Source organism: Physcomitrium patens, chromosome 21, assembly GCF_059467195.1.
Source record: "Physcomitrium patens ecotype Gransden chromosome 21, ASM5946719v1, whole genome shotgun sequence".
Classification (NCBI taxonomy): domain Eukaryota; kingdom Viridiplantae; phylum Streptophyta; class Bryopsida; order Funariales; family Funariaceae; genus Physcomitrium; species Physcomitrium patens.
The window spans coordinates 1533452-1677630 of record NC_143430.1 but is presented as its reverse complement, the minus strand read 5'-3'; the positions used below and the strand labels follow the sequence as shown (position 1 = coordinate 1677630).

General features: G+C 36.0%; 8 protein-coding genes and 8 non-coding genes across 34 annotated transcripts in view; 10 read left to right on the top strand and 6 right to left on the bottom strand.

Moving 5' to 3' along the window:
- The first annotated feature begins 35998 nt into the window (after positions 1-35998).
- LOC112274574 (protein CutA, chloroplastic) lies at positions 35999-39696 on the top strand. Of its 8 annotated transcripts, none has more exons than XM_073529691.2 (8): positions 36158-36276; positions 37075-37131; positions 37367-37449; positions 37980-38108; positions 38298-38360; positions 38759-38790; positions 39050-39144; positions 39397-39696. In XM_073529691.2, exons 4-8 carry the CDS (start codon positions 38045-38047, stop codon positions 39488-39490), a joined length of 348 nt encoding a protein of 115 aa, XP_073385792.2. In that variant the 5' UTR covers positions 36158-36276; positions 37075-37131; positions 37367-37449; positions 37980-38044; the 3' UTR covers positions 39491-39696. The 8 variants fall into 8 exon arrangements, 7 of the variants coding, with proteins under 7 accessions (XP_073385792.2, XP_073385794.1, XP_024360010.2 ...); XM_073529693.2 differs by having other exon boundaries at positions 37975-38108; XM_024504242.3 differs by having other exon boundaries at positions 37908-38108.
- Positions 39697-41359: 1663 nt separating this feature from the next.
- TRNAE-UUC (transfer RNA glutamic acid (anticodon UUC)) lies at positions 41360-41432 on the top strand. The gene has a single exon. It is a non-coding gene; the product is annotated as a tRNA-Glu (tRNA).
- Positions 41433-41436: 4 nt separating this feature from the next.
- On the top strand, positions 41437-41509 carry TRNAF-GAA (transfer RNA phenylalanine (anticodon GAA)). Its single transcript has one exon. It is a non-coding gene; the product is annotated as a tRNA-Phe (tRNA).
- Positions 41510-45164: 3655 nt separating this feature from the next.
- TRNAF-GAA (transfer RNA phenylalanine (anticodon GAA)) lies at positions 45165-45237 on the bottom strand. The gene has a single exon. It is a non-coding gene; the product is annotated as a tRNA-Phe (tRNA).
- Positions 45238-45241: 4 nt separating this feature from the next.
- TRNAE-UUC (transfer RNA glutamic acid (anticodon UUC)) lies at positions 45242-45314 on the bottom strand. The gene has a single exon. It is a non-coding gene; the product is annotated as a tRNA-Glu (tRNA).
- Positions 45315-84268: 38954 nt separating this feature from the next.
- On the bottom strand, positions 84269-87238 carry LOC141045057 (uncharacterized). 3 transcript variants are annotated; one of them, XR_016499634.1, is made up of 2 exons: positions 86241-87238; positions 84269-85909 (listed from the first exon to the last, which is right to left on the bottom strand). XR_016499634.1 is itself a non-coding variant. In XM_090245607.1 (2 exons), the coding sequence occupies exon 1, from the start codon at positions 87236-87238 to the stop codon at positions 86714-86716; it is 525 nt and encodes a 174-aa protein (XP_090101733.1). In that variant the 3' UTR covers positions 84269-85909; positions 86691-86713. The 3 variants fall into 3 exon arrangements, 1 of the variants encoding a protein (XP_090101733.1); XR_016499635.1 differs by having other exon boundaries at positions 86477-87238; XM_090245607.1 differs by having other exon boundaries at positions 86691-87238.
- Positions 87239-88167: 929 nt separating this feature from the next.
- Positions 88168-88240, top strand: TRNAE-UUC (transfer RNA glutamic acid (anticodon UUC)). Its single transcript has one exon. It is a non-coding gene; the product is annotated as a tRNA-Glu (tRNA).
- A 4-nt stretch (positions 88241-88244) lies between these two features.
- On the top strand, positions 88245-88317 carry TRNAF-GAA (transfer RNA phenylalanine (anticodon GAA)). Its single transcript has one exon. It is a non-coding gene; the product is annotated as a tRNA-Phe (tRNA).
- A 3655-nt stretch (positions 88318-91972) lies between these two features.
- TRNAF-GAA (transfer RNA phenylalanine (anticodon GAA)) lies at positions 91973-92045 on the bottom strand. Its single transcript has one exon. It is a non-coding gene; the product is annotated as a tRNA-Phe (tRNA).
- A 4-nt stretch (positions 92046-92049) lies between these two features.
- On the bottom strand, positions 92050-92122 carry TRNAE-UUC (transfer RNA glutamic acid (anticodon UUC)). The gene has a single exon. It is a non-coding gene; the product is annotated as a tRNA-Glu (tRNA).
- Positions 92123-93051: 929 nt separating this feature from the next.
- Positions 93052-96021, top strand: LOC141044655 (uncharacterized). Of its 3 annotated transcripts, none has more exons than XR_016499633.1 (2): positions 93052-93813; positions 94381-96021. XR_016499633.1 is itself a non-coding variant. In XM_090245606.1 (2 exons), the coding sequence occupies exon 1, from the start codon at positions 93052-93054 to the stop codon at positions 93574-93576; it is 525 nt and encodes a 174-aa protein (XP_090101732.1). In that variant the 3' UTR covers positions 93577-93599; positions 94381-96021. The 3 variants fall into 3 exon arrangements, 1 of the variants encoding a protein (XP_090101732.1); XR_016499632.1 differs by having other exon boundaries at positions 93052-94049; XM_090245606.1 differs by having other exon boundaries at positions 93052-93599.
- A 3440-nt stretch (positions 96022-99461) lies between these two features.
- On the top strand, positions 99462-108879 carry LOC112274403 (long chain acyl-CoA synthetase 6, peroxisomal). Of its 3 annotated transcripts, none has more exons than XM_024503868.3 (25): positions 99462-100239; positions 101215-101341; positions 101689-101739; positions 102018-102078; positions 102412-102489; positions 102721-102792; positions 103032-103113; positions 103311-103416; positions 103655-103731; positions 103848-103892; positions 104209-104295; positions 104556-104645; positions 105045-105124; positions 105234-105327; positions 105756-105844; positions 106048-106136; positions 106352-106481; positions 106671-106789; positions 106948-107071; positions 107172-107258; positions 107467-107570; positions 107777-107862; positions 108093-108182; positions 108393-108479; positions 108612-108879. In XM_024503868.3, the coding sequence occupies exons 2-25, from the start codon at positions 101257-101259 to the stop codon at positions 108720-108722; spliced, it is 2124 nt and encodes a 707-aa protein (XP_024359636.1). In that variant the 5' UTR covers positions 99462-100239; positions 101215-101256; the 3' UTR covers positions 108723-108879. The 3 variants fall into 3 exon arrangements, with proteins under 3 accessions (XP_024359636.1, XP_024359634.1, XP_024359635.1); XM_024503866.3 differs by having other exon boundaries at positions 99464-99798; XM_024503867.2 differs by having other exon boundaries at positions 99610-99750.
- Positions 108880-109875: 996 nt separating this feature from the next.
- LOC112274573 (aldehyde oxidase GLOX) lies at positions 109876-112131 on the top strand. The gene is made up of 2 exons (XM_024504241.3): positions 109876-111498; positions 111689-112131. Exons 1-2 carry the CDS (start codon positions 110177-110179, stop codon positions 112041-112043), a joined length of 1677 nt encoding a protein of 558 aa, XP_024360009.2. The 5' UTR covers positions 109876-110176; the 3' UTR covers positions 112044-112131.
- A 1099-nt stretch (positions 112132-113230) lies between these two features.
- LOC112274201 (uncharacterized) lies at positions 113231-119780 on the top strand. 3 transcript variants are annotated; one of them, XM_024503461.2, is made up of 9 exons: positions 113231-113338; positions 113546-113746; positions 114158-114603; positions 114909-115094; positions 115262-115369; positions 115795-115998; positions 116235-118327; positions 118602-119321; positions 119488-119780. In XM_024503461.2, the coding sequence occupies exons 2-8, from the start codon at positions 113617-113619 to the stop codon at positions 119227-119229; spliced, it is 3795 nt and encodes a 1264-aa protein (XP_024359229.1). In that variant the 5' UTR covers positions 113231-113338; positions 113546-113616; the 3' UTR covers positions 119230-119321; positions 119488-119780. The 3 variants fall into 3 exon arrangements, with proteins under 3 accessions (XP_024359229.1, XP_024359231.1, XP_024359227.1); XM_024503463.2 differs by having other exon boundaries at positions 113247-113746; positions 116235-117285; positions 117436-118327; XM_024503459.2 differs by having other exon boundaries at positions 113247-113746.
- Positions 119781-120000: 220 nt separating this feature from the next.
- Positions 120001-122809, top strand: LOC112274202 (polyadenylate-binding protein-interacting protein 7). The gene is made up of 7 exons (XM_090245964.1): positions 120001-120073; positions 120338-120370; positions 120584-120953; positions 121127-121284; positions 121523-121792; positions 122000-122069; positions 122310-122809. The coding sequence occupies exons 1-7, from the start codon at positions 120001-120003 to the stop codon at positions 122380-122382; spliced, it is 1047 nt and encodes a 348-aa protein (XP_090102090.1). The 3' UTR covers positions 122383-122809.
- Positions 122810-143937: 21128 nt separating this feature from the next.
- The window catches only part of LOC112274478 (uncharacterized), a 2462-nt gene continuing 2220 nt past the window's right edge, over positions 143938-144179 (bottom strand). For all 4 annotated transcript variants that reach the window (XM_024504024.3, XM_024504026.3, XM_024504025.3 and 1 more), the window contains exon 7: positions 143938-144179. This exon is cut by the window's right edge and continues 291 nt beyond it. The gene's annotated coding sequence lies outside the window, so the exon portion shown is untranslated.

Below are 144179 nucleotides of genomic sequence, written 5' to 3'. Positions count from 1 at the left end.
CCTGTTCTCTGTGCCGTCTCAGGGAACGTTGTTTTCGGTAAATGGATTTCTTAAAGGTAAAAACGAAGGAGAAAGCTTGGCGGCAAGAGCCAATTTCGAATCCAAGTTGAGGTGAGAGCCAATTTCGGATCCAAGCTTGAGGTGGGAGCCAATTCCGGATCTAAGACGGAAGATTGAAGAAATTCAGAGGATAAGATTAGGGGGAGATATAGTTTTGAGGGGGGGAGGTTTTTTTTTTGGGGGGAATCGGGGGGGGAGCGATTTTTCAAGCTTTTGCAAGGTTACCAGTTCGGTTTTTCATTGGAGGTTTTTGGAAGATCAAGGGAATTAGAGAGAGGAGCTTCATGCTTCGGATCGGGGAAGGAAAGACATAGAATTTGGATTTTTCTTCTTCGTAGAGTTTTGGGAAGACTGAGGCAATCGTTGCTGAAGTCAGTGTTGTAATGGTGAATCGGGATTTTTAAATGAAGTGGATTTGAATACTCTTGACTGTTTTGTAAAATCGAGTTACGTCTGTGATTGAAGGATTAAAGGAGTGTCTATAGGATTGAGTATGCGGAGTGAATGAAATTTACTGGGTTAATCTAACAAGACAGTCAGTGGATACGAGATCGTAAGTACAAAGCAGTATTGAAGGTTAACAGTTTGGGTTGTACGGGATTCTCTGTAACGTCTAGAGACCTACTGGCTGGGGCAAAAAGGACTTCGACAAGCAGTCGAAGAGCACCCGTATAGATTTACGGTACATTGTTGCAGACGTTTATATTCTAGCAGTCAAAAACTGATAGACTGCTTGACTATCGGCGAATCTCCATACTACCTTCTACAGCCAGACGCCCGGCGCGTTCTCGAGCAGGAAAGCACGTAATACGACAGCGTCAGATTGGCTAAGATCCGTAGTAAGACCTCGATTTCCCGTAATTAGACTGCATTGTGTTGACCGGCCAATTCAGGTCTCATATTGGATAAGAGGACCCGGATTGGATTATCGAAATTGGATCCAATTGGCTCCTCAAACCCGTCGTGTGAATTGGTCCTTCTCTTCCTGCTGACTCCCGTTATTGGAATCGAACGGAGCATTTCAGTATGCCCCGACTGTCTGTAACGGTATCGTATTACGTGCTTTCCTGCTCGAGAACGCGCCGGGCGTCTGGCTATAGAAGGTAGTATGGAGATTCGCCGATAGTCAAGCAGTCTATCAGTTTTTGACTGCTGGAATATAAACGACTGCAACAATGTACCATAAATCTATACGGATGCTCTTCGACTGCTTGTCGAAGTCTTTTTTTTGCCCCAGCAGATAGGTCTCTATACGTTACAGAGAACCCCGAACAACCCAAACTGTTAATCTTCAATACCCCTTTGTACTTACGATCTTGTATCCACTGACTGTTCTGTTAGATTAACCCAATAAATTTCATTCACTCCGCATACTCAATCCTATAGACACTCCTTTAATCCTTCAATCACAGACGTAACTCGATTTTACAAAACAGTCAAGAGTATTCAAATCCACTTCATTTAAAAATCCCGATTCACCATTACAACACTGACTTCAGCAACGATTGCCTCAGTCTTCTCAAAACTCTACGAAGAAGAAAAATCCAAATTCTATGTCTTTCCTTCCCCGATCCGAAGCATGAAGCTCCTCTCTCTAATTCCCTTGATCTTCCAAAAACCTCCAATGAAAAACCGAACTGGTAACCTTGCAAAAGCTTGAAAACTCGCTCCCCCCCCGATTCCCCCCAAAAAAAAAACCTCCCCCCCTCAAAACTATATCTCCCCCTAATCTTATCCTCTGAATTTCTTCAATCTTCCGTCTTAGATCCGGAATTGGCTCCCACCTCAAGCTTGGATCCGAAATTGGCTCTCGCCGTCAAGCTTTCTCCTCCGTTTTTACCTTTAAGAAATCCATTTACCGAAAACAACGTTCCTTGAAACGGCATAGAGAACAGGACAGCCTGAAACAGAATCGAACCCCGTAATCGGGACCACATTGAGTCGCCCGACCGATTTAGGTCCTATATTGGAAAAGATGCCCGTAGTAACCTGAATGTTCCCGTAATTGGGTCAAATTGGTCCTTGCGTCAGATTGGCTAAGACCCGTAGTAAGACCTCGATTTTCCGTAATTAGACTGCATTGGGTTGACCGGCCAATTCAGGTCTCATATTGGATAAGAGGACCCAGATTGCATTATCAAAATTGGATCCAATTGGCTCCTCGAACCCGTCGTGTGAATTGGTCCTTCTCTTCCTGCTGACTCCCGTTATTGGAATCGAATGGAGCATTTCAGTATGCCCCGGCTGACTGTAACGGAGTGACCGAACCTGACCACTCAGTATTTGTACTGGAGTTGGTCGATGCTCCCAATATTCGAGGTAACTGAATATTAATAAAATTCCCCTTTCTTTTTATTTTCACTGTATACTCGTGTTACAACACGACATCCACCCCCTCTGAACCTGTGCATCCTCCGGTATGCACCAATTTACCCAATTGCTGTTTGATTCAGAATATATCTCCTACGTCTTTCTCCAGTTCGTCTTCGTCACCTTCATTATCCATATCACTTTCATCTTCTTGCTGCGGAATCTCTGTACCTTCATTATGGTCTTCCATATTCATCTCTGCATGTCTTCGTTTAAATATTTTTACTCGCTTCCCTGCAATTGGTATTTTCAATTTTGTACCATCTAACTCCCGTAATGAGTAAGTAGCATTATCATGAACAGTTGTTACAACATATGGTCCAAACCAACGTTTTGAAAATTTCCGCAAAGTACTATGTTGATTATCCAGACTATTGTCATAAACAAGTACCCAGTCACCTTCCTCGATTGCTTTTGGTCTCAATCGATGTTGCTTATCGAATCGCGCCTTATTTTCTAATCTTGCTCTTTTTAACCTTTCCAATGCTATCTGGACATCTTCCGTTCTTTGCTCCAATTGTCGAATCCTAATAGCCAGAAGTTCTTCTCTTGTCAATCCATCTTCCCATGGTAGCATACTCCAAGTAAGTACCTTTTCTTCAATCGACATAATTGGTTTTTGACCAGTCATAAGTTCTACTGGCATATATCCTGTCACCGAACTATGTGTTGTTCGATCAGCCCATAATGCAAATGACAAAAGCCGTGGCCACTCTTTAACCTTCCCATTACAAGCTTTAATCAATGCTTTCACAATCGGCGGGTGACCACGTTCACTTTTTGCATTCCCTTCCGGATTATAAGCAGTAGTCAGTGATAGTTTAACTCCACATTTTTCAAAGAACTTACGAGCTTCTTGTGCATTTAATTCTCCACGATCTGCAGTGATTTTTCCTACGCACCCGTAACGGCAAATGACATCTTCAAGCAAAAACCTACAAATCCCCTCTGTAGATTTTGTCCTCAATGCTCTTCCTTCTACTTGATTTGATAAATCTTCACGAGCTAAAACCAAATATCTCATCTGCCATAACCCAACCGGCATAATAACCAAATCAACAACCCATTTAAAATGAATAGCCAGAGGATACGTAGGATGAAGACCATCTCGATGTCGGATATTAGAATACGATTGACAGATTTCACATGACTCTACAAATGAGAGCACATCTCGATACATATTTTTCCACCAATATTGTTCCTTGAGTTTAGCAAAAGTAGCCCAGATTCCTCTATGCCCTGCCCATAAACTATCATGAAACTCCTTTAATAATTTTAGTTTTTCTTCCCTTTTGCCTATCACTCGTTGTGGCATCCCAATTCCTTTCTTCGGTCTCTTCCATAAGAATCCATCTCGAAGTAAAAATCCATATGCTTTTTTTCTTATTTGTTTGAATTTTTCTGTAGACCAATTCTCCTACTTAGACAAGGTATTCAAATAATGACCAATATCCAATAATTCTCCTTCATAAGATTCTTCAAGAAATAGCTTGTCTTCTCTGTTGAGATTTGATATTGAATAGAATTTCAATCCGACATCATCAATGTCTTCAACTATTTCGTTCTCCCTCTCATATCTTGCTCGAGATAGCATGTCTGCTACTAAATTGTCCTTTCTAGTGATATGCTTAAATTCTGGATTTAGTGACTTAATATAAGCAATCCATCTCAACATTGCAATATCTGGCGTTGAACAGTTAATAATCATTCCAAGCAATGGCAAGCAATCTGTTTCAATTACTACTACTGCCCCAATCAAATAGTCCTTTTCAGCTTTCATAGCCGAAACGACTCTCCAAAGTTCTCTTTTGACTTGCGAATATGCACGCTGACGAATACTTAAAACTTTAGCCCCAAATCGAACTGCAAATCTACTCCCATTCGAATCATCTTGACCCACTGTCCATCCAACGGCAATTGGACTAGCGTCTACAGTAAGAATCACTGGTCTATTAAACTTATAATCAACCTTCCTCAATATTGGAGGTGACATCAATAATTTCTTTAATCTTTGCATTGCCTGAATATGCCTTTCTTTCCATTCAAATCGGTAACCCTTGTATAACAGTTCATATAATGGATCCACTATGTGAGCAAAATGAGGGATCCAGATTCGATAAAATACACATGCACCCAAAAACCTGCGAACCTCTGTTAAAGAACCACAATCCTCTTTCATCCTTCCAATTGCATCAGCTTTAGTCGGATCTGGTTTTCTTCTGTAAGATCCGCATAAATGTCCAACAATTACAACTTCTCGCACTCCAAATATGGACTTCATACCCAATAATGTAAGATGAACTTCTCCAAGCCGAGTTAAAATCTTTTCACAATCTTGTATATGATCAACAACATATCTGCGACACCCCTTCGTATCTAAAGTTTTATCCTTGTCTCCTTCTCTGCACCCTTTTATAGGAACATCATCCAGAAAAGGCATAGTCTTTTCCGGAAAAAAATCTCTCAATACCTTATTATCCCATTCATCATATGCGCAACCGAGTTGGTCGCGCCTTGAGGAAGAGTGCACATTCTAACCAATCCAAGCGGTGTCCTCATCGTTGTCATATCTCTACTTCCTTCGGCAAGTTCAAATTGATCATAACCTGAATACAAGTCACCCATTGAATAGATCGCCCTTCCAGCAAACGCCTTAGCAAATTCATCCACAATAGGTCCAATTCCTGCATTCCTGACAATTAAAGAATTCATCGGCTGCATATCTTGAATAAACCGTAGTGAGCCATTCTTCTTAGGTACCGTAAACCATCGACTATAATACGGTGCAAATGAAGGTTCCAATATTTTCATCTTTATCTTTTCTTTCAATAGTTCCACCAATTTAGGTAAATGTGCCCTCGGTACTGGAATCGATCTTAGATTCCAAGGTACATGCGGTACAGTGAAGATAACCATAGGTGTTATAATATTTGGATCCACACACCCAATTTCATGAGATTCGAAGGCAAACGATCTACCTTGTTTAGCCAACATCTTTTTGAAGCAAGTAATTTCCTTCAACAATAAAGAACCATCAGAACCAATCTTCAATTCTTCAAAAGTCTCTTCAGTAAACTGATGTCCAATACTCATTGGATCTCTTAAACTTGCTTCTTTTGATGCTTCTCCTATTTGTTCTTTAGAATCCTCTGGTAATGGTCCGGCAACAGGCTTTACCTTCTTATCTGCCGTTTTATATCTCGTCTCTACTGTGACTTCTGGTGCTTGAAAAGATTCAAGCATGGTATAAACTTCTCTCGAATGAATCTCAACAATCTTATCATTATCCCCTAACCCAATAGATGTAATCAATTCCAATGAATCTTCCAGCCCATTTTCTTCATAAACACCCAAAATCCTCTCATCATCTTGCAATGTACCTATCTTGTGTAACTGTCCTTCAATATCATATAATCTTTTTCTTTCCTTTCTTTTAAAATCATCAACTTTCTTATACATAATATTTCCATTCTCCAATATACCAATAAAACTCGCATCAAAGGTACCTTCATCTCGCGAGAGTACCTCCTCTTTTGTACCTCCATAATCTCGCTTTACAGTGGTACCTCCCCAAAATCCTTAAATCCTTCAACAATCTTTGGCAATGGTTTCTCCCTCAACCTATCTCGATTCCGTTCATGGTTAGGAGGTACTGTTAGAAATTGTACAGCTTTCCTCCCATCTTCGCTCCGTACCCTTGCATAAGAAGAACCATCGTCAAGTACCTTTGTTTCCATCTGTGTTGCCGTGATATAAGGTTGTCCTAAAATCAACGGATAAGACGTTGTATCTTGAACGAAGAAATGTTGCTCCGTCGCAACATCCCCAATCCGAATTTTGACATCTGGACAAGCTCCATATAATTCGCCTCGTGTGTTATTAGCTGCTCGTATTGCCCATCCATGTTCCATATCAATTGGCCATTTTTGCTTCTTATAAAGATCTTTAGACATGAGATTTATTTCAGAACCATGGTCCACCAAGGCAACTATTGGTTCTTCTATATCTCCTACCTTCACCAATACCTCAGTAGTTGCCCTTGCCCAATGCTTTCGAGTATAATGGCTCAAAGTTTCCATTCCCTTGTCACTAGAATCTTCGAAATGTACTCGCTAATTATACCCATTCTTTTCATTTGTTGGTTGCTTGTAACCAATATCAACCTCTTCTTCATCTCTACATATTCTTGCATCAATAGCATGACTCATTCCAGTTTCGCTCATTAATTGCCTCTTTCGCTTAATGCTGTCAATGATAACATCATCAAACTCCTTCTTTGCAATTCTCAAGACTTCTTTCAATGTGAATTCCACCTTAGCGTTTAATATACGTTCTTCCAACACCCCTTTCAAATTTGTTGCCGCTTCAATGTCAGAAAGTAGCTTATAAGCAATTGATTTGCCCTTATCTATTGTCTCCATTGTTTTTTCTCCCAATGATGTTGAGGTATCCTTTACAGGCAATTCTTGTGAAGCTGCCTCCCGAGCCTTGTCTCCTCGAGTTTGCCTCTTAAAAGAATTTCCTTCTCTAGTATCATCAAAATTTCCTCGTCTTTTTTCTTCCATCAAAGCTTCATGTTGGCTCTTAGCAATATATGCATGAACTGAAAGAGACTCAACAGGATCCTCCCAACCTGTTCTTCCTCGTATTGTAGCTGCAGTTCTCAATAGCGCTTCTCGAGGTAATTTCCCTTCTTGCATTGTAGAAACGGCAGAAGCCCAAAACTCACTAGTTTCCGTACTTCCACCAATTTCATCATCTACTCTAGCACCATAACTTGCACTTTCTCGTACTACTGTTTCATGCTCTTTTAAGTAATCTTGAACCAATGCTCTCATTCCTCCCTTGCCAAAATTGGTTTGAAGAAGATCCTCCCTATCTTTCAATGCTATCTTCCCATCTTTCCAGCAAATAATTCCCTGCCGTATCATATTATTAAATTCATTGCAATCTTTTCTAGTGTGTGAAGCATCATCACACCAAATGCATCTTTGTACATATTCTTGTTTTGAAACATTCTTCGAATTGTTTATAGAAGTATTCTCTTCAAGTCTTGCCAATTTGATTTGAAGATCTCGCATTCCTCGTATAATTTCTTCCATACCCATATCTGCTTTCTTTGACAAGGATGTCGAAGGTTGAACTGTAGGCATTGTCGGTGGTGTTGTACGTACTGGAGCTTTGGGTGCTTGTACCATTTTCGGAATATTACTCCTATCCTTCCTCTTTTCTTTTTTTGTAAGCAACCCCACCGCATCTTCAACGTTCTTCCACTTCGTTGTCAATCCTTCATCTTCTTCTTTGTCTTCAAGAAGGGGTTCTAATTTCTCTTGCAATTCTCCATCAGCAGCTTGAAAAAATAGATCAACTTTGTTCGGCTCCAATGTCAATTTTTCTACTTTTGATAATTGAGAGTACTGCCTCTCAAATTCCCTTAGTAGCTCTGTTGCTTGCAAATTCTTATTGGGCCGTTCAATCCATCCCAGAAATAGCTTCTTAGTAATGCGATCATCATCTTTCAAGAAATATTCGTCTTTCAATGCATGTGAAAAATCCTCCCATGAATTCCCACAACGATCCGTAATCGATGTAATGTGGTCCCTTATCTCCGGTATCGTGGCAAGTCCAAATAGTGCAACCATTTTCTTCTCAGAAACCCGATTTAATTCCATTTCATGAATATAACATCTTAAATACCTTGAAATATTCCTCCCATCAAATTGATCAATTTTATTGACCACTGCTTGCAATGCTTTGGTTGCCAAAGCTTCCTTTCGATCATTGCTTTGCTGTTGCTGCATTGACAATGAGAAGGCTTGAAACAAACTAGCAATAGACGGATCCATGTGCATACCTTGTCCTTTAGAAGACTCCCCACCAGAAACTTCTCTCAAAAATCCTTCAAAATTTTTATTTTCGTTTTCCATAAAAATAAAGATAAAATCAACCGAAATCCAATACCTTCTACCTCAAGCTTTCACGTTGGGTTCACCACTTATGTCGTATTACGTGCTTTTCTACTCGAGAACGCGTCGGGCATCTGGCTGTAGAAGGTAGTATGGAGATTTGCCGATAGTCAAGCAATCTATCAGTTTTTGACTGCTAGAATATAAACGACTGCAACAATGTACCGTAAATCTATACGGATGCTCTTCGACTGCTTGTTGAAGTCTTTTTTTTGCCCCAGCCGATAGGTCTCTAGACGTTACAGAGAACCCCGAACAACCCAAACTGTTAATCTTCAATACCCCTTTGTACTTACGATCTTGTATCCACTGACTGTTTTGTTAGATTAACCCAATAAATTTCATTCACTCCGCATACTCAATCCTATAGACACCCCTTTAATCCTTCAATCACAGACGTAACTCGATTTTACAAAACAGTCAAGAGTATTCAAACCCACTTCATTTAAAAATCCCGATTCACCATTACAACACTGACTTCAGCAACGATTGCCTCAGTCTTCCCAAAACTCTACAAAGAAGAAAAATCCAAATTCTATGTCTTTCCTTCCCCGACCCGAAGCATGAAGCTCCTCTCTCTAATTCCCTTGATCTTCCAAAAACCTCCAATAAAAAACCGAACTGGTAACCTTGCAAAAGCTTGAAAACTCGCTCCCCCCCCCCCCCCCCCGATTCCCCCCAAAAAAAAAACCTCCCCCCCTCAAAACTATATCCCCCCCTAACCTTATCCTCTGAATTTCTTCAATCTTCCGTCTTAGATCCGGAATTGGCTCCCACCTCAAGCTTGGATCCGAAATTGGCTCTCGCCGTCAAGCTTTCTCCTCCGTTTTTACCTTTAAGAAATCCATTTACCGAAAACAACGTTCCTTGAAACGGCACAGAGAACAGGACAGCCTGAAACAGAATCGAACCCCGTAATCGGGACCACATTGAGTCGCCCGACCAATTTAGGTCCTATATTGGAAAAGATGCCCGTAGTAACCTGGATGTTCCCGTAATTGGGTCAAATTGGTCCTTGCGTCAGATTGGCTAAGACCCGTAGTAAGACCTCGATTTCCCGTAATTAGACTGCATTGGGTTGACCGGCCAATTCAGGTCTCATATTGGATAAGAGGACCCGGATTGGATTATCGAAATTGGATCCAATTGGCTCCTCGAACCCGTCGTGTGAATTGGTCCTTCTCTTCCTGCTGACTCCCGTTATTGGAATCGAACAGAGCATTTCAGTATGCCCCGGCTGACTGTAACGGAGTGACTGAACCTGACCACTCAGTATTTGTATTGGAGTTGGTCGATGCTCCCAATATTTGAGGTAACTGAATATTAATAAAATTCCCCTTTCTTTTTATTTTCACTGTATACTCGTGTTACAACACGACAGCGTTCCGTATAAGGTATGGCCATTTTGAGTCTAATGTCATGCCCTTTGATCTTATTAATGCTCGAGCGGTCTTTCAACATATGATGAATGACATTTTTCGAGAGTACCTTGACGATTTTGTTGTCATCTATTTCGATGATATTTTGATATTCTCCAAAAATGAGGAAGAGCATGAAAAGCACGTTCGTTTGGTCTTGAAGAAACTACGCGAGCGAGGATTATATGCCAATTTGGAGAAGTGTTTATTTCACCAAATAGAGATGGAGTTTTTGGAGTTTGTTGCGACTACGAAAGGCTTGAAGATGGACCCTAAGAAAGTGGAAGCAATCATGTCTTGGGAGGTTCCAAAGACGGTGAGAGACATTTATTGCTTTCTTGGCTTTGCCAACTTCTATCGGATCTTCATCAAGAATTACTCTCAAGTTGCTGCTCCTCTCACTCGGTTGACATGCAAGAATAAGCTAGAATGGGGACCTCTAGCGGAAAAGGCGTTTCAAGACTTGAAGACCGCATTTACTACGGCTCCAATCTTGGTACATCTAGACTTTATAAAGGCCTTTTATTTAGAAACTGATGCTTCGGATTTTGCTTTGGGAGCTGTACTTTTACAAATGAGAGAAGACAAGAAGCTCCATCTGGTTGCATTCTATTCTTGAAAGTTCTCTGCTGCTGAAATCAATTATGAGATCTACGATAAGGAATTTCTTGCTATAGTGGATTCTTTCCAAGAATGGCGTCATTTTCTTGAAGGAGCTGCATACCCAGTGACCGTATACACAGATCACAAGAATTTGGAATATTTCATGTTGGCTCGAGTTCTAAATCGACATCAAGCTCAATGAAGTATGTTGCTATCTAGGTTCGATTTTGTTATCACTTATCGACCTGAAAAGCAGTAAGGACTATCTGATGCCTTATCGAGGAGATCATATCTTGTATCAAAGGCTGGAGAAGTAGCGTTTCATCAACAATGTATGACATTGTTGAAGCCAGAGCAATTTTGGCTTTGCGCTACTATTGTGCCAATTAATGTTCACTTCCTGAATCAGGTACATGCTGTGACTATTGAAGATTCAGTAGCCATTGATATCAAGCAGTGTGCCAATGACGACAAATTCAAGGTGGAAGAAGATCTTTTATACTTTGAAGAGCGGTTGTATATCCCAAAAGGACCAGTACGACTCCGAGTTCTTCAATCTCGCCATGATTTTCCAACTGCGGGATATTTTGGATTCAACAAGACCTTGGAGATTATTTCTCGAGATTTTTGGTGGCCCCAAATGTGGAAGGATGTAAAAGATTTTTTCCTCTCCTGCGACATCTATTCAAGATCCAAGAATCTTCGACATCACCCTTATGGACTCCTACAGCCATTATCGATTCCACGTCGACCATGGTCTTCAGTTTCCATGGACTTCATCACGGACCTTCCATCATCGAACTCATTTGACAACATCTTTGTCGTAGTAGATCGGCTTACAAAGATGGCATACTTTATTCCTTGCAAGAAGACATTGTCCAATGAAGTCACAACAAGGCACTTTCTCAACAATATGTATCGATATCATGAACTATCAGATGATATCATATCATATCGAGGAACCCAGTTCGTATCAAAGTTTTGGAGATCTCTCTTTGAGATATTGAAGGTGGATATCAAGCTTTCTTTGAATTTTCATCCTCAAACTGACGGCCAAACGGAATGGGTGAACCAAGTCTTGGAACAATACTTAAGATATAGCATCAACTATCAGCAAGACGATTAGACCACATATCTGCCGCTAGCCAAGTTTGCATATAACAACACCCTCCATGCGTGGACTAAATACACACTATTCTTTTCCAACTATGGGTATCATCCAAAGCTTGATTTATTGAGTCCGTCAATAAATAACAATCCAGCAGCTGAAGGATTTACGAAACAACTATCAAAGCTTCAAAATACGTTGAAGCTTCAATTACAATCTGCTCAAGAATCCTACAAGGCGTCTGTAGATAGATTTCGGAATCAAGCACCTACTTTCAAAATTGGAGATAAAGCATGGCTTCTTCGACGGAATATCAAGACCAAGCGACCATATAATAAGTTAGACTATCGAAGATTGGGACCATTTATCATCCAAAAGCAAATCAATCCAGTGGCGTACCGTCTGGAATTACCAGCTTCTATGAATGTACATCCAGTCTTTCATGTTTCTCTGTTAGAGCCTTATCGAGAGTCGTCTTTTTTTGGAAGAGTACAATGTCTACTATCTAGTATTGAGATCGAGAACCATGAGGAATATGAGGTTGAAAAGGTACTGGATTCACGACGAAGGTGGAGCAAGTGGGAATATCTTGTTCATTGATGCGGCTACAACATTAATGAACGAATGTGGGAGCCAGCTGAAAATCTCGCCAATGCGCCGCAAAAGATACAGGAGTTTCATCAACAACATCCTCATAAACCTAAGCCGATTTGACGATAGTTTCCTTCTGAAGCTTGCTCACCAAAGAATATAAGAAAGGGAGAGAGCACTACCAAAATTCGTAGTTGATGTAGTTATTTTCTCCAAGATAAAATAGAATTTTTTCAGTAGCCATAGTTTGGTCTTCTGATATGGATAGCCAAGAGATAGATACTATGCCAGTCAGATTATTTCAACCGACTAGCTTACAAAGGTGACTCCGAGATGAAGAACTGCCTATACCACGACGACGACGGAGGATACCGAATAACCGATCACTGGTGATTATATTTGAGTCTGAGCCTACTTACGACGGTCAGCCAAAAGGCATGTTTGCAAGACAATTTCACAATGAGGACATGGAAGTTCATGCTTGCTCAGAAATTGAAGGAGTGGGCCACTACTGTTGGCTTCAAGGGTCGATGAACCACTTGCCTCGTGAATAACGGTTGGAGTTCATAGCAGACGTTATGCGACAGATCTTCATTTTCTTACGTTGGTACTGATTAATAACAACATTGCTTCTCAGAGACCTCGAAGCTAAAGGAGGGGGTGATGTTAGGAACATAATCCTTAGAACCTTCTAGAGACAAGTTTCTAGAACCTTCTAGAAGCAAGCCTCTGGAACCTTCTAGAAGCTTCTTAGTTGGTAGAAAATATTAGGGACATAGTCCTTAGAAGCTTCTTAGTTGTTAGAAAATATTAGGGACATAGTCCTTAGAACCTTCTAGAGATAAGTTTCTAAAACCTTCTAGAGATAAGTTTTTAGAACCTTCTAGAAGCAAGTCTCTGGAACCTTCTAGAAGCTTCTTAGTTAGTAGAAGTTGCTTGAGAAGCTTCCTAAATAGAAGTATATATTAGAATCGAGGCTGAAGAGTTCTTCAGTCTCGACAACACATCTCTTGGAGCTCTAGCTTAGCTCTCTAGTGTTGTTCTCATCTGATTAATTTAGTTCTTGTCAATTCTTCTTGAACTTCTTGTTAGATCTTGAGTCTGTATTTCTGTGTCCGTGACAGAATCTAGTCTATAAAGACAACTATCTATATGAACTAGTATTAAAGCAAAAAAGTGGCTAACGTATGTAACTTAGAAGAAACATAGGTGTCATAGCTACTAACTTAAATTCTTTTCTTTGAATAAGAATTATATAGCACCAACTTTTAGATTTTTATATAGAAGATTTTTTTTTTCTTATTTTATTGTCTCTTTTTTTATTCTATAGATTTATCTTATCTTATTTTATTAAGTAGACTAATTTCTTCAATAATTTTCTAACTTAAGAAAAATTATACTAGAAGATAAGAGTGCACTAATATTGAATACAATCTTTCATATAAATATTTTTCTCAAGATCTATAGCACTATTATTATAGTTTTGATAGAATATTAAATTGAATATGCTAAATTTTAGATAAGGACTTGCCTTCAAAACAAGAGTTTTGGATCCTTTGCCTCTTCAAGTTGTTCTAGATGGACATAATATGCGAGTCATCAAATTGACTCACTAGTTGTTTTAAGATAAAAAGATGCATTTAGAGTACTTAAAACCATAATATATAGTAAATAGTATAAAAATCTTTAGTCAAATAGAAAATTAGAGTGTTAGTTGTAGAATTAGAATCTTAGTAAGTCTTGGAAGCAATTATCTAAGTTGGTTTAGTATTTTTTTTACTTATTAATTTTATATTGTTTTGATTTTTCTAAGACATTCTTCATAAAAATAAATGCATCAAAGTTTACCATGAGTATCATTTTGTCACAAATTAGAGTAGATAATAAGATCCATTTGATAGCTTTTCATTCCAAGAAATTTTTAGCAATCAAAATTAAGTACAAGATCGATTCTTATAATTATGGATTCATTTTAAGAATGGCATCATTATATATAAGGGGCTTTCAGTCCAATTATTATATATAAGAATCACAAGAACCTCAAGTACTTCATGTTGGCTTATGTTTTGAATCATTTTTAAGCTTATTGGAGTATGTCTTATTAAAATTTGATTTCAATATTATTTATAGATCCAAAAAATAATAGGATTTATTAGATGCTTTTCTTGGACATTCTTATCTTGTATTGAAAGAAAGAAATATAGCTTTTTATCAATAAAGAATAATTTTTTGAAACCAAAGTATTTTCATCTTTGAGAAATAAAATCAACATTGGCTATTGATTCAATCTTTATCAAGCAAATTCAATCAAATATGTCTTTTAATCCTCTTGTTTATGATATCAAGAATAATTCTTCTAAATATCATGATACTTTCAAGTTCAAGTTCAAATGTAATCTACTCTACTTTGAGGAATGATTATACATTCCAAAAGACGAAGCTCAATTACATGTTCTTCAAGCTTGTCATGACTTTTCCACAATTAGATATTTTGGATATTATAAGTTTTAAGAATTCATATCAAAAGATTTTTAGTGGCCACAAATATAGAAGGCAACTACAGACTTTGTACAATCATGTGATATTTTTTCAAGATCTAAGACTCCTTGTCGTCAACCTTATGGACTTCTTAAGCCATGACCTATTTTGAAGCAACTATAGTCTTGCGTTTCTATAGATTTTATCATAGATCTTCTAATCTTAAGTTTTTATGATTTTATATTTATGATAGTATATTGTTTTATTAACATGACATATTTTGTATAATATAAAAAATGTATCACAAGTGACAAAATAGCTAAGTTTTTTCTTGACAAAATCTATTGCTATTATAGATTATCCAAAGATAAAAAGATTCAATTTGTATCAAGATTTTGAAAAATCCTTTTTAAGATTCTAAAGGTGGATATAAAGCTCTCTTTGACTTTTTATCTTTAAATTGATGGACAAATGAAATGGATGAATGAAGTTTTGAAACAATATTTGAAGTATATTAACAATTATAATCAAAATGATTGAATAATTCTTTTGCCATTGGCAAAATTTACATACAATAATTTAATACATTCTTTTATTCAACAAACACCTTTCTTTGCTAATTATGGTTATCATCTATAACTTATTTTTTTGACTTTTCAAAAATTGATAATTTTGCTATAAAAGATTTGGTAAATTGTTTGTCAAAGCTACAAGTAATAATGAAGATGTAATTAAAAGAAGTTCAAGAATGACAAAAGATCAATTCGGATGCCTATTGCAAGAAACAACCATAATTCACTATAAGTGATAAGGTATGGCTACTTTGTTACAGTATTAAGACTATTTGTCCTTGTGACAAATTAGACTACTATAGACTTGGATCTTTTTTTATTTGTGAACAAGTCAATTTTGTTGCTTATTAATTACATCTATTGGAATCTATAAAGATTCTTCAAATATTTTATATATTTCTTCTTGAGCCATATAAAACAATGAATATTTCAAAAAAAAGACAAATGCCACTTCTTCCTATATAAATGAATAATAATCAAAAGTTCAGGGAAGAAAAAATCTTAGATTTAAGGTAGTACCAAAATAGATTAAAATATCTTGTTTATTGGCATAGATATGATATTAATAAATACATATGGAAATTTAAAAAAATCTTATAATACAATAAAGAAAGTTGAGGCTTTTTATCAACAACATCTATAAAAACCAAGATAAAGAATAACAAATCTTTGTTATAAAAGAAACAAAATTTAAGAAATTTAACATTCTACCTTCTACTCTTGTTTGTAAATTTTGTGTATTTGTGACTCTAAAGAGATGAAGAACCAACAACTACTAGATTTTACTCAAGATTTATCACTTACTAATTAATCATTATGATTATTACAACCTTTAAGATGACATACTTAAGATGACATACTTAAGATGAAGATCCTTAAGAATGACATGTCTTTTTTCAAATAGATGGCAAGATACAATGTATTTGATATCACAACTTAAGAAGAAACTCTTCATATTTGGTGATTTTATTAGAGGTAGAAATGATTCTTGACAATATTTCAAATGTTTTATTTGAAGGAAGTTACAAAGGCCTCAACAACAATCAAATGACCGAATAGTCTTTCTACTCTAATATGGAATACTATTAATTGTTGAGAGGACTTATCAACCAACTTCAAAGAAAATAAAGGTCAAAATATGGGACAAATATAATTTGCTGCATCTTAAATTTTTTCAACATATGATGGCTATTTTTTATGGAACTTGTTCCTAGAAAAGGAAGGAATATCATAGATATTCATATTTGCTCTAATACTTTTTTATATGATTAAATAGAAATAGATAAAAATAAATTTATTTTATAATAATTTTAGAAAAGCTTCTTAAAAGCTTCACAGATGTTGCATTGATCTATATATATTTGTAGTTGATTAATAGGTTAGAAATTTAATCAACAACTTAACCACGTATTGATAATTTATAGAATAAGCTAATTATGTAGTGGACATAAAAAAAACTTATCTTATAATTTAGATATATGTCTTATAAAGTCAATAGGTTTTAGAGGTCCTATAGGATATTGCCATATAACTCTTAATTAAGAATATATATGGAGGCATGAGTGAAGCCTTCTTTACTCTTATCAATGTCTTTCTAGTTTTTATTCTTGTCTTAAGAATTTTTAAGTCTTCTTGTCTTAAAAAATAGCCATTCTATTTTAATACTATATTATCTTTGAATCATTTTATAGTATTTTCAAGTGAGAGAAGAGTATATTGAAGTTTTGATTTTTTGAGGTTCATGTTCTTGATACTAGATGTTTTTTCAAGCTTCATGCTTATGGTGAAAGAAGAAGGTTTAATCCAAGGAGAAATTTGTACTTTATTGAAAGATAATATAGAATAAGAAGTAGCTACTTCTTGAACTAGTACTTCAATTACTTTGTCTTATATGGTTCAAGCAATGAAAGTAATTTTATCTACAATAGGCAAGCCACTATCATTTGAACCTTTTCAAATATTTATTAAGTAGTTAAAACATAAGTATGAAGATTTTAGGTATGATCAAATACAATGCATTTAAGATTTTTATTGTAAAAATAAATATATTCTACATATTATATATATATATATATATATATATATATATACACATATATATTTGGCTCATTTTATAATAGAATCAAGAGGTGTATTTATTGAGATGCAACTTGTTAAGATTTTCTTCTTTAAGATTAATAAAAGATTCTTGGATTTAGTCACACCAAGAATTATTTTCAATTATAATTACAAGGCTATATTGACACAAATGTTTGTTAAAATTGAAAAATGCTATAAGGTACTTTGTCAACATAATGCTATTGATATGGTAGCTTAGATGGCAGATGTATCTAAGTCCAAGAAGATGGTAGCTTCTACAAGTAGCTTGACATAAACTCAACCTAAAAAGACTATATATTATTAGAGATGTAGTGAATCTGGTCATACAATAAATGATCCCAACTATTCCAAAAAGAAAAAAGCTTCATATATAAAGAAGTTTAAGCCAAAAGTTGAGATGGCTAAATTAAAAAATAGATCTAAAAAGAAATAATTGAAGTATATCCATTGTGATAAGCTTAATTACAATGAAAATAATTGCTTCATATTACATCCATATAAACGACATATTTTAAATAAGAAAAAAGCCTTAGAAGCTAAAATTTCTAAATTAAAAAAGAGATTGAATAATGTGGCTTCATTAAGACGAATCACCAAATCTCATGTAGCTTTTAGAAGTACAAAAAGTTCTTCTTCTTTAAAAAATTATATGTTTGGTGCAAGAAGACAAATAGTGGTTAAAATTACCACACATTGTTGTATTGTGGTTTGACTACCATTTGATAATAATGCATATATATATTTAATATATAATTTATTATATAATATTATAAAAATTATGTTATTAGGTTTTAGTTAATTATATAATGTGATTAGATTACTATTTTGAATTAGTTAGTTTCAAAGAGCTATTATTGAAGTTGATTTTATATTACTAATAGTTTTTATATATTTAGAGAAATTTTTATTAAATATTGATGATTCTTGATATTTTTTTATTTGGTATTTAAGATAATATTATATAAAATATATTAAAAAAAAATTTAAAAAGTATTTTTATTTAAAAAGAGTAGTTGACCCAACCATATCAATGAATGGAAATGAATGATGAAAATTTCTATTCTTATTAGCTAAACGTCATATCCAATGGGCTTCAAAGAGACTTCTCGAGGCCTTATTAAGAATTAAGATTATTCTTTTGATATTATTTAAAAATTAGAGGTTAGAATCGTAAAGTTTAGGATTTAAGATATGCTTTTGGTATAAATTTTGTGTGATTTGGAGTCTTTATGAAGGAAATATAGGCAATCAAGATGTTGATTTTGTACCTATTATTACTCTTTGGGGCATAGTACATGTGTATGAGGAATTTTGAAGATTGGATTATGCGGTTGAAAAGATGGTTTAAAGAAATATATTTTGTATGCAAAAAAAAAAGGTTTAAAGTTGATTTAGAAGAGATATGATTGCTTGAAGATAGTACTTCCAAATTGAGATTTGTCTATGAGCCGATTTCATGAAAGATTTGATTTTAGCCATATCTCAACTATTTGGACAAATATTTGGCTAAACTATTTTTTAAAATTTTAATACTATGTTAAAAAGCTATATAACAAATTTTATAGAATTTTAATTTTAGGTTTTTGAGATATAGAAAAAATAGTACTTGGATGCTTATAATTTAGGATTTGGAGCACTTGCTAGGATTTCTAAGATGCCAAATGATCAAAAGTAGATTTATGATATTTTTTTTTTGTAGAAAAGCTTAAAGATAAATTCTAGATTATCTAAAAATTTTAGAAAAATTTAAAAATTGAATCAAGACATATGAATTTTTAAATTTTGAGAAGAAAGAATCTTTTGTCAAGGAAAAGCTGTTTTAAAAGGATTTTGCTACAATTTGAGCATTTTATGTAAAGTAAAGAGATTTTTGAGAGCCAAGACTTTATATATATATATATATATATATATATATGTGAAAGATAGAGATATGAAGCTATGAAAAACTTATGATGTAAAGATAGATTTTTAAAAGGAGATTATGGATTTTCTTTGAGTTTTTTGAAATCTAGCTTATTGGCAAATAATTAATTGTGATTTGGTATAGCAATGGATGTTAAGGCATTTCTGGATGCTTTAGAAAGCCTTATGTACAAAACTTCTTAAATATAAAAGGATTTTTATTAATAGAATATTTTTTGATATTATTATATTTATTTATCTTCTATAATAAGAATACATCACTTATTAGAACTTGGCTAATAAGTTAAAGCTAAATTTTCTACAGCTAGATATTCAATATATTTTTAGATAGAAAATCATACCATATGATAATGTATCCAAACAATAGTTAAGAATATAGCACCTACAACAAGTGAAATACTAAAACCTTGCTCTGGTTGTTCAAACAATCATAGAGATTCTAACATTCATGTGCAATTACCTTTATTATTTGGCCTTGCGGATGTTAATTTTGTAGCAAAGCCTTCTATTTCATTTTTAATACAAGTTGAAGATTGTAGTATTAAAATATAATACATACTTTAGCTACAAAGTAATAAATATGCCTATATTATTTAATATTGATTTTTTAGCTTCAAAATTTAAATCAACAAGGATCTTTCATTTGGTTGATAAAATATTAAAAGTCAAAGTGCATATTCCATCATTAGAAGAGGCTCAAGTAATCACAAAGCCTTCAAAATAGGAGAATTTAGCTCAATTACAAGCAAAACTTGTAGCTAAAGCTATTGCCATATTTGATGACATTCACTTGAAGGCCACAAACATAAATCCTTCAAGTAAGGTGCCATTGGCTATAGAGGTAGCATTTTTATCTAATGTTGTAGCTAGACTTACTTTAAAATATCAAAATTTGTATTTAAGAGTTTTTTGATTAATTAAAAATAATAATATATTTATTATTAATTATACTTATAGCAATACCATTCATGCTATATTTTTACTTGTTATGCTAGATTTTGGAGCTCAACTAGTTATGATTTATAAATGGCTTTCTTAAGAATTAAGTCTCACTTTTATAGACCTGAAAACTTATCTTTTCACTATTATTACTTCAATAGGAGGCACAAAGTGAGCTACTAGCTATACCAAGAAATTTTTATAATTAATATTTTTCATTGGATCTGATCCACTTTATTTACACTTATCTCTAACGTATGTAGTGACTAGTACCACCAACTATGATATTTTAGTCGATCAATAAGCCTTTTATGTATTTGACATTGACCTAGATAATTAGATTAAAGAAGCATAGATTTGACAAAGATAGTCTATTGATAATGGTAGGAAAGAATTCATTCTAGTCACATTTGTAGCCATTGCTATGATTATGTTAGTAAAAATCTTATTTGATTGTAGTACATTGGCATTTGATTTGTCTTCTGGTGTCATAGATATATATCTACTATAAATATTATGTAGATAATATGAATAGATAGAAGTTGATAAAAATAGATTAATTTTAAAATACCTTCTAAAAAAGCTTCTTAGAAGCTTTTAAGATGTTATTTTAACTTTACATGTATTTGCAATTGATTGATAGATTAGAAACTTGATCAACAAGTTAACCACATACTATATATATTGGTAGCTTGTAAAATAAACTAACTATATAGTGTCCATATAAAAAAACTTTCCTTGCAAGTTAAGATACATATCATATAAATTCAACACGTTTTTGAAGGTCCTATAGAATTTTGCCATATAGATTCTAATTGAATAGTATATATAGAGATAAGAATAAAGCCTTCTTCACTCTTATCAATTCCTTTCTTATTTCTAGTTTAGATTCAAGAGTCTTTAGTTTTCTTATCTTTTGGCAATAGCCATTCTAGTGTCCTTTTAATATATATACTTCTTTATTTTTATTTTGTCACTTTTCTTTCGATATGGATTTCATATGTTTATGCATCTTCTTTCAATTCATCTTCTTTACAGATAGATAAGAGTCTAGTTATAATATTAGAGCTTTGTCTTCTCTTGATTAAAAATAGATTATCTCTCTTTTTTTTATAAGTTATAAGAATATTAGAAGTTGTAGATTATCTTCTTTTAAATTAATATTATTCTTTGTATTTTTTCTTTCAAGTCTTCTTTTTTGCTTATCTTGAATGATATTAGATTTTTTTTTTTTTTTTTTTTTTTTAGATGTTATCATGGCAGAGCTTCTTGAAATGAAAAATTCAATGGCACAAATACAAGAGAAATTGAGTGAGTTGATGCTTGCAATGTATCAACTCAATTTATCATGACCAAGAGTAATAAAAATGGTAAGAAGTGAAGATAGAAGCATGATTGGAGCTGCTTCAACATCTACACCAAATCACATCTCTTCTCCTATGGTAAAACATCCTTTCAATGTTACACAACCTATAGTTGTCTTACTCAATAAGTTTGATGGTATAAAATCTAAGTTTCAAGGATTCATCAATCAAGTAAAATTTATGATTGAACTTCAATTTCAAAGCTATCCAATGCCAAAATCTTAAGTTAGATTTATTAGTATACTTCTTTTAAGTTTGGTATTATCATAATTTTTTATCTTTTTTTGAATGACAAGATTCAATATTAGATAATTTAAAGGCTTTTTTGATAGAGTTTTAATCTATATGTGGAGAATATTTTATAATCTTATTGCAAGCAATAAGATTTGTATCTTGTAATAAGGTAATCAATCAGCGATATCATATGCTTCACAATTTTGATAAGTAGCAATTGGTGTCACGTAGGATGATGTTGCTCTTATGACCCAATTTTTCTATGGATTACAATATGAAATAAAGAAATTGATGCTCAACTTACTTGATCTTTAGACATTGAGTCAAGTAATTGACTTTGCTGTGAAGTGTGATATTTGGCTTTTTGACTTTCAATCTGAGATTCGCCCAAGAGAACCTCTATATTATTATAATTCAATAATAACATTGACAACCTCTCATTCTAAACATTTGAAAATAGAAGACATGCAAATTGATGCAATATGTTTTAAATCTCTTATTGAAGAAGAAATGATTCATTGTTGTTGAGAAGGATTGTATTTATACCATAGAGAAGCTAAATATATTGCTTAATATTGTCCAAATAAACAACATAACTACAAAATGAGGAATAAGACTATCAAAGATGAGAAAATATTGAAAAACAAATTTGTCCAGCTATAATAGGGACCATATAGCTGAAATCTTGTATAAATGAAGGTCCTATCTTCTCTTCAAAACCCTCTCCTTGTTTTACAATAAATATACATTTAGGACCTAATAATCACAAAGCCTCTACTTTGATAGATTTAGGAACCTCAACTTGTTTTTTAGATGAAGACTTTGTTAAAAGCCATAGAATAACATTAGTACAAAAAATTAAACCCATATATGTAGAATTCATAAGTGGCCATTTGTTATCTTCAAAAGATATTACTTATAAAACAATTCCTATAGATATAGCAATGAATGGTCATAATAATTGAATAATTTTTAATATAATTAGATTTTCTTTTAATTTGGTTATTTTAAGTTTATTGTAGCTAAAAAAATATGATTCTTTGATAGATTGGATTTCACATAAACTTGATTTTCTTCAAAGTATTATTAAGAGTTTTGTGGAAAGCCATGAATTTAGTGTAGCCAAATTCGTACTCATAGGCACAAAAGCTTTCTTGCATGCTGTAAAAAAAAGATTATCTTTTGTTAATTATGCCACATCCATTTTAAATAATAGAAAGACTTCAAATGGCATTCCAAGTTAATATGAAGATTTTTAAGATGTTTTTGAGAAAAAAAATGTAAATATTTTTTTGAAGTATCATCCATATAATTACTCAATTCACCTTAAAGAGGGAAGTCATCTACCATTTGACTCAAGTACATTAAGAAGAACTTGGCCAAGAATTTTATACGTAATTTAAAATCTCTTTTAGGAGATCCTATCTTATTTATAAAGAAAAAAGATGGATTACTATAAATGTGCATAGATTATCAAAGATTCAATAAGATTACCATGAAGAATAGATATCCTTTATTCTTGATATCTAGACTTTTTGATCAATTAAATCAAACTAAAATCTATATAAAATAGATCTATAAAGAGCATACAACTTGGTCCATATTAAAGTACAAGATGAATGGAAGATTATATTTTGAACAATATATAGGTATTTTGAATATAATTTCATATGTTTTGGACTCATAAATGCACTAGCTACTTTTCAACATCTTATAAATGATGTTTTTTGTGAGTTTTTAGATGATTTTTTCGTCTATTATTTAGACAACATTTTAATATATTCAAAGAACATAAAAAAATATAAAATTTATGTTTGTTGTGTATTAAAAAAACTTAGAGATATGAGATTGTACACCACTTTGAAAAAGTGTGTATTCTACATTACTCAAGTTAACTTCTTAAGATATATTATTTCTAACAAAGGACTTATGATGGATCCAAATCAGGTTTACATTATTATAGATTGAAAGATTTTAAAAATAATAAAAAATATGCAATATATTTTGGACTTTGCTAATTACTATTAGATCTTCATTAAGAATTTTTTTTTAAGTTAAAATTCTTCGTACACATCTTACATGCAAAAACAAATTTATTTGGAGTAAAGAAGCTCAAGTATCTTTTGAAGCCTTCAAATTGGCATTTATTTTTGTATCAATCTTGTATTGCGTCAATTTTTCTAAGGCATTTTTTATAGAAATAAATGCATCAGATTTTGCTATAGATGCTATTTTTTATAAATAAGAGAAGATAATAAGCTCTACCTAATAGCTTTCTATTTTAGAAAATTTTTAGGAATCAAGATTAACTATGGGATCTATGACAAAGAACTTCTTGCAATTATAGATTCATTTTAAGAATAGCATCATTATCTAGAAGATACTTTTAGTATGATCACCATATATACAAATCATAAGAATGTCAAGTATTTTATATTAGCACATAGTTTAAATTTTTGTCAGGCTTGTTGGAATATATCTTTGTCAAGTTTTGAGTTTAATATCACTTATTGGCCAAGAAAATAATAAGATTTGTCTAATGTCCTTTCAATACGTTTTTATCTTGTACTAATAGAAAGAAATGTAGCTTTTTTTTAACAAAAGATAATTTTATTGAAGTCGAAAAAAATTCATCTTTGAGTAGTGAAATTGATATTGACTATTGATTTAGTTTTTTTCAAGCAAATTCAATCAAGTATGTTCTCTAATGTTTTTATTCATGATATCAAGAATAATTCTTCTAAGTCTCTTGATACTTGTAAGTTTAAGTTCAAAAATAACCTACTTTATTTCAAAGGACACTTATATGTTCCTGAAGAAGAAGCACATTTATGTATTCTTCATGCACATGACAACTTTCCAGCATCAAAACATTTTGAATACAATAAGACTTCGGAGCTAATAACTAGAGATTTTTAGTAGCTGTAAATATAGAAGACTTTAAAAGGATTTTTTTTAATCATGTGACATTTATTCAATGTCGAAAATTCCTTGTTATCAACCTTAAAGACTTCTTTAGCCATTATCTATTCCAGAACAACCATGGTCTTTTGTTTCTATAGATTTTATTATAGATCTTTTAATCTTAAGTTCATATGATTCTATATTTGTCATAATAGATCATTTTACCAAAATAGCAAATTATATACTATGCACAAAATCTATCATAGGTGAAGAAATTGCCAAGCTTTTTCTTAACAATATCTATTGATATCATGGATTGTTGAAAGATATTATATGAGATAGGAGTATCCAATTTATATCAAGATTTTAAAGAATCTTTTTTAAGATTCTAAAAATAGATATAAAGATTTTTTTGGCTTATCATCTTTAAATTGATAGAAAGATAAAGCATGTAAATTAAATTTTAGAATAATACTTAAGGTGTACCATCAATTAGCAATAAGATAATTAGAGAATTCTCTTGCTATTAGTAGAATTTTCTTGTAATAATATGATGCATTTTTCTATGCAACAAAGAAATTCTTTTGCCAATTATGATTATCATCCATGATTCATACTTTTAACTTTTCAAAAGCTGATAATTGTGTGGTGTCAGAGTAGAGAGAATTTGCCTCAAGAAACCATAAGGCCTTTGGGTGCCACTAAATGCTCAATGAAGTCTAAGATATAAAAGTATCAAGTTTATATATATAATATTTTCTCTTTTAAGACAATTACATCAATACAAAAGCCCAAGTACCAAAAAAACACCCAAATGTATGATAAAGTATTTTAAAACCCTAAATATCCTTATGAGAAATGTTTCTTGAACTTCAATAGCTCATATTTCACGATTGGACTGTCCAAAAAATCCTAAATTTTACATGAAGTACTAATATACTCTCAAAAACTACCACAAAAAAATTCAACAACAAATTCAGTACAGATCTTAAGATATCACCAAAACCCTATTAATAGCTTTAAATCCTAGCTTATATACATTTGCGTGCTATTTTCTTCATATCTCACAAAATAAGTACTCAAATACCATAAAACTCTAATCTATAGCTTCTTAACTTAATAACACACACTTATGGAAATTTTGAGCCAAAAATTCATCTAGAAACTCAAGATATGGCTTCAACCATACCTATCAACAAAATGATTTACTTATTGCCTTTGAATTACATATGCTGTCTTCAATGCCCTATAACTCCTTCATTTAGACTTGGAATTCATCAAATAGTATATGTAAAGTGTAGCCAAGAAAGTGTTCTCTCCAACTTCAGTTGCTGATCTTTCATTGCTCTCCGTACGCATATGTTATGCTTCAAAGAGTGATAGTAGATACAAATTTGACACCTTAATTTTGAACACCTATATCTCTTTCACAAAAACTTGAAATCACACAAACTCTTCATCCAAATTATACCCAAAATCTCGAACTTGCTGATCCTAGCCTCCAAAGCTCAAATGACTTTGAAAGAGAAATTCTAATCTCTAATAAGGCCTCGGGCAGCCTCCTTGAAACCCATTGGGCATGGCCTTCGACCAATAAGAATGAAGATCTCCATTCCCTGCCTTCATCTAACCATGCCTTGCTTTCATCCCTCCCAATAAGCCTCCTAATAGTTTAGACTTTCATCTTTAAACTCCAACCTTCTCTTAAGCTTTATACTAGATATCTAAATCCTACATAATATAAACACTATAATCAAAATAGATAAATCTATAAATAAATTTCCTTATATCAATTCTCTTTAAATTTATTTAGTAACCACTCTAATCTACATCAAGACTTACAAACATATTATATGTCTTAATTAATTTTTACATACTATAAGCATTTACAATATGACAGCGACAAAAGATTTGATAAATTATTTATTAGAGCTATATGAAACAATGAAGGTATAGTTAAAGGAAGCTCAAGAATAACAAAAGATCAATGTGGATGCCTATAAAAAAGAATAATCATAATTCAATGCAGGTAATAATGTATGATTATTTCATTGTAATATCAAGACTACTTGTCCTTGTGATAAGGTGGACTACCATAAGCATAGATCTTTTTCTATTTATGGATAAATCAATCAAGTTACTTATTGATTATATCTATTGGAGTCAATTAAGATCCATCTTATATTTCATGTGTCTCTTCTTGAACCATACAAAACTGTAAATATACCAAAAAAATGACAAGTTCGACATCCTCTTATAGAAGTGGACAATAATAAATAGTTTGAAGTAGAAGAAGTTCTAGACTCAAGGCGCATGAAAAAAAAGTTTGAATGTTTTGTCTGTTGGCATAGATATGATATTTATGAATGCATATGGGAGCCAACAAAAAATCTTACAAATGCAATAGAAAACATTAAAAAATTTTATCAACAATATCTATCAAAATCAAGATAAAAGATAGCAAATCTTTGCTATAAAAAAAATACAATTCAAGGAAGATTATATTCTACATTCTATCCTTATTTGTAGTTTCTAAATAATTATAGCATTAAAGAGATGGAAAATCAATAGGTGACGGATTCAATTCAAGATCCATCGTTTGATGACTAATCGATGTCATGTTACGATTCGGCTGTTGTTTGAAAATAATGTAACTATGTACTTAATATATAATTTATTAAGTAAGATAATAAGAGCCATATTAGTAGTTTTTAGTTAATTGTAGAATATAATTTGATTATTACCTTGAAAAGAGGTTGTTTAAAAAGATTACTATAGAATTTGTATAACTTTAATTTCTTTTAATAGTGGCTTTTAAGATTGGTTTTGGTTGATAGTAACTTCTAAATATTTAGAGTCACCTTTATTAGACATTAGTGACCTTTGAAAACTTATTTTGGTTCTTTTATTTACTGTTTAGAGCATAAATTATATAAATCTTATAAGAAAAAAGATTGAAGAAGGATTTTGGTAGCAAAAAGAGTAATTAAGGCACTAATATGGATGAATGGAGGTGGATGATATAAATCTCTATTCCTATTTGCTAAAAATCATGCCCAATGGACTTGAAGGAGGCTACTTGAGGCCATATTAGGGATTAGATTTATTTTTTCGAAGCCATTTGAACTTTGAAGATTAAGGTTAAAGAGCTCAGATTTTTGGCTATGGTTTTGGTGCAAATCTTGTATGATTTGAAATTTATATAAAGGAGATATAGGCACTTAAAGTTAAGGTGTTGATTTGGGAGCTATTCTCACTCTTTTTGACATAATGTATGTGTATGGAGGGCAATTGAGGATCGGCAACTACAACTAGAGAGAGCACTTTTGCGGCTATACTTTTTGTATACTACTTACTGGATTCTAAGTTAAGGTAAAGGAGATATTGGATTTTGAAGTCAATGCATGCAATCTAAAGGTAGTAAGTGACCCGATTTACTAGTGATTATGTCTTAAATTATATCTAGAGCAATTTGACAAGATTTTAGCTCAAAACTTTTAAAAAAATATATATTCATGTTAATAAACTTTATACATAAGTTTGATGGTATTTGAATATTGGATTCTTGAGATATTAAGAAAATACTACTTAAGTGCTTGTAAATTAGGATTTGGAGCATTTACTAAGATTTCTTAGATGCCAAAAGATCAAGAATGAATTTACAATCAGTTTTTTTGTGGTAAAACTTAAGGATGAATTTTACCTATCCTATCAATTTGAGACAAACTGAATGGTTAGATCAAGAGTTATGAATTTTTAAAGTTCCAAAAGAAAAAATCCTTCACGGGAAAAATATGTTTTGAAGGGATTTTGCTATATTTTGAATTTTATGCAAAATAAAGGAGTTTTGGAAGCTAAGACAAGATACATATAATAGTTTAAGCTAAACTCTCTATAGCTAGATATCTAGTATATTCTTAAATAGCAAATCACGTGATACGACACCGAATAAGACATTATGATTATCACAACCTTTAAGACAACATAATAGGAATATAGACATTTAAAAATGACATGTTCTTCTTCAAATAGATAGAGAGATACAATGCATTTGGTATTACAATATGAGAAAAGACTCTCGATGTTTAGTGATTTTATTGAAAGTAGGCACAACTTCTAATGGTGTTAAAAATATTTTGTTTGAAGTAAGTTACAAAGGTTTCAATAATAATTAAATCATAGAGTGGTCTTTCTACCTTGGAATAGCACATTATCAATAGCTAAGATGACTTATCAATTACCTTTGAAATGAAGAAAGATCACCGTATGTAGCAGATATAATTTGCTGTATATTAGACTTCCTTAATATATAATCACCGCTCCTCATGGAATTTGTCTATAAAAAAAAAAGATGTAATATCACAGATATATATCTACTATAATTATTATCTAGGTAATATGAATAAATAGAAGTAGATAAAAATAAATTAATTTCATAATATCTTCTAAAAAAAACTTCTTAGAAGCTTCTTAGATATTATTTTGACTTTACATGTATTTGTAGTTGATTGATAGATTAGAAACTTCATCATTAAGCTAACTACATGCCACATATATTGATAGCTTGTAAAACAAGCTAATTATGTAGTGCTCATATAAAAAACTTACAAATTAAGATACATATTATACAAAGTTAACATGTTTTTGGAGGTCCTATAGAATGTCACTACATAGATCCTAGATAGATAGTATATATAGAAATAAGAGTGAAGCTTTTTTTTACTCTTGTCAATTCCTTTCTTGCTTCTAATTTAGATTCAAGAGTCTCTAATTTTCTTATCTTTTTGTAATAGTCATTCTAGTGTCTTTTTAATATATATATATATATATATATATATATATATATATATATATATATTTATTTATTTATTTTTATTTTATTTTATTTTATCACTTTGTTTTTTATACGGATTTTATAAGTTTATATATTTTCTTATAATTTATGTTCTTGACATGTGGAGTGATTCTATTAGAAGAAATATTAGTATTTATGTTCCATTCTATAGGACCAACTAATCCACCTTCTTTAGAATTTTATGCAAGAGATTGGAAGAATCCATCCTCTTTCTAAAAAACATGTACAAAATTATTTTGCCAATGTGAAGAGATTATATCTTCCTTGAATATAGTAAAGATATCAAAATCTTATTTCTTACATATCTTTATTTAAACTATTCATTGGCATCCATTAAATGAAGGTATTATCCTTGTAGAGCTCTTTGCACTCATTACTATAGATTTGGCAGTAATATTAGATATTTGACTTATTATTCAATAATATATTCATATAGATATAAGGATTACACCTAATCAAGAAACCTCACATCATCTCCAAAGATTATTGGTTACATATCCTAAAAAATTATAATGTCTTGCTATTCTTAATTATTTTAGTCAACTCCTTCTAATATTATCTTCATTAGTGATGAAGATTTGAGGAGATTAGGCCACATAGACCTATTGATTGCTAGATGACATTGTCAAAATCATTCATGTGTTGGAACTGTTCAAGGATTAGATGATCATCAATCTAGTTTATTTACAAATTTAATGTGGCTTACATAATGGTAGTTTATGCATCAAATTATACCACATAGGTACTTTTTTGAAAATATACTAGTATTAAATGATATTTAAACATAAGTATTGAAGAATTATCAATATATTAATGAACTCCTTGATTCTTTAACCTTTGTGGATGTTGATGCTTAAGCTTCATATATCCATCAATCTTATTTGATATGAATCAACTTGGCATTATTTCACATACTTACAAAAATACTTTCTAAAATTAAATAACCTCTTGGATACCATGATGATGATATCTTGGATGATAATCAAATTTATTTGGTTGTCACTAAAGTTCATGAATCTCCTTTTGCCTTGGTAAATAAGATGGAGGCACTTGATGGCACATTTCCTATATTTGTGACATTTTCAACATCATTTGCATTTTAAGCACGTAGACCTAGTATGATTTGGGATGTCAATTTACAAACCTATGAAGAACCTAATGCCAATGAAAGGGAGCATGCCATGGGCTTTTTAATTGGTATCATAGCTGCTTATAATCTTATTGAGAATAATGATATTTTTTCTTAGGATAAGCTATGGACTTCAATACTTTAATATAGATTTTTGGTATATGCTTTACTATTCAAAAATATTTTTATGACTATATTAATATTCTAGGATTAAAGAACAATAGTCAAAGGACAATGGATATTGAACTTACTAAGATTGAGGAATCTAAGTTATTTCTTTGCTTACAAAGGCATGCAATTGATGAGCTACAAGTTCAATGTGTCTTTATAATTTTAGTTGAAGACTAAAACAAAACAAATGTTCAAGAGATTCTTTCACAAGATTTGTTTTTGAAAGACAGTCCATATTCTACCAACATTTGTAATTCATACAAACATTAAAGTAATGAAGACTCTAATTTTATTAGAAGTTAGGATTTTGATGCTATAGAAATTGTTTTTTCAATAGATTAGCAGTTAAAGGCCATATCAGTATGTAGTATTACTCCATTGGTGAAAAAAGAGGCCATAAAGTTTGATAATTGGCCATTGGAGCTAAAATCACATCTTGTTGATGTTGAAGCATGAAAGATACAAGTTTTTATCCGCTTGTATTGCAATCGTTTTACCTTTAGTCTTGAAGATCTTAAAGGTCATAAAGGCAAACCTATTCACATCCAATTGGAAGATGATTACCTAATCTTTTCATGACTTTATAGACTTAGTGCCTTAAAAAAAGCTGATGTCTAAGCTTGTTATCAAGAATTATTGGTTATAGGCTTGATTGAGCTTTCAAATGGTGAGTATGCTTATGTTACACTCATGCCTTTAAAAAAATATATTTTTAGAAATTAAAAAAAAAATAGATATATAGAGATTATTATTTAATTAATCATAAAACTAAATCTAATTAATATCCAATGTCAATACTAAAAGAATTATTTAATGTAGTAGGATTCTTTCCAGTATTTAATACTTTGGATTTAAGATCTACTTATCACCTATTATCATTATATTATTAAAGATTGGGTGAAGATAATATTTTGAAGAATTGATTAAGATAACAAAGATTAATTCTATCATTGGAAGTTCTTTCTATTTGGTCTTAAGCATGCACCAACGAAATTTCAATAAGTAATGGATTAAATGGTATTTGACTTGTCATTTGGTAGATGCCACATTGATGATGTTATCATTTTTAGAAGCACTCCATAAGATCAAATGAGGCATTTACAAGCAATATTTAAGCAATTATAGCGGTAGAAATTGTGCTTACATTATAAAAAGTACAAATTCTTCTATGAATGATTATCATACTTTAATCACAAAAGATCTTAGCATACAACAAACAAAGTTAGATGTCTTGTAGAAAATTCTAACACTAAGTGATGTTTCACAACATCAAGCTTTCCTAGAGTTGACAAACTACTACTAAAAGTTTATTAAAAACTTTACCATTATTGCTAAGTCTTTGACTATTCTCATAAATAAAAATCAACAATAGACTTGGAAACATGAGCAATAACATGCATTTAACACATTGAAGCAAAATTTAGATTCAATTCTAGTATTTCAATATTTGGATATCAATAGACCTTTTCAATTATATACAAATTGGAATGCAATAGAATTGGGAGTAGTTTTGATACAAAAAGATGATGTATAACAAGAATTTATTATTTTATTTGATTCTAAAAGTAATAACAATACAAAGTCAATTATTCATCTTATAAAGAAGAAGCTTTAGTTGCAATTTGGGCCATTGTCTACTTTTGATCTTATTTGTATGGTCAATTTTCTATATTGGCAATTGACCATCAATCTTTAAAGTAGCTTATAGAATCAAATAAATTTATTGATAAACTTGCAAGATAGACTTTGTTGCTTCAAGAATACAACTTTGAGGTTATGCATCAAGCAAGCATTACCAATTTGGATGCTAATGGATTTTCTTGTAATCTATATCCTTCAAAAGAAGAATTAACCAAATCTTGGTAGCATAAAAATTGCAATTGAAAGGTAGTTCCTAGATCAAATGTAGCCACAGACTTGACTTTAATATGAGGTTCTGCAACCATGGTTCTTAACTAAAATTCAAATGAGGAATTGGATAAGAATCAAGTAATTAGTAATATGTGGAAAGATCTTATAGTCTTGGACAAGCTTCAACAAGGAATATTTTTTTTAATTATCTCTAATATAAAAAGAGATAAGATTATTTACTAAATAAAAAGATTTTTTAAAAAAATAATTTGTTATTTTTTCTATGGTTTAATGGAGCTAAGCATATAGTTTTAAGGTGAGATCAAAGAACATCTTTAATACAACAAGTACATAAAGTACTTGAACATTTTAAGATACACAACACATATTGTATATTGAATAATCAATATTAGTGGAGTAGTATGTATTAACAAGTAGCTACATATGCTTTTTGGTATGAACTATGTAATCAAGTTAGATTAAGCTTTAATACTTTACCACCTAAATTTAAGCCATTACCTATTATAGATTTGTATTATTGTTAGGCTTTGGACTTTATCCAGCTACTTTTTGTTACTTCTTGTAGAATTAAATACATATTTGTGATAGTAGAATATTTTAGAAAGTGGATTGAATTTGTGGCCTTATCACAAAATTCTTCAGAATTGGCACCTATGGCTTTTCTTCATCAAATATTGTCATGTCTTAGAATACTTATTGAAGTCTTAACAGATCAAGGAAGAGAGTTTTTTGAAAATTTTAAAACTTTATATACTGAAGCTTTAATAGATTATTATACTATTTATAGAAATAATCTTGAGATAGATAGCCTTACTAAAAGAGTTATTTAGATTGTCAAATGTAGATTATAAAAGTATAGATTACTTCATCACAACCATTGTAAATGAGACTTAATATTTCAATGGATTGCAATGGATTGTTTCTTCAATAGATAAGCATCTTTAATATCTTATAGTCTTTACTAGTTGTTGTATAGATGAGAGTTAATTCTATCCAACTCAATATGTAAGTAGATAGTTTTAATTATACACCTACATAATTTTGATGTTTAGGCTCAATGTTTATATGAGCGAGCAGAGTTTTTTAAACAAGCCATGTCTATTGCCATGGAAAACTTATCTATTGCTCAACATTATAATACTTTGCAATATGTTCATATTTGTAATAGAATTTATTGATCTCAATTGTAAAGATTTTCTAAATAAGATTATGTATATTTACAACATGAGTTACCTATAACATTTGATATTAAAGTAAGGCACACAATTCTATATTTAAAGAATATATTTTTTTTAGTAATATTTTGTTGCTAGAAGGTAAAGATGGACAAGAATATTGAAAGCATTTAAAGAATTGTATTCCTTATTATCTTCCTATTAATAATTCTATACATCCTAAATTGACAATTATACAAATTGATCTTCTTTGTTTTATATATAGTAAGAAGAAATGAATTGCTATCATGCTTTTATGTGATCAATATCAATGTAAATAGCTTATGGCATGTTTGACACTACCTCTTTCAACTTTCCTATCAAGAGATTGATTTTGTCCTTATTGTAAAAAGTCTTCTAGCTATGTCTCATATCTTAATAAGGATTGAAGATTTCTTATATTATGGATGTCAAAAACTTTAGTGGTTTAACTATGAAAACACTAAATTTGAAAGAATATAGTTTGGCATTTACATCATGGTGGTGTTCATCTTGAACAATGTATGTTTGTAGTTCTAGTTAGATGGATGAGCTCTTAATCAACTAAGGAAGGCACTTGAGAGTATATTGGATGTTTATTTATATTTGGTTTAAATTACATATTTTATGATTAATTAATAATACTCAATATATTGAGTGTAAGAATCTTTGTTTGCACAATAGCTATGACATGGTATGGCATTAGGTACCAAATCCAATCAAATATATATAGTTTATTTTAGTTAGTGGTTATTCATCCATTGATAGTTTTTTTGATTGTTTACTTGTTCATATCAATTAGAATTTAAGTATTTAAATAAATAAAGAAAAAAAATTTGACTTCACATTCTTGTCAAGTTAAGTCTTATGAGTGATTTTGAGAGTGAAAAAACTTATTGTAAGGATTTTCTTAACTACGGTGTTTTAGCCATTTTAGAAAAGCTTTAGGATATTTCTTATTTTCACATTTGCAACCTTAGATTCGCCCTTTGTGGTGTAAAAGTTAGCTTAATTTAATTTGGTATAGATTTCTAATCTTTTCTTGACAGTGTGCTGAATGTGCATTTATCTTTGGTTTAAATTACATACTTCATAATTAATTGGTAGTACTTGATGTGGTGTATGTAACAATCTTTGTTTACACAAAAAATTACTTAAAGTATGTCATTATGTTGTATTTGTTTTATACATATATATATATATATATATATATATATATATAAGTTTAATCTCTAATTCTATATTAGTATAGATATTAAATCACAATCTTTAAATTACAAAATCAAAACTTTCTTCTTCACTTAATTTATAAAGATTCATATTTTTTATAAATTATGCAAAAATTAAGATTATTAGTTTATTATCTAAGCATAATTTTTGTGCTAGCAAATATTATTAGCTAAGTAATAAAAATTAGTAAAAGAATATTAGTTAAAAAAAATATTATATATATATATTTATATATATTTATTTATTTTTATTTATTTATTTATATATATATATATATATATACATATATATTGGATATTGCTAATGCCACTATGATTTTTTCTATTACAATTTCAACTTGTCATCGACCACATGTCATCACAATTTTTGCTATTACTACCACAAGTTGTCCTAAACTTATATTGCACATTACAATACACTTTATGGAATACTAATGTACACATCTATAAAAAAATATACTTTTTTTTTGATTGTGGTGTAAATCAAAAATGCTCAATAAAAGTGCATTATAGTAAGGAATATAAGTTTAGAACAACTTATGGTGGCATTAGCAAAAACCATTATGACATGTGGTATATATATATATATATATATATATATATAATATTTAAAATTTATTCTATAATAATTGGATAATTTCATAAATTTTTAAAAGTTAAAGCTAGTAAAATGTTGATAATGCAGCCACACTAAATTCAACAAACTGATAGATCATACACTCAATTACAAATTCATCCACATATAATTACACACACAAACTCATGTGTATATTTGTTTCTTATAGAATGAACCAAACTGAATGCTACCAAAAGAAACTTTACTAAAACTTGGACCACAACACGTTGGGGAGAAAAAATGTAGAAATTGTATTCACTTATCTTTTCCAAATTCATTCCATTCTAAACGTCGTAATTGTATATCAAGTTTCCAATCATGGACGCTCGACAGATGAAGACGAGCCCAATCATCCTCTCGAACATCCATCCATTGTTCATCCTGACGGCTTTAGGGTCATCTCCCTCCTCTGTCGAGCACTATCTTGACGACGGCAACGCCAGAGCAGGTTGCGAAGAAGTGGTCCAGCGATGGTGGCCATGCCTGCCCTCTTCTCCTCCTCCTTCAGGGTTCCCGTCCTTCGCGTCGCTTCCCTCGTCTGCACAAACACTCGTTGCGTCGCCTCAGCAGCTTTTCATCTGGTATTCTATAGCTCATATTTGGTAGTGTCTGTGAGTCCTAACAAATTGCTGTGTGTTTGTCCAATGGCGTGCACGTTTGATTACTGGAATTTGTTTGTTGCCTGGCGTCCATCGCTTGTGAATTTTCATAACGGGAATGAGAGATCTGGAGTCGTTTGCGTTAGTGCAATTTGGATTTATCACACACTGTGTTCATGAGCTAGGATTTGTATACTTCAATGTCGCGGGATTTTGAGTGTTGCCGAGAAGAAGCCTGAATCATCCTAGGAATGCATGGCTAGAAGTTATTGATGAGAATGTTGAACTCTTTTAAAAAAAAATCGAGTTTTACCGCTCGTTCATCGGGATTTTAGGAGTCACATGCAGTAACAGACCTAAATACGTGGCAGTATAAAATTCTGACCTTAGCTTTGTTACATTTTAATTGAATGGATTGTGTGTGTTTTTTTTTTCTTCCTTTTTTTTCTTTTTTCTTTTCTCTTTTTGCGATTGTTTGACGTGAATGCTTTGGGCATTTCCTCAGAAATCTCGATGTTTCTTAAGGTTTAGCCATTATTTAAGGAGCATTTGCTACCATCTTTAGAAAGCTTCATCTCCTTCATTTGTTTGACGACGCCTTGATTTCAGTTTTTAGAGTACTGTTGGTCGATGTCGCACACATTCTTGATTAGAAATGACTTCATTCGAGTATATAGCACGAATTTCGATTCGAGGGTTTTGGTTCGTACATCCCAGACAAGGATTAGTCAACTACTTCCGTTGAGTTCTGTTTGGTGAGAAATTCTTCCTCCATTACAGCTACGGCACAGTGCTAATACCACGACGTCTGAATTGGTCAGAATGCCGCAGAACTTGGTACACCATTCCCTTAAGAGTCCAACTCAATTTACTTTGGTGGTGTCTCATAGAGTTGTACGTGAGCTCTTGCAAGACGTAATTCATAACTTTGCATGCTCTAAGATCTTGGTTAATTATCCAGAATGCAACATGCTTTAGCGTTTCGTGTGATCGGAACCTGATGGCTCTAGAGATTTGTGCTGTAGTTATTGTTCTTCTCTTGTTTCTTATAGTTATTGAATCATGTTTGCAGGCGAGCATCTCACGTTCAAGCAAACTTGAAATTAGAGGTTTTTCGTCAAAGACAAATATTTTTCGAGATCACATTCGTTGCAGGTTAGTGGATACTTTAATACGATCTTTGATATGAACTGAGGAAGATGTTCTTATGAGGGACAAGAACCAGGATGATTTACTATAAATAGTACAGCAGCTTAGCGACCCCTTAGCAGACTCGCACACAATTCTTTTAGTTTCTGGTAAGGCCCGGTGCGGAATCGTTCTGAGGCAGGTCTAGTTGGTGTTGAAAGCATACCCTGTAGAGACTATCATTTGTTAAATATATTATTTTACGATGTATCTAGTAAAAAATGCATCGCTCTTTCTGAATTTTCATGTACCCATGAAGAATTCAGCTCTAGTTGCATTCTGTTCACTGTCTGTTTCCCGACTTTCATCACGTTCAACAGTAATATTGAAGAACTTCTTAGAGGTGCATTCCTTACTTCCTGTTTTTAGCTTCCGAAGGAACAGAATGTATGGTTCAGAGTGAAAGGAACCCATGATGCTGACAGTGCGCCGAGGATTGGAGACCTTGGTAGTCGGAATAGTGCTGGTGCTGACATTTGGCAACTTTCTCAGCCCAGGCTGGTTCAACCTCTCTCAAGTTCACTCGCGTTTACTCACCGCAGCAGCTTCTCGAGTGTATTCTATGGCAACTCCTGATGCGGCGCCTTCCATCGTTGTTTATGTGACAGTTCCCAACAAAGAAACTGGTAATTTTGCCTTTCCCTTCGTGTAATTTGCTTCTGAAGTATTTGGATTACAGTAAAGCTCAGATTGTTTTGAGTACATGCTAACGATTGACCCGAATATAATCTCCAAAGGTGTAAATGCTCTGCATTGAACTAGGTTCTGTGTAAGAATGAATGTGAATGAATGAGTACCTCTGGGTTTGAACTCAGGGACAAAGCTGGCGCATAGCATTATTGAGAATAAGCTTGCCGCCTGTGTAAATCAAATTCCAGGTCCGTTCCGCTGGCTTTTCTTGAATGCCAGTCTACCTAGTAGTGATCTCTGGAAGTCACAGGTGCATGTAGCATCTATTCTATGGTAGAGTGGAGAAGATTTTTCTTTTATTATCTGTTTGATTGTGTGCATTGTATCCACAGCCTTGTTCTGCCACGGCGTTAATTATATGCAAAATTGAAACTCCCAAACCGTCACCGACAGTCGTGGCGCTTTTTTTGAACTTCATTTTGTAAAGCACTAAAATGCTTCTAAATTCAAAAATAATTTATTTAGTGCCTGCTATGGATCAAGCCAGTATTGTAGCAAAACTACATTAACCACTTAGAGTCGTTTTTTCACTTAAGCTAGGAACTCATTCAAGTGGTTATGTTTGTGTCCCTGGGAATTCATTCAGGCGTGGAATCCACTTATTGGTGGGAGGGCAAGGTAGTATATACATTGCAATCGCTCAATTACCTCTGAATTTAATGATTCATACATAATTAAATTCTTACGCTCTGCTGTAAGTAACGTTTCAGATGAAACATTAAATTTGGAAAGCGTCGTAGTTCTTGCCGGAGTACTTTATGTTCATTCACATGTTTAATGATAGTTAGTGAGTTTCCTCGCTGCAAGGGATTTTGACTAAAGTCCTTAACCTTTTATCTTGTGTACCAATGCATCTATGGGTTCGTTGACCTCCCAGGTTGAGACAGATACAGAAATCCTTCTCATGATAAAAACTCGGCAAGCCCTTCTTGGTGAACTCACGGACCATGTAAACAACAATCACCCTTACGAGTAAGTGCCTTGACAAGAAGTCCATGCCTTGATCTAGCGCTTGATTATTAATTTTACAATTCTGGATCACTACTCCGACGGTTTGACCGTTGCTGACCCCTTCAATCCCTTCTAAATTCTATGCTTATAAACGATGGATAATTCTGGCTATCACAAGGTTGCTGGGATAAATACATGTTGCATTTGTAAATCGACATGAAAATTGTGGAATTCACCAGCCTAACTCATTCAGCATGTGCTGCCTTTGTGCAGCACACCAGAGGTTATTGCTTTGCCTATCACTGGTGGAAGTGAAAAATACTTGAAGTGGATTGGAGACAACACTAAAAGGGCAGAATTGGCTTAAGGGGCATTTGCACTGTGTTCCATGTCTTGGATCAGTTAGCTATGTGCGAAGGCCTTCAAAGCAATCCTAATTTCGCATGGCCATAGATATGCTTGAATAGGTTATTCTACGCCTGAATAGTCACTTCGAAAATCCTGAACTGAACATGTACACATGCTTACATTTTGTGATGACCTTCATCACAAATAAAGTAACTTGAAAGAAAATCTGATCGTATGTCACCAGTTCAGACACTTCATATATTATATCTTAAGGGTGTGCGCCTGTTGAATTGTAAGTAAAGTCTTATATTGTAATTCATTCCGTCGTAAAATATCGGCACTGTGTCAGCACAAGCAAAAGATCAAAACTCCTACAAACTCCTACATACGCGAGCAAGAGCTGAAACGCACCAGAGCCTCTCGGCATTCTAGGGTCATTGGATTTCTCGCCGATGTTGTTGGTTGTCTGACCCTCTTGCACAAACACAATCGCTGGTTGCAATGGTGTGACGCTGAAATGGGCGCTCTTCCGTGTGCGCTCGGAGGAAGGTCCATGACGGCGTTCTCGAAGTGAAATGCCTCGCTGGTATGTTCGGGCTCAAGGGCTCACGTTTCTCGAACGTGACTGTTGTAAGCGTGCTGGGCTGACGGCATGCACCATGTCTGTAGGTATCGAATCCTCCGATGCCCTTCTTGTGACATCCTCGTAGACGGTGGATTGGCCTCGTGGAAACGCGTGCAGTCCAATCAGCGAGGATAAGAGAAATCATGTGTGGTGTGAATCTGCGTCCCATCGTCTGGGCTACTTTGGACAAGCGAGGTTTGCAGCGGCATTGCAAGTAACCAAGTGTATTCTCTCGTTGCGCGCAGGCATTGGATTTTCTGTTCGACGGAGGAGTAGGTTTTTCCATGTCCACGTGCTCCACGGGTAGCGCGTCCTCGCACGCCGCATCTCGCATCACCTGTGTTGGTCGCTACACAACCGGGGGAAGCATCCAGAGAAAAACCGCGTCAACAAACATCAGCGCAGAAAATGCTTGAAGACATGTCGAGGCATGTCATCGATAATTGACTGAGAACGACAGCATCGTCAGCCGACGGGAGCCGAGGCTCATGCCAAAGAATGGGCTGGATCGGGACATCGGCCGTGTCCCGCTTTCTTCATCACGTGAGTGTGTGGAAACCGACGCCTGAGGATCCATGTGCTGATTGGACTCTATCCAGGATAGATTGTAAAAATCAGAAGCTGCTGCCGAGCGAGGAGCGCGGGGGCAGTGGAGTGGCGCGGATGTTGCGCCGAAGTTGTGCGTGGAGCATTGCAACAGTCGCGTGCGAGACCTATGAAGTGTCCACTGTGAGCAGCAGCCACGTGAGGACGGCCTGCCCGGCGAGGAGTGGGCACTGGCGATTGAAGAGGTTCACGAGAGCCGGAGAGTCCAGACTTTAGTTGTAATGGCCCCGTTGGCCTTCGTAAGCGGCCGCTCCATCGTGGTCTCCCAGAAGTCGCATCGCCGAAACGGGGGCATGGCGAGTGCAAGCCCCGGAGGAGGGAAGGGCATCGCGGGCGTTGGGCGGGGCGGGCAAAACGGAACAGAGGAGGGGCGGGAGCAGCGCTTGAGCACTTCGGGCGGAGAGCGTGGCGAGGACTGGCAATGCGGCTCCAGCGCACTTCTTTCCAAGTGTGAAGCCCAGGAAGAGGTGCAGAAGGCCGGGAGGGAACCGCGCGGGCGAATCCTCCCGCGGGGCTGGAAAACAGGGATTACCGAGGGTGATCGACGCGCAGGACTCTCAGACAAAACCGAGTCGAGGGCGTTCGACGGTTGGGCTCGTTTCAACGTTGCTGTTAGAGAATCATAAAGAGGAACCGGTTTCCTTCTGACATCCGCCTTCCGTAATAGTCTAGATGGTTAGGATAACTGGCTTTCACCCAGTCGACCCGGGTTCGAGTCCCGGTTACGGAGCATTGCGGGGATAGCTCAGTTGGGAGAGCGTCAGACTGAAGATCTGAAGGTCGCGTGTTCGATCCACGCTCACCGCATTCCACCTTTTGTGGAAAAGCTATAAAGCTTCTATTTTTTATATTAAATGTTTCTTTGGATTTGTAGATAAATATCCAAGGTGAGTATTTAGACTTTATAAGGCAAGATGGCATTCATTGGAAAATCAATGGTTGTTGAAATCAATGCAATAGACATTTACTATATTATAAATCTATTGTTGTAAATGTAAGGATTTGAAACAAACTTGAATTCAAAGATTGAAAGATCACAATAAACCTTGTATAAAAAGGACAAGGAATACACATTTTGCAATCAATATTTGGTCTTTATTTTTTAGTGTGCTTTGAAACTAAACCTAATTCATGGAATTTTTATCATGATAGATTTTGAAGTATTAATTAAATACAAGCTTTTAAATATAATTAAACGTGGTATGTGTTGGTTGGTAGGTTAAATACCTAGCCAATAAGTTACCCATGTATTGCACATGTTGGTAGCTTGTGGTTCAAGTTAAATATATGGCATACATGTAAGAGACTTGGCTTGTAAATATGGCATGTGTCTCACAAGGTGGACATGTTTTAGAGGTCTTATAGAACCTTGCTACATAGCTTCTACTTAGATAGTATATACAGAAGCAAGAATGAAGCCTTCTTCATTCTTTTCAACACCTTTATTGTTAGTCTTGTTTTAAGAATCTTCAGTCTTCTTGGCTTTGGCAATAGCCATTTTAGTTTCAATAGTATACTATTTTGAGTGAATATCTATTCTTTCTAAGCAACATAAGAATATAGAATATGTTTTATTTGTTTGTGATATATGTACTTGATAATTTGACAAGAGCACTACCTCAAATATGATTCCAAGAATCATATGGACAATACTTTATAAGACTATGCACATTCTTCTTGTCAAAGGTATCTTGATAATTTTGGTATTAGCTTGGAATGCCACTTGTAATCTTTCCACATCAAAAATGGGTGTAGCATATATAACAAAAGGTGACTAGTCTTTTGTAGTATGCATGAAAGCTCTTGCATCTACTAATGAAGATTTGATTGTTGTAAATTTGTGACTTTTAAATTGAAAAATATAGTTCTTAGTTAAATTACAATAAAAATTAAGGTTCCAAAGATTTTAGTCTATTTAAGGATTATACTACTTTAATCATGATAATCCTAAAATAATTAGATTAGAGAAAAATCTAAGCCACTTATCCCAACCTTAAAATCCCCATCGAGATTAAAACTGAAAACACAACTGTGTGTTACAATTTGTGTCTGACACATGTGACTAGGCTACTGGCCGGATGTAGGTGGATTCTTATCGTTTCAATTCTAGCACCATTTCAGTGCTGGTGTCTAGACCTTTAGCTTAGAAAACTGAGGCCTATGGCCGTGCTGGGTTAAACAGGGGACATCTGTCGCTAGAGGTAGGATTTTGTAACTTCCTGTTTTTGTTGTCGTTACTTATTTGATGTAATGAAAAAACTAACTTGCCTTGTTGATGTTGATCTTTTTGAGGATGTCGGTTACCAAGGTTAAAGAGTTGTCCTCCGCATCTCTAATATAGTTAGACTTTTCCAAAATTGTAGGTTGTTTCTCGCTGATTCAACTGTTCTGTGGAGGTCTTTCCGCTCGTATGGAATTACGTCAAAGAGACGTTGTCGTTTTATGTTGATGCGTTGTTGAGGCCGTGTTGTTCGTGGTAAATTTGGGCAAAAGGCCCTCCGTTCTCGCTCCATGTTCACCAAATCTTCTTCTGCTTCTTGTTTGAGGGTTGTTTCTTGTTGTATTGTATCGTCATTGCTGATATGAAAAGAGTAGTTGGGAGTCATATATCGTTGGCGTTGAGGTGGATTAGATGGTGAATCGTGGGGATTGGGGCCTGGTTGCTCCTATCTGATTCACTTCGTCAAGTAGGTTATTTATGGCCACTAATGCGCTCGTTGTGTCCGGTTCGAAGCAGCAGGTCCGTCCATCCGCTCGAGAGTAGCAAGACCAGGAAATGACACAATTGTGTTTGCATCGCACATCAATGTAAAAGAGTAGTTAGCTTCTTGCTACACAAGGCCTTGTTTATGTTGATCTTATTAAGGATGTCGGTTATCGAGGTTAAAGAATTGTCTTCCATCCGCTAACCAATTGTGAAAATTTTCGCCTTGTAGAAATTGTGTAGTTGACGCATAGATCTCTGATGCAGTTAGACTTTCCCGAAATTGTGGGTTGTTTCTTGCTGATTCAACTATTCTGTGAAGGTCTTCCGGTCCGTATGGTATTGTGTCAAAGTGACGTTGTCATTCTGTGTTGATACGTTGATGAAGCCGTGTTGTTCGTGGTCAATCTGGTGGAATGGCCCTCCGTTCTTGCTCCATGTTCACCAAAATTTCTTCTATTTCTTGTTTGAGGGTTGTGTCTATCTGTTGTGATGTATCTTGATCACTAATTTCAAACAGGGTAGATGGGAGTCGTATTTCGTTGGCATCATGGTCGAGTGTATGGTGAGTTTGGGGATCGATTCCTGGTTGCTCAGATCTTGGTTCACTTCGTCGAATAGGTTATCTATAGCCAATGACAAGTCTCTGCTCTCAAATAGAAGTTGTGGAATCTTCTAATATGTCTATTAGAGGTTGGACTGTTGTTGAGGAACATCCTCGGCTAGGTGCTGTGGTAGGAAGTTTGATGGGGGAAGCCGATTCAACTGAGGAGGATTGCCGGATACGGCAATTATACTATACTATGTTCTATCCATACTTTGTTGAAAAGATTTATGAGGGTGTTGATCTTTGCTGGAGATAGATTGTAGCGAAATGTACTTATCCACACCGGTGCTCCAACCTGGATGACTATTTTAGATGCGTAAAACAGGACCTTGCCAATGAGGTAGTGCTCTTGTCAAATTATCAAGTACATATATCACAAACAAATAAAACATATTCTATATTCTTATGTTGCTTAGAAAGAATAGATATTCACTCAAAATAGTATACTATTGAAACTAAAATGGCTATTGCCAAAGCCAAGAAGACTGAAGATTCTTAAAACAAGACTAACAATAAAGGTGTTGAAAAGAATGAAGAAGGCTTCATTCTTGCTTCTGTATATACTATCTAAGTAGAAGCTATGTAGCAAGGTTCTATAAGACCTCTAAAACATGTCCACCTTGTGAGACACATGCCATATTTACAAGCCAAGTCTCTTACATGTATGCCATATATTTAACTTGAACCACAAGCTACCAACATGTGCAATACATGGGTAACTTATTGGCTAGGTATTTAACCTACCAACCAACACATACCACGTTTAATTATATTTAAAAGCTTGTATTTAATTAATACTTCAAAATCTATCATGATAAAAATTCCATGAATTAGGTTTAGTTTCAAAGCACACTAAAAAATAAAGACCAAATATTGATTGCAAAATGTGTATTCCTTGTCCTTTTTATACAAGGTTTATTGTGATCTTTCAATCTTTGAATTCAAGTTTGTTTCAAATCCTTACATTTACAACAATAGATTTATAATATAGTAAATGTCTATTGCATTGATTTCAACAACCATTGATTTTCCAATGAATGCCATCTTGCCTTATAAAGTCTAAATACTCACCTTGGATATTTATCTACAAATCCAAAGAAACATTTAATATAAAAAATAGAAGCTTTATAGCTTTTCCACAAAAGGTGGAATGCGGTGAGCGTGGATCGAACACGCGACCTTCAGATCTTCAGTCTGACGCTCTCCCAACTGAGCTATCCCCGCAATGCTCCGTAACCGGGACTCGAACCCGGGTCGACTGGGTGAAAGCCAGTTATCCTAACCATCTAGACTATTACGGAAGGCGGATGTCAGAAGGAAACCGGTTCCTCTTTATGATTCTCTAACAGCAACGTTGAAACGAGCCCAACCGTCGAACGCCCTCGACTCGGTTTTGTCTGAGAGTCCTGCGCGTCGATCACCCTCGGTAATCCCTGTTTTCCAGCCCCGCGGGAGGATTCGCCCGCGCGGTTCCCTCCCGGCCTTCTGCACCTCTTCCTGGGCTTCACACTTGGAAAGAAGTGCGCTGGAGCCGCATTGCCAGTCCTCGCCACGCTCTCCGCCCGAAGTGCTCAAGCGCTGCTCCCGCCCCTCCTCTGTTCCGTTTTGCCCGCCCCGCCCAACGCCCGCGATGCCCTTCCCTCCTCCGGGGCTTGCACTCGCCATGCCCCCGTTTCGGCGATGCGACTTCTGGGAGACCACGATGGAGCGGCCGCTTACGAAGGCCAACGGGGCCATTACAACTAAAGTCTGGACTCTCCGGCTCTCGTGAACCTCTTCAATCGCCAGTGCCCACTCCTCGCCGGGCAGGCCGTCCTCACGTGGCTGCTGCTCACAGTGGACACTTCATAGGTCTCGCACGCGACTGTTGCAATGCTCCACGCACAACTTCGGCGCAACATCCGCGCCACTCCACTGCCCCCGCGCTCCTCGCTCGGCAGCAGCTTCTGATTTTTACAATCTATCCTGGATAGAGTCCAATCAGCACATGGATCCTCAGGCGTCGGTTTCCACACACTCACGTGATGAAGAAAGCGGGACACGGCCGATGTCCCGATCCAGCCCATTCTTTGGCATGAGCCTCGGCTCCCGTCGGCTGACGATGCTGTCGTTCTCAGTCAATTATCGATGACATGCCTCGACATGTCTTCAAGCATTTTCTGCGCTGATGTTTGTCGACGCGGTTTTTCTCTGGATGCTTCCCCCGGTTGTGTAGCGACCAACACAGGTGATGCGAGATGCGGCGTGCGAGGACGCGCTACCCGTGGAGCACGTGGACATGGAAAAACCTACTCCTCCGTCGAACAGAAAATCCAATGCCTGCGCGCAACGAGAGAATACACTTGGTTACTTGCAATGCCGCTGCAAACCTCGCTTGTCCAAAGTAGCCCAGACGATGGGACGCAGATCCACACCACACATGATTTCTCTTATCCTCGCTGATTGGACTGCACGCGTTTCCACGAGGCCAATCCACCGTCTACGAGGATGTCACAAGAAGGGCATCGGAGGATTCGATACCTACAGACATGGTGCATGCCGTCAGCCCAGCGCGCTTACAACAGTCACGTTCGAGAAACGTGAGCCCTTGAGCCCGAACATACCAGCGAGGATTGCCAAATCCTAACCAAATCCTAAATTCTAATGAAATCCTAATCAAATCTTATCAAACCTTAATCAAATTTTACACCAAATTCTAATCAAATCCTAAATCCTAATCTTAAACTAAACATTAATAAAATCTTAAATTTTGAATCAAACCTAATCAAATCTTAAATTCCAAACAAAATCCTAATTAAATCCTAATTAAATCCTAATTCTTAAAAAAACTCTTAATATATCCTATAATAGATTGAAACCTCAACATTTAATGATCGAATTATTGATATCAACTCAAAAATTTTAAACTTTTCAAAACTTTAGGTCAAAACAAGCACAAGAAAAATGAAATCAATTGCACTTATCAATTGAGAGAAATGTAAGATAATTCATTCAAGTGTTAGATGGCCTCTTTTTCCAACCTTAAAGTTGAGTTCTAGTGCCAATATCTCCTTTACAAACCTTTGAATTGTTCTTACAATCTTCAAAAATGTTAGAAATCAAGTCTACTATCCATATAAATAATTTTTATTCCAATCCAATTAGCAGATTGCAAACAATCTTAGAAAGTTTTGTTGATCATCTAATTCTAATTTTTGAGATTTCAATCCACTTAAACTTTACTAACCTTCAATCTAACCATTTAATAAAGCTCAAATTCATAGCACATATTTAATACAACTATATTCACAAACCTACATATTTTTACTTATGTCTTTTACAAAACTTATAAAATTGTGTAAAATATCAATCCTATATTATTTTACAAAAATCAATGTCATCTAAAACAACTTGACTTTGTAAAGTTCTTTCAAAGTCATTACAAATTCAAATTCTTCAAAATTAATGCTCAAAAAAGTATAATCTATTCTATCCTCAAATATTATTTTCTAATTTACAAAAGAACCTTGGAAATGGCATTGGTGTCTAATTTTGCACCTCACATTTTGATTTTAATCCTAGTTGGCAACCAATCCTCTTTAAGTATCAATTCTTATTTTCTTGTAGTAATTTTTTCTAAAATCAATTCCTAACTTCTTTCTACATATGTTTACATCCTTTATTTTTCTAGTCTACCTTGATTTGTTGTCAAGGACATGAATCTTGAAGAAAGAAAATCCTCAACACACTCTTATATCACTAAAAGGAACTAAAAAGTCACTTAAAGATGATATAATATTGAATTAAAATATCTATTGCCAAAAACAAGATGATTAAAAGTCTTGAAACAAGACTAAGGACTAGAAAGGCATTGACATGAATGAAGAAGGCTTCACTCTTGCCTCCATATACACTCTCTAACTAGAAGCTTGTAGTAATATTCTATAGGACCTTCAACATGTGTTGATTTTGCTGGCCACATGTCTTAACTTGCAAAGCAAGTTATTTATGTATGTCACATATAGTTAGCTTGTTTCACAAGCTACTACAGGAAGTTAACTTGTTCCACAAGCTACCTAGACGTGATTAACTTGTTGGCAAGGTTTCTAATCTATAAACACATCTAAAGTCAAAATTACATCTATAAAGCTTCTAAGAAGCTTCTTTAAAAGACTTTATGAAATTAATCTATATTTACTTACTTCTACCTAATCATATAAGTAACTAATGGGATAAATGTATATGTCTGTGATACTACCTCTTCTTTTAAGAATGAGCTCCATGAAGAGCGGTCATCATCTTTTATAGATCTTTGCAATTCTTTATTTTGATTTTGATGGATGCGATCGATGAAAGGTTTCAACTTTCTTTGTTGCATTGTCAAGATTCTTTGTTGACTCCCATGTGTATTTATTAATATCATATCCACTCTAATGAACAAGATATTCTAACCTATTTTGGCATCGCCTTAAATCTAAGCTTTTTTTTACTTTGACATCTTGTTTATTATCCACTTCTATAGGAGGAAGTTGCATTTATCTTCTTTTCAATATATTCATTGTTTTATATGTCTCAAGAAGCGACATGTGAAATATAGGGTAGATCTTTATAGACTTCGATAGATATAATTGATAAGCAATAGGATGGATTTGTTCACAAATAAGAAAAGGTCTCAACCTACGATAGTTCAATTTATTATAAGGACAAGTAGTCTTAATATTAGGACAAAGTAATCATACCTTGTCACTTGCATTGAATTGTGGTTGTTATTTGCTATAGGCATATGTGTAAGTCTTTTATTATTCTTGAGCTTCTTTTAATTGTGTCTTCATTGTTGCATGTAGCTTTGACAAACAACTTGTTAAATCTTCTGCCACAACATTATCAACTTTTGAAAAGTCAAAAGTATCAAGTCATGGATGATAACCATAATTGGTAAAGAAAGATGTTTATTGACTAGTAGGATGTAAGAAATTATTATATACAAACTTTGCCAATGGCAAAAGATTTGTCCAATCATCTTGATGATAATTCATAGTATACCTCAAATACTGTTCCAAAACTTGATTCATCTGTTTTGTTTGCCCATCAATTTGAGGATGAAAAGTTGAAGAGAGCTTTATATCTACCTTTAGAATCTTGAATAAGATTTTCCAAAATCTTGATACAAATTGAGTCTTCCTATCTGATATAATATCTTTTGGCAATCCATGATAGCAATAGATATTGTCAATAAAAAGCTTAGTTGTTTCTTCACCTAAAATAGATTTTGTATATGGTACAAAATGTGCCATTTAGGTGGAGTGATCTACAATTACAAATATAGATTCATATGAACTTGAATTTAAAAGATCTATAATAAAATCCATAGAAATGGAAGACCATAATTATTTAAGTATAAGTAATGGTTAGAAAAGTCTATAGGATTGATAATAAAAAGTTTTTAATTTTGAACAAATATCACATGACTAGACAAAGTCTTTTACTACCTTCTACATTTGTAGTTATTAGGGACCATATACAAGACAAGGATTCAAGACCAAGGAATGGAGTTAACTCGACATTAAAATAACAACTAGATACAAGGCAAGAAGGTCCTCACTAGACCATAAGAAGTGAGTTGTCGAGACTGAGGATCCCCTCAACCTTGAGTCCTATATATACTAGGTCTTAGAAAGCTTCTTGAAAAATTTTTATGAGGCTTGAAAATAAAGTAAGCCTAAGATCCTTCTTTAGTAACTTCTTAAATCATCTAAAGCCTCCTAGAACCTTCTAGGACCTTCTATGACCTTCTAGAACTTTCTTAGAATCTATTGGAACCTTTCAAAACCTTTTGGAACCTCTTAGAACCTTTAAGAGCCTTCTTAGAACCTATTGATATCTTTTGGAATCTTTTAGAACCTTCTAGAATCTTCTAAAACCTTCTAGAATCTTCTTCAGTTGTATATTCATGATATCATTTCCTCTTCTAGCTTTAAGGTCTTCGAGAAGCTATGTTGCAGCGAGCTAGTATATGTACAAGAAGTTGAAGATCTATCGCATGGTGTCTGCTATATATTCTAGTACCCTTGTAGCCATCAATAATACCCAAGCTTTTTACTTATGACCAAGCATGAACTTCAATATCTTCATTATGAAATTGTCCTATAAACACTCCTTCTAGACGTCCTTTATAGGTAAGTTCTACCTCAAACACAATTACCAGTGATCTATTACTAGGTATCCTTTGACATCTTTGTGGTTTAAGTAGCTCTTTGTCTCGAGGTCGTCTTTGTGAGCTACTTGATTGAAATGGTATGACCAGCAAGGCACATATTTCTTAACTATTTATATCATATAAAGTAGACAAGACCAAAAGAATATAAATAGGCTATGGTCGTAAACTTGAAACTACTGACTTATACTATTTTAAATATTTGACAACAACTGCCTCTTCACAGGTTGCCTTTTCTCCTTCTTTATGAAGCCAAGAACTAAGAATCTTCATGGTGAAGCCATCTTATCAAGCTACCGTTCTTCATTTTGCCACTTTTGGTCTGAATGGATGTCATTGATGGAACCTTTGAATCTTCATTTGTACATTTATAAGATTACTAGCTGGTTCTCACGTGTGATTGTTGTTATCATATCTACACTAATAGACCACATATTCAAGCCTTCTATATCTTATCCTTGAATCTAATACCTCTTCTATCTCAAATTTATCATGATCATTGATTTCAATCATAGGAGGTGGTAGTTGTCTTTGACTTAGTATGTTCGATTCTTTATACCTTTCTAAAAGTGAAACATGAAAAACTAAATGAATCTTCATAGATGAAGGTAACTCCAAGTGATAAGTTATGTAATTAATTTATTTTTGAATCAAAAATGGTCCTAGCCTTCAATAGTTCAACTTACTATATGGCCTGTTGGTTTTTATATTGCACTTAAGAAGCCATACTTTGTCACCAACTTATAATGGAGCATGTTCCTTCTTTAATTCATCCACTAGTAGCTTATAATGTTGTTGAGCCCTTTCTAGGTGAGTCTTTATGGTTTCTTGAAATTCAACCATCTTCATAATAAACTCCTTTGCTGTTGGATTTGCCCACTTTGAAGTTTCTATCATATCCAATTTTGAATGATGACCGTAGTTTGAATAGAATGGTCTTTACTGCATAGATGCATGGATTGTATTGTTATATGCAAACTCTACCAACAACAAGTAGAAAGTTCAATTATCTTGTTGATAGTTGATGGTACACTTTAAATATTGCTCAAAGATTTGATTGACCTGCCCCGTTTAGCCATCAGTTTGAGGGTGGAAGGTAGAAAAAAGGTTGATGTCAATCTTAAGAATCTTGAAAAGTACCTTTCAAAACCTTGATACAAATTGTGGTCCACGATCCAACACAATGTCATTTGGCAATCCGTAGTAATGATAGACATTATTGATAAAGAGACTTGCCATCTCTTCACTAGTAATTGACTTTTTACAAAGTATAAAATGTGTCATCTTGGTCAATTGATCAACAACTACAAAGATAGTATCAAATGAATTTGATGGTGGGAGATCTGTAATAAAATCCATAGAGATAGATGACAATGGTTGTTTTGGAATAGAAAGGGGTTGAAGAAGTCCATATGGCCGATGTCGAGGGTTCTTTGACCTTCAACAAGTATCACATGGTAGTATGGATTCCTTAACGTCCTTCTACATTTTAGGCCACCAAAAGTCTTTAGACATAAGTTCTAAGGTCTTGTTGAATCTGAAATATTTGGCTATAGAGAAGTCATGGTGTGTTTAAAGAATGCGCAGGCGAGTTAGTCCTTCAAGAATGAACAAACATTCTTTAAAGAATAAGAGGTTGTCTTCATACTTGAATTTAGAAGACTCTTCACAAAGGTTGTTAGTAAGATGCTTGATATTAAGAACAAGAGGGTCTATATTTGAGGCTTTACAAACTTGATAAAAAAATAATAAATCCATAGGCATTGATACATTGATTACTGAAGATGAAATTACTCAAGTTTAGACAAGGTTGCCCGTTATTAATCATATGCTGCCTTGCCTTCTTTTGGTTCAAGATAAGAACGTCTTGATAATGCATCTGATAATCCTTGTTGGCTTTTAGATTGATATGTGATGCAAAAGTCAAATTGTGATAAAGATAAACTCCAACATGCTTGGCGACGGTTCAATACTGGGACTAACATAAAGTATTCAAGATTCTTATGATTTTTATATACAATCACCTAATGAGAGGAGCCTTGAAGAAAGTGATGCCATTCTTGGAAAGAATCTATGATAGTAAGTACTTCTTTAATATAGATTTTGTAATTAATTTCTACTGCTGAGAACTTTTTAGAATGAAATACAATTAGATGAAGTTTGCCATCTTTTCCATATTATGACAAAATTGCTTCCAATGCAAAGTTTGAGGTATTGGTCTCCATAAAATAGGGCTTGTTGAAATCTAGATGTATCAAAATTGGAGTTATTGTGAAAGTATCTTTTAAGCTTTGAAAAGCTTTTTCTACTTTGGGTTCCTAATCTAGTTTGTCCTTGCATGTCAACTGTGTAAGTGGAGCAATAATTTTGAAATAATTCTTAACAAAAATCTTGTAGAAGTTTACAAATCAAAGAAAACATTGGACATCACTTTCAATTTTTGGCTTTGCCCAATTGATGATTACTTGTACCTTCTTTGAATCTATAAAAAGGCCTTTGTTGGAAATAATATATCTAACAAATTTGACTTGAGATGCATGAAATATATACTTTTTTAATTTTGCATATAGCCCAACACTTTGTAGCTTTTCCAACACAAGGCAGATATGTTTGTTTTGTAGTCTTCTGAATTCTTGGAAAAGATCAAAATATCATCCAAATACATCACAACAAAGTCATCGAGATACTCGTAAAATATATCATTCATTAAGTGTTGGAATATGGCTGGAGCATTGGTAAGTATAATTATCATTTTACTTATTCTATAAATTTCTTTCAGAATAAACGTGTATAGGGAAATTTGAATACATGGAAAGACTAAGCGCATGAGCTTTACTTGTTAGGATCACACAATTAAATGTAATCTGGACCACTAAAATATCAAGAAACACTACAATGCTTTCTTCCAGGAACAATACTCCTTCATCAACTGATAACCACAATAAACAACCTCGCACTCTTAAAAGACTACTCAAAACTCATAAATTCCATCCAACACCAAGAATAACAAACTTCACTTCAACCAATCAGGATTCACAAAATTTCTGTAATCATAGACTTCCTTTGTCTAAAACACATACAACTCTCAATAAACAACAATTATAATCTTCCATCCATAATCAATCTTTCAATAACTTCTCATATAATTCAATCACATAATACTCCAATTACATAATGAATAACTCATAAATCAATCTCTGATTTATTCTACAGACTCACTTCTCTGCATTCAAAAACTATCCATTACTCTTCAACAACAAAGAAAACAAAGAAAACAAATAGGTAGCACCAAGCTTAACCCCGACTCATGACTATCACAGTCTCGCTCTCCAATAAACTTCTACAACTCCTATATAATTGCTACTGATTTCGAGATCCTAATCGTAATCCTATAATAAACTACTTTTAATAACTAAATCAATCATTCGTCCTCTTGAACTGACTATTCTATGGACTATTAATCTATTTTACCAATATCTTAAAAAAATGAACTAATATCTATTCTACATAGCCCCATTCCTATCTGTGCAGCGTCCTCGCAAATACACAATTGATTCATATCTAAAAACTACTTAACAAAACTCTACAAAGTTACTAGTTTCTCTGGCCCACCCAATTAATCATTTGCTGCATTATCGAATGTAGGTTCCATCAATTCTGGTTCTAATTACAAATCTTCTTCCTCTTCCAATCTGTCCATTGGTTCTTTCTTTAATTAGTCTGATAGATCTTTATTATACTCACCCAATTCACAAACTTGAGCCTCCAGTTTTAAGATCTGGGCATCTCAAAGTTTCAATTGATGCTGTTGCTGACTCATCTATTCTGGAACATCTTCAATTGACACTTGTGACTAGCTTCTCACTGTTAACTCTTCCGTCAATTTTGCCACCTCAGCTTATAAAACTTTGATTTCGAACCTCAACTTCTCCATTTTGCATCTGGATTGGTTATTCAATGCATCTTTTTTTTTTTGTCAATAACTCTGCCTTGGCTCCTTCTGTCTGTAACTAACATTTGAATTTTTTCCATTCCAAATTCCATGTCTTGCGATTCTGGATCAATTTATTCCATTGTCCTTTCACAATCCATAAGATGTGTTCTTTTTCTTTCGTCCAAGACTCATATTGGTGAATCCATTTCTGCTCTAATACCAGCTTAGATTCTCCAATTTTTTTATCGTCCGTTCTTGCTCTTCAATTCTTCGGTTTTGCTCTGATATCACCATTTTACTGTCCTCTAAATCCCGTTTGCTAATGCCCTCTTTGTCCGTAGTTCTCTTTACACTTTCAATTACCATGACGCTTCCTTTGTCAAACTCTTAACTAGAACTGCTATGCTTGAATACACAAGAAACACAAGAAATGGTACTCCAATCAACTCAAAATAACACCACAAAATGACTTTAACTAGTGCCCTACTCCTATTCTTTTACTACCTGGTGATAATGACAACATGTTATCTATACTGTCCATGAAAGGTAATTGGAAGTAATCTTTCTTGGTGGCCACATTAAGTTTCCAAAAATCCTAACAAATGCGGATTTTTCCATTCTTTTTTGGCACCATGACGATTGGAAAAATCCACTCGCTATTCGGTATGGGGTAAATAAAACCAACTGCAAGAAGCTTGTCTAATTTCTCCTTCACCATGAGGGAATATTTAGGATTAAGGCAATGTTGTCTTTGTCGTACCAGGTTAGCGTTCTCCTCTAAAATGATATGATGCTCACAGACGTCAGTGGAAATACCCTTTAAATCAACATAAGTCCAAGCAAAAGTGGACTTATGATGCAAGAAAAATTCTATCCAACAGGTCAAGTCTTGGTCCTTAATACCTTTGTAGACCTTAATTGTCCTTGGCTCTACTGTGGTTACTAAGTTAATAATTTGATATAAAGATGCAATGGCGATGTTCTGTTTCAATCCTCGCGTTGGTTGAAAATTAGTCGGTAAGTTCGACATGTACGAAGTACTGAATCCTATGTCCAAAGCACTAACATGGTGCACATCATACTTGGTCATCCAATCAATATTAATATAATCAGAGCTTTCCAAATACGTTGGGTATATCAATACTCCCTCGGACCTCCACATTGGTATACCACTCCAAGGTGTTGTGTTGCCTCCATGGGCACCTCTGTAATTGGTGCGATAGCGTCATCATTAGAGCTAAGCTCATTGTCCGACATTAATTCAAATGTTGGCAATTGAAACTCCCCGTGATAGCGTACTGGGTACATTTGTAATACCATTTTATTGCTGCCTTTGTCAATTGTCAAAGTACTCCAACTCCAATTGTTCTTGGCCTTCACTTGATAAAGCCAGGGTCGTCCCAATAAAATTAGATATGATAAAGTCAAATGTTGTAGCCGAAAGATAATATAATCAATTACATATGCAATATCAATAATTATAGTTTGAACACTCCATAAAATATCCATTGGTTTAACCCGGCTATGATCTGCCATCCGTAATACCAATGTCGTGGGTACTAAGTGTTCCAAATTTAAAACATCCATTGTATTAGCGTTTATTAAATTGACGCTGGAACCACCATCCACCTGAACACCTAAGATCATAACATTGTCAATCAAAACATCGATGGTTGGTGCACCTGGGTCAAGGTTCAAACTGACTTCACATACTTCTTTATTACGTTGCCAATGCCATGTTAGCGATGAATTTAATGTAGAACGGCACTCTGGTGCAACTGCTAGAAGTTGCTTCATAGAAATAGAAGGCCGAATAGCATCCAGATCCTTCAATATGTCATAAGATTCTATATTTAGGATAATGCCCAATGCCTTCTTTCTTTTCATTGGTTGGAGTTTAACTCCTTGAAGTAAGATATTCTTCTGCCCTAGACTCGGAATTGAAATAACAGATGGAGCTTCTTGAGAATTCATGCCTTGGAGAAGATCTTTCAATGAAAAGGACGTTTCTCAGAACATCATAGAGAACAGAACAACTTGAAATAGAAGTAAAGACTCTGTAATCGAGACCTCATTGGGTAGCCCAACCGATTTAGGTTTCATATTGGGTAAGAAGCCTATAACAAGACCTGGATTGGATGTCCCTATAATCGGGTCAAATTAGCCCTTCACATCAAGCTCATCCAAATGCTGAATTGGTCCTTTCCTCTTTTGTTGACTCTCGGTAAGAATGGCTTCGACACATTCTACCCGATTTATCAGAGAATCTTGAGGACCTTGATTTATTTCTTCTATTTTTCCTTAATTTTGGATTTGCTGATCCTGATTATTGAAATTGAACAGAGCATTACATTGCTGATAAGTATGCCCAAACTGCTTGCAATTTCCACAAACTGGCGCATAATCGTCACTGGCTCTGGAATTGAGACATTCACTCGTATAATCATCAATCTATCTGCAACGGAAATAACAAAGTGGTCTTCTTGCACTCCCATCAAGCATATTGGATGTCTCCATCGATATATACCTATTAAGCTTGTTCCATGTAGGATTAGAAAATGATCCTGGTTGTCCCATTGGAATGGAGGAAACTTGGTTCGATGACGTTGGAGGAGCATATTGTTGATATCTTTGCTACTCCTTCCCATAGTGCTGGGGGTTTGATGTAGATCCCTGATTAAAATTAGAACTTTGAAAGTTATTGAATGCTTAATTTTGTCGATTAGATCGCTTTCCATTCCATCCAAATGTATTTCTCGATTAAACTTGATTGATGTCCCAATGAGTTGGTGGGATCATGATCTGATTACTGAATTGTTGTTGCCTTTGCAAATTCCAACAATTAGCTATTAAGTGCTTTCTTTCGTAAAATGTACATTGATCTATCATTTGTGAGGGTGAAGGGCATTTTGTTACCAAATGACCGTGGCCCTTACAATTACTGTACCAAACATTGGTCCTAGTATTGGTAGGCTTTTTCCTCTTCTCCTTATCCTTGGCCATATGGACTGCCATTTCTTCCATTTTCTTCGTCAGGTTCAACAATAAAGCTTCATTGGAATCTTTTGGGGCTGGTATTATTGGTAACTTTGCCACAGCTAATGCTTGTTGTTGATACGAAAAATAAGGAGCATATGTTGTTGTCACGTTCGGTGGCATAGCTTGTAATGGGGTGACATTAACTGACCCCTGAATATTGGCATTAGAATTGGCCCTTGTATCTAACATCCGTGGATAAGCATCCACTGATCTGTTATAAGTCAGATTTTGATAACTACCTTGAACTGGAATCATCGTAGCTCTCGCAATTAAAAACTGATCATAATGGCATTCCTCCCAAACCTTGGCTCTATTAAGGGATGCAGATATCGTAACGGGTTGAGCTTCCTTCACAAACATTTTTAACTCTGGTGGTTGTAAACCATTGATTAATATGGATAAGATAAATGCCTCCGACATTTGGTGATTTGGCCACTAACTAAGTATATCAACTACCCGGCCATAATGTGATTCCACTGCCTCTCTTAGGATCATTTTGTTGTTCATTAACCTCTCTCAAAGACGATCTTCAAAACCTATTGGTCAAAAATAGGTTAAAAATGCATTCTTCAATACTTCCCAATTCAGAAATTGACCCACTGGTTGGCGATTGTACCATTCAAATGCCATGTCCTTTAAGGTTGCTGGCAACCATCGTAACCAAATATCTTTGGTTCTTCTATTATTGGCTACACATGCTATCAAAAACTGAGACAAATGTTGATCGAGATCCGCACCCGAAAAGCCCCTAAAAGTAGATAATGGAGCCATGCTCATTGTGCAATCACTCACGTCATCCATTTGTACTGCTATTGGAACTGCTGGACCACTCGTTGCCATTGAAGAGAACAATGTGCCGCTTAATCTCTTATTAAAATTACCACTGCCTTCTTCAATTATCTTTTCCAAACTTTCTAACCTCCTCAATTTATTATTATTATCCCTGAATAAGTTTATTGATTGAATTGGAGGTGAAAATGATGGATTTTAAAATACGCTGAATTGGCCTTTATTGGCAAGTAATTTATGCCATTCTACAGAATCAGTTTTTATAGAATCGGCAGTTTCTGCTATTAGGAAGGTATCCAATGGAGTACCTAATTCTTATGTATTTCCTCCACTTGCAGTTAACGAGCTTAAGAGATACATTGGATTGTTGACAAAATTTTCTACGAGTACTCTTGGCAATTTTCTTAATGGTATATATGTCTAAAATATTAGGGATCGGTCAACTTCTGGGTATGCTCGGATATGCCGACAGGCATACAACCATGGCTTAATCCAACTTTATTGACGCTTCTTTTTTAACTTACGTTCTTGCTTGTTTCACAACAATTCTCTTGCTTGTGCTCTCTCTTGTCTTTCTTTCGACTGGCATATTTTTTTTACTACAATGTTTTCATTCTTAATAACCATAATCTTTTATTATATACTGTTGAATTTGCTTCCTATTTCCCAGCTACTTATCAGGCAGTTAATTCCTACAACTCAATGCTATTGTCAATCCCCGATAGTGGTGCCAAAATGTAATTGTCGTTTTACTTATTCTATAAATTCTTTTCATAATAAATGTGTATAGGGGAATTTGAACACAGAGAAAGACTAAGCGCATGAACTTTACCTATTAGGGTCATACAATTAATTGTAATCCGGACCACTAAAACACCAAGAAACACTACAATGCTTTCTTCCAGGAATAATATTCCTTCATCAATTGATAACCACAATAAACAACCTCGCACTCTTAAAAGACTACTCAAAACTCATAAATTCCATCCAACACCAAGAATAACAAACTTCACTTCAACCAATCAGGATTCACAAAATTTCTGTAATCATAGACTTCCTTTGTCTAAAACACATACAACTCTCAATAAACAACAATTATAATCTTCCATCCATAATCAATCTTTTAATAACTTCTCATATAATTCAATCACATAATACTCCAATTACATAATGAATAACTCATAAATCAATCTCTGATTTATTCTACAGACTCACTTCTCTGCATTCAAAAACTATCCATTATTCTTCAACAACAAAGAAAACAAAGAAAACAAAGAGGTAGCACCAAGCTTAACCCCGGTTCATAACTATCATAGTCTCGCCCCTCAACAAACTTCTATAACTCCTATATAATTGCTATTGATTTCGAGATTCTAATCGTAATCCTATAATAAACTACTTTTAATAACTAAATCCATCATTCGTTCTCCTGAACTAACTATTCTATGGACTAATAATCTATTTTACTAATATCTTATAAAAATAAATTAATATCTATTCTACAATAAGTCCAAAAGGCATGACATTGTATTCAAAATGTCCATACTTGGTGTGAAATATTGTCTTTCATTCATCTCCCTCTTTAATGCATACTAAGTTATAGACGTCTTGTAGATCAATCTTTGTAAAGATCTTTACTTGACTAAGTTGATCAAGAAGTTTAGATATCAATGGCAATAGATATCGATTTTTTACTGGGATTTTATTAAGACTGCAATAATTGACACACATTCATAAGGATCCATCTTTCTTCTTCACAAATAATATTGGAGCACCAGCTAGTGATTTGTAATGTTGAATAAAATTCTTAGTCAGATTTTCCTCAATGTATTCTTTTAAAGTCGCAAGCTCATTCTGGGATGAATTATAGATAGGTCCAAATGGCGGTTGAGTACCTTCTTGAAGGTCAATTGTACAATCGTAAGGATGATCCTTCAATAAGATATCTACATTTTTTTTCGAATACATTTATAAAATCCTTATACGCATCTAGAATTATTGTTGTAGCAACCACATGTTCTAATTGTGAATTTGTATAGACAGCAAACGTAATATCTTATTTGGCCACCTTCAAAAATGCTCTAGCTTCAATAAATAAATGTTATTTAAGTTTTGGCTTATCAGGTGTTAGAAGCTTTTTTATAGATCTAGGAGTTTTATGATCTACTAGAAGAAATTCTAACTTTTGTGATACCCAATCTATGTGTGGATTATATTTTCAAGCCATGAAAGTCCTAAAATGACTAAACTTGATAATAATCTAATGACGTTGAATACTACTTGGTTGTTATAGTTGTCAAAGGTTATTTCTAATGCAATCATTTCATGAGTGATGTCTTCTGAGCATAAAGGCCGACCATCTATTATTTCTATATGTATGACTTTGGATTTTTTGACTGTACAAATTTTGTATGACCTAAAAAATTCTTTGTCAATAAAACATGCAGAGGCTTCCAAATCAAGTAATGCATGACAGTTTAATTTTTTGACTCCTAATCGTACAGGTATAGTAATACAACAAGAAGGACTAGTACAAAATAGAAGACCTTTTTTAGTTTGTGATAGTGAAGAATCTAGTTGCATGGTATTCTATGGTGTGATTTGCTATCCGAGAATACACTAGGTATCTAGCTATAGAGATTTTAGCTTAAACCTTCATATGAATCTTGTCTTAACTTCCAAAACTCCTTTGATTTGCATAAAATTCAAAATATAACAAAATTTCTTCAAAACATATTTTTTCCGCAAAGGATTTTCTTGTTTCAAACTTTAGAAATTCATAACTCTTGATCTAGCTATTCAATTTATTTCAAATTTATAGAATAGGTAGAATTCACTCTTAAGTTTTATTACAAAAAAAACTAGTTGCAAATTCACTCTCAATCTTTTGGCATTTAACAAATCCTAGCAGATGCTCTAAACCCTAATTTACAAGAACCCAAGCACTATTTTCTTAATATCTCAAGAATCCAATACTCAAATATCATCAAACTTATGTACAAAGTTTATTAACATGAATTTACATATTTTATGACATTTTGAGCCAAAACCTTGTCAAATTGCTCAAGATATAGTTCAAGATATAGCTCAAGATACAACCACTAGTAAATTAGGTTACTTACTACCCTTAGATTACATGTGCTGACTTCAAAATCCAATAACTCCTTCATTTTAACTTGGAATCCAGCAAGCAATATACAAAAAGTGTAGCCGCAAAAGTGCTCTCTCTAATCGCAGTCGCCGATCCTCAATTGTCCACTGTACCTGTGCGTTATGCCAAAAAGAGCGACAGTAGCTCCCAAATCAACACCTTAATTTTGAGCGCCTATATCTCCTTCATATAAACTCCAAACTATACAAAATTTGTACCAAAACCATAGCCAAAAACCTAAACTTGCTGACTTTAGCCTTCAAAGCTCCAATGGCTCTGAAAAACTAACCCTAATCCCTAATATGGCCTCGGGTAGCCTCCTCAAAGCCCATTGGTCATGATTTTTGATCAATAGGAATGGAGATTTTTATCATCCATCTCCATTCATCTATATTGGTGCCCTAATTACTCCCTTTGCTATCAAATCCTTCTTCAATCCTTTTTTTTTTATAAGTTTTATATAATTTATATCCTAAACACCAAATAAAAGAACCAAAATAAATTTTCAAATCTCACCAATGTCTAACAAAGGTGACTCTAAATATTTAGAAGTTACTATCAACCAAAACCAATCTTAAAACCCACTATCAAAAAAGAAAATTAAAGTTATACAAATTCTATAATAATCTTTTTAAACAACCTCTTCTCAAAGTAATAATCAAATTATATTTTACAACCAATTAAAATCTTCTAATATGGCTTTCATCATGTTATTTAATAAAGTATATATTAAGTACATAATTATATTCTTTTTATATATTAGCCAATCTACAACTTGACACTTGTGGGTTTCAATAATTTGCAACTAGATAGATTTGTGCAGAAATAGGAAAGGTGCAAGCCTACGATAGTTCAACTTGGCACAAGGATTAGTAGTCTTTATATTGCGACAAAGGAACTATATGTTGTCATCCATGTGAAATGATAGTTATTTCTTACGATAAACATCCACATAGATCTTTTGTTGTTCTTCAGCTTCTTTTAATTTTGCCTTCATTGTTGCATGTAGCTTTGACAAATGATTTGTCAAATCTTTGAGCCCAAGATTATTAGCTTTTGAAAAGTCAAAAGTATGAATTCGTGGATAATATCCATAATTGGCAAAAAAAGGTGTTTTTTTTATAGAAAAATGTATCATGTTATTATAAGTAAACTTTGCCAATGGCAAAAGAATTGTCCTATCATCTTGTTTGTAGTTGATGGTACATCTTAAATATTATTCCAAGACTTGATTAACATGCTCCATTTGTCCATCAATTTGAAGATGGAATGCCAAAGATAATTTTGTATCCTCTTTTAGAATCTTGAAAAGAGTCTATCAAAATCTTAATACAAACTGAATTCCCTTATCCAATATAATATCCTTGGGTAATCCATGATAGTGATAGATGTTGTCAAGAAAGAATTTAATTGTTTCTTCATCTGTGATAGATGTTATACATGGTATAAAATATGCCATCTTGGTAAAACAATCTACTATTACAAATATAGGGTCATAAAAACTTGAGATTTGAAGATTTATGATGAAATCCAAGGAGAATCTAAGCTAGTATTAGAGCAGAAATGGATTCACTAATATGAGTCTTGGACGAAAGAAAATGAACACATCTTATGGATTGTGAAAGGACAATGGAATAAATTGATCCAGAATCGTAAGACATGGAATTTGGAATGGAAAAAATTCAAATGCTAGTTAATATTCCTAGCCAATATGAAGATTTCTAGGACATTTTTGAAAAGAAGAATGTAGATATTTTTTTGGAACATTATCCTTATGATTGTTCCATCAATCTTCAAGAAAGAACTCAACCACCATTTGGACCAATCTATAGCCTATCAATTATGAATTAGCTACACTCAAAAAGTATATTAATAAAAACTTGACTAAGAACTTTATATGCCATTCTAAATCTTCAATCAATGCTCTTATCTTATTTATAAAGAAAAAAGGTAGATCTCTATGGATATGTATAGATTATTGAGGACTAAACAAGATCATCATGAAGAATAGGTATCTTCTATCTTTGATTTTAAGACTTCTTGATCAACTAAATAAAGTAAAGATCCATACAAAAATAGATCTACAAGGAACATATAACTTACTCTACATCAAATAAAGAGATGAATTGAAGATTGCTTTTCAAACTAGGTATAGACATTTTGAATATAATATCATGTCTTTTTGACTCACGAATGCACCAGTTGCTTTTCAACATCTAATGAATGATGTCTTTTGTAAATTTCTTAATGATTTTATTATTTGTTATTTAGACAACATTTTAATCTATTCTAAGAACACGAAAGAGCATGAAGTTTAGATTTGTCGTGTGTTACAAAAACTAAAAAATGCAAGATTATAAGTAAAGATGGAAAAGTGTATATTCTATACTACTCAAGTTGACTTTTTGAGGTATATCATTTTTAATGAAGGCCTTATGATGAATCCAAAAAAGATCCAAATTATCATAGATTGAAAGATCTCAAGAACAGTAAGAGATGTGCAATGTTTTTTGGGCTTTGCCAATTATTACCAAATCTTTATCAAGAAATTTTTATAAGTTGCAGCTTCACTTACACGTTTGACTTGTAAAGACAAACTTAAGTGGAATAAAGAAGCCTAAGCATCGTTTATTGCTTTAAAGATAGAATTTACTTCTACACCAACTTTGTATCATTTCAATTCTTTTAAGACATTCTTTATGGAAATAAATGTATCAAAATTTTCCTTAGATGTAGTATTATTATAAATAGGAATAGATGATAAACTTCATCTAGTAGCTTTCTATTCTAAGAAAGTTTTAGTAACCAAAATTAACTATGAGATCCTCATTAAAGAACTTCTTACAATTGTGTATTTATTTCAAGAATAATATCATTATTTAGAAGGTGCTTCAAATCCAATTATAATATATACAGATTAAAAGAACCTCAAGTATTTCATGTCGATTCATATTTTGAATCGTTGCTAAGTCCATTTGAGTATGTCATTATCAAGATTTGATTTCAGGATCACATATTGACTTAGAAAATAACAAGGCTTATCAGATTTTCTTTTTAGATGCTCTTATCTTTCAACAAAAGAAGGAAATGTATCTTTCGATCAACAAAGAATAATCCTCTTGAAGCTAGAGCATTTTCATCTTTGAGCAATGAAATCAACATTGGTTGTTGATTTAACCTTTGTCAAGAAAAATCAATCAAATATGTCTTTTAATCTTCTTATTCATAATATTAAGAAATTTTCTTCTAAGTCTCATGATAATTTAAAGTTTGAGTTCAAAAACAACCTACTCTATTTTAAAAGATGCTTGTATATTCTAAAAGAAAAAGCTCGTTTATGTATTTTTTAAATATGTCATGACTTTCCAGCAATAAGATATTTTGGATACAAAAAGACTTTAGAGCTTATATCTAGAGATTTTTGGTGGCCGCTATTATGGACTTATAACTAAAGAATATTTTAGAATATTTCAAAAGGTTCCAAAAAGTATCAGTAGATTCTAAGAAGGATCTTGAAGGTTCAAGAAGGTTCCAAAAGATTTGAGAAGGTTCCAATAGATTCTAAGAAAGTTCTAGAAGGTTATAGGAGATCCTAGAAGATTCTAGGAGGCTTTAGATGATTTAAGATGTTGCTGAAGAAGGATCTTAGGTTTACTTTATTTTCAAGCTTTATAAAAACTTCTCAAGAAGCTTCTTAGGATCTAATATATGTAGGAGTCGAGGCTGAGGAGATCCTCAGTCTTGACAACTCACTTCTTATGGTCTAGCCAAGACCTTCTTACCTTGTATCTTATTGTTGTTTTGATGTCAAGTTAACTCCATTCTTTGGTTTTGAATCCTTGTCTTGTATATGGTCCCTAACCATTTGTTGAGACTATCATAAAATAATATTAGGAGCTTGATCTTTCTTGATAGAAAATAGATTACCCCTCTTTTTGGAAGTATTATAGCATTCTAGAGGTTGTGGATTATCTTCCCATATACTAATATTGTTCTTTTCTTAATATTCTTTTGGTTTCTTTTCTTCATATTATGGATCAAGTTTTTTTCTTTTAAAGGCATATATTTCTCTGATTTTCTATGGAAAAAGATGGAAAAGTCAATATGATAGACTTAAAAGAGATCAAGTTAGATTCTATTATTACTGATCTTGAAGCATTGAGGATTAAGACAGAGACTTTATTAAAGTAGAATGAAGAAATATGTATGACAAAATATATAAGTCAAGGAGCTAGAGTACTTCAACTACCACATCAAATTGCAATAGAGGTCCCAAATTCTCAAACGACTATGTCTACTTCAAACATGAGAGGTGCATCCACTCAAAGCAATGATTTGACAATAATAACAATAAAAGAACTAAGAATCAGCCTTCTAGTAAATTCTATGGCACCTACTCAAAATTTCAAGGCTTTATAAACCAAGTATGACTAATCACCTTGCTTCAATCTCAACGATATTCTGTTGAAGCATCATATATTGTGTGGGTTAAAACCTTACTCTCAGATCAAGCTTTATCTTGATTCTTCCCATTATTCGAAAAGAATTCTCCTATTTTACACAATTTTGAAGTATTTTTGGCAGTATTTGCAGAAATATTTGATGAACATGATAAGATTCATTCTTCAAAAAATAAAATTCAAAGCCTTTGACAAAAAATCCGCTCTACATCAACATACACCTCAGAATTTTGAGAATTAATATGTGATATAAATTGGAGAGAAGATGCATTGATGAGCCAATTTCATTGGAAATAAAGAGATGATATCAAGGACTTATTGTTGTCTATGCCAAATCCTGTAACATTCAATGAAACTACTAGTCAAGCTGTGAAGTGCGATAATTATTTAGTTCAATGATACTGAGATAAATGTTCTTCAATTATGCCACATGTATATACCAATCATTCTGCAGCTTTTTCACCACCCAATTCTAATGAGCAGTTGGAGAGAGAAGATATGTAGATTAATGCAGTTTGCTTTAGATCATTTTTTGAGCAAGAAAAAAAACATCGAAGGAAACTAGGCTCATGGATATTTTATGAAAAACCTAGCCATAAGATTAATAATTGTTAAAAAAAATACAAACGTATATATAAAATGAAAAGTATAGAAACATCAATAAAAGCATACTAAGAAAACGAGGGTGTCGGGCGAAGTAGGCATGATTGACGTGTTGAGGTTTGGCTAATATATGAAAAGAATATAATTATGTACTTAATATATACTTTATTAAATAACATGATGAAAGCCATATTAGAAGATTTTAATTGGTTGTAAAATATAATTTGATTATTACTTTGAGAAGAGGTTGTTTAAAAAGATTATTATAGAATTTGTATAACTTTAATTTTCTTTTTTGATAGTGGATTTTAAGATTGGTTTTGGTTGATAGTAACTTCTAAATATTTAGAGTCACCTTTGTTAGACATTGGTGAGATTTGAAAATTTATTTTGGTTCTTTTATTTGGTGTTTAGGATATAAATTATATAAAAATTATAAAAAAAAAAGGATTGAAGAAGGATTTGATAGCAAAGGGAGTAATTAGGGCACCAATATAGATGAATGGAGATGGATGATAAAAATCTCCATTCCTATTGATCAAAAATCATGACCAATGGGCTTTGAGGAGGCTACCCGAGGCCATATTAGGGATTAGGGTTAGTTTTTCAGAGCCATTGGAGCTTTGAAGGCTAAAGTCAGCAAGTTTAGGTTTTTGGCTATGGTTTTGGTACAAATTTTGTATAGTTTGGAGTTTATATGAAGGAGATATAGGCGCTCAAAATTAAGGTGTTGATTTGGGAGCTACTGTCGCTCTTTTTGGCATAACGCACAGGTACAGTGGACAATTGAGGATCGGCGACTGCGATTAGAGAGAGCACTTTTGCGGCTACACTTTTTGTATATTGCTTGCTGGATTCCAAGTTAAAATGAAGGAGTTATTGGATTTTGAAGTCAGCACATGTAATCTAAGGGTAGTAAGTAACCTAATTTACTAGTGGTTGTATCTTGAGCTATATCTTGAACTATATCTTGAGCAATTTGACAAGGTTTTGGCTCAAAATGTCATAAAATATGTAAATTCATGTTAATAAACTTTGTACATAAGTTTGATGATATTTGAGTATTGGATTCTTGAGATATTAAGAAAATAGTGCTTGGGTTCTTGTAAATTAGGGTTTAGAGCATCTGCTAGGATTTGTTAAATGCCAAAAGATTGAGAGTGAATTTGCAACTAGTTTTTTTTGTAATAAAACTTAAGAGTGAATTCTACCTATTCTATAAATTTGAAATAAATTGAATAGCTAGATCAAGAGTTATGAATTTCTAAAGTTTGAAACAAGAAAATCCTTTGCGGAAAAAATATGTTTTGAAGAAATTTTGTTATATTTTGAATTTTATGCAAATCAAAGGAGTTTTGGAAGTTAAGACAAGATTCATATGAAGGTTTAAGCTAAAATCTCTATAGCTAGATACCTAGTGTATTCTCGGATAGCAAATCACACCATAGAATACCATGCAACTAGATTCTTCACTATCACAAACTAAAAAAGGTCTTCTATTTTGTACTAGTCCTTCTTGTTGTATTACTATACCTGTACGATTAGGAGTCAAAAAATTAAACTGTCATGCATTACTTGATTTGGAAGCCTCTGCATGTTTTATTGACAAAGAATTTTTTAGGTCATACAAAATTTGTACAGTCAAAAAATCCAAAGTCATACATATAGAAATAATAGATGGTCGGCCTTTATGCTCAGAAGACATCACTCATGAAATGATTGCATTAGAAATAACCTTTGACAACTATAACAACCAAGTAGTATTCAACGTCATTAGATTATTATCAAGTTTAGTCATTTTAGGACTTTCATGGCTTGAAAATATAATCCACACATAGATTGGGTATCACAAAAGTTAGAATTTCTTCTAGTAGATCATAAAACTCCTAGATCTATAAAAAAGCTTCTAACACCTGATAAGCCAAAACTTAAATAACATTTATTTATTGAAGCTAGAGCATTTTTGAAGGTGGCCAAATAAGATATTACGTTTGCTGTCTATACAAATTCACAATTAGAACATGTGGTTGCTACAACAATAATTCTAGATGCGTATAAGGATTTTATAAATGTATTCGAAAAAAAATGTAGATATCTTATTGAAGGATCATCCTTACGATTGTACAATTGACCTTCAAGAAGGTACTCAACCGCCATTTGGACCTATCTATAATTCATCCCAGAATGAGCTTGCGACTTTAAAAGAATACATTGAGGAAAATCTGGCTAAGAATTTTATTCAACATTACAAATCACTAGCTGGTGCTCCAATATTATTTGTGAAGAAGAAAGATGGATCCTTATGAATGTGTGTCAATTATTGCAGTCTTAATAAAATCCCAGTAAAAAATCGATATCTATTGCCATTGATATCTAAACTTCTTGATCAACTTAGTCAAGTAAAGATCTTTACAAAGATTGATCTACAAGACGTCTATAACTTAGTATGCATTAAAGAGGGAGATGAATGAAAGACAATATTTCACACCAAGTATGGACATTTTGAATACAATGTCATGCCTTTTGGACTTATTGTAGAATAGATATTAATTTATTTTTATAAGATATTAGTAAAATAGATTATTAGTCCATAGAATAGTTAGTTCAGGAGAACGAATGATGGATTTAGTTATTAAAAGTAGTTTATTATAGGATTACGATTAGAATCTCGAAATCAATAGCAATTATATAGGAGTTATAGAAGTTTGTTGAGGGGCGAGACTATGATAGTTATGAACCGGGGTTAAGCTTGGTGCTACCTCTTTGTTTTCTTTGTTTTCTTTGTTGTTGAAGAATAATGGATAGTTTTTGAATGCAGAGAAGTGAGTCTGTAGAATAAATCAGAGATTGATTTATGAGTTATTCATTATGTAATTGGAGTATTATGTGATTGAATTATATGAGAAGTTATTAAAAGATTGATTATGGATGGAAGATTATAATTGTTGTTTATTGAGAGTTGTATGTGTTTTAGACAAAGGAAGTCTATGATTACAGAAATTTTGTGAATCCTGATTGGTTGAAGTGAAGTTTGTTATTCTTGGTGTTGGATGGAATTTATGAGTTTTGAGTAGTCTTTTAAGAGTGCGAGGTTGTTTATTGTGGTTATCAATTGATGAAGGAATATTATTCCTGGAAGAAAGCATTGTAGTGTTTCTTGGTGTTTTAGTGGTCCGGATTACAATTAATTGTATGACCCTAATAGGTAAAGTTCATGCGCTTAGTCTTTCTCTGTGTTCAAATTCCCCTATACACATTTATTATGAAAAGAATTTATAGAATAAGTAAAACGACAATTACATTTTGGCACCACTATCGGGGATTGACAATAGCATTGAGTTGTAGGAATTAACTGCCTGATAAGTAGCTGGGAAATAGGAAGCAAATTCAACAGTATATAATAAAAGATTATGGTTATTAAGAATGAAAACATTGTAGTAAAAAAAATATGCCAGTCGAAAGAAAGACAAGAGAGAGCACAAGCAAGAGAATTGTTGTGAAACAAGCAAGAACGTAAGTTAAAAAAGAAGCGTCAATAAAGTTGGATTAAGCCATGGTTGTATGCCTGTCGGCATATCCGAGCATACCCAGAAGTTGACCGATCCCTAATATTTTAGACATATATACCATTAAGAAAATTGCCAAGAGTACTCGTAGAAAATTTTGTCAACAATCCAATGTATCTCTTAAGCTCGTTAACTGCAAGTGGAGGAAATACATAAGAATTAGGTACTCCATTGGATACCTTCCTAATAGCAGAAACTGCCGATTCTATAAAAACTGATTCTGTAGAATGGCATAAATTACTTGCCAATAAAGGCCAATTCAGCGTATTTTAAAATCCATCATTTTCACCTCCAATTCAATCAATAAACTTATTCAGGGATAATAATAATAAATTGAGGAGGTTAGAAAGTTTGGAAAAGATAATTGAAGAAGGCAGTGGTAATTTTAATAAGAGATTAAGCGGCACATTGTTCTCTTCAATGGCAACGAGTGGTCCAGCAGTTCCAATAGCAGTACAAATGGATGACGTGAGTGATTGCACAATGAGCATGGCTCCATTATCTACTTTTAGGGGCTTTTCGGGTGCGGATCTCGATCAACATTTGTCTCAGTTTTTGATAGCATGTGTAGCCAATAATAGAAGAACCAAAGATATTTGGTTACGATGGTTGCCAGCAACCTTAAAGGACATGGCATTTGAATGGTACAATCGCCAACCAGTGGGTCAATTTCTGAATTGGGAAGTATTGAAGAATGCATTTTTAACCTATTTTTGACCAATAGGTTTTGAAGATCGTCTTTGAGAGAGGTTAATGAACAACAAAATGATCCTAAGAGAGGCAGTGGAATCACATTATGGCCGGGTAGTTGATATACTTAGTTAGTGGCCAAATCACCAAATGTCGGAGGCATTTATCTTATCCATATTAATCAATGGTTTACAACCACCAGAGTTAAAAATGTTTGTGAAGGAAGCTCAACCCGTTACGATATCTGCATCCCTTAATAGAGCCAAGGTTTGGGAGGAATGCCATTATGATCAGTTTTTAATTGCGAGAGCTACGATGATTCCAGTTCAAGGTAGTTATCAAAATCTGACTTATAACAGATCAGTGGATGCTTATCCACGGATGTTAGATACAAGGGCCAATTCTAATGCCAATATTCAGGGGTCAGTTAATGTCACCCCATTACAAGCTATGCCACCGAACGTGACAACAACATATGCTCCTTATTTTTCGTATCAACAACAAGCATTAGCTGTGGCAAAGTTACCAATAATACCAGCCCCAAAAGATTCCAATGAAGCTTTATTGTTGAACCTGACGAAGAAAATGGAAGAAATGGCAGTCCATATGGCCAAGGATAAGGAGAAGAGGAAAAAGCCTACCAATACTAGGACCAATGTTTGGTACAGTAATTGTAAGGGCCACGGTCATTTGGTAACAAAATGCCCTTCACCCTCACAAATGATAGATCAATGTACATTTTACGAAAGAAAGCACTTAATAGCTAATTGTTGGAATTTGCAAAGGCAACAACAATTCAGTAATCAGATCATGATCCCACCAACTCATTGGGACATCAATCAAGTTTAATCGAGAAATACATTTGGATGGAATGGAAAGCGATCTAATCGACAAAATTAAGCATTCAATAACTTTCAAAGTTCTAATTTTAATCAGGGATCTACATCAAACCCCCAGCACTATGGGAAGGAGTAGCAAAGATATCAACAATATGCTCCTCCAACGTCATCGAACCAAGTTTCCTCCATTCCAATGGGACAACCAGGATCATTTTCTAATCCTACATGGAACAAGCTTAATAGGTATATATCGATGGAGACATCCAATATGCTTGATGGGAGTGCAAGAAGACCACTTTGTTATTTCCGTTGCAGATAGATTGATGATTATACGAGTGAATGTCTCAATTCCAGAGCCAGTGACGATTATGCGCCAGTTTGTGGAAATTGCAAGCAGTTTGGGCATACTTATCAGCAATGTAATGCTCTGTTCAATTTCAATAATCAGGATCAGCAAATCCAAAATTAAGGAAAAATAGAAGAAATAAATCAAGGTCCTCAAGATTCTCTGATAAATCGGGTAGAATGTGTCGAAGCCATTCTTACCGAGAGTCAACAAAAGAGGAAAGGACCAATTCAGCATTTGGATGAGCTTGATGTGAAGGGCTAATTTGACCCGATTATAGGGACATCCAATCCAGGTCTTGTTATAGGCTTCTTACCCAATATGAAACCTAAATCGGTTGGGCTACCCAATGAGGTCTCGATTACAGAGTCTTTACTTCTATTTCAAGTTGTTCTGTTCTCTATGATGTTCTGAGAAACGTCCTTTTCATTGAAAGATCTTCTCCAAGGCATGAATTCTCAAGAAGCTCCATCTGTTATTTCAATTCCGAGTCTAGGGCAGAAGAATATCTTACTTCAAGGAGTTAAACTCCAACCAATGAAAAGAAAGAGGGCATTGGGTATTATCCTAAATATAGAATCTTATGACATATTGAAGGATCTGGATGCTATTCGGCCTTCTATTTCTATGAAGCAACTTCTAGCAGTTGCACCAGAGTGCCGTTCTACATTAAATTCATCGCTAACATGGCATTGGCAACGTAATAAAGAAGTATGTGAAGTCAGTTTGAACCTTGACCCAGGTGCACCAACCATCGATGTTTTGATTGACAATGTTATGATCTTAGGTGTTCAGGTGGATGGTGGTTCCAGCGTCAATTTAATAAACGCTAATACAATGGATGTTTTAAATTTGGAACACTTAGTACCCACGACATTGGTATTACGGATGGCAGATCATAGCCGGGTTAAACCAATGGATATTTTATGGAGTGTTCAAACTATAATTATTGATATTGCATATGTAATTGATTATATTATCTTTCGGCTACAACATTTGACTTTATCATATCTAATTTTATTGGGACGACCCTGGCTTTATCAAGTGAAGGCCAAGAACAATTGGAGTTGGAGTACTTTGACAATTGACAAAGGCAGCAATAAAATGGTATTACAAATGTACCCAGTACGCTATCACGGGGAGTTTCAATTGCCAACATTTGAATTAATGTCGGACAATGAGCTTAGCTCTAATGATGACGCTATCGCACCAATTACAGAGGTGCCCATGGAGGCAACACAACACCTTGGAGTGGTATACCAATGTGGAGGTCCGGGGGAGTATTGATATACCCAACGTATTTGGAAAGCTCTGATTATATTAATATTGATTGGATGACCAAGTATGATGTGCACCATGTTAGTGCTTTGGACATAGGATTCAGTACTTCGTACATGTCGAACTTACCGACTAATTTTCAACCAACGCGAGGATTGAAACAGAACATCGCCATTGCATCTTTATATCAAATTATTAACTTAGTAACCACAGTAGAGCCAAGGACAATTAAGGTCTACAAAGGTATTAAGGACCAAGACTTGACCTGTTGGATAGAATTTTTCTTGCATCATAAGTCCACTTTTGCTTGGACTTATGTTGATTTAAAGGGTATTTCCACTGACGTCTGTGAGCATCATATCATTTTAGAGGAGAACGCTAACCTGGTACGACAAAGACAACATTGCCTTAATCCTAAATATTCCCTCATGGTGAAGGAGAAATTAGACAAGCTTCTTGCAGTTGGTTTTATTTACCCCATACCGAATAGCGAGTGGATTTTTCCAATCGTCATGGTGCCAAAAAAGAATGGAAAAATCCGCATTTGTTAGGATTTTTGGAAACTTAATGTGGCCACCAAGAAAGATTACTTCCAATTACCTTTCATGGACAGTATAGATAACATGTTGTCATTATCACCAGGTAGTAAAAGAATAGGAGTAGGGCACTAGTTAAAGTCATTTTGTGGTGTTATTTTGAGTTGATTGGAGTACCATTTCTTGTGTTTCTTGTGTATTCAAGCATAGCAGTTCTAGTTAAGAGTTTGACAAAGGAAGCGTCATGGTAATTGAAAGTGTAAAGAGAACTACGGACAAAGAGGGCATTAGCAAACGGGATTTAGAGGACAGTAAAATGGTGATATCAGAGCAAAACCGAAGAATTGAAGAGCAAGAACGGACGATAAAAAAATTGGAGAATCTAAGCTGGTATTAGAGCAGAAATGGATTCACCAATATGAGTCTTGGACGAAAGAAAAAGAACACATCTTATGGATTGTGAAAGGACAATGGAATAAATTGATCCAGAATCGCAAGACATGGAATTTGGAATGGAAAAAATTCAAATGTTAGTTACAGACAGAAGGAGCCAAGGCAGAGTTATTGACAAAAAAAAAAAGATGCATTGAATAACCAATCCAGATGCAAAATGGAGAAGTTGAGGTTCGAAATCAAAGTTTTATAAGCTGAGGTGGCAAAATTGACGGAAGAGTTAACAGTGAGAAGCTAGTCACAAGTGTCAATTGAAGATGTTCCAGAATAGATGAGTCAGCAACAGCATCAATTGAAACTTTGAGATGCCCAGATCTTAAAACTGGAGGCTCAAGTTTGTGAATTGGGTGAGTATAATAAAGATCTATCAGACTAATTAAAGAAAGAACCAATGGACAGATTGGAAGAGGAAGAAGATTTGTAATTAGAACCAGAATTGATGGAACCTACATTCGATAATGCAGCAAATGATTAATTGGGTGGGCCAGAGAAACTAGTAACTTTGTAGAGTTTTGTTAAGTAGTTTTTAGATATGAATCAATTGTGTATTTGCGAGGACGCTGCACAGATAGGAATGGGGCTATGTAGAATAGATATTAGTTCATTTTTTTAAGATATTGGTAAAATAGATTAATAGTCCATAGAATAGTCAGTTCAAGAGGACGAATGATTGATTTAGTTATTAAAAGTAGTTTATTATAGGATTACGATTAGGATCTCGAAATCAGTAGCAATTATATAGGAGTTGTAGAAGTTTATTGGAGAGCGAGACTGTGATAGTCATGAGTCGGGGTTAAGCTTGGTGCTACCTATTTGTTTTCTTTGTTTTCTTTGTTGTTGAAGAGTAATGGATAGTTTTTGAATGCAGAGAAGTGAGTCTGTAGAATAAATCAGAGATTGATTTATGAGTTATTCATTATGTAATTGGAGTATTATGTGATTGAATTATATGAGAAGTTATTGAAAGATTGATTATGGATGGAAGATTATAATTGTTGTTTATTGAGAGTTGTATGTGTTTTAGACAAAGGAAGTCTATGATTACAGAAATTTTGTGAATCCTGATTGGTTGAAGTGAAGTTTGTTATTCTTGGTGTTGGATGGAATTTATGAGTTTTGAGTAGTCTTTTAAGAGTGCGAGGTTGTTTATTGTGGTTATCAGTTGATGAAGGAGTATTGTTCCTGGAAGAAAGCATTGTAGTGTTTCTTGATATTTTAGTGGTCCAGATTACATTTAATTGTGTGATCCTAACAAGTAAAGCTCATGCGCTTAGTCTTTCCATGTATTCAAATTTCCCTATACACGTTTATTCTGAAAGAAATTTATAGAATAAGTAAAATGATAATTATACTTACCAATGCTCCAGCCATATTCCAACACTTAATGAATGATATATTTTACGAGTATCTCGATGACTTTGTTGTGATGTATTTGGATGATATTTTGATCTTTTCCAAGAATTCAGAAGACTACAAAACAAACATATCTGCCTTGTGTTGGAAAAGCTACAAAGTGTTGGGCTATATGCAAAATTAAAAAAGTATATATTTCATGCATCTCAAGTCAAATTTGTTAGATATATTATTTCCAACAAAGGCCTTTTTATAGATTCAAAGAAGGTACAAGTAATCATCAATTGGGCAAAGCCAAAAATTGAAAGTGATGTCCAATGTTTTCTTTGATTTGTAAACTTCTACAAGATTTTTGTTAAGAATTATTTCAAAATTATTGCTCCACTTACACAGTTGACATGCAAGGACAAACTAGATTAGGAACCCAAAGTAGAAAAAGCTTTTCAAAGCTTAAAAGATACTTTCACAATAACTCCAATTTTGATACATCTAGATTTCAACAAGCCCTATTTTATGGAGACCAATACCTCAAACTTTGCATTGGAAGCAATTTTGTCATAATATGGAAAAGATGGCAAACTTCATCTAATTGTATTTCATTCTAAAAAGTTCTCAGCAGTAGAAATTAATTACAAAATCTATATTAAAGAAGTACTTACTATCATAGATTCTTTCCAAGAATGGCATCACTTTCTTCAAGGCTCCTCTCATTAGGTGATTGTATATAAAAATCATAAGAATCTTGAATACTTTATGTTAGTCCCAGTATTGAACCGTCGCCAAGCATGTTGGAGTTTATCTTTATCACAATTTGACTTTTGCATCACATATCAATCTAAAAGCCAACAAGGATTATCAGATGCATTATCAAGACGTTCTTATCTTGAACCAAAAGAAGGCAAGGCAGCATATGATTAATAACGGGCAACCTTGTCTAAACTTGAGTAATTTCATCTTCAGTAATCAATGTATCAATGCCTATGGATTTATTATTTTTTTATCAAGTTTGTAAAGCCTCAAATATAGACCCTCTTGTTCTTAATATCAAGCATCTTACTAACAACCTTTGTGAAGAGTCTTCTAAATTCAAGTATGAAGACAACCTCTTATTCTTTAAAGAATGTTTGTTCATTCTTGAAGGACTAACTCGCCTGCGCATTCTTTAAACACACCATGACTTCTCTATAGCCAAATATTTCAGATTCAACAAGACCTTAGAACTTATGTCTAAAGACTTTTGGTGGCCTAAAATGTAGAAGGACGTTAAGGAATCCATACTACCATGTGATACTTGTTGAAGGTCAAAGAACCCTCGACATCGGCCATATGGACTTCTTCAACCCCTTTCTATTCCAAAACAACCATTGTCATCTATCTCTATGGATTTTATTACAGATCTCCCACCATCAAATTCATTTGATACTATCTTTGTAGTTGTTGATCAATTGACCAAGATGACACATTTTATACTTTGTAAAAAGTCAATTACTAGTGAAGAGATGGCAAGTCTCTTTATCAATAATGTCTATCATTACTACGGATTGCCAAATGACATTGTGTTGGATCGTGGACCACAATTTGTATCAAGGTTTTGAAAGGTACTTTTCAAGATTCTTAAGATTGACATCAACCTTTTTTCTACCTTCCACCCTCAAACTGATGGCTAAACGGGGCAGGTCAATCAAATCTTTGAGCAATATTTAAAGTGTACCATCAACTATCAACAAGATAATTGAACTTTCTACTTGTTGTTGGTAGAGTTTGCATATAACAATACAATCCATGCATCTATGCAGTAAAGACCATTCTATTCAAACTACGGTCATCATTCAAAATTGGATATGATAGAAACTTCAAAGTGGGCAAATCCAACAGCAAAGGAGTTTATTATGAAGATGGTTGAATTTCAAGAAACCATAAAGACTCACCTAGAAAGGGCTCAACAACATTATAAGCTACTAGTGGATGAATTAAAGAAGGAACATGCTCCATTATAAGTTGGTGACAAAGTATGGCTTCTTAAGTGCAATATAAAAACCAACAGGCCATATAGTAAGTTGAACTATTGAAGGCTAGGACCATTTTTGATTCAAAAATAAATTAATTACATAACTTATCACTTGGAGTTACCTTCATCTATGAAGATTCATTTAGTTTTTCATGTTTCACTTTTAGAAAGGTATAAAGAATCGAACATACTAAGTCAAAGACAACTACCACCTCCTATGATTGAAATCAATGATCATGATAAATTTGAGATAGAAGAGGTATTAGATTCAAGGATAAGATATAGAAGGCTTGAATATGTGGTCTATTAGTGTAGATATGATAACAACAATCACACGTGAGAACCAGCTAGTAATCTTATAAATGTACAAATGAAGATTCAAAGGTTCCATCAATGACATCCATTCAGACCAAAAGTGGCAAAATGAAGAACGGTAGCTTGATAAGATGGCTTCACCATGAAGATTCTTAGTTCTTGGCTTCATAAAGAAGGAGAAAAGGCAACCTGTGAAGAGGCAGTTGTTGTCAAATATTTAAAATAGTATAAGTCAGTAGTTTCAAGTTTACGACCATAGCCTATTTATATTCTTTTGGTCTTGTCTACTTTATATGATATAAATAGTTAAGAAATATGTGCCTTGCTGGTCATACCATTTCAATCAAGTAGCTCACAAAGACGACCTCGAGACAAAGAGCTACTTAAACCACAAAGATGTCAAAGGATACCTAGTAATAGATCACTGGTAATTGTGTTTGAGGTAGAACTTACCTATAAAGGACGTCTAGAAGGAGTGTTTATAGGACAATTTCATAATGAAGATATTGAAGTTCATGCTTGGTCATAAGTAAAAAGCTTGGGTATTATTGATGGCTACAAGGGTACTAGAATATATAGCAGACACCATGCGATAGATCTTCAACTTCTTGTACATATACTAGCTCGCTGCAACATAGCTTCTCGAAGACCTTAAAGCTAGAAGAGGAAATGATATCATGAATATACAACTGAAGAAGATTCTAGAAGGTTTTAGAAGATTCTAGAAGGTTCTAAAAGATTCCAAAAGATATCAATAGGTTCTAAGAAGGCTCTTAAAGGTTCTAAGAGGTTCCAAAAGGTTTTGAAAGGTTCCAATAGATTCTAAGAAAGTTCTAGAAGGTCATAGAAGGTCCTAGAAGGTTCTAGGAGGCTTTAGATGATTTAAGAAGTTACTAAAGAAGGATCTTAGGCTTACTTTATTTTCAAGCCTCATAAAAATTTTTCAAGAAGCTTTCTAAGACCTAGTATATATAGGACTCAAGGTTGAGGGGATCCTCAGTCTCGACAACTCACTTCTTATGGTCTAGTGAGGACCTTCTTGCCTTGTATCTAGTTGTTATTTTAATGTCGAGTTAACTCCATTCCTTGGTCTTGAATCCTTGTCTTGTATATGGTCCCTAATAACTACAAATGTAGAAGGTAGTAAAAGACTTTGTCTAGTCATGTGATATTTGTTCAAAATTAAAAACTTTTTATTATCAATCCTATAGACTTTTCTAACCATTACTTATACTTAAATAATTATGGTCTTCCATTTCTATGGATTTTATTATAGATCTTTTAAATTCAAGTTCATATGAATCTATATTTGTAATTATAGATCACTCCACCTAAATGGCACATTTTGTACCATATACAAAATCTATTTTAGGTGAAGAAACAACTAAGCTTTTTATTGACAATATCTATTGCTATCATGGATTGCCAAAAGATATTATATCAGATAGGAAGACTCAATTTGTATCAAGATTTTGGAAAATCTTATTCAAGATTCTAAAGGTAGATATAAAGCTCTCTTCAACTTTTCATCCTCAAATTGATGGGCAAACAAAACAGATGAATCAAGTTTTGGAACAGTATTTGAGGTATACTATGAATTATCATCAAGATGATTGGACAAATCTTTTGCCATTGGCAAAGTTTGTATATAATAATTTCTTACATCCTACTAGTCAATAAACATCTTTCTTTACCAATTATGGTTATCATCCATGACTTGATACTTTTGACTTTTCAAAAGTTGATAATGTTGTGGCAGAAGATTTAACAAGTTGTTTGTCAAAGCTACATGCAACAATGAAGACACAATTAAAAGAAGCTCAAGAATAATAAAAGACTTACACATATGCCTATAGCAAATAACAACCACAATTCAATGCAAGTGACAAGGTATGATTACTTTGTCCTAATATTAAGACTACTTGTCCTTATAATAAATTGAACTATCGTAGGTTGAGACCTTTTCTTATTTGTGAACAAATCCATCCTATTGCTTATCAATTATATCTATCGAAGTCTATAAAGATCTACCCTATATTTCACATGTCGCTTCTTGAGACATATAAAACAATGAATATATTGAAAAGAAGATAAATGCAACTTCCTCCTATAGAAGTGGATAATAAACAAGATGTCAAAGTAAAAAAAAGCTTAGATTTAAGGCGATGCCAAAATAGGTTAGAATATCTTGTTCATTAGAGTGGATATGATATTAATAAATACACATGGGAGTCAACAAAGAATCTTGACAATGCAACAAAGAAAGTTGAAACCTTTCATCGATCGCATCCATCAAAATCAAAATAAAGAATTGCAAAGATCTATAAAAGATGATGACCGCTCTTCATGGAGCTCATTCTTAAAAGAAGAGGTAGTATCACAGACATATACATTTATCCCATTAGTTACTTATATGATTAGGTAGAAGTAAGTAAATATAGATTAATTTCATAAAGTCTTTTAAAGAAGCTTCTTAGAAGCTTTATAGATGTAATTTTGACTTTAGATGTGTTTATAGATTAGAAACCTTGCCAACAAGTTAATCACGTCTAGGTAGCTTGTGGAACAAGTTAACTTCCTGTAGTAGCTTGTGAAACAAGCTAACTATATGTGACATACATAAATAACTTGCTTTGCAAGTTAAGACATGTGGCCAGCAAAATCAACACATGTTGAAGGTCCTATAGAATATTACTACAAGCTTCTAGTTAGAGAGTGTATATGGAGGCAAGAGTGAAGCCTTCTTCATTCATGTCAATGCCTTTCTAGTCCTTAGTCTTGTTTCAAGACTTTTGATCATCTTGTTTTTGGCAATAGATATTTTAGTTCAATATTATATCATCTTTAAGTGACTTTTTAGTTCCTTTTAGTGATATAAGAGTGTGTTGAGGATTTTCTTTCTTCAAGATTCATGTCCTTGACAACAAATCAAGGTAGACTAGAAAAATAAAGGATGTAAACATATGTAGAAAGAAGTTAGGAATTGATTTTAGAAAAAATTACTACAAGAAAATAAGAATTGATACTTAAAGAGGATTGGTTGCCAACTAGGATTAAAATCAAAATGTGAGGTGCAAAATTAGACACCAATGCCATTTCCAAGGTTCTTTTGTAAATTAGAAAATAATATTTGAGGATAGAATAGATTATACTTTTTTGAGCATTAATTTTGAAGAATTTGAATTTGTAATGACTTTGAAAGAACTTTACAAAGTCAAGTTGTTTTAGATGACATTGATTTTTGTAAAATAATATAGGATTGATATTTTACACAATTTTATAAGTTTTGTAAAAGACATAAGTAAAAATATGTAGGTTTGTGAATATAGTTGTATTAAATATGTGCTATGAATTTGAGCTTTATTAAATGGTTAGATTGAAGGTTAGTAAAGTTTAAGTGGATTGAAATCTCAAAAATTAGAATTAGATGATCAACAAAACTTTCTAAGATTGTTTGCAATCTGCTAATTGGATTGGAATAAAAATTATTTATATGGATAGTAGACTTGATTTCTAACATTTTTGAAGATTGTAAGAACAATTCAAAGGTTTGTAAAGGAGATATTGGCACTAGAACTCAACTTTAAGGTTGGAAAAAGAGGCCATCTAACACTTGAATGAATTATCTTACATTTCTCTCAATTGATAAGTGCAATTGATTTCATTTTTCTTGTGCTTGTTTTGACCTAAAGTTTTGAAAAGTTTAAAATTTTTGAGTTGATATCAATAATTCGATCATTAAATGTTGAGGTTTCAATCTATTATAGGATATATTAAGAGTTTTTTTAAGAATTAGGATTTAATTAGGATTTAATTAGGATTTTGTTTGGAATTTAAGATTTGATTAGGTTTGATTCAAAATTTAAGATTTTATTAATGTTTAGTTTAAGATTAGGATTTAGGATTTGATTAGAATTTGGTGTAAAATTTGATTAAGGTTTGATAAGATTTGATTAGGATTTCATTAGAATTTAGGATTTGGTTAGGATTTGGCAATCCTCGCTGGTATGTTCGGGCTCAAGGGCTCACGTTTCTCGAACGTGACTGTTGTAAGCGCGCTGGGCTGACGGCATGCACCATGTCTGTAGGTATCGAATCCTCCGATGCCCTTCTTGTGACATCCTCGTAGACGGTGGATTGGCCTCGTGGAAACGCGTGCAGCGTATTCATTTATGTGTTCAATGTGCTTATGATAAAATTCTCAAAAATGTTATGTGGACTTGTAAAAGAATTCCAAATGCAATCATCATTACCTGAATTTTTTTTAAACTAATGAAGTTTAGAAAGAAATGTAGAATGTGTTCCCTTTTTTCTTTTCTTTTTTATGTCAAGTCATTCAAAATGTTATTATTACAGTCCAATAAATTAATGAGAAAAAATTATTCTAAGATTCTGATAATACAAAAAAATGATACTATAAAAAAATAAAAACCATCTTTAGTTCGTGTAAAAATGTAAGAAATGAATCAAATCTTTTGCTGTTATAAAGTGTTTAATGATCTAATTATTAAATGCTTGAAATATCAACTGAATACTATTCTCAACTTGAAACTAAGCTTATTCAGAAAATACACTGCCTCTTAGAGTCATTTATAAAAATGTAAATTACATCTTTTTTTAAAATTCTGTTAAGGTCAGACAGTTGATTAAATAGAAGATCATCTACATGTATTGTTGCATTTACTCTGCTTTTTGAAACTGGTTAAATCGAGATTATAAAATTGAATATTCATTTTAAAACTTGTTTATGAATTTTGATGAAAAGACATTGTATATATTTTTTAAATTACTTTTTTACAAACTTTCTTTCTACAAATTTGTACTATCTGGAGGCACTCTTTGATCCAAAAACTAAAAAATATATAAATTTGTATTTATTGTAAAAACTAAATGAAATATAAATTTACATGTATGTATGTATGCTGGCACATGTCGTCCTCAAAAATGAAGTTCTAAAATTTAGCTTCTATTTTATGAACTCAAAAAATTTAAGTTGTAGTAAATTTTGCATTTGTATATATGTAGGAATTAATAATGCTACTACAACCTACTAGCCACAACATGCCATCCACACCAACTTGAAGATCACGATAATATTTTTCCAATTTGAACATCAACACCACCTATTATAATTGTAGGAGGCATTGAAATGTTGTATCACAATTATATAACTTACAGCTTGGCTTATCTCTTGCAAATAGGCAACTAAAGCATTACAACTTATGAAGGTGCTAATAATATTAATTTGCATGAGAAAGAAACATTACATAGAAAGTTGTGAACAAAACATTAGATGCATTGTAAACAAAAAGAGCATATGAGATGAGGGAACAAGAGAAGTACATAAGATATTGAAAGACTATACATTAACAAAATGGAGGATTATGGAATTAATAACAAAAACTATGGTGACATTAGCAATACTTGTGTATATGTATGTATGTGTGTATATATATATATATATATATACATACTTAGTATAACAAGGTATAGATAAGATATTTGTATTGTTGACACATAGAGTTAGATAGTTGGAATTATGTTTCAGAAGTTTTTAGAATTGGAGGCTAGGTTAGTAGGCTGAGTAGAATCTATTATGGAACATTCTAGAAAGAACTTAGGGCGGTTATCTAGAAATGACTTAGGATAGTTATTTAAATAAGGTGTGCTATAGAACCTTCTAGAAAGAATTTAGGGTGGTTATCTAAGTGGAGTCCACCATTAGGAACATTCTAGAAAGTTCCAAGATGATTGAATAAAGCATAAATATGATTGTCCAAGGCCTTTCAGGCATCTAATCACATATGGTTTTGGACCTTTTTTCTTAGTAAGGTTTGATTTTGCATCTTTCTATTCAGTTTTGTTCTATTCTATTTTCATTTGCAAAGTTTTTTTTTTCATGTTTTACTTTATTTAATTTTTTTCAGTTTGTTCTAGTCCGTTTTGTCTTACTCTATGATGAAATTTATATTGCTGTGGATTAGAAGGATCTTAGATTCTTGAGATAGACATGTCATGTTTCACTTAGGCTATAAGCACATCTCAAATTGTTATACGCACAACTATTATATCTATACACATATCTCAAATCGGCTACTCTAGACTCTCTTTTCCTTGTCTAAGGATTGATCAAGAATCTTCTTTCTCTCTTCTTTGTTTACATTTAGGTCCTAGACCTCCTCCTCTTATTTCTTGTCCCAATGGTGGGACTAGGAAGTTAAGAAAAAAAATCCAAGACTTGGTTGAGACAAGAAAGAAGGAAAGGAGGTCCAAAATCTACACCAAGACAAAGAAGAGGAGATCTAGAATAGCCAATCAGTGACCTTAGATGTGAATATATGCATAATAGATGTGTATATAGTAGTTTGGATGTACATATTGCCTGAGCCATCTATATATATATATATATATATATATATATATACACACATACAAATAAATAAGGAATATTTTTTAAAAACTATCAAAATGATGAAGCATTAATGCATTATTAAACACAAATTACTTGTTAATAAATACACACTCTTAAAAGTCTACACAACACATACATAAGTTTTATAAAATCCTTATGTATGTTGCTTGCTAATGGTATTTCTAAAATTTTCATTACAAATATAAAGACAAATACCTCTTGAGTCAAAACAAAGTTTCAAAACAAAAAAAAACAAAAATTGCTCAAAATTCACAAATGAGTTTGAAAAATATTTCTAATACCATGTACATATTAGCAGAAATATAATTAAATAAAGAAAAATAAATAGCAGAAGAAGTAAAAGATGTTCACAAGAATTCCTTAACAATTCCTCAAAGAAATTACTTCAAATGCACAATATTATTTTCTGTACCCATTGAAGTGCTTGATTTTTGCTTGAAACACTTTCAGACAAATGACAAACCTGACAAACAACAATAACAATCATAAAGAAAGAAACATGCTCTTTAGTTTCCACAACATAAACAACTGGAATAATTGCAGTGTCAATGCTGTTTAGCTGTGGACATTCTATAGTTTTATAAATAGCTCATTCCCTTGAAGGCCCTATCGGTTTTCGGACAACTTTGGTGTCGTAAGAGGTTAAGAAAGGTGTTCCCTTTGGACTTCCTACCGTGTACAAATGCATCAGAAGCAGCTGATTCGAATTCTGAAGCATCTCAAAAGCTTGGAGATCACCATATTTCTGTGGTACACCATGACTTTTTCTCAATAAGACAAAATTCATCCCTAGTTCTCTATAAAGGTGTCGAGTGAAGCAGCAGTAGTGTGCTGACTACTTAGTCGAAGGGTGTGTTGTTGCGAGGTCTTAAACGCCTCCGAGGAACTGAATTCTCAATCGGCATCACATGGACAGTGTTCATGTCTACCAACTCCTCATTGCTTGTAACTTCGTCGATAAGAGGTTGAAAGATTGGGCTGTGTCGACCGAAAAATACCCGATGTGAAGCTGATATTAGGTGTGACTTCGAAATGTCCTGGTTGCAAGGGGCTCGAGACGCTGTTTTTGCAATGCAAAAAACCTGCATTTGTTTAAGCATTTCATTCTGCGGGCGAGGGCACGCAGAAAAGTCCGGCATAGTCGTTAGCTCCCACCTGTTCCAACTCGCTCTCAAGATACATTTCAAGCTTAGAATTGCATTATTCGCGGAGTTCAAAATTCTAAAACTGCCCAGCAGAATACTGTGTACTTCAACATTATTGCTTCCGATTGCTTCCTAACACAGAATTCAATGACGCTGGTTCTGCCCACCTCAAACTAGACACTGACATGGGCTCATTAACAAGAGAATGGCGGCGAGAGGCGTGAGGCCAGGAAGCACCCTCTTCAAGACTACAATCTAAACTGCGCATAGTGTGCAATGCAAACAACGAATGGTCTTATCTTCAAAAATTGGCTAAGTCCAGCATTCAATCTTATATCGAGGTTCCCGATTTGGAGGCACAATGCACTCAAACAAAGTGACTACTATAGCAAAGTAAATGGCTCTAAAAATTTGAAAATTTAATATCTTCCATCTTTCTTGAAGATAAATATCTATTAATATAAAACCTAAGTTTACAAGACAAATCAATTCAAAAATCGACTTTACCGAGTCAGGATAAACCAAAACTTGGTAAATGAGGCATGAATTCGGGTACAGTTCAGAGGGCACTTAAGCTACTCCAGAATAAATTCACACAATCTTCTGGTTAGATCACGCATTACAGGAAAAGGTCACAGACAGTAAGATCCTGTGCCACCTTCAACGGCCAGGATTCCTGCAACCGATCGAATCTCCATCCGAAGGCTCTGTTCGAACTGCTACCAAGCAGCAGCACGCAAACACTCCATCAACCATCATCCTCACCTACAGTTATCATTTAACAAATCATAAAAATAAGCAAGGCCTCACAACAAGAAGCCATTAAGTCAAGTGAAATGTGCGGGACAGAACATCGAGCAGCCACGGATATCAAGCGAACAAAAACCAGGATCAAGCCTACAATCGTAACAACATATTTCTCATGCAGCCTACAGAATGAACGAAAATTGCAACAGCAGAAACGAAACAACAAATATGACCAACTAACCAAAAATAACACGTAAACAACAACTCTCGTCCGCAAATAAAAATTCAAATCGACTCATCCAGACCGACAAAATCAATGGTGACTTGCATCATAATGCACAAGACGTACGAAACAAGAGTGACTCAACAACGATCCGGCACGAAGTTCATCTCCAGCTCAAGAACCAGGCCAACGTCAATCGGCGACAGCGTAAGTAACCAATGTAAAGAAGCCACGCATCCCTAAAAACAAGGTCGATTCCCCTTGATGCACGAAGCTGGTGATTGTGGCTTCGTTTCCTCCCCTTATCTCACAAACACTCCGTGCAATTGTCCCCCAAGTACCACATAATGCCTCTTCACAACCTTAGGTCCCATCGATCCATTGTCACGGGCAGTCGCACACTCATTCCAGGTGTTCGATGTCTCCGATCCGTATTCATCCACGCCCGATCGAACCCATTGGTTCCTCGAAGGCATACGCAAATTTGGACTCCGACCAGAAGCGCTACCATGTCCGATCCGAAGTCCAACAAACTCCTGCAAACTCCTACCTCCGCGAACCAGAGCTGAAACGCACCAGAGCCTCTCGGCATTCTAGGGTCATTGGATTTCTCGCCGATGTTGTTGGTTGTCTGACCCTCTTGCACCAACACAATCGCTGGTTGCAATGGTGTGACGCTGAAGTGGGCGCTCTTCCGTCAGCGCTCGGAGGGAGGTCCATGACGGCGTTCTCGAAGTGGCATGCCTCGCTGGTATGTTCGGGCTCAAGGGCTCACGTTTCTCGAACGTGACTGTTGTAAGCGCGCTGGGCTGACGGCATGCACCATGTCTGTAGGTATCGAATCCTCCGATGCCCTTCTTGTGACATCCTCGTAGACGGTGGATTGGCCTCGTGGAAACGCGTGCAGTCCAATCAGCGAGGATAAGAGAAATCATGTGTGGTGTGGATCTGCGTCCCATCGTCTGGGCTACTTTGGACAAGCGAGGTTTGCAGCGGCATTGCAAGTAACCAAGTGTATTCTCTCGTTGCGCGCAGGCATTGGATTTTCTGTTCGACGGAGGAGTAGGTTTTTCCATGTCCACGTGCTCCACGGGTAGCGCGTCCTCGCACGCCGCATCTCGCATCACCTGTGTTGGTCGCTACACAACCGGGGGAAGCATCCAGAGAAAAACCGCGTCGACAAACATCAGCGCAGAAAATGCTTGAAGACATGTCGAGGCATGTCATCGATAATTGACTGAGAACGACAGCATCGTCAGCCGACGGGAGCCGAGGCTCATGCCAAAGAATGGGCTGGATCGGGACATCGGCCGTGTCCCGCTTTCTTCATCACGTGAGTGTGTGGAAACCGACGCCTGAGGATCCATGTGCTGATTGGACTCTATCCAGGATAGATTGTAAAAATCAGAAGCTGCTGCCGAGCGAGGAGCGCGGGGGCAGTGGAGTGGCGCGGATGTTGCGCCGAAGTTGTGCGTGGAGCATTGCAACAGTCGCGTGCGAGACCTATGAAGTGTCCACTGTGAGCAGCAGCCACGTGAGGACGGCCTGCCCGGCGAGGAGTGGGCACTGGCGATTGAAGAGGTTCACGAGAGCCGGAGAGTCCAGACTTTAGTTGTAATGGCCCCGTTGGCCTTCGTAAGCGGCCGCTCCATCGTGGTCTCCCAGAAGTCGCATCGCCGAAACGGGGGCATGGCGAGTGCAAGCCCCGGAGGAGGGAAGGGCATCGCGGGCGTTGGGCGGGGCGGGCAAAACGGAACAGAGGAGGGGCGGGAGCAGCGCTTGAGCACTTCGGGCGGAGAGCGTGGCGAGGACTGGCAATGCGGCTCCAGCGCACTTCTTTCCAAGTGTGAAGCCCAGGAAGAGGTGCAGAAGGCCGGGAGGGAACCGCGCGGGCGAATCCTCCCGCGGGGCTGGAAAACAGGGATTACCGAGGGTGATCGACGCGCAGGACTCTCAGACAAAACCGAGTCGAGGGCGTTCGACGGTTGGGCTCGTTTCAACGTTGCTGTTAGAGAATCATAAAGAGGAACCGGTTTCCTTCTGACATCCGCCTTCCGTAATAGTCTAGATGGTTAGGATAACTGGCTTTCACCCAGTCGACCCGGGTTCGAGTCCCGGTTACGGAGCATTGCGGGGATAGCTCAGTTGGGAGAGCGTCAGACTGAAGATCTGAAGGTCGCGTGTTCGATCCACGCTCACCGCATTCCACCTTTTGTGGAAAAGCTATAAAGCTTCTATTTTTTATATTAAATGTTTCTTTGGATTTGTAGATAAATATCCAAGGTGAGTATTTAGACTTTATAAGGCAAGATGGCATTCATTGGAAAATCAATGGTTGTTGAAATCAATGCAATAGACATTTACTATATTATAAATCTATTGTTGTAAATGTAAGGATTTGAAACAAACTTGAATTCAAAGATTGAAAGATCACAATAAACCTTGTATAAAAAGGACAAGGAATACACATTTTGCAATCAATATTTGGTCTTTATTTTTTAGTGTGCTTTGAAACTAAACCTAATTCATGGAATTTTTATCATGATAGATTTTGAAGTATTAATTAAATACAAGCTTTTAAATATAATTAAACGTGGTATGTGTTGGTTGGTAGGTTAAATACCTAGCCAATAAGTTACCCATGTATTGCACATGTTGGTAGCTTGTGGTTCAAGTTAAATATATGGCATACATGTAAGAGACTTGGCTTGTAAATATGGCATGTGTCTCACAAGGTGGACATGTTTTAGAGGTCTTATAGAACCTTGCTACATAGCTTCTACTTAGATAGTATATACAGAAGCAAGAATGAAGCCTTCTTCATTCTTTTCAACACCTTTATTGTTAGTCTTGTTTTAAGAATCTTCAGTCTTCTTGGCTTTGGCAATAGCCATTTTAGTTTCAATAGTATACTATTTTGAGTGAATATCTATTCTTTCTAAGCAACATAAGAATATAGAATATGTTTTATTTGTTTGTGATATATGTACTTGATAATTTGACAAGAGCACTACCTCATTGGCAAGGTCCTGTTTTACGCATCTAAAATAGTCATCCAGGTTGGAGCACCGGTGTGGATAAGTACATTTCGCTACAATCTATCTCCAGCAAAGATCAACACCCTCATAAATCTTTTCAACAAAGTATGGATAGAACATAGTATAGTATAATTGCCGTATCCGGCAATCCTCCTCAGTTGAATCGGCTTCCCCCATCAAACTTCCTACCACAGCACCTAGCCGAGGATGTTCCTCAACAACAGTCCAACCTCTAATAGACATATTAGAAGATTCCACAACTTCTATTTGAGAGCAGAGACTTGTCATTGGCTATAGATAACCTATTCGACGAAGTGAACCAAGATCTGAGCAACCAGGAATCGATCCCCAAACTCACCATACACTCGACCATGATGCCAACGAAATACGACTCCCATCTACCCTGTTTGAAATTAGTGATCAAGATACATCACAACAGATAGACACAACCCTCAAACAAGAAATAGAAGAAATTTTGGTGAACATGGAGCAAGAACGGAGGGCCATTCCACCAGATTGACCACGAACAACACGGCTTCATCAACGTATCAACACAGAATGACAACGTCACTTTGACACAATACCATACGGACCGGAAGACCTTCACAGAATAGTTGAATCAGCAAGAAACAACCCACAATTTCGGGAAAGTCTAACTGCATCAGAGATCTATGCGTCAACTACACAATTTCTACAAGGCGAAAATTTTCACAATTGGTTAGCGGATGGAAGACAATTCTTTAACCTCGATAACCGACATCCTTAATAAGATCAACATAAACAAGGCCTTGTGTAGCAAGAAGCTAACTACTCTTTTACATTGATGTGCGATGCAAACACAATTGTGTCATTTCCTGGTCTTGCTACTCTCGAGCGGATGGACGGACCTGCTGCTTCGAACCGGACACAACGAGCGCATTAGTGGCCATAAATAACCTACTTGACGAAGTGAATCAGATAGGAGCAACCAGGCCCCAATCCCCACGATTCACCATCTAATCCACCTCAACGCCAACGATATATGACTCCCAACTACTCTTTTCATATCAGCAATGACGATACAATACAACAAGAAACAACCCTCAAACAAGAAGCAGAAGAAGATTTGGTGAACATGGAGCGAGAACGGAGGGCCTTTTGCCCAAATTTACCACGAACAACACGGCCTCAACAACGCATCAACATAAAACGACAACGTCTCTTTGACGTAATTCCATACGAGCGGAAAGACCTCCACAGAACAGTTGAATCAGCGAGAAACAACCTACAATTTTGGAAAAGTCTAACTATATTAGAGATGCGGAGGACAACTCTTTAACCTTGGTAACCGACATCCTCAAAAAGATCAACATCAACAAGGCAAGTTAGTTTTTTCATTACATCAAATAAGTAACGACAACAAAAACAGGAAGTTACAAAATCCTACCTCTAGCGACAGATGTCCCCTGTTTAACCCAGCACGGCCATAGGCCTCAGTTTTCTAAGCTAAAGGTCTAGACACCAGCACTGAAATGGTGCTAGAATTGAAACGATAAGAATCCACCTACATCCGGCCAGTAGCCTAGTCACATGTGTCAGACACAAATTGTAACACACAGTTGTGTTTTCAGTTTTAATCTCGATGGGGATTTTAAGGTTGGGATAAGTGGCTTAGATTTTTCTCTAATCTAATTATTTTAGGATTATCATGATTAAAGTAGTATAATCCTTAAATAGACTAAAATCTTTGGAACCTTAATTTTTATTGTAATTTAACTAAGAACTATATTTTTCAATTTAAAAGTCACAAATTTACAACAATCAAATCTTCATTAGTAGATGCAAGAGCTTTCATGCATACTACAAAAGACTAGTCACCTTTTGTTATATATGCTACACCCATTTTTGATGTGGAAAGATTACAAGTGGCATTCCAAGCTAATACCAAAATTATCAAGATACCTTTGACAAGAAGAATGTGCATAGTCTTATAAAGTATTGTCCATATGATTCTTGGAATCATATTTGAGGTAGTGCTCTTGTCAAATTATCAAGTACATATATCACAAACAAATAAAACATATTCTATATTCTTATGTTGCTTAGAAAGAATAGATATTCACTCAAAATAGTATACTATTGAAACTAAAATGGCTATTGCCAAAGCCAAGAAGACTGAAGATTCTTAAAACAAGACTAACAATAAAGGTGTTGAAAAGAATGAAGAAGGCTTCATTCTTGCTTCTGTATATACTATCTAAGTAGAAGCTATGTAGCAAGGTTCTATAAGACCTCTAAAACATGTCCACCTTGTGAGACACATGCCATATTTACAAGCCAAGTCTCTTACATGTATGCCATATATTTAACTTGAACCACAAGCTACCAACATGTGCAATACATGGGTAACTTATTGGCTAGGTATTTAACCTACCAACCAACACATACCACGTTTAATTATATTTAAAAGCTTGTATTTAATTAATACTTCAAAATCTATCATGATAAAAATTCCATGAATTAGGTTTAGTTTCAAAGCACACTAAAAAATAAAGACCAAATATTGATTGCAAAATGTGTATTCCTTGTCCTTTTTATACAAGGTTTATTGTGATCTTTCAATCTTTGAATTCAAGTTTGTTTCAAATCCTTACATTTACAACAATAGATTTATAATATAGTAAATGTCTATTGCATTGATTTCAACAACCATTGATTTTCCAATGAATGCCATCTTGCCTTATAAAGTCTAAATACTCACCTTGGATATTTATCTACAAATCCAAAGAAACATTTAATATAAAAAATAGAAGCTTTATAGCTTTTCCACAAAAGGTGGAATGCGGTGAGCGTGGATCGAACACGCGACCTTCAGATCTTCAGTCTGACGCTCTCCCAACTGAGCTATCCCCGCAATGCTCCGTAACCGGGACTCGAACCCGGGTCGACTGGGTGAAAGCCAGTTATCCTAACCATCTAGACTATTACGGAAGGCGGATGTCAGAAGGAAACCGGTTCCTCTTTATGATTCTCTAACAGCAACGTTGAAACGAGCCCAACCGTCGAACGCCCTCGACTCGGTTTTGTCTGAGAGTCCTGCGCGTCGATCACCCTCGGTAATCCCTGTTTTCCAGCCCCGCGGGAGGATTCGCCCGCGCGGTTCCCTCCCGGCCTTCTGCACCTCTTCCTGGGCTTCACACTTGGAAAGAAGTGCGCTGGAGCCGCATTGCCAGTCCTCGCCACGCTCTCCGCCCGAAGTGCTCAAGCGCTGCTCCCGCCCCTCCTCTGTTCCGTTTTGCCCGCCCCGCCCAACGCCCGCGATGCCCTTCCCTCCTCCGGGGCTTGCACTCGCCATGCCCCCGTTTCGGCGATGCGACTTCTGGGAGACCACGATGGAGCGGCCGCTTACGAAGGCCAACGGGGCCATTACAACTAAAGTCTGGACTCTCCGGCTCTCGTGAACCTCTTCAATCGCCAGTGCCCACTCCTCGCCGGGCAGGCCGTCCTCACGTGGCTGCTGCTCACAGTGGACACTTCATAGGTCTCGCACGCGACTGTTGCAATGCTCCACGCACAACTTCGGCGCAACATCCGCGCCACTCCACTGCCCCCGCGCTCCTCGCTCGGCAGCAGCTTCTGATTTTTACAATCTATCCTGGATAGAGTCCAATCAGCACATGGATCCTCAGGCGTCGGTTTCCACACACTCACGTGATGAAGAAAGCGGGACACGGCCGATGTCCCGATCCAGCCCATTCTTTGGCATGAGCCTCGGCTCCCGTCGGCTGACGATGCTGTCGTTCTCAGTCAATTATCGATGACATGCCTCGACATGTCTTCAAGCATTTTCTGCGCTGATGTTTGTCGACGCGGTTTTTCTCTGGATGCTTCCCCCGGTTGTGTAGCGACCAACACAGGTGATGCGAGATGCGGCGTGCGAGGACGCGCTACCCGTGGAGCACGTGGACATGGAAAAACCTACTCCTCCGTCGAACAGAAAATCCAATGCCTGCGCGCAACGAGAGAATACACTTGGTTACTTGCAATGCCGCTGCAAACCTCGCTTGTCCAAAGTAGCCCAGACGATGGGACGCAGATCCACACCACACATGATTTCTCTTATCCTCGCTGATTGGACTGCACGCGTTTCCACGAGGCCAATCCACCGTCTACGAGGATGTCACAAGAAGGGCATCGGAGGATTCGATACCTACAGACATGGTGCATGCCGTCAGCCCAGCGCGCTTACAACAGTCACGTTCGAGAAACGTGAGCCCTTGAGCCCGAACATACCAGCGAGGCATGCCACTTCGAGAACGCCGTCATGGACCTCCCTCCGAGCGCTGACGGAAGAGCGCCCACTTCAGCGTCACACCATTGCAACCAGCGATTGTGTTGGTGCAAGAGGGTCAGACAACCAACAACATCGGCGAGAAATCCAATGACCCTAGAATGCCGAGAGGCTCTGGTGCGTTTCAGCTCTGGTTCGCGGAGGTAGGAGTTTGCAGGAGTTTGTTGGACTTCGGATCGGACATGGTAGCGCTTCTGGTCGGAGTCCAAATTTGCGTATGCCTTCGAGGAACCAATGGGTTCGATCGGGCGTGGATGAATACGGATCGGAGACATCGAACACCTGGAATGAGTGTGCGACTGCCCGTGACAATGGATCGATGGGACCTAAGGTTGTGAAGAGGCATTATGTGGTACTTGGGGGACAATTGCACGGAGTGTTTGTGAGATAAGGGGAGGAAACGAAGCCACAATCACCAGCTTCGTGCATCAAGGGGAATCGACCTTGTTTTTAGGGATGCGTGGCTTCTTTACATTGGTTACTTACGCTGTCGCCGATTGACGTTGGCCTGGTTCTTGAGCTGGAGATGAACTTCGTGCCGGATCGTTGTTGAGTCACTCTTGTTTCGTACGTCTTGTGCATTATGATGCAAGTCACCATTGATTTTGTCGGTCTGGATGAGTCGATTTGAATTTTTATTTGCGGACGAGAGTTGTTGTTTACGTGTTATTTTTGGTTAGTTGGTCATATTTGTTGTTTCGTTTCTGCTGTTGCAATTTTCGTTCATTCTGTAGGCTGCATGAGAAATATGTTGTTACGATTGTAGGCTTGATCCTGGTTTTTGTTCGCTTGATATCCGTGGCTGCTCGATGTTCTGTCCCGCACATTTCACTTGACTTAATGGCTTCTTGTTGTGAGGCCTTGCTTATTTTTATGATTTGTTAAATGATAACTGTAGGTGAGGATGATGGTTGATGGAGTGTTTGCGTGCTGCTGCTTGGTAGCAGTTCGAACAGAGCCTTCGGATGGAGATTCGATCGGTTGCAGGAATCCTGGCCGTTGAAGGTGGCACAGGATCTTACTGTCTGTGACCTTTTCCTGTAATGCGTGATCTAACCAGAAGATTGTGTGAATTTATTCTGGAGTAGCTTAAGTGCCCTCTGAACTGTACCCGAATTCATGCCTCATTTACCAAGTTTTGGTTTATCCTGACTCGGTAAAGTCGATTTTTGAATTGATTTGTCTTGTAAACTTAGGTTTTATATTAATAGATATTTATCTTCAAGAAAGATGGAAGATATTAAATTTTCAAATTTTTAGAGCCATTTACTTTGCTATAGTAGTCACTTTGTTTGAGTGCATTGTGCCTCCAAATCGGGAACCTCGATATAAGATTGAATGCTGGACTTAGCCAATTTTTGAAGATAAGACCATTCGTTGTTTGCATTGCACACTATGCGCAGTTTAGATTGTAGTCTTGAAGAGGGTGCTTCCTGGCCTCACGCCTCTCGCCGCCATTCTCTTGTTAATGAGCCCATGTCAGTGTCTAGTTTGAGGTGGGCAGAACCAGCGTCATTGAATTCTGTGTTAGGAAGCAATCGGAAGCAATAATGTTGAAGTACACAGTATTCTGCTGGGCAGTTTTAGAATTTTGAACTCCGCGAATAATGCAATTCTAAGCTTGAAATGTATCTTGAGAGCGAGTTGGAACAGGTGGGAGCTAACGACTATGCCGGACTTTTCTGCGTGCCCTCGCCCGCAGAATGAAATGCTTAAACAAATGCAGGTTTTTTGCATTGCAAAAACAGCGTCTCGAGCCCCTTGCAACCAGGACATTTCGAAGTCACACCTAATATCAGCTTCACATCGGGTATTTTTCGGTCGACACAGCCCAATCTTTCAACCTCTTATCGACGAAGTTACAAGCAATGAGGAGTTGGTAGACATGAACACTGTCCATGTGATGCCGATTGAGAATTCAGTTCCTCGGAGGCGTTTAAGACCTCGCAACAACACACCCTTCGACTAAGTAGTCAGCACACTACTGCTGCTTCACTCGACACCTTTATAGAGAACTAGGGATGAATTTTGTCTTATTGAGAAAAAGTCATGGTGTACCACAGAAATATGGTGATCTCCAAGCTTTTGAGATGCTTCAGAATTCGAATCAGCTGCTTCTGATGCATTTGTACACGGTAGGAAGTCCAAAGGGAACACCTTTCTTAACCTCTTACGACACCAAAGTTGTCCGAAAACCGATAGGGCCTTCAAGGGAATGAGCTATTTATAAAACTATAGAATGTCCACAGCTAAACAGCATTGACACTGCAATTATTCCAGTTGTTTATGTTGTGGAAACTAAAGAGCATGTTTCTTTCTTTATGATTGTTATTGTTGTTTGTCAGGTTTGTCATTTGTCTGAAAGTGTTTCAAGCAAAAATCAAGCACTTCAATGGGTACAGAAAATAATATTGTGCATTTGAAGTAATTTCTTTGAGGAATTGTTAAGGAATTCTTGTGAACATCTTTTACTTCTTCTGCTATTTATTTTTCTTTATTTAATTATATTTCTGCTAATATGTACATGGTATTAGAAATATTTTTCAAACTCATTTGTGAATTTTGAGCAATTTTTGTTTTTTTTTGTTTTGAAACTTTGTTTTGACTCAAGAGGTATTTGTCTTTATATTTGTAATGAAAATTTTAGAAATACCATTAGCAAGCAACATACATAAGGATTTTATAAAACTTATGTATGTGTTGTGTAGACTTTTAAGAGTGTGTATTTATTAACAAGTAATTTGTGTTTAATAATGCATTAATGCTTCATCATTTTGATAGTTTTTAAAAAATATTCCTTATTTATTTGTATGTGTGTATATATATATATATATATATATATATATAGATGGCTCAGGCAATATGTACATCCAAACTACTATATACACATCTATTATGCATATATTCACATCTAAGGTCACTGATTGGCTATTCTAGATCTCCTCTTCTTTGTCTTGGTGTAGATTTTGGACCTCCTTTCCTTCTTTCTTGTCTCAACCAAGTCTTGGATTTTTTTTCTTAACTTCCTAGTCCCACCATTGGGACAAGAAATAAGAGGAGGAGGTCTAGGACCTAAATGTAAACAAAGAAGAGAGAAAGAAGATTCTTGATCAATCCTTAGACAAGGAAAAGAGAGTCTAGAGTAGCCGATTTGAGATATGTGTATAGATATAATAGTTGTGCGTATAACAATTTGAGATGTGCTTATAGCCTAAGTGAAACATGACATGTCTATCTCAAGAATCTAAGATCCTTCTAATCCACAGCAATATAAATTTCATCATAGAGTAAGACAAAACGGACTAGAACAAACTGAAAAAAATTAAATAAAGTAAAACATGAAAAAAAAAACTTTGCAAATGAAAATAGAATAGAACAAAACTGAATAGAAAGATGCAAAATCAAACCTTACTAAGAAAAAAGGTCCAAAACCATATGTGATTAGATGCCTGAAAGGCCTTGGACAATCATATTTATGCTTTATTCAATCATCTTGGAACTTTCTAGAATGTTCCTAATGGTGGACTCCACTTAGATAACCACCCTAAATTCTTTCTAGAAGGTTCTATAGCACACCTTATTTAAATAACTATCCTAAGTCATTTCTAGATAACCGCCCTAAGTTCTTTCTAGAATGTTCCATAATAGATTCTACTCAGCCTACTAACCTAGCCTCCAATTCTAAAAACTTCTGAAACATAATTCCAACTATCTAACTCTATGTGTCAACAATACAAATATCTTATCTATACCTTGTTATACTAAATATGTATATATATATATATATATACACACATACATACATATACACAAGTATTGCTAATGTCACCATAGTTTTTGTTATTAATTCCATAATCCTCCATTTTTTTAATGTATAGTCTTTCAATATCTTATGTACTTCTCTTGTTCCCTCATCTCATATGCTCTTTTTGTTTACAATGCATCTAATGTTTTGTTCACAACTTTCTATGTAATGTTTCTTTCTCATGCAAATTAATATTATTAGCACCTTCATAAGTTGTAATGCTTTAGTTGCCTATTTGCAAGAGATAAGCCAAGCTGTAAGTTATATAATTGTGATACAACATTTCAATGCCTCCTACAATTATAATAGGTGGTGTTGATGTTCAAATTGGAAAAATATTATCGTGATCTTCAAGTTGGTGTGGATGGCATGTTGTGGCTAGTAGGTTGTAGTAGCATTATTAATTCCTACATATATACAAATGCAAAATTTACTACAACTTAAATTTTTTGAGTTCATAAAATAGAAGCTAAATTTTAGAACTTCATTTTTGAGGACGACATGTGCCAGCATACATACATACATGTAAATTTATATTTCATTTAGTTTTTACAATAAATACAAATTTATATATTTTTTAGTTTTTGGATCAAAGAGTGCCTCCAGATAGTACAAATTTGTAGAAAGAAAGTTTGTAAAAAAGTAATTTAAAAAATATATACAATGTCTTTTCATCAAAATTCATAAACAAGTTTTAAAATGAATATTCAATTTTATAATCTCGATTTAACCAGTTTCAAAAAGCAGAGTAAATGCAACAATACATGTAGATGATCTTCTATTTAATCAACTGTCTGACCTTAACAGAATTTTAAAAAAAGATGTAATTTACATTTTTATAAATGACTCTAAGAGGCAGTGTATTTTCTGAATAAGCTTAGTTTCAAGTTGAGAATAGTATTCAGTTGATATTTCAAGCATTTAATAATTAGATCATTAAACACTTTATAACAGCAAAAGATTTGATTCATTTCTTACATTTTTACACGAACTAAAGATGGTTTTTATTTTTTTATAGTATCATTTTTTTGTATTATCAGAATCTTAGAATAATTTTTTCTCATTAATTTATTGGACTGTAATAATAACATTTTGAATGACTTGACATAAAAAAGAAAAGAAAAAAGGGAACACATTCTACATTTCTTTCTAAACTTCATTAGTTTAAAAAAAATTCAGGTAATGATGATTGCATTTGGAATTCTTTTACAAGTCCACATAACATTTTTGAGAATTTTATCATAAGCACATTGAACACATAAATGAATACGATCTTACTGAAATAACTTTTTTTTTTTTTTTTTTTTTTTTTTTTTGTGTGTGTGTGTGTAATAAAGTGGTGATATCATGCATGTTTGATTCAATCTATATGATTCATGATCAAACAATGATTTTAATTAAGTCCCTATATGCAGTATACAATTTTACTGTAACTTATTTTTATTTACAATTCTATCTTTAAAGGTTTTCTTTCTTTGAATAATGATTTTAAGAAAATATACAAGAGGAGAAATCTTAAATGTTTTTTAGTCCCAAATCTTCCATGTGTCATATAAACTTTGTCATGGTGAGAAGTGAATTAAACTTGCAAGTGAATTTCCTGATAAATTCTCCTAAAATGTTTACTTATATATTTCTATATTTGCAATGCACATATCTAAAAAATTGAATGCAGCAATTATATATATATATATATATATATATATTAAAGAAAGCACTTAATCTTTTCAACAAGCATTTCAACGCTTTCCAAAACCACCCAATTTTGCAATTGATTGCAGCATTTCAAATTCCTCAAATGTGATCGAAATTCATCATCTCACCACAGCAACGATTTTTCATTGAATGTACAATATTAAACCTGCATTAGGCTTTCACATACACACTGCGAGTCCAGTACAAGAGAAAAAAAATACTCACAGAGAAGAGTGGAATGGATAAGATCGAGTTTGATTTGGAGTGTTGGTTCAAAGAGTCATACCACGAAGCTTGTTAGTTGCTGGATTAGTGACATGATTAGTGGGTGGATGAGCGCCTGGATTAGTGAGCTACTAATCCATCGGAGAGCCATGCTTGGGAGGGATGTCAGTGGCGCGGTGGCGCAGGCGAGGCTCGCACGCCACGCCCTTCGGATGATTTTCGCGGACCTTACCCTTTTTTGATGATTTGCTCATGCCTGCTTGCGCCATCCCACCGAACGCAACGCATCTCCACCGTAATTGCATCTTTATCCAGCCCCCCGCAATTCTCTCCCGCTTCCCCATTGGCCCCACTCTTTAAAAGACACTTGCTATGACTTCAAAGTTCTCTACTTCTGCGGATCCCAGCTACTGTCACCGTTTCAATCTGCCATCCGTCACCCCTCGGGCTGGAAATCGCTCTAAGCTTATGATTCGAGGATCTCGTCGGACTTGAAGTGGGAAGTAGAGTCAAGTGCCTGGAAGCTCAGTCGGAGAAGACGAGGTAGTCGAAGACGAAAGAAGCAGAACAAGAAGAAGTGGAAGTGTGCTTGTGAGTTTCGTGTTTGATTTCGACGTTTTGGTGGTTTCGTGTGTTTTTGGTGTGGTTTTACCGTGAGTGAGAATTTTGCAAATTTCCGAAATTGTGTTGTTCACTCAACATTGTGTCGCACTTGTGGGTTTTGGGAGTAGGGTGATGAAGCTTTGTGAAATGAAAGGTTTTCTGCCAAGTAGTTCTAGAGGGATTGTGTCAAACATAGATTTATGCAGCGTTGAGCTGCAGGTCTCTGATCGGAACTGTGAAATTGGCTTTTGCCAGTTTTAGGAGATTTTCATTTTTATTTTTATTTTTTGTTTTTTAAATTTTTGTGAGGGGGTGTAATGGTCGACCGTCTGTGTGATGAGTCGCACGGGAAGACTCTTGAGTGTGGACTAATGTTTGACCTTGGTAGCCGATGATGACTTGACTTCCAAGCCTTTCAGTTCGTATATTGTAAGTATCCCAATAAGCTGAAGACTAAAATCTTCATCAGATTTCATGGCTGGACAAGAAGGCAATTCCGTATTTTCCCCATCAATTCTTCGGCTACGTTAGGAAACTTGGTTGCAATCTGTTACGATGATCACCCCAAGGGGCAGTGTTGGCGTTACTAAATTTATGATGCGTCTGTGGTACTAGTTATGTTTTGGGGTCGCATAAAGCTAGAGTTAGACGACGAGTAAGTTACAAGTGGACGAACTGCTCGCTGCGTTTGATACATATAAAACCTAGGACTCTTTCATTTAGTTCTTGTGTGCTGTGGAGCTTGAGATGTAATAGCGGTCTGTTTTCTTTCGCTGAATGGTTTTGAAGTTCCTGCTTTGTCTCTCGTCCAAAATACCAACAAACAGAATTTTTCTCCTGGAGATTTGGGTTCATATTGAATACCCAATTAGGCGGATTAATGGGCTTGATGCATGGTCTTGGGATTCTTTCGTGAAACGGGGGTATACTTGAAACGTAGTAGCTTTATGAAAGTAATTCATATTGTTTTTTTTGCACCATTAACTCAATTTCGATTTAGGTCAATGTCACATTGGAATTGTTGATTATCTATCTTCTTGAGGTATGTCAATAGCTTTCATCTTGCTGCATACATGGCTGTTTTTGACTTGAAAGGATATCCATGGGGGTCAGAAGTCTCCTTACTGCTGTTGTTCGCAAATTGCCGACGTAGTCCATGGCTTAAGTCAACATTTATCTTTTTTTAGGTTTGCAGTTCGTGCATGATTCCCGATTCGCGATTGCTCGAACGGCAAGCTTCGACAATTTACAGTGATGCGCTTAAAGTTGCTTTCGCAATTTAAGAATATCGTTCGAATTGATAAAGTTTTGTTCTCAAACCGTTGCACAGTTTCATTCAATCAATGAGCTGCATCTTTTTGTTAATAGGAACTGTGAGTTTCATGTGGTCGTGTTGTTGTTCAGTTTTGAGACTGCAATACTCAGAAGCCACCAGTGGGCGGAGAGATGGAGGCGGATCCCCTGGTAATGGAGACCACACAAGACAGGCGGATGCGCATCGTGAATGCACATTTGCAGATGAGGGCCTCAGGTATGTATCTCAGGATATCTAATTTGAGTCTTCGATGTACCGCTAGAATGCAATTGTGGGAAGAATTGGCGTGCACTTAAAAATAGTGAGGAAAAACAGAGGTGGTGAGAAATATCTACTGCAGGATGCCAGTAATGTACAGCACGCACGGCATCCTCTTTTCCTGTAGTGTATGGTGTTATTGTGAAGATGGTGCGGTCGTTATCTCTGTATTGGTGCATAGTTTGCCGAATTATAATCTTGTTATAGCAGCTGTGTTGCTAATTTTTGGCCTTCAATGGTGTTGCTAGTATTACTGTGAACTAAAACCTTGAGCATTTGTTCACTCATAACTTTCTTTTGTGCAGAGGAGCGTCCACAACTGGAGAATCAACCAACGGCTGCCGAATATATCGTAGGTGGGCGCATTTAATGGTTACCAATGGCTTAGTCGTCTTTTTTTTGTTCTGGTAGCCCGTATATGATCACTAATGTTTTGCGGTGTCACGAAGAATTTTTGTACATTTGGGCTATACCGTAGACGTACAGCTCCTTGTATTTAGTTCTTGTTTTCCTCGCATCCTCTGCGCTGGTTTGGCGGTTGTTCTTAGTTTGATTACTTGTTGAAGCTAGCTTGTGTCTGTAAGTTGGCCATTGAGTCTCCTTTTTTGTTCATTATCGCCTATGTTTTGCGCAGAGGAAGTATACAGTGTAAAGCTGCCGGAGAAATTGAGCACGGGAAAGTGGAACGTTCACAGGTATCCTGCTTTTATTTCGGTCTCTTTGCACCGAATATTTCCTTTATCGTGTGCAATGCCTTCTAAAATACCATGTGCAACCCATTAATGTAAATCAACACAACAAGGCAAGTTATTTGCTGGTTCCTGATATATGTAGAGAACTGTATGACTTGGTTTATGAACTGTGTTTATCGAATATTTTAATCTTGTAATGTTCTCTGCTTCTTATATAAATCTTTTGTGTGCTCAATTTCTACTTACTACATTTCCGCTGAAGTCAACGAAAGGTGAAGGTGTTCTGGTTTGGTTATTTAATCAAGAGATTTGATTCTGTGGCTTGGGTCACTACAGATCAGTGCTGAGCCCCCTTGAGCTCATGGATCATTGGCCTGAACACCCAGAGATTAGAACTCTGCACGACAACTTTGTGTAAGACATCCATGTTTCCTGGTTGTAAATATTATCCTGCTATATCTTGATTTGCTGCTGTGTAGCGAATATATTGATTTTTAGACCATTTGATATTAGCCTTGGTACTGCTTGAGGCACGATGGTGATGTGTGGAACTACTTACACTGTGGGTGTTTCTGTATCTTGCTCACAAACACACTTGTATTGTTGCTTGCTTACAATACCTTGCTTGCATGGTTTCATCTGAAGGTACGCGAAGGGGGCCTTTGCAGAGAACAAATGTATGGGAACTCGTATCCGAGAGGATGGTACAATTGGCGAGTAAGTTGCCCCTTTCCTCTTTATGCTTTCGTATCAATGCACTGTAATTCTGTTTATTTCGTGGAGTATATCTAAGTGACAAATTCTTGTAAATACGAGCCGTAAGCTAGACTCACGACATTGTTTGGGGCTTGAATATCTTGGATGTGTTATGTGATGCAATGAAAGCTTCACTTCTGAGGGTGGCGGGGGTCTTTTGTTTCCTTGTCTCACTTTCTTCACGACTGTCCTTACTTCAGGTATAGGTGGATGACTTATGGAGAGGTAGGAACGGCACGCACTGCGATTGGATCAGGTCTTGTTCAGCATGGTATCCCTAAGGTAAGCACTTTAAGTTTGGAAACAGTTAAAATGGCGGAATAAGTTGGTAGAAAATCTCAGAGAAAATTGTACTTCTGTAACTTTCTATTCAACTGTCAGGCTTCCAATGCCTGTTGAATGTGATTTGTATTCTTACCTTCCAGGCTTCTCTAAAAAGGTTTTCCCTGGTTCAGCACTGTTGACTTCGGTATGCGCAGGGTTCATGTGTTGGAATATACATGATCAATCGAGCAGAATGGGTCATCTCAGAACTAGCATGTGTCGCTTATTCCTATGTGTCTGTTCCACTTTATGACACTCTTGGTAAGCTGCACCCTTCTCTGAAATATCAACATTGAACAGACTAGCTAAATGTCTTTATTTGTCTCGATTTCGTAACTAATCAGACTCTTAGTTTTGAGTTGTTTTCGTAACTAATCAGTTCTTAGTAAGAACCTGATGTGATAATAATTTGGAAGCTGCTAGACCAAGCTCAGTTTGCGAATAACTTCTTAGTTCTTGGGAAGATTTGAGTACATCAACTTATTAAAGTCGATTGCAGGAGCTGATGCTGTGACATACATTGTCAACCATGCTGAAGTCGCTGCTGTGTTTTGTACCCCAGACAAATTGCAGACTGTGAGTTGCTTCTGTTGGATTCACCTTTAATTTGTGCGATTGAATCAAAAAGTTATATTATGATAGCTGTGTTGGGAAACATCTAATATGTTTTTGGCGTGGATGGGTTGGAGCAGTTACTGAGTTGTCTTGCGGAACTGCCAAGTTTACGGCTCATTGTGGTAGGCACTGTTACAATTTTCTTTGTTGCATTCGGTTCAAGTAGTCTTGTTTCTGTTGGTGATGTTCTACTCATTTGGCAAACCCTAGGCATATTTCAGTGTTAATCTTATTGTCCACGATTATTGTCCTACTACAAAGAATGTGAAATTAGTGTTATTTAGGTTGGTTTGATGGGTCCTCAATGTGAATATCTCTGGTGCTCTAGTATGACTAAATTGGCCGCGTTGCGTTTTCAGAGATGCAGAATGTAACTTTTGAAGGTTCCTTGCTTTGCTTGCGTTTTGCATTTAATGATATTTCTGTTGTGAGACGTAGGTTGTGGGAGGTGCTGAGAATTTAGTGCCTTCACTCCCACCCCAGTCAGGGGTTGAAATTATGCCTTACTCTCGACTCGAAGCTCAGGTACCGTTGTCCATCCCCGCAGAATTACCTTCTGCAGTTTATTTATTTATATATTTATTTAAATTTTATTTTTCTCTTCAGCTGGTTCAGAACCTGCTGAATGATTTTTATCAAAAAAGTCTTTGGAGTTGAACACGGATGTCAAGTGTAGAGGATCTTAAATTCATCGATCAAAAAACCAAAATGAGGGTATGCTGCTGAAACAGTTCTTCGCAATAATAACGAGGTCACTTAAGTTTGATATCTTGTGTTTCCAACAGGGTAAAGCAGATCAGCGAGCATTTGTGGCACCAAAGCCACATGATCTAGCTACTATATGTTACACAAGTGGTACTACTGGTGTTCCCAAGGTATTTGGAGTAGACTTTTGACCCCGAAACTGTAGCCATTTTACCATATTTTAAAAAATTTTATTTTGAATTTGAATGAATATCTGACGAATCACATGTTTTTTTGAATGTGACGTAACGTGCGGTGGATTTCTCCTAACCAATTGTAGCATATGATGAATATTTTTTGGAGATGGTCCTCTTAATTCTATTCAATTTCCATGTTATACTTTTATCCATTTCCAAGTTCAGAGTACTTTATGCATTTGTCTATGATTTTAAGAAACTGTTGCATTTGAGGCTTTGCATGGAGACTGCTGTTATCATTAACTGAGTTCATGGTAGACCAGCTTTATGCCTTGGGCTGAAATTTGTGCTTTGTATAATCATTTTGGACTAACATTGGCACCTTGGAAACAGGGAGCAATGATATCTCACCACAACCTTGTCGCAAGCGCTGCTGGGAGTAGCCAATCTACACCTATCTACCCCTCTGACGTGTAAGTTGACAAATTCTTCTTCCTACTTTTGTGTGGTTATGATGTTTAATTTTTTTTAGACGTGATCCTTTGTATTTTCTTGATTTTCTTGGTTTTGTTTTGCCTACAGGCATATCTCGTATCTGCCACTTGCTCATATTTACGAGAGGATGAACATGCTTGTCATGCTGCATCATGGTGTGGCAGTTGGTTTCTATCAAGGAGTAAGGAACTGTTATTAGTCATCTCATTATTCACCTAAATACTAGATCATTTTTGTAACGGTTATTATCCATGTATCTCGTCTATGCAATGTTGTAGTCGTGTCACCTTCTAGTCATAATTTACTTTTCATAAATTGCGCTTGATGTTTGATTCTATCACAACTGAATGACCTCTTCAAGACTCTTGGAACTCTTGACGTATTAGAATCATTCACTTTACTCTTACGTTTCAAAGGCCTGGCACGTGGCCTCATAGCAGTCTGGTAGGATAGTTTAGTAGTGTGTGTTGGAAATTTTATGTGTAAAGATGATCACAGAACTTGCAACACCTAAATGTCTCGAGCGTTTTCGTTCTTCTGGTGTTAACCAGTTTTGAAGAGTCTTCCAGCTGGCCTCTTAGACCTACAGTTTTCGTGGTTGTCGTGCAGGATATTTTGAAGCTAATGGATGATATGGAAACCTTGAAACCTACAATATTCGCCAGTGTACCACGTCTTTATAATCGCATTTATGATAAGTGAGTCTCTGAAGGTGATATTTGACAGCTGCAGAGTTTTCTAGACGAATGGTCTCGAATTATGACTTTTGATGCTTGTCCATGAGTGTGTAGTAATTACATCTTTGTTTGTGAAAAGGGGCAGATAGGAAACCTTCGGCTCGTTACGTCAATCAATCTTCTGTAACTCTGCGTTTCTCTAATTGATGCTATTGATGTAACAGAATCACGGGAACAGTGAAGGCTTCAGGTGGACTACGTGAGAAGCTGTTTAACGTTGCCTACAATGCAAAGAAACAAGCACTTGAGAAGGGTGAGATTCTACTACCTCCACTGTAGCTTATTATTTTCCACCTCTATAAGGATTTATGTCCTCATATTATTGGTCTAAAATTTGTGCCACTCATGTTATTGTTTCGCATATGATTCGTATTAAACTGAAATTAATGTTGTCATAAATGCATACCTGTTTGTCAGCATTTCATTCTTTTGAAAGCTTCTTTAAGTTTTTGTCTTGTTATCTTGCAGGAAAATCTCCTTCACCCATGTGGGACCGGTTGGTTTTTAACAAAGTGAAGGCAGCTCTTGGGGGACGAGTTCGTATCATCTTGTCAGGCGCATCACCAATATCCCCAGATGTTCTGGACTTCTTAAGAATGTGGGTGCCTTTACCGACTTTAACTTAGCTCAATGAGCTGTTACTGTTTTGCACTAGTTCTTGAATGTGTGATTCGTTTTTCTTTACTTAGCAGTAGGTCTAAAATCACATTGAAGTGCTTGTAATTCTGAAGGATAATCTGACAAGTTTTTTGATCTAATCACTCCCACCTGCATTTCTTGGTTGCAGTTGTTTTGGTGGTTTTGTTTCTGAAGGCTATGGAATGACGGAAACGTCGTGCCTGATTGCTGGCTCTCAACGCGGAGACAACACATCTGGGCACGTTGGAGCCCCAAGCCCATCTTGCGGTAAAGATTTCATGTCGCTTCGGCTTAGTTATTGCTGGTTGTAGCAAGGATGTAACTTAACATGATTGTGGCTTGGTACTTAATAGCCAGTGCTTACCAAAAACATTTAAGACGTATGATAATATGATTGATTGGATTCTGTTGACTTTATATATCAGAGGTTAAGCTTGCTGATGTTCCGGAGATGGAATACACTAACGACGACAAACCTTACCCGCGAGGAGAAATCTGTGTTCGAGGCCCCACATTGTTCAAAGGCTACTACAAAGATGAAGTTCAAACGTACTCCTCTTGCTCTTTTTCTTCCTGCCTTGCTCTTGCTTACTTGCTACCCATGACATTTTGAAAGGAAGTTGGCGTTCACAGTTGACTTTTATTGCAGACGGGAGATTTTTGATGAAGAGGGCTGGTTACATACTGGTGATATTGGGTGTTGGTTGCCAGGTGGTCGGCTCAAAATCATCGACAGGTACTGTCGTTAATTATCGCGATTGGTGTATGATATTTGCCATTTTTCGTTTGAAACGTCTGTTGATTTATACCAGGGCAAAACGTTAGATTTACTCTATACTTCTGGTGTCGTGAGTGGATCAATTTAGCTTTTACTTTTTCAGGAATGTTCACAAGTAGTATGTTCTGTTCTTCGTGTTTGTTGAGTCATTCATCACACATTGCAGGAAGAAGAATATCTTTAAGTTGGCTCAAGGAGAGTACATTGCCCCGGAGAAGATCGAGAATGTCTACCTTCGCAGTCGTTTCATAACACAGTGTTACATACATGGTATGTTCATTTTTTAAATGGAGGAACTCTTCATTTCTTGTGGTCTAAACAAGTTGCAACTGGTGTAGATGACTTAAGATTTTTTTTTCATCTGAAATGAGGTTTTTATTTTATTTTATTAATATTATTTTATCTTGATTGTCTATCCTGCCATATATGTTTTATCGTCTTCCTTGAAATATCTAATTGGTGATTAATATGCACAGGTGATAGTTTCAACTCGAGTCTTGTGGCAGTTGCTGTCGTTGATCCAGAGACTCTGTCTGCCTGGGCAAAATCGAGGGGTATGAAGGTGGGTATTTCATAGACCTACTTAATTTCCTTTGACAACAGTAGCCATTAGTAAAATCATATAGCCCAACATGCAGATCCTGAACGCTACTTTTTGCATATTACGTTGGTTGTCAGTTGGATGTGGTAATTGCACCATTAAATAACTTTAAACTGTCAAGGAGCTGCAATGATTACTGATGAACCTTATCAGTATAAAAGCTTAAGATATATTGTTTCTGGTGGAAGCAGCACTCAGATGATTTGAAGCGGCTATGTGATGATCCTGTTGTACGAGTGGCTGTGCTTGCGGATATGAATACTGTCGGTCGCGAAGCACAGGTTTGGTTTTAATTATTTCCACAGTAGTGTACAGCTTAAGCATAGATAAGTAGCGATTGTAACAGAGTGATTCAATTTCTCTATGTTCCTTTGTTTCTTTGTGTTGCTATGGACTCGCAGTTCCGAAATTCTCTTAGCTGTGTAAGATTTGTCACAGGCTTCTACCTGGTTCATTTTTTCAGAGAATACTTCATTGTTTTTTCTTTGCAGTTGCGAGGTTTTGAGTTTGCCAAAGCTGTGACGTTGATTCCTGAACCATTCTCAATAGAAAATGGATTGCTTACACCCACGCTCAAGGTAACTCTGATTTATTCTCATCCAGAAGTGCATTTCCTGAAGAAATGATCTGCAGTTTTCCTTGGATTTTCTCCTTATTGTTCAACTAATAAATGAAGATCAATGATTTAGAATGAATTTGGGTATGTGCAGGTGAAGCGACCCCAAGCTAAGGCTCGCTTTGCAACGGCCATTGCAGAAATGTATTCTGAGATTGCAGCTAAGGAGGAATCTCACCTGCCGTTGCGATCCAGCAAGTTGTAAATATTCTTTTGCGCCACGTTTCCCAATACTGTTGGATCTCAAGTGCCTTCAGACAGAATGTGAGGCAATAGTTCGTTCTTTGAAGAACTCTCAATTCGGACTTGTACGTACGCTATTGAAATTTATCTTTGTCAAATGAATACTAGAAGACTTTCAATCTGCGTTGCATTGGTACCCACCCAGGCTCATGAAGTTTGCGCCGTAATAAATCCAAGAAAATGTATTGGTTCTGGCTATCTGGATATGCTTACTATCTATTACCAAAGTAGTGAGTTCGTTTGTTTTGAGCTTGATTTTATATTTCTGTAAATATGATACATGTGGTACTTGCAACAAGATTTTACCAGAATGTGTAGGTACAAACACAGAATATACAAAATTGGTACAATTTGAATCAAACCCTTTTAGACTTGATTTTAAAATGTGAAACAATTGCACAAGAATATAAGTAATTTAAATTGTAACATGCAATTGTAGTAATGAATTGGTCTCAAAATGTATAAGCAAAAAAAGTTTTAAAATATTTCAATTCACATATCAAAAATATCTATCTCATATAATTAATTTTATGCATGACATATAAGTAGAGTGTACAACACCAAATAAAAGAACCAACCAAGCAATCACATTCTTGTTGAGAGCAATTTTGTGATGTCTGTATGCATGAAGCCCTATTTATGTTTCAAAGTGTAGTTAAGTCACAAAATGCGATGGTGCTATTTCAAGATTGTAGATATTACTGGGACTTCACACCTAATCTTGATCAAGCTGACTATTAGTGTTGGAAAGTTAGGATCTCATTGCCTGTTGGATGACAATATATTGAAATAAAGCTTTAATTGAGCACTAATACCGACTACATGTGGTATTTATGAGATTGTGTCACATAAAAATTGCTAAAATTGGAAGTAACCTCACGTCAATAATCACATCATCTACAATTCAATGGCTAAACCGAATTCAAACTGGAAGACTAATACTTCCTGCAATCAACTGGTCACTGCATCACGAGATCTCACTGACTCACGAGCTGCCGACGTGCACTCCCATGCAGTTGTGACTTCTTTCTCAATCAGATGATCACTAATTTTGGCAGGTTCGTTAAAATACTAAAAACTTAGGCCCAACTACAAGAAAACGTGAAATTCTGACGGTCTTAGTTTTTTCTCAGGAGTCTTCGTCAATATGCTACTTGTCATTTTAATGAGCATCTTGGTTAAATGATCTTATTTTTCAACCTACAACAATCACAATTACACGTAAGGTTGTTGAGGTCACGGATCTGGCTTGAACTTTCGGCCTAAACCCAGATATAAGTGCTGATTATGTTTTTAGGTTATTGCATAGGAATGTTACTGGAGCAGATTCTTTGAGGAATGCTGTGGGTAAATAGAGAGGCCCCCCTGCATTTGCCACCGGATTTGCAAGCTTGAGTTTAGTACCCATCTGCGAGGATGAGGGTAGCAGCTAGTTCCAGTTGTTTCTCCACAATTCTAAGGTTCTGGACGGTCAATCTTTTGTTTCTGTTGAAATTGGACGTAGCTACTGTTAACGCCTACAATGGTAAATGGAGAGTTTTGACGGCAAATGCTGGGATAGCATCTATGCACACTGCGGTGAATTTCTACGACTCTGTCATCTTTCTAGATAGAACCAACATTGGATTGTCCGAGATTAACTTCACGAACGGGTATTGCCGCAACAACCCGCAGGATCGTGTGCTGAAACACGATTGCAGTGCGCACTCGGTAATGCTGGACCCAGTATCTGGGAAAGTGCGACCGCTTACCATCATCACGGACACATGGTGCTCTTCAGGACAGTTCTTCGCAAATGGCACGCTTGTGCAGACAGGCGGCGACTTTGATGGGATGCGCAAGGTTCGTCTCCTGGACCCGTGTGGACCAGATGGAGGATGCGATTGGATGGAGTCGGATACCGAGAATCTCAAAGACAAGCGATGGTATTCTACTAACCAACTGCTCCCCGACGGACGCCAGATTGTTGTTGGAGGCATCGAGTCATACTCGTACGAGTTCGTTCCGAAAAGGAAGTCCCGTGAAGGATCATATGAGCTGAACTTCTTGAATGAGACCAAGGATGCGCAGAATGACAACTTGTACCCTTTCGTGCACTTGTTGCCCGACGGAAACCTGTTCATCTTCGCCAATCGAGACGCCATCCTATTAGATTACCGGCGTCACAAGGTTCTGAGGAAGTATCCGACCATTCCGGGTGAGCCAAGGAACTATCCCTCCGCTGGGTCATCAGTGATGTTACCTTTGCGACATGACGATGATTTTACGGTTGCAGAGGTGCTAGTTTGTGGAGGTGCACACAATGGGGCGAATAGTAAGTCCAAGGGCAGGGACTCTCCAGCGTCTGAAACATGCGGTCGGATTGTTGCAACAAGCTCCGATGATCCGCAGTGGGTCATGGAGACAATGCCCATCCGGCGCGTCATGGGTGACATGGTCATCCTTCCTACTGCCGACGTGCTTATCATAAACGGCGCTCAAAATGGATCTCAAGGCTGGAACAAAGCCACTAACCCTGCCTACTCGCCGGTTACATACTCACCCGACAATGCCAAAGCAAGGTTTCATGTTCTGAAAGCCACAACCATTGCCAGAATGTATCATTCCACTGCCAATCTCCTCTCCGACGGGCGCATTATCGTTGCAGGGAGCAACACGCACCAGTATTACACATTCTCCGGTGACTTCCCCACGGAACTTCGAGTTGAAGCCTTCGATCCCCCTTATCTAGATCCGAGGTAAACTGCCGACAATTACCACCCTTCTACTCATCTCTTTGTATTTGAAACCCATCACCTGGTAAGTCAATGATGTTCTCCTCTCTTGTACACTTCTCTTCTAAACCCTTCATTTTGCTTTTCACACCTGCCAACATCTCTAATCATGAATCCATTCGTGTTTAATTTGATTCATGGATTCTTCCTCCAGCTACGAGGACATCCGGCCTTCGATCTTCAACCTCACCACAAAGAGGATCAGATACTCGTTGACCTTCACGGCGGTGTTCACAGTGGTCAATCGCACGGGTGATTTCGAACTCAACTTGCTTAGTTCGCCGTTCACAACGCACTCCTTCTCACAGGGACAGCGGATGCTGAAGCTAAATATTACGGAGCCGGTTGAATTAGGGAGGAGGGGGATGTATCAGACCACAGTCACGGCACCGCCGAATTCAATTGTGGCACCGGAGAGCCACTATCTTCTATGGCCAATCCAGAGAAAGGTGGCTGGGAAAGGCGTGTGGGTTCAGATACACAGTTCTGATTCTACGACTGATCAATAGGTGGGTCTCATCGTCACAGGTGATTGACCTAGTTTTGGGACACACTAGTAAAAATTCCTTTGCTTAATGACATGATCATTCGATTCAAGACCAGAGTTCCTACCGCATGCAGATATTGCACACAATGCTTTGAACTTCGCTGCAGCATTTCGCAACGAGATTAACGACAATGTCTGCACCCCGAGGAAACTGGGGTGGTGGAAATTCAGTTTCAGAATATTAAACCAAACTTGCACTAGACTAGGACCTTTGTGGTTTAGAAACTGGACCCGTCGCAGCTCCGTAGCACAATTCTAAAGACTCATTACATAGATTTCATGACAATTACTGTGGAAATCATAACCACTATTATCTGTTCAGTGCAGATCTCTCTACATGAACACATACAGTGAAGACATCTACCACTTCGGCAACACTCTGGCAACTCCCACCTTGAGCACACCCTACAGTTTGCTGGTAAACATAAATTGAACAAACGTAGATTGCCACAGAAAATCGGTGCTGATAAACACAAATCAACACAGTTGGGTCTGAAGACTGTACCTCTGTACAGGCAACAAGTTTCTAGAAACATTTGAGTCAAGAGATAAGAGAAACAATAAATTGAAAATAGAAATTCTCACACTTTGTTTTTCTATAATAGAATTTTTTTAAGTAATAAAAAGAGGCATCAAAACCCACACACATGGTATACACACACATATGTATATATACATATATGTGAATTATGTAATGGTGACTGATTATTCATGCTTTTTCTAATTTATTTTATTCTTCAAACCTGATTTTATTGGTTTTGATAAATATTCATGTCTTTCAACTTGTAGTACTTATCATTAAATTTCACATCCCACAAATAATGACCTCAGTTGTAAATATATGTATTTGTTTAATTAAACAGTTCTAGGCCTTTAATTGAAATTAAACAGTTTTTTCAATTTAAACTAAATTTGTCGTCAGATTTAAATTACGAGTTACACCAAGACGAAGATCAGTTTTTCATCCGCTCCTGGAAGGATGATATTTTCAACTGAGACGATTCGTACATCGATATGAGAGTCAGCTGACTTTACATCCGAGGCTGGTTATAGAGGGGAAATTACAGAGTCAGGTCCCGGTCCGCGGTGGGGAGGCTCTCGTCCACAAGGAACGGCTATGTCTGAAATTCCGTGATAGAAATAGCGGTGTTTCGTCAGGGTTCATGAGTGAAGGCTGCGTTTCCGCAGCATCCCTAGAGATTTGTTCGAACGGGAGATCGGGCAGTTGATGCGCTTATCTGCACCAGATGATCACAGGTGCGGCAATCATCAACAATGTCATGCTGAGGATGCATCGTATACCTTCACGATTCTGAAAATGATCCAGCTCTACATGGTTTCAACCGATAGCCCTCCCTGTGGATCGAGCACTCTGCATGTGGAGGCGGTGGAGGGCGTGATGCAGAGAGTAATTTGAGTTCGGTGTGTGTGTGCTTTTCGGCATGTTTTGATTGGAAGGAGCAGATGGGTTTATTCGGAAGGCGCAGTGCCGAGACTTGAGCCTTTGAGAGGTTCTTGGTGATTGAACTAGGGCGATGGGGGAGCAATTGGGTGCGAGCGGGGTGCCCGGTGCCCCTTCCGCGAATGGCCTGCCTGATATTGCTGCTGCCAAAGCCATCATTTGGAACGTGGAGCTCGAACGCGGCTTGCGTCTTACCAGACCAGGTTTGCTCTTGCACTTTGTGTTATTCTAGGTTGGCCCAAATTTTAAGCTTCGTGGTCTGACGGATCACTCTTACTTGGCGACAGAAGTAGAGTGTCAGGGAAACATTGTGGTTGCTTCCTAGGAATTTGTGTAATGTTTCCTGTGGAACAAGCTAATTTTGACGGCGTGTATGATGAAGCGATGTGCGAAAGGTCTGGACTATTCGCCACCAATATATGACGCGTTTTGATATTTTCTCCTTAATTGTATCACTGCTCTGATCGGGGTTGCGGATTGGATGAGATGGATACATAAGTTCATCTGGTGGAATGTATGGAGATATAGAGTGGATATGGTTTTGTTCTCTGTTTCTGGTTTATTTCTAGCGCAGTATTCGATAAATTGTAAAAGTGTAGTGTGGGATTCCACAGGTGCACCTTGTGAAGCAATTCTGAAGACAGGGCCGCGGATGCTGTGGTGGAATGATGAGCCAATCTCCTCTGTAGAAACTGCCACCCTCTACAAACTTGTTGATGGCCAGGACAAAACCTTCGCTAATGCAATGGTGCAACGTCTCGCTGACTCGTTCCGAACTGGAAACAACTTTACCCGGCTATGTATACTGAAGGCCTTTTTTCTCGTTTCCAAGAGTATACGACGAAGAGGACGACGTGATGGCACCGGGTTGTTCAAAAAAGAGAGGATTGCTAATTACCAAGAAGTGTTGAAAAGGGTGAAATCTGTGATGGACAGCGGTGATGTGGTGGCTAGGGCGTTAGCTTTGAGGATGTTAGGCTGCCTGGGGGAGATTGCGGCTGACAGTTTGGATGTGCAACGGCTAGTCATCGAGGCCCTCGAGTCACCTCATCAGAAGGAGGTCAATAAACGCATCCTTCTGAAAAATTTGTGAACTCTTCATATATGCGCAGTAAAATCTTTTAAAATGACAACTTGTATTGCAAGGACAGTCTCTTTGTCTGCCTTTGCAGCTCATTGTGTATCTTTCAGATATTTTAAACGTACTAATATGTTATTTGTATTTATTTATAAGTTCTAGAAATGTCCCGCATACGTTTGTCGTGTCCCTTTAATTTTCATCAGCTCATTTGGCGTAATTAACAGTTTGGGAGATATTTATCTGATCCATAAGCTATCTGTTCTGTGATATTTGACACTCATCAGGTAGAGGCGGCACTCTTTGCTATGGGATGTCTGTGCGAGTTGTCATTAAGTTTTGCAGAGATTGTCTTGGAGAAAGTTGTGGAAATCGCGAATGCGATGGGGTCTTCTCCGGCGACGAAACTCTCTGCAATTAGAGTGTTCTCTAAGCTTGGAGTATCTCCTCACCTCGCATTTAAAGCCCATGAGGTTTGTGTTCTGACCCAATGTTAATCTTCTAACAACTAAGAACGTCAGAGGGTTTTTTCTCTGTCGCTTGAAGGGGTTTGTGGTATCTATCTGTGTGTTTGTTTATTTATTTTGTCACATTTCTCTGGAAGCTTCAATTTGGTCTTAATGTTGATGATAATGTGCAGGCAGGAGAATCTTTGATGCTGCGTTTGCCCACTACAGATATTGTGTCGGCAATGCTCACCTCACTTACGATGCTTGCACTCAATTCAATTTTCACTATTGAGAGACAGGTAGAATTTCTTTAACTTTACTATCTTGCTTGATGAACGAAGATGTAGCTTTGGAATTACTATCACTTGTATTGAGGCCTTTATTCTTCCAACCTACTTCCTTTGCATGAAATTTTCTTGGATAGTTTTCTGTTACCTATATCAGCATCGTGTGGCCTCTATGTCCACTACAGATTTTCTCATCTAAATCTGAATTACTGTGGAGTGTTATGTAAGAATTTTTCATAAGCCCAGGTATAATGGTTTCTGTGATGGTACTCACTTTTATATCGATTATTCCTCGCTAGCTTATTCATAACTGGATAAACCTTGCTTTCAGGTCTGTTGTGGGCTGAAGTTGATAGTCCCTCACCCGATCTTTTGTTTGCTAGTGAGTCTTGCAATGCCACCTCCTGTTGATATTAAAGTGGGCAGGTCAATTGCAGGTCGAGTTGCTGTTTGCGTACGTGAGCTCGGATCCTCGTGCCGCGGTCCGTGCTGTTGCTCTTCACTGCCTTTCCAAACTAGCGTCCCAAGCTGCTAGATCCTTAGTCTCGAGGAACTGGAACTTTTCTATTCTTCTTTCTGTTGCAGAGGATACCGCCGCAGCTCCAGCACTTCGAGTTTTAGCATTCAATGTCCTCCAGAAGGTTTGTGTTTGTACTTTGCTGTTCAGACGTGGACTCAATTAGCAGCATTCCTGCATTTCACGTCATTGGCGTTGGGTGCACGAAATCCATGTATAGTTAGAGTAGAATTCTGTAGATGCTGTTATGTGGTGATGGGGAGAGGAAACGTTGTGGACAATCTGCTTTGGACGTGCTGCAAAACTTTTAGTTTATTTGCATCTTTCGGATCTGTATCAACATATTTTATCGTTTTGCAGCTATCGGGCCATTTCGTAAGAGTGGTAGACAGAAGCGAGTTGTTTCGCCTGCTGTTGACCGTTGAGTTAAATCTTCTGCAATATGCTGGGTCATTGAGGCGAGCAGCTCTTGAATGCTTGGGATCCTTTGGATGTGAGCTTGGTTTCCTCAGGTTTTTGGCAGGGAGTGACTACCCAGATGCTGACAAACCGACACTCGGGAGGGAGTTCACTAAGGAGGTCTCAGAAGGAGAACAAATTATGTACAATGGCAACTCGATAAGCAAAAACTTATCCAGAATTCCTCAAAGTAACATGAACTTTGCAGCAAGGGTAGGATTATTGTTATGCGATACACTGGCGTTAGAAGGTTCCACCGCGTTGATTGATAGAAACAAGGTAACAGGAGGCGAGATTCAGGAGACGAAGAACGATTTTGATCCCACAAGGCTTCAAGTTATAACCAGACTCGTTGCGCGGCTTATGCAGAGCTGTCCCGAGGTCTTACCCATGATTTTGGACTCAATTTCTTCATTGATTAAAGCAGCCACACAGAAGTACGTGCAGGATGTAAGATTGCTGATTGGCAAGCAAGAGGCAGTAACTTCGATGGATACGGATAGCAAGGAAAGCACAGAACCGAAGGTGTCTCTGCGAGAAAGCGAATCTGTGGGTAGTGGTCTGGAAGTTGAATTAGAGTTTGTGTTGTCTCTTTGCCATTGCATGTATGCAGGGGTTAGAGGAGCAGGGACTACAGGAATGGATTCAAATTCAGCTTGTATTATTCTTCCAAAACTTCTGGACCTGACGAAACAAGTTTCCGGGGATGATTCTGCATGTCACATTTTAAGAGCCACTCTTCCCCCACTACTTAGAATTTGGAGTTTAAGTGGGAGAAGTTCTAATGACAGAAAGAACATCGAAAGCTACATCACCAAATGTATTGATCAGATGAGCAAAATTGGAGAAGTTTGGGTAGCTTATAAAGTAGCTTCGGAGGCAGCGACAAATGGATTCTGGTCACCCGTTTATACTCTTGTCGACGAACTCACAAGAAAGGTTCACTCAGAAGGTTGCTACCTTTGGCTTTTAAGCCTCTCTCTTTTGGCAACTGCTGAAAGGACAGTTGGATTCTGCAACAAGGAACATCTGAGGTCTTCTGATAGTCCAGTACCAACTAGCGCAGTAAATGATACTGAGAAGCTCATGGATATTGACACAGGTTACATGAACAGCGCAGTTCCGGAACCAAAGGACCAAGGTGATAATTTCACTCTTAAATTTGGCGATGCTGCTGCGAAAGCCATCCCTCTTCTTCGTCAAGTAGGGAGTGTCCTTGCAGCTGGAGTATGCTCTGAAAGGACGTTTGAATTTCAGCGATGGTTTGTTTCGATTCGTCTTCGTATGGTACAATCTGTTACTGACATCCTCCAAATTTTAAATCTAGTATTATCAAGCCACAGCCTGCCAAATACAACCAAACCCGCAGTTGATATGAATATGGATTGCGCAGTTCCAGCTTTCGAGTCTTCTGGTGTTGATTGTGCTGTTTTCGACAACATATATGATCGGCGAATTCAGTCCACTTTTAAAAGCGCGAAAGCGAGGGCCTCTATAATATGTACTCAACTGATGCATCTCAGCAAAGAGCTGGATATCCTTGGATTATCGTTCCTAGGCCTGGATGAAGAGAGCCTTGAATGTCTTTGCGAAGCCGCGATTAACTGCTCGTTGATTAGCTTTTGTACCTACGCTGTGTTTACGGTGGGTTCAACTTCCGCTGACAACGTCAGGGGCCATCCTACCGTTCAGAATCTCCACTTTCGCTTGAAACACATTAATGGTTTTGAAGGTTTAGACCTTTTGCAGACTTGGATTGGAACCAACAATGAGTCAGAAGATTCCCTTGTTGGAGGCTGCCCTCGTGGTGCCATCGTTAAAGTCTGTGGTTGGGCCATCAAGATAATCAGCAGGCTAGAGAGAGGGAGTCCCGTATTGAAACAGCAAAGCAGCCTCCAGGATGTTCCTGTGGAACCTCTGCGCTTCTTACAGCTATTGATTGGAGAATGTTCACAACTTCCATTCCCCATTCCAAAATACTTTTTTTGCACAAGGTATTTCCTTGCTTTCATGTTTTCTTTTTGGTGTCAAAAATATAACATGAATCTTAAAATTCGTTGTAGCATAACTCTTCGTTATGACCAGTTGCTCAGGTGGTTGAGTCTTTGACATAATTACTTGGATGTTGTTTTGTTCGACAAATTTTATCATAATCAATGGAAATGTTTCGTGTCCTATGTAAAGTATATTCCCCATCGTGTGAACTGCCATTTTTGAGGTTTTGGCTTCGAAAATTCTTCATACCTTGTGTTTGTGGTGAACAAGCAGGCCGCGTGCAGCTGTGGAATTGTTCGTAGCCCAAACTGGAGGTGAAGAGGTCACTGAACTCTCTGTGAAACAAGGTTCTTCTCTTCTTCTGAGTATTTGCGCTCAGCTTACTAACGTGCCTGTGGGAATCTCTTCAAGAATTTCTTCCCTCTTTTGTGTCCTCTCTTTTCACGGTGTTGAGAGCGCCTCGCTCGTAGAAGAAGACTTGTACGCAGATTGGAAGCTGGGGTGGCATGAAGGCCAAGCTTCCAACCAGTCTCTTATAGACTTTTCTCTAGTTGAAAAACTTGTGCAACGGGCCACGTGTGACGATGTCCAGGATGCCATCAAACTTGAGCAAGAGCTATTATTTCTGCCTACTTTAAAAGAGGATACTTTCTCACGTAAGGGTGTCAAAGGATCTGCAAAGAAAGCCGGGGCTTTTGGAAGGAGTTTTACTAGGTTTATCATGGATCAAAAAGGAAAAGGGTTTTCCTCTTGCAATCTGGATGTTGCATCATTTCCAGTTGGTCAATACCAGTTATCCTTCGAGTCTGTGGGCGTAGATACCAACAACAGACCATGGGTTCTTATCCCTTCGCGCATTCGTGAAACTTTAAAGATCACTGCGAGTAGCACGAATGTCTGAGTTGTCTGGTTGATTTTAACGCCTTTGCAGTGGTACTTTCAAGCCATTTTTTGGTTTGTTGGCATCTTAATCGCGCATACGTTCAGCACAAGGTATGTGATGTTTTGAGAACTCTTATAGGAGAATTCTAATTTTGCAACCTATTTCTTATATCTTCTTCAGTTGATATTGTAGGTAGTTTGAAAGACGGTAATCATAAACTATGAACCATTTCTTCGTGCTGATATCCAACTCAGTGAACTCAAATTTTGTTCTCAGGTTTTGACAGAATGCTCAAAAACATGCGGCGTGCTTTTCAGCAGCGTGACGAATGTTCGCAGTAGGGAATGTAGTGGAAGCTGAAACGAATCATGGAGTTGGTTTTCAATTCCAGAAAATGTTAGACTTCCACCCACCTTGTTGCTAGAGCTGATACTAACTAACGTTTGTATCTCGGCATGTTCAGGAATTTGGGACCTTACTACCTTGAGGTTGTTATGATTGTTTGCAACCTTTGCTATGAATTCAAAACTTGGACAATTTGCAAGTTTTCTTGCTGCGTGCTTCGCTAATGAACACTTCCATTAGTTTATCAAAAATATGAAAGTATGGTTTTCCTGAGTCCTGCTGTGGACACGGATTTTCTCTTCGTTAGATTTTCGATGACCTTGTATACATCATGATAGTGTTTGGATACCTGGAGGCACTCACAAGAGATGTTCAGGAAAAAGATATTTTGAAGGTGAAGCACTAAATATCAATGTGGAAATCGAACTTATATGATCAACGATTATGTCAATCAATGATGCCGAGTCTCATCTGTCAACTGAACGTCTTCGGAACCTAGGTCCGAAAGCATCTCATTGTGCACAAAAATCAACTTGAGTTGACCTCCACAATATTTGTAGACCCTAACTTCATGAAAGAGGAAATAGCTGATCTTATTTCTAAGATAGTACAGAAATAGGAACATAGATGTAAGGCTCATACTTGTCTTCTCCGAACGAATCAAAAGTAGTCTTTCACAGCATCGGAGAAAATACCATTTCGACTACAACCGTCAAGCGCTGGCCATCCAAAATCGGAAGGTTCGCAATTCGTTGAACGCCTGGCAGTGGGCTTTCAACAGGTTTGACAGTCTTGGGGAGTGCTCCAGCAGCCGGTAGCCACTGGAAGCAGACGTCCTACACAAGACGAATGCAGGTGGTCGTCCCTGTCCATGTCGATGTTTTTGCATAGTAATTTTTTTTATTGTAGAGCTTGGGTGGAGAAGCCTCAGGGGTGGGCGTCGCTGACGCGCCTGATGCAAAAAGGTTCCGAATCTGTCTACGAGGATCCCTTCCCGTCATTACAAGGCGCGAGACAGCAGAGTGAGGACGTGGGGAAGCACGGCGTGCAAGGTTGAAAACGCCGTCTGTGAGTGTGGTCAGCAAGGGGCTACCCACTAGAGGAGGAGCGAGTGAGACGAGTTTGAGCCAGGAGGACGTAGCGGTTGCTAGATTGCGCGAGCAATATGACTGGGCGGATGATTTGTTGCTACGGGACGTGCTGCAGGCCGTGGACGGGGACGAGGCCATGGCCAGTGGGCAGCTGGATGCTATGGCCGGACTGAAGTCGGCTCCAGTTGAAAGGGAAGGTGGCAAAGATGGTTCAACTGGTGATGGATTGCGTCCTGCTGAGGCAATGGAGTGCGAGGAGAACGATGTGTATTTGAAGTTTCGGAGAGAGGCATTGCGGCTGAGCCGGTACGCGAGGGTTTGGCGCGGGCCATGATTTTGATTTTATTCTTGGGTTTACTGGGGTAAAGGAGCAAGTGTGCAGGTATTGTTGGGTACTGTCGTGTTTTGTTTTAGTTTTTGATCGTGTAATGTTTCCTCAGGAAGGTCGGTTAGAAGCTGAAATGGTTATTTCTATACAGGGCTCGGGGAAAGTATGCTAGGAATGCGCATAATGCCTACATGGCTGGGGATCACGCTGATGCGAAGCTGTTCTCTCGAGAAGCGCACGAAAACTGGAAAACTGCGGAGCTGGGGCATGCGCAAGCTGCGGAGGAAATTCTTTATTCCAGGAATGCGGGTTAGTCGGGCTCCGAATGTTTTTTCTGTTTCAATGTGAGAAAACTCTTATGGAAAATAATTTTAACTGCGAAATCTGAGAGGTGAATTATGGCATTTTTCTTGAAATTTGGAGTTTTCGATGGAGCAGAGCTGTCTGTAATTTAGCTTGTTCTTTGCATCTCTGGTCATGTGCAAAGACCTGTATGTTGAATATTGAGGTGATTCTTATGGTTCTCTTGTTTTTCTTTTGGTTTAAGTAGGTGGAACGGCCAGTATCTGGTCGATTGATCTTCACGGTTTACACGCAACAGAAGCAGTTATGGCTCTACAAGAACGGCTTACTCATCTTGAGAAAGAGTTGGCAAAGGACCGAGCTTTTATTTACAGATCACAGCGGGTGCCAGGCCCACCCTTAGAAGTGAAAGGACAAGGGTCAGGTGTCAAGGAGCTAAATAGCAAGGAGGAACATTCGTCACCATTAGCGGCTTCACGAGCCGTTGTGAAAAACGAGCTCTCCGTCATAACAGGTTTTATTTCCTCAGACCTAGTTTCAGTTTATAATCGATACCCAATCAAGGAAGGCCGGCCTGCTGTTATTGACGATCGGGTTTATGTCAACAGGATGATCATTATTCCATCTCGACGAACTTGGTGTGATAGTATTCGAACTTTTTGAATAAAAAATGAACTCGAGTTTTGTCCTGATATTCATTTTTTGTCGCACAATCCTCCAGGTGTTGGGCGGCACAGTAAGGGTGGTCCTTCTCTCCCATTGGCGGTCAGGAACTTCCTTCTCAGCCATGGGTATATTCATTACTCTCAGGACTACACAGCTCATTCCCCCCCTTACAAATCTCTCAGCCTTTTACTGTGATTGTGCGTGCGGCTCATGTGGTCCAATCAGATGATCTCTTTTTGTTTTTGATTTGAAACACTAAACGTTAACTGTTGTGATGCCAAGTTCATTTAGGCAGGTCTAGGTGGTTACTTATGCGAAGTCATTGGAAGTCCGTTAGGTTGCTAAACTACTCGTCTGTCATACAGGTACAAATTCACCGAACCTGGGGTTGGTGTAGTGTCCGTATCTCCAAAGCGGCACTACGCTCCAGTTAGCTAGGAGCTACTGCAATAGTGTACAGTTTCCTTCTCAGTTATACCAATTGGTCTTCTCTATTACCCTCTTAGATTTGATTTGATCATGGTTTGCCTCATGACCTGCTCAGCAATGTTGCTGTTAGTAATAGGTTGTTCACAGGCACAGAATGTGCACTTGGCAATTGCCTCCTCAAAATCTTATTATCGAACGTCATTCACATTCACAGCCAGGGGAGTAGTAACCGCCTAGTTCAGCGTACTCATTGTCTTTGTATTCTAATTACAGTAAGGCCTTATTCAGGTTACTTAGCACTTTTCTTAACACTAGCAAAAGGATGGACCGGGGTTCAGGGTACAAAGCCATTAAAACCCTGTTTGCAAGTCTGAGGATGTATCAAAGCCATCTATTTTTCAAGGTGACAATGTTTTTTAACATTGCTGGTGGAAGAGATTCGTCAAGAGCAATGTAGGATGGATGTTCTTTTCAGACTTCTTGAAATCTCAAGGTGATGCCGTAAGGTCTGAGGTTGGGTGTTATTTATGTTGGAGATTTATTGTGGAAATTCCTACATACTCGTTGTGGAAGTTCATTACATGCACAAACTAGTGGTTTGAAGAAATTGCAGAAATCGTTTACCCTTAGCGGCAGCCCCAAACCTGAGGTAAGAATTGAATCTTAAGGAACACTTCGATATGTACATGCTCATACGATAAGTCATTCTCGCAAGAGGTGTCTACTTTAGTGGTTTGAAAATGCCCACCATGCACTGAAGAGAAGTACCCGTCAAATCAGAGCTGAGCTTAATTTCATAGGATTATGTGTATGGATTGGATATTTCACTTCGACAACTAGTTACTGCTTCGATGCACTTATCTATCGATCACATTGATGCAATCTAGACGATCGAAGCATATTCACATGGATACATTATGGGGTACACCCCCCTGTGATTGATCAAGACTTTGGTTTCTCCTCCACGTCATAGTCTGATTTTCCAGAATGTTCGCAGGGTTCTTGCACAGCCTGCATACTGAGTTCTACAGCAGTTCCTCCTCATCAACAACACGCCGTGTTGGTGCATCAGGTCTTCGTATGAGTGGAACATCCACAACAATGGATTTCCTTTCAATTTAGGCAGATACATTCGCGGATTGGGGGAGGCACCACCTTGATAACTGACTACAATGTGGAATTTTGTGATGTAATTAAATGTCTTGCATTCTCACAATTCTGGATTGTTAATGCAATTGGTGGATACTGTGATAGAATTTCCTATGCACCACCACTGGATTTGACCAACTACCGACTTGTTTGTAAGACTTGACTGGGACTTTCGCACAGTACAAGGAGGTGTGAACCGTTTTTTTCACTCTTTTTTTATAAACTTTCCCACATAGTGTTCAAAAGCACCTGGGCATGCCCGATAGGATGTACACCATCGATCTGGTTTTAGTTACCACCAATCTGGCTCTGCATAACCACCGATATGGTTCCACTTACCACCAATCTGCGCGTGCTTTTTACCATGGGCTACACTGGAAATAGATTTCTAGCCTAGTAGTTATAAATTATTTTTTTGATTCTGTGCCGGTGAGAAGATTCTACGAGGGGCTCCCTGTCGGCAGCATCCCATTGGTCCACAAGCAATGTGCAGACTGAAAGATCGACTTTGATGTGGTGTCAACTCTGCGACTCGGTCTAGGAATGTTGCCATGTGCTGAAAGTAGGCCATGGTGGATGGATTGCCTGATCAAATAGTTATTTCCTCTGCTGCATCTCCTCGACTGTATGTTTAATCATTTAGAGTCAACACGCTTGTCCCACGAAAATTCACGCTCCTCCCCAAAACTTTCCCAATTTCACCTAGATCCTTTCAAACTGTGTCCATTATTCACCGTATGGAATTTATCTCCCCAACAACTATTCAGAATGCTTCTTCCACAAACCATCGAGAAGGTTCGTCTTGCCACTGAAATATAACGCAGAGTGTCCACTGGGGATCGGTGGATGAAAGAAACAAAATCCTCGGTGATGTCCTCACGGTCAGCTCAGGATACGCTAAACACTGTGCAGGGCGAAGGCCGAAGCCCCATAAAGATGGATTCCTCGACAACTCACTCCAAGCACCAGGGCATGCTTCACGCAATTGTGAAATCACCGCAAACGGGGGTACATGGCAGAATTGGCAATATGCGATCACGAAACGAGATGCATGCGGGGAGCGTCGTCGATTGCATGGCCACACAGCTCATCGATCCCTCGCAACCTGCACTCAATGAGTTCGTGAATAAGCACGTCATCAAGTGCATCACATGACGCGTTGTCCGGTTTCTCATCGAATGAATTGGGTACTGTGGAACATTCCGGATATTGAATCGACGATCCTCGCGCTGTAGTCGTTGCAACTCCGACGTCGAGATCGCCGCCGCGACGCAGCCAATGACCGCGAAGACATGGAAGAATCGAGAGGAACATGGCACGATTGTTGACATTCACCCCAAGTCATGGTTTTCTTTTGGGGGCCTTGGAGGAGGAGGATGAGGCGAATGGAGGAGAATGGGTTGACGATTCATAGATTTTGAAGAACTTCTGACTTGAAAGGAAAAGAAAAGAAGTTTTTTTGGAGAAATAGTTTTAGAAACTGGATTGAACTTTATTGTTAGACTTGAAAGATATTTTTGGATTCAATTCTAGAATGTGTGGTTTTTGTCTTGGTTGGTTTTGATTCATTGATTTAAGGGAGGAAAAGAATAAATAAATGAGTGTTAAGAAGAAAGGGAGGGGCAACAGTAGGGGCAAGGTAGGGGCGTCTTTGGAGACCCAATTTACAAGTAAAGAATTGGACAAGTACATATCTTCTCTTCTAGCTTCTATTATTATAATGATCCCATTTTTGAGGAAATTAAAATCTCTATACATACTATTGTAAAAGAGAATATTTATTAAATTGATACAAGAAAGAAAAAAAGAAAAAAGAAAGAGAGTTTTTGATGAGAGTCATTTTTGTATTAAGTTTTTGCTAAAAAATAACCATAGGTGCAATTACAATTCTTTATGTTGACCCAGTATTGTTAAAATTCTACAATATACTTAATTATGAATTATTTCTAATTTTACAAGATAAAAACCAACAAAAATAATTAAAGAAAGTAACATCGTATAAATATGTATCTTTCTTTTCTTTTCTTTTCTTTCTAAAAACCACCTCGTGAAAATGGACTCTTGAGTTGACTTTTCGAATTAAGTCGTCGCAAGTTCGACCAATCGAACAATCTAAATTTTTTGACCGCTCACCTCGTCCCACAAATATAAATATAAAGACCACTTTACACGTAAAAAAATGGGGACAACCGCTCGCAGAGGGAACGAGAATTCAGGCGCCGTTAGAGAATGTGCTCTCATACACCTGCACTTAAATCAGCATAATATTTCCAAACTTAAAAATTCGAAATTACAAACACTTTTTTTCGTAGAAGATCCTAAAAACGCTCACAGATGCGAGAGAATCTGGCTCATGGCGGAGTTGCTGATGCTCTTTCATTGCACACGATGACCAAGCTTGCTGAGATGCACAAGCTTCATTGCACCGTTTACCATAATCTTTTTGACAGTCAGGTACTCCTCTCGGGACGACCAATCCTTGTTACTCTCTTAGAGTCCTAATCATAGGACAATAAACACAACTCATTTCTTTAGGTTTCATGCTTCAATTTGTTCTTGGATGTTTGCTTGTATGTGGTTGGAGTCATGGTCTTAAGATTCGCACCTCTAGCTTTTTGGCATTTAATATTCTGTTGATAAAACAGAATAATTTTGGATGTATATATATATATATATATATATACTTGTTTATCTTAAAAATAAAAACCATTATATTATGCATATACGCAGAGAGAGATCTTGTACAGTCTTTTACTTATACTCGGTGTGAGATAACCTAACAGTTTGGCTACTAGTGACTATTGCAGTTACCTAACTAAAAATTACCTCAAGATAAAATAATAAATATTGCAACATCCTTTCTCACCTTCAGCACTGGTGATATATTCTAAGATGGAGAGGATTATCTTTTCAATCTTGGTTGCGGGGAGTTCTCTATCTGTCTATTCTAAAGCCCTCCTTGTATATGATCATCTATTCTTCCTTAAAAGTAGTGATGATGGTTGAAGTTGGGCAATCCTTTTGTAGGCAAGAGTGTGAGAAGTATCACCTTCTTGTGGTGTATTTCAACCAAGAGATTGGAAATCAAATTTTTGTAGTAAGTTTCAAGTGTCTTCATTATATCCTTAGAATCAAGGATGGAATTGTAAAATATTACTAATGCCTTCTTCCTTCCATTTTTCATGTAGTGGGAGTCTTTTCTTCTATTCCTATGGCTAACATTCATGTTTGTGCAAAAATTTATGAATAGAGTTGGAGCAATGATTAAAAATATTCTTCTTTAGTCAATATATCTATTTAAGGCTTCTAATTCAACAAGTCTAATAGTAAATTTTTAACTCATCTATGATTTTTGATCAAGTTTTCTTCTTTTTATTCTATATATGATTATTTGAAGAATTTTTGTAGCCAAAATTAAATTTTTCTTATTATTTGTCTCTCTTGTAGCATTTTCAAAGAATAATTAGACATCGGGAGTCATATATTACTAAAACAACTGAATAGCAAGGTCTTGAGATTGTCAAGATTGATCATTGTAATTATCTACAAATAGTCTCATTAACAGATAAAAAATATAAATCAATTAACGTTAAATTAGGTTTTGAAATAAAAATATCTATATATTATATTTAGTAAGGATATATGTAGACTATCTTATATTATTTTCTTTAGTTGTCCACCACACAAAGCAACTTGTCCTATATAAAATAAGTCACTTTATTTAGAGGACCACTTGGCTAATGCATAAAATAAAGATTGATCAAAGTTTTTCAAAAGCACTAAGATATTGTACTTTTATTTAATCATAAAACTAAAGAAATTCCAAACATTCAAGGATTTTTATGAGAAGATTTGTTAATTGGTTATTGATTACTAAGTAAGCTAGATTTACTATATTTGTCAAAATATTTTCTCTTATGAAATATTGCCATATTTATACATGTTTAGAACATGTACGACTTACTAGATTTTTTGTTGATTTCAAAGAATTATAGTGGTCATAATACATGATGATAGACTTAGATTCATTGCTTGTAATTCGATGTATCAATGTTTGAAGCCAAATTGCTTCTTTGATATCTTTGGCAATTCTCTTGGTCTTAGCATTTATTGAAGATGTGATGATTATTGATTGCTTTTTAGAAGACTAAGTGATGGATCTTCTTATAGATTTAAAGATATACGCTAAGATTAACTTACAATTGTATGTGTCATTAGCCTAGTTTGTATTAGTAAATTCAACAATAGCAAGATTTTTACTTTAAAGATATTTGATACTGTGATTAGTTGTACCTCTTAAGTATCTCAAATTGTGTTTTTTTGCTTCTCAATGAAATATATGGTAATCATGCATGTATTAACTTATAGATCCTATTATAAATAATATGACTATTCTAAAATTTAGGAAATAGATGATTTTTCCTACTAACTTACAATAAAGTCTTTCGTCCATCAATTGAGTTGTTTTTTCTTTATTTAGGTAAAAGTCTTTTGGTATTGGAAGTGATGAGCTATAGCAATCATATATTTCAAATTCTTAAAAAATTGACTTGATATAAATCTTTTGGATGAGAAAAATACATTTGTCCAATGTGATAAATTCTACTCCAAGATAAAATTTGAGCAAATCCAAATCTAATATCTTGAATTTATTAAGAATTTTTTTATCGCTTTATTTAAATCGAACAATACTGTTATTTGTTAAGAGGAGGTTGTTGATATAGAAGATGAAAGGGAGCATCCCCCTCTCCTTCTATTATCTCTACTATAATTCAATAAGTAATTAGCTTTTGACTTGTTCAAGCCATTTGATTACAAAAAATCATCTATTTTTTCAAAATAAGTATTTGATCCTTATTTTAGTCTATGAATGTATTTTTAAAGTTTATATATCTTAGTTGAGCCATGATGATTAAATTCTTGAGAGGTAATCATGTAGACTGATTTTTTAAAGTTATATTTTTAAAATATTGTCTTTACATTGTGATGTTAGATATTCTAGTAAGAGTTGGTAGCTAAAGCAATGATGATGCAAATAGAATTCTATTTTGCTACTAAGACAAATATCTCATAATAGTCAAGCTCCTCAATTTACTAATAACTTTGTACAACTAAACACACTTTTAATTTTGTTGGTTGGCCATTGGATATTATCTTTGTTTTATAGAGCCATTTGATAGTAATGGAATTTACTTGAAGTAATAGATTGTATATCTTTCATATTTTATTTTAGATAATAGAATCACATTCTTACTCCATTATAGAATGTGAACCAAGTGAAAGTTGGCATGGACAAAGGTAATAGAATTTGTAGATTTTTTTGAATTGACAATATATGGTAGAAAAAGGATATTGATTTGAGATGTTGAAAAGATGAGAATTTCATTAAATCTTATTTTTTTGAATTGACAATAAAAATAACTTTTTATTTTTCTAAAGTTAATATCCTCTGCAATGTGAATAACACTAGATGCTTTTTTTTGAAGCAAAATTGAACTTATGTGATTGTAAAAATGTAGTTGGTGGAAATAATATAATGTCTTTTGTAGACGAAGATACGGACTTGATCAATATTGCAGGTGAATTGTAGAGCTCAATATATTTGAATAAATTGATGGACTATTAAGATGTGGTAGAAGTAGAATCCAAAATGTAAAGTCTATTAGAATCAAATGAAGTTGATTTTTCCAATGAAGATGTAGATTATTTTGAATTGACAATATATGGTAGAAAAAGGATATTGATTTGAGATGTTGAAAAGATGAGAATTTCATTAAATCTTATTTTTTGGATAAACTTAAGTTTATGTTGTAATAGAATAAAGTAATAATATTTTTTTTTATCTCCTCATCATATCCAAAAAAATATATATTTTGTAATGCTTGGCTGCAATTTTTCTTACTTGTTTTTATCAATGAATATATAGACCTTCTAATTATTGATATAGATATAATCAAGAGTAGACTTTTATTTGAATAATATTTAGAAAGAAGTTTTTTTAAGATTTGAGTGGATGGGTATCTTGTTAATGATAAAGAAAGCCATATTGATTGCCTTGATTCATAAAAATTGTGGAGTATCTATTGAAGAAATACACCAAGCAAGACATAAGTAAGTAGAAATCAGTAAGGTTACACATAAGAAAAGTATGGAATGACATACCTCCCACTTCCAACACCTTTTACTTACAAGTAGTAGTTGCTAACCAATGAGGTAACTTCCATCCTTTTGATATTACATCCATTTCTACTTCATTGAACTAAATGCTAGATTCTTTCTTAACCTAGTCGCCACCTTAGTTACTTCCCTTTACTCTTTTATTACCCTTTGACTATTAGCAACTTATCTAAAACAATACTTTCTTACTTTATCATATCTATGATAATACTTATTTATCTTAATTGTCTCTTGCAATTCTATGAGATTTCTCCAACTCTAATAAAAAATACATATTCCATTATTGATCTTCTATCATTTGCATCTCCAATCCAATCCACATCACAATAACCATGTAATGCAACATTACTTCCTCCAAGATACAATTTCAAGTTTAAAGTGCCTTTTAAATATCTCATGATCCTTTTAGAGGTTGCCCAATGGATTGGTCCAACCTTTGACATGTGCTCACTTATAACACTCACTGCATAGACAAGCTCCATTTTTTTGTCAACCACTACTATCTTGTATAGAATTTCTTTCATCTCATCTTCAACCAAACCAAATTCTTCATTTTTGAGCTTCATCAACAACAAGTTGGCTTTCAAAGGTGTTTCAATGGACTTTTCATTCAAGAAAGCCATCTTCACATCCATTTGATGCATCTCCAAGTCTATTGTTGCTCCAATTGTCACAATGGTTATAATGGTGGTGAATTTGGCTATGGAAACAAATTTCTCATTGAAATCAATACTAGCAACTTGTAAGTAGCTTTTGGCAACTAATCTTGCCTTGCATCTCACAACATTATCCATTACATCCCTTTTGGTTTTCAACACCCACTTGCAACCAATTGAAGATCAATTTAGAGGAAGTTGAGTCAATTTCCATATCCCATTATCTATAAGTGATTTGTATTCATCTTCCATGGCCTTCTCCCATTTCATTGCATCACACAAATTCAATGGATCAGCAAGAAGTGCTACATTGGCATGTTCTTCACTTACTTGAGAAAAAATGTAGTTCTTCCACCATTCACTAAATTATTTTCTATCTCTCAAAGGATATTTCCTTTCATTTGAAGAAGATTCATCTTCTGCACTCCATGCTTGCTTCCAAGCTTTTTCTTTCTTAAACCTTGTCTTTTCTCACTCAAAGGATAATACTCTTCATCATCATCATCATCTTTAACATCTTGAACATCTTCATTGATGGTCCTAGAAATTATAGAGGCATCTTTCTTCATCTCTTCATCTTCATTCACACCATCTTCATTGTCATCATCATCTTCTTCTTTCTTTATTGAAATTAAAGATGTATCTACAAACACACTATTACTCCTACTTGGACACATCTCCAATTGCTCACAAGCACTCTTATGTTCCAAAAATTCTACATCACGACTTTTGATGATCTTCTTGGTATTCAAAACTATTAGCCTATATACCTTGGTACCTTCATAATATCCAAAAAATACACATTTTGTACCTTTTGCATTAAATTTGGACCTCATACAATCTGGTATCTTAGCATAGGGAATGCATCCAAAACTCCTCATGTGTGAAATACAAGGTTTCCTTCCACTCCAAGCTACTTCGGGAGTTTTTGATGTGAGTGCACTTTTAAGGCACCTATTCCTTGTATACACTGTTGTTACCATGGTTTCCATCTAATATTCAAATCAAAGGTTTTGTGCATGTAGAATACTCTTTGCTATCTTCACAATGGTGCGATTTGCTATTTCAGCAACTCCATTTTGTTGTAGAGTGTATGGAGTAGAGGTTTGTCTTGCAATGCCTTGAATCTTCAAAAATTCATCAAAATGCTTTAACATGTACTCAACTCCATTATCCATGTACAACACTTTGATCTTGCAATCACATTGCTTTTTTTTTAATTACTTTAAACTCCTTGAATCTAAAAAAACACTCATTCTTACATTTGATGATGTAAATTCACATCTTCCTTAAAAAATCATCAATAAATGTGACAAAATATCATATTCCTCCTATTGATGGTGTCTTCATAGGTCCACAAACATCCGAATGTACAATCTCCAACAACTTACTGGTATGTATTGCTACTCTACTTGGAAATGAGGCCCTTTATTGTTTGCCTTGAATATAACCTTCACCTGCAAATATATTAATATTGTGACTAAATTTACCAAGATCCATGCCACTTACCATAGATTGGAGTTTCTTCATGCTCTTGACATTCAAATGACCAAGGTGTTGATGCCAAATGCCAAACTTATCTTGATCAAGTGAAAACTCAACAAATACGGCCACTTTAATTCCAATCACCATCTTGTACTTCATAAAATAAAGGTTGCCATCTCTAAAGCCCTTGGCAACATTAACTCTATCCAATGTCTTTATACAGCACCCATTCTTATCAAATTACGCCTTACAACCATGTGAAACTAATTTATTCACCAAAAGGAGGTTTTTCTTGATCTTGGGTACATGCAAGACATCTTTCAATCTAAACTTCCTTATTTTTCCTCTCACATCAATCTCAATTGCAATGGAGCCTATTCTAATAGCTTGTTGTGAGCTCTCAATTATACTCTAAAATTTAAATTTTTATTATTTTCCTATTTTATGATAATTAAATATGTTAGATTAGGATTTATATAAGTGGAATTTAGTTTTATATAATTTTTAGGATTACAACCCTTGATGGTATAAATCATAGTCTAATACCTTGAATTAGATTAATTAGGACTAAAGTAATAAGAGTTAGAAAATTAGAATAGGAAATTAGTTAGTTTAATAATTTAGAGGTTGTTAGTCATTACTATAAGGGTTGACTAAAAGCCTATGAATGCATCTATGATCATTCACATGATTTAGGAGTTGGAATTATAATTCTTTAAAATATTTAGGAAAGTTAGCAATGGTAATTTTGGATTTTTTTCCAAATTCGATAAATTTAAGCGGCATGGTGGTTCTTCTACTTAATGGGAGTCTTTTTAATGCAATGGTAGCACCGGATTTATCTCGTGGAGTGAAGAAAACAAGAGCAGCAACCTCTCCTTCAAATTACAAGAGAAGCAATGAAATTCTCATTTTGAAGAATTTCACAAAAATTACCAAGATCCTTGTAAGTAAAAACTTCCATGAAAATTATAATTGAGCATGGATTGAGGCATGTGAGTAGTCAATCTTAGCTTAAAAAGGTGTTTTGAATACAATAGTGAAGTTAGATTTATAAAAAAAAATGCTTTCTTGACTACTTACAAGAGCCATCAGCCTTGGTAATGAGATTGGCTCTTGGATGAATGAAGGCCGTAGATCTAGATTACGGATCTTAAAAATCAAGGATAGAGATGTAGCCACCCTTCTACGAGCCTCCACTCAATTGTATAAGAGAGGCTTGGTTTTCTAAGCCCTCTCTCTTTCCTCTTTTGGATGAAGGGTAGAGCCATGCCAAAAATTGGCTAAAACCCTACTCTTAATTTTATTTAAATTTTAATTCTCATTGTGAAACTTGTGATTGTGTATGTATGGATTTTGCATTGTGAAGGATGGTCATTAAGTTTTAAAATATGTTTCATTGAGGTAGATATCTCCTCGGCCTTTCAAATATCCCAAGGGTTTCAAGGGCCTCGGATTTTCTTCAATCAGTCAATCAATTTATGTTGTTTCAATGTGAGATTCTGAATAGTTGTAGCTTTTGTTCTTGAATTTTCAACAAGATAAGGCTTTCTTGATTTGGAATAAGAAGGAATTTTTGGTGAATTTCTGAGTTTGAGGGAGTCGACTGCCTTTGCAGTTTGAATCAATCGAGTTTGGAAAAGAATTTCTCAGTCCCTAGTGATTGGATTTATTTGAGAATTTGGAAGCATAAAGCTTTATAAGCTAAGCTCTGGAAGGCACAAATTTTGTTGAGTTTTAAGACAATCTGAATTTTTAGTATATTTCTAAGTGAAGAGGGTTGGTCACCGGGGTAGTTTGGATCACTCAACTTCAAAGGAGGAATTCTCACGACTGGATCATTAGATTGCAACAACGATTGTTGGATCAAAAGCGTCTTTAAGTCAGCCTTGCAAAAAGCTAAGAATAATTCAAATTGAAGCCGATTACAAATTTTGGCGAATTTTGGAGTAGAAGGGGGTTGGTGCCTTCAATCCTTACGTGTTGTCAAGGTACCTTTGCTTTTACCTCTCTCACTTTATTTTTACTATCGTCTTTACAATGACTTGTAAGCTCCACATTTCACTTTTTGCTAATAAATTTTAAGTTTAACTTTTAACCTTTAATATTCTTACTTTTAACTTTAATTTTTAACTTTTAACTTTAACTTTTAATTTTAACTTTTCACTTAACCTTTAATCTTAACTTTTAACTTGATTTTTTTTACTTAATATTTTAATTTTAACTTTTAACTTAACCTTTTAATTTTAACTTTTAATTTAATCTTTTAATCTTAATTTTTAACTTTAACTTTTTTTAAACTTAACTTTTAATTTAGCTTTTAATTCAAACTTAAGTTTTTATTCTTATGGTCAATTAATAGTAATAACTTAGTTAATTATTTTTATTATGTTTGCAAAGTAAATTTTATTTAATATATTAATTTAATGTTGCTAATCATTGCTTGGAAGGCCTAAAACTAATTGAATTTTTAATATAAAGATTTAAATTAGTCTAACAATTACATAATTGAGAGCTCCTTAATTCCACCTCTTGGACTTATTGTGTGGCATAGATTTCATCAAGTGGTGAAATTTGGCCTCACACTTGTACCATGATATTGTCTCCTATAAAAATATTTGTTGCTGAAATTTCTTCATAAGTGTCAAATGAACACTTCTATGGTGTCATGTGCTTAGTGGCATGTGAGTCAATAATCTACTTGGATATGGCACCCATGGAGGTGCCTTTACTTGCCATGAATGCAAAATAATCTCCTCCAAATTGCTCATGTACATTGTTGGTACTTTCTCTATCTTCCTTTTGGCTTTGTAGCAATTTTGTGCAAAATAACCTGATTTTTCACAAATGAAGCAAGTTTTGACATTACCTTATTGGTATGAAAGGTTGCTTTTGTTTTGATGTGAGTAGAATACTGAATCTTCACTTTGAGGTTCTTTTTCTTTCCTCTTGGTCACTTTATAGGTAAGTCTTGCCATCACATAGTCCATTGTAAGTTCAACATAATAGACTCCAATGTCACAATGAGGTAGTTGTAGGACTCGGAAAGATTCATCAGCAAGGTCATGACAATATCTCTCTCTTCTAAAAGATTGTCAATAATTGCTAATTGATTTATAAGAGCCTTTATTTTATTGGCATGAGTCATGAGACCTTCACCTTCTTCCATCTTACAAGTGAAGAACTTCTTCTTTGTGAAGTTAATGTTGGACAAGTTCTTGCTCTCGTATATGTTGCAAAGAGTCTTCCATGCTTCTCCTAGTCATTTGAAAGAGATGATGTAAAAAAAGTTGGCTTCATCCAAATTAGTAGCAATTATGCCAAAAGCCTTATTTTTATGTCTTTTGAAGCCCTTCTTCTCTTTAGCATCTGCATATATACTTGGAGCATCTTTACTTTCATCTATAATGTTCCAAAGGTCTAAAGACACCAATAAAAGCTCCATTTTGACCTTCCAATGGTAGAAATTCTCTCTTCTAAACTTCTCAATGACTCTCAAACCCTCACTTTTACTAGAGGCTATGTCTAAGAAGGGCTCTATCAAAAAATACCAAAAAAATGAGTCATTGTGAGCTTGAAATCACCAAAACAATTTAATACTAGCAAAATCTCAGAATCCATTCTTGTGAATAAATGAGTACTTTTTTACTCAAAACACTCTCAACTCAAGTTCTAAAGCTTCTAACAAGTATGTGTACTCTAATAAACCTCACTATCATGAACTTTCACTCTTTGGAATCAACTATTTCACTATAAATACAAGATAAGTGAAACAATATCAGTAAAACAAGAGAGACTATCAAGGTCTTTCTATAACGTCTTAAATTCTTAATCTTAGGAGATAAGAACTTTCAAAGCAATATTAGAGATCTATAAGATCAAAGTCAACATCTCTTCATGTCCAAAATACAAGTTTCAATCTTAAAAATCTTAACATCAATAAACACTATAAGATCTATTTCACACAAGTAAAACTATAAGAAAATGACACTAACTTATTTGAATGGTACAAAAAAGTATCAGTGGGTCCATAACCTATTGAAGAAATATAATAAACAAAATACAAGTAAGTAGAAATTAGCAAGATTACACACAAGAGAAGTGTGGAATGAGATACCTCCCACTTCCAACATCCTTTACTTATAGGTGGTGGTTGCTAACCAATGAGGCAACTTTCATTTTCTTAATATTACATCCATTTTTACTTCATCCAACTAAATCCTAGATTCTTTCTTAACCTAGCTACTACCTAAATCCTAGTTGCTACCTTAGTTACTTCCCTTCATCCTTTTGCTGCCCTTTGACCATTAGCAACTTATCTAAGGTAATACTTACTTACTTTATCATACCTATAGTAATACTTATTTACTTTAACAGTATCAGCTTCCAAATATATATTGCATGTCATTTCTAATAATTTCTTCTTTATCTTTTCTACTATCCAATTTTATTTGAAAATAGCAATAATGTTCAATTGACATCTAATTCCAAAGGTGAAAAATAATTCTAAGTATTTTTTGGATAAGAATTTGCCTCTACAATCTCACCTAATGGTTATAATTTTGGCTTTCAGCTATAACTATATCATGAGTTTCAAATTGCAGAAGAGTCAAAATACTTATAATTTTATTTGTAGGAACCAGATTCATATATATATGCTAAATTCATCTATTGTAGCTATGAAATAGAATGATTAACTTACTGACTAGATTGATAAAGGTCTACTTAAATCTATATGTAATAGATATAAAATTCAAGTAGATTAAATTTTAGTACAATTTGAAAATAATGCTTGAGATTACTTTCTAAGTTGATAAGTTTTAGAAATCTCATTGTAAATTGGTATATATACTATATCTTAAATGAGGTTATTAGTAGAAAGTTGATGAAGGCTCTAAAGACTATATGATCTAGATACATATGCCAAAGACTACCTAAATCTCTTAATAAAGAAACAATATTTGCTTAAATCTATGTATCTTATGCTACTAGCTGATATAATCCATTCTTTAAATTATGTTGTTCTTTAGCTAAGTTTTTTTTGTAGTTTCTCTTCAATTAATATGTATTTTTTATCATCAAAGTAAGCTATATAATCTTAATTAGTGATTGACTATATTATCAATAGATTTTTTTTGAGGCCTAGGACATACAAAACATTGCATATGCTCTTTATTGTTCTAAAAGACAATGTAAAGTTTATAGATCTTTTGTTGATAATTGCATGTTTTTTTTTTTTTTTTTTTTTTTTTAAATATTGCTTTTAAAATCAACTACATTATCAAAGTATTTTGTAGTCCCATTTACATGCTTTGTAGCTCTTTAATCAAGGTATCAACTCGAATCATTGCCTTGAATATTAAGAGTAGAGATAGCTATCTCAAAAATATCATCATGATTAACTTAGCCAATGTTATCTATCAATAATTTTCTAAACTGCAATAGAGCTTATGTTTCTTCTTGTATAACAATATTTGCAAAACCGTCTCTTTAGCATTGTTGGAGTTTTATGTATTAATTTGCTTTAAGCTTGTAAATATTTATAAGTTGTTTGGAACATATACCCTTCTAATTCTTTGGTTTTTTGTAATAGTTGCAATATCTTAGGACCTAAAAATTAATATTGTAGCTAAGAGGTCTTTTAAGAAGACTTGCTTGATTTTACATTAGATTGGATTTGTTGTTTCAAAAATAGAGCACCTTGTTTGAGTTGCTTTGTCTACTATCTTTCACCTTTATCTTCATGGCATGCCTACTTTTCTAAGATTGATTTGCAATACTAACATAGACAAGTATAATATTTTAAAAAATGATTGTAGATATTGGATATATTTTTTACTACAATGAAGACGAAATCAGAATTTGCAATAATGACTCCTATTGCAAATAGTTTCATTAGTATGCTCTTAAATTTATTAAAATATTTTTTAAAGTTTATCTCATTGCTCATAGTGATGAAAAAAAACTTTTTTTTTATGTGATACTTTTGATTGTCTAAGTTTATATTATAAGTTTCTTTCAAAAAATTCCATAATTCCTTAGAATGGTCGAAACTGGTCAACTTTTCATCTATGTGTGATTCTTGAGCTCCCTAGTCATTTTTAATTGGATCTAAAATACTTCATAGTTGTTACTTCCTCAATACACAAGTTATATAGTATTTTTAGACATTGAAATTAGATGATCTTGTTAGTCTAACTTCTTAAAGAATAGAGTTGTTCTTTGGCATATTGATAAGATACTAGAATATAAGCAATTTGTATAACTAACTATATTAAGAAAAAATAATACTAATACATATGGTAAAGATGAGAAAGTAAGCAGGAGTTCAAGAATTGGAAGTAATAAGAGAAGTTTGAAGAGTGAGATAGCCATGTAGGATTTAGGATTTGATACCATAATAGAACAAAATAATCTGGGAAATGAATAAATATAAATATATATATATATTAAAAACAAGAACTCAGAGAGAGACCTCGTACAATCTCCTACTTATACTGGGTATGGGATAACCTGACAGTCTAGTTACTAGTGACTATTGTAGTTACCTAACATTTCATTTTCTTCAAGTTAAAAACATTAACATGTCATTAAGAAATTGAACAGCTTCGAAGTGGAGCTCCCAGTTCTAGCTCTAGCCTCACACAAAGGAGGTGCAGAGACTCACCGCCCAGTGTTGATTCCAACTACTGCAATTGTCGATGTGGGTTCTTCTATGGAAGTGCTGGTTGAGTATGTCCCGACATCCGGTCTGGCCTTAGATGCTCTACAGCAGATGATTAGGTGACTTCTCGACTTCGAACTCATGCAAAAGTCTCCCTCTGGTTTCATCTTTGTATAGTAATTAATAGCATGCAACTGCTGTGATTGTCCCAACGTGAGTCGCGTTGACCGATCGCATCGGGATTGTTTGAAAATTGATGTCGACTTTAAATATGCCCACTTCTTTTCAGAACGTTTTTGGTGGCTGTTCCATCAATGTTGTCCACGCATGTTCTCACAAAAGGGAAGTAACAAGGATAAGTTTAAGCAGTGAAGCAGAACATGCTAGCAACTGCATCTCACGCTGTGGTATGATTTCTTCTCACTTCCGATGAAGTTCAATTTATCGTTGGTTTTCCAAGTTATTTATTTATTTATTCTTATGATGTTTCGATCCTTATCCACTTTTCTTCTATTCTTATATTGGCATCTAAGATATATGGTGGCTGGTATCTTGTCTGAGAAGCTCGAGGTTTGTATCTATCATTTGCAGTCAATAATTCTTTCTGAAAATGATCAACAGTAGAGAGGAGGATGATCAAGTTCTTGTAGGGGAGGGGATTCTCGCTAAGTTCGATCTGCCACCAGCTTTGAACTACATCACGACCTGCCTGTCGTTTAAAGCATCAAGTTTACTTAGCCTAGAATTACGTCAGCATTAGTATGCCTCAGGGTTAGAAATGTCCTCCGTAGCATTTGATTGTAACAGATTCTTCTGTGAAGCCAGTTACAAATCGTTGTGTGGGTGAATGAATGTTTCTTTTGTTCACGTCTTTGCTGGCTCGAATATAAAAATGCTCCTGTGACAAATGGTAGGATTAAACAATCAAACTTTGCAACTTCATTGCCTCATCGAGGGTTCCGATTGGATTCACACAGAAAGTTTTCTTTCCGGATTAGTTTTACCTGGTTGTTCTTCACAGCAGATAACTGTCGAGTGTTTAAGTTGATAGGTTTCATGTTTTAGCATTCTTTCACTCACCTTAACATAGTCCATCGGCGATTGCAAGAAATGGGAATCAATTTGAGTTGCAAGCACCCTTCTCCAATGATTTCAATAGTTTCAACAAGGATTTGTGGATGCGTGTACTCCAGTGATTGCGACTTTCAAAACTAACAAGAAAATCTTAAAATTCCATTCAACCTACACATGAACAAAATATCCATGAACAAGTACAATTAAACGCCTTGACTAGAGTCAAACTATTCTAAACTTATGGAGATTTCATGCCACCATTATAGAAGTTTGTAATGCCAAATCCTAGAATAAGTCCAAAGATCCAAAAGAATTTTAAGGTAGAGATGCAGAATCTCAGGCAGTCCTGCTGACGAAGAGCAGAAGTTGGACCTAACCTTGTGTTTACTTCCATTTCTTAAAATAATTGTGACTTTATTTTATTTTAAAATACATTTTTTTTAAAATAGAAATCTTATTTGTATATTATCAAATTCGGTTGTCTGTGGACTGCTCATCGTAGGCATTCGGGTAGGTCTGCCGATTCAGGCTTGACCGTGAAGGTGAGGGGCAGGTGCTTTTCTCTCACTCGCTCCCTCTCTCACTGGGTGTGTGTGTAGTAAACCCTTTTGTGGTCCCCATACCTGCTCATGGTCAATATGGGTCCCACCTACAACAAAAAAAAAAACAAAAACAAAAAGGGCGCGACATGAGGAGTTATAAGCCTGGTGGTGTTGCCACGGAGTATGAAGGAAAAGAGCAGCAAGTTCTTCTTTTATTAAAGATTGAAAGAATTTTTTTGGTACGTCGAGGCTGGACAGATACGATAATAAAGCACTAGGATGATGAGTTTCCTTGGCTTTGCCTTCTGCACAAGTGAAGACAGCAAAGATCTTATCTAACAGCTGCCAACAGAGAATCAGCAACACCATAACGGAATTCGATTAGCATTTTCACCCTCTAAATGTGGCCACTTCATATCAATTGAAATGTTAATTGTCAGCAGAGCATTTGAAGATTGCACCTCTCAGAAAAGGAAATGTAAGTAGAGCGTAATCTAATTCCACAGTTTAGGCTACGCTTATGTATGAACATCGAGATCACATTTGAACTAAGAGCGGCCAATTTGTGTCCATGCCGAACACGCAAAAACTCTCGGCGTGAGCTCTCAGATCCAACTAAGTCGGATCAATCAGGCACTAAGTCGGATATCTATCTACATGGGCTGCAACCGATGCTTCTAAGAGAGCTTAGAAATCTAAAAATGGTCCAAGTCAGTTACGAGATACCTCGCTGCAACATTGTCATACACTATTGAACCCATCAAATTGCCGCGGCTTTGCCCGCCGAGCTTCGTCATCCCGCTGGCGTTTGTAATTGAACCTGTCTTGCTTCAGTTGCAATTTCTGCTCCTTAATCCGGAGGTTGCGTGACCTCTCCTCCTCCTCTCTGGCGAATTTGTTCTGCAGTGCATAATTAAGACCACGAATTTCTTTCACGAGCATCCGAATTTCTGCTCTGGATAAAGTCCAGTCCGCGGACGCGTCTTGATTGAGCAAAAAGTCTCCAGTTTCAGGACGTTCGTTCTCGTGCGACGCATCTCCAAGAAAATTAGAGTCTCCAACATGTCGTTGTGAAAATTCTTGAGGCCTTGACGCAAACACTGAGTCAATTCTCGATGTGGAATTCGAAGGCACCCCGACGAGATTTGCTCCAAAGAGACTCGAAGGTGGTACTATTGCTAAATATTCGTCATTATCCTGTCTTCGACGTTGATGCAGAGAAGCCCGATTCTTCCGTCCCTCCCGCCTCTCCGCTGCATCAAAGATTTCGTACCATTTCTGGCAAAAGGAGTGTGGTACAGTGCGAATCCTGTCACTATCACTTAGACTCCAGTAACAGCTTTCAGGATGGTGAGTTATCCAATCATGTATATCTATGTAATGTTTCCTGAGTGCGTACCACTTATCAGTACAGTGTTTCTCATTCCTTGTGAAACCGCTGTTCTTCAAGCATTCAGAGATGGATTTCCAGTCCATCCCCTTACCTCTCGACTCAACAAGGATATTTTCTTCCGCCTCCTTCCAATTTTTCCCTCTTTGCCGCTCTCTATAATGGCTGGTTGGGGCTTGATACTCACGGCACCTCTTCTTCCGAGTTTTTGGCTGATTGTCATCTCCAATCCAACACTCCATCTTCTTAACTCCATCAACGTCGGAATCTGATGGTGTCCCTGCTGCGACAAAGTAATCGATCCCTGGCTGTGAGGCCTCCTTCTCTAAGAACAAGTAGCGGTCTGTGTTCTTCCATGCCAGAGATGGGTTCCTTAACACTTCGTCCTCAAGGTCCCACGCGAAATCGTCTAGAACATTAGCACTAATGCTGGTATAGTCAGTTACAGCCATTTTGTGGATGTATGTACTGAAAGAGCACCAAGGAAACGTGAGTGAAGGCAGAGAATTCCTATAAAATTCGAGGAAGAATTGGTTCAATACGTAGCAAACAAGAGCTATATGCAGCTAGAAGAAAGGTATCATCACCAAAACGGATGGATCGACCGGTGCTCGTCCAACTGCGCTCTTCCTACACACGGTGCATAACCATTCCCGAAAATACTCCCACTCTCCTATTCTCCTCAAGCCCTATTTGTTTTTGTGGCTCCTCCCCGTCACCTGTCGGTACTTAAGTAATCCCACATAGCAAATGCAATTCGTTCGAGTAACCTAACCTCACGAATCAAAGCATCCAATACGGAATCTCTGTGGACTCGTCAACTACGCCTACCTGCTAAACAATATCATCTACTTGTGAAAATTACGAGGAAAAGTCTTCCAAGCGTGCATTGCTCTCCTGTTCAGCAGCAGCGAACTGGCTCCAAAGCTCGCAACTACCGTCGTAAGCAGGTCAGGGACATCGCAATGCCAGTAGATCTTTCTCTTCATGGTAAAAATTTCCATCCTTCGAGCCAAAATTCGATTTCTAGCATGATTCAGTCATAAAATGAACACGCACGCAAAAATATAACTAGGGCCAAACTCGCCCCCATCCGCCTTCATTCACAACCATTCGTGACTTACGTGAGGTCAATCCGCAGGGGCCCTAAATTTCCGGGAGTGGCGACATCGGTATGTGCGCCGCATAGCACCTGAAACCATCAACCACACTTCGTTTTCTTAGTCTTTTCCTCGGGAATGCAACCAAAGAAACTTTTGCACGGTAACTCGCTAGGCCACTCTGGGTCCCATCATCGGAGTGGCGGGGGTTCAAGAGTAGGGGCAAGGTTACGACCGGAGCTGAATTCATCGCTCATTCATGCAACGGATTGACTCGTCGAAAAAAGATGCCCACTGACTTGACCAAATCCAAACCCCCCACCGCCCCCCTGCACTCCCACCTGAGCAATGAGTTTAGAAGGATCATTGAAACCACCGTTTAAAGATGTTCGGAAAATGTGACCTCAGTTCTGTGGTTTCACGCCCAAACTGCCCTGGGTCATGTCTGCAAAACCGGCTTCTCTCATCCACCTCAAGTCGGCGCAAGCGAATTGGTGGGAGTTTTGCCGAACCGACAAGGGGTTAGAGAAAGATCTGGGCAATTGCTAACACTGCTGTTCTATCGACAATCCGTCGTGCGCTGGGGGTATTTAGTTGTCGCAAATTCTTCCTTGCAATGTCCGTGATTCATCTTATTTCTTCAGTTGAAACAAGGCTTCAGCATCTGCATTGAAGCTGAAACCTGCTGGTTCCTTTGGGAAATGATCTATCCAGGGTGCAAAAGTAAGTTTCAGAATCCATCTCTAATGGTGCGGAGAGTATCGCACCTCAATGGTCATCACTTGCAGTCGTGCTGCAGTGCCCCAGAAGTGCGTGTCGTCCATTGTGACAAAATGAAAGCCTACGCCGAAACGCACTTATTGACCAAGGCAGGGACGAAAATTCGAAGTCGATAGCATGATGTCGAAGATTGCGAACAGGAATCAGTCAGCGAACTTCCTAAGTCAGAATGGAAGACTACGAGTGTGCGATGATGGTTTTCTTGCGACGAATCACATAAGTACATGATCCAAGGATCGATAAAAGAGCGGCTACAACAACGGTCTCAAATGGCATCAGTCGTATCAGTGACTCCCAGAAAATGCCATATAAGTTTCCTGAAAAGGTGACGTGACACAAAAATAGCGTAACAATGGCGGCTTTTCACATTTTTCCTAGATGACCATTACAGATTGAGAAACATGATAATCTGGCTTGTCGACGATCAAAAGTTGAACAAGAACCTCAACAAAAAACGGACAACTAAATCTTCAAAAATCCCAAAAAGCCTAAAATTTTTAAATTGAAAACCATATTCAGCTACGATCAACTTCTTTGCAACCACTCGTACTCAAACCAACTCAAACTGCTAGGTAAAGTTCATTTAGGCTACAGATGGAGGACAAAGAAGAGGCATTTGTCAGAAATCCACTCTAAGCTCAACTGATAAGTATTGCTCATAAACTGACAAGATCTGATAGTAGATGGATAACGAAAGCTGGCTATCCGCAAAAGAATCAGATGACATGACAATTCTGCCAACATTGAATTCCCCAAGAGAGAAGTACGTTCTAAGAAATGCTAAAACTC

What these genes read in the sequence shown, in the direction of transcription:
- LOC112274574 (XM_073529693.2), top strand. Translation starts at nt 36,166, where the DNA reads ATGGTGGCCATGCCTGCCCTCTTCTCCTCCTCCTTCAGGGTTCCCGTC. An exon ending in CTTATTGGTGGGAGGGCAAG is followed by an intron (nt 38,791 to 39,049) that starts GTAGTATATACA and finishes TTGACCTCCCAG; the next exon opens with GTTGAGACAGATACAGAAAT. An exon ending in AACAACAATCACCCTTACGA is followed by an intron (nt 39,145 to 39,396) that starts GTAAGTGCCTTG and finishes GCCTTTGTGCAG; the next exon opens with CACACCAGAGGTTATTGCTT.
- LOC112274403 (XM_024503868.3), top strand. Translation starts at nt 101,257, where the DNA reads ATGGAGGCGGATCCCCTGGTAATGGAGACCACACAAGACAGGCGGATG. An exon ending in GAGGATGGTACAATTGGCGA is followed by an intron (nt 102,793 to 103,031) that starts GTAAGTTGCCCC and finishes TCCTTACTTCAG; the next exon opens with GTATAGGTGGATGACTTATG. An exon ending in CTGTCGGTCGCGAAGCACAG is followed by an intron (nt 108,183 to 108,392) that starts GTTTGGTTTTAA and finishes TTTTCTTTGCAG; the next exon opens with TTGCGAGGTTTTGAGTTTGC.
- LOC112274202 (XM_090245964.1), top strand. Translation starts at nt 120,001, where the DNA reads ATGTCAATCAATGATGCCGAGTCTCATCTGTCAACTGAACGTCTTCGG. An exon ending in GAGGCATTGCGGCTGAGCCG is followed by an intron (nt 120,954 to 121,126) that starts GTACGCGAGGGT and finishes ATTTCTATACAG; the next exon opens with GGCTCGGGGAAAGTATGCTA. An exon ending in CGAGCTCTCCGTCATAACAG is followed by an intron (nt 121,793 to 121,999) that starts GTTTTATTTCCT and finishes ACAATCCTCCAG; the next exon opens with GTGTTGGGCGGCACAGTAAG.
- LOC141044655 (XM_090245606.1), top strand. Translation starts at nt 93,052, where the DNA reads ATGCGAGATGCGGCGTGCGAGGACGCGCTACCCGTGGAGCACGTGGAC.
- LOC141045057 (XM_090245607.1), bottom strand. Translation starts at nt 87,238, where the DNA reads ATGCGAGATGCGGCGTGCGAGGACGCGCTACCCGTGGAGCACGTGGAC.
- LOC112274573 (XM_024504241.3), top strand. Translation starts at nt 110,177, where the DNA reads ATGAGGGTAGCAGCTAGTTCCAGTTGTTTCTCCACAATTCTAAGGTTC. An exon ending in CCCCCTTATCTAGATCCGAG is followed by an intron (nt 111,499 to 111,688) that starts GTAAACTGCCGA and finishes TTCTTCCTCCAG; the next exon opens with CTACGAGGACATCCGGCCTT.
- LOC112274201 (XM_024503461.2), top strand. Translation starts at nt 113,617, where the DNA reads ATGGGGGAGCAATTGGGTGCGAGCGGGGTGCCCGGTGCCCCTTCCGCG. An exon ending in CTTGCGTCTTACCAGACCAG is followed by an intron (nt 113,747 to 114,157) that starts GTTTGCTCTTGC and finishes GGGATTCCACAG; the next exon opens with GTGCACCTTGTGAAGCAATT. An exon ending in TCGCATTTAAAGCCCATGAG is followed by an intron (nt 115,095 to 115,261) that starts GTTTGTGTTCTG and finishes GATAATGTGCAG; the next exon opens with GCAGGAGAATCTTTGATGCT.